Here is a 144,179-nt window from a genome sequence, read left to right as displayed (position 1 = left end):
GGCCAGGGATCAGGGCAGGAGAAGTCAGCAAAGGTCAGGATCAAAGCAGGGTCACCAACAAATCAGATAGGCAGATATACAGGAACACAGGATACCAGGTACAAGGGCTCATGGGAAACAACACCAAGGCACTGACTGCAGGCCTGGCCATTGCTTAAATACACCTCCTGCAATCAGCCTCAGGTGATGGCTTGATTGCAGGAGTGAGATTCTGGCTTCTGAGAGCACCCGCTGGCCAGCACTGGTACTGCAGCCCACAAGGCAGGTAAGCCCCAGCACCACTTGTGGTGAGTCCATTCCTGACAGGTGGTGAGGAGGCAATATATCGCTATCTTACCACCTGTCAAACACTCAGATTACTTTTCAGAGGAGTAGCAGTGCTTGCTGCACTTGTGAATCATCCCTTAGTGTATCAATCTCCAAGATAGCTAGGGGGAGCTAGTGTCAAATTGTTAGAGGCTGAGCAGCAGCCTGTGGAGATAGTCAGAGGGAGGACAAATGTAGGTCAGAGCTGAGAGGCTCTGCAGACCAGTTCTCTGGAACTTTCCCCTGCTCTCGAATTTGAGAAAATTCTTGAAGCAGTGGGAGGGAGAGAGGAGTGGCTGGTCTTCACTCTCAAGGGATCCTGGCAAATCCCCAGCAGCAGGCTTGGCATGGGGCCAAGACAGCCCTTAAGTGTGACTGAGTCTGCTCAGCAGCAGGAGCGTTCGGGAGGAAGATGTTGAAGTGAGAGGCTGGGGAGCAGGAACCTGGGAGGGAGCCCAGATGGGAAGGGCCTCATCTACAGGCAGAAGAGCTGGAAAGGAGGAAAGCTCAGGACCTCATCGGCTCCCAGAGCAAGGACCACCTATGCAGCAGGGAAGGTGCGGCCCATCAGAAGGCCTGAGAGCAGCCACCAACCCAGCAGCTCATAGGAAGAAGGAAACTGGATTAGCTGCTACTCTCTTACCCTTAAAATAACAGGCACTGGATTCCCCTGCCCAGGGATTCAGCCAGAACAGCTGTACAATGGAGTATCTGGGGTATGGGGTGGCACCACAGGAGATGCTGGCTAGCTCTCCAGAAGATACATTTTTGCTGTAAAGAGACTTGTAGATAGTTCCAGGAAGTTTGTCCTCTGCCATTCCTTTTGACATCCCATACACCCCTTACCACATCCAAGTTCAATTCCCCTAATTAAATCCAATAAACAAGATCAAAGACTGGTTACTGTCTCCTGGATGCAAGTCTGAATGGAAAATGCATGTTGCCTGGCTGTGCAGGACTATAGGGGGACCCAAAACTCAGCAACTCCTACGGGCATAGTGCTACTTCATTATTATTATACAGGATATATATAGCGGCAACAGTTTGGGCAGCGCTTTACAATATAAAGTTAGACAGTACAATTACAATACATTTCAGTACAGAAGGAATAGGAGGGCCCTGCTCATGGAGCTTACAATCTAAAGGAGGTGGTACAAAAGGTAATAGCTGCCGAGTGCTATGGTTGCATTTGGCAGTGACAGCTTTGGGACCGATCACATGTAAAGTTGTGGAGTGGTAAAACCCTGAGTTGCTGAGTCGCAGTTTTACCTTCCCAATCCCTCCCCCTTTAGCTGCTCAGACAGCAGCCAAAGGTGTACAATGTGCCACAGTAGGAATTACACCCCCCTGTTGTGTTTAGCGGGTGCTACCATCTGCTAATCGCAACCCATTCAAGTAAATGGGGCCACTCTGCAAACGCCCCACAGTTGCATGCTTCTGCGGGGTCCAAGGGGTTAAAGCCAGTGGAGAGAAAGCAACACAATGTTGCCTGCTTTAACCCCTTTTTTTACTATACAGGCGTAACTCAGTTTACGAACGCCTCAATTAACGTAATTTTTTGTTTACGAATGAATATCCATTGAAAATAATGGCTCAGTTTACAAATTTTTTTCACAATACGAACGGATTAATTGGTTTTCAATGCTTTTACAATTATTCATACAAGGATTAATACTACTGCAAAAATAGAGAGTGAGAAGAAAACGCTAAGGTTTTCACATGGGAAAGGCAAGAACTTTGTGCATAGTGTTTTAATCTTTCTGACTGCATTTGAGTTGTAATCAGTCTTTCTAGCAAAGATAGGATCATGGACCCCAAAGTTTCCGGTCATCCTGGCCAGCACTGAAATTATTCCTGTATGTTTAACACATTCTTCCTTAACTACATGCCGCCCAGCCACTGTACATATACGGCGGCAGGGCGGCACTCGCAGGCAAAACCACATTTTAAAACGTGTGTTTTGTAAACAAATAGAGGGCGCGCGTGAGGCGCGCCGCCGCCCTATTTGTCCCGCGGATCACCGCCGCAGATGTCAGTCGCCGGGTCACAGCCGCTCCTTAGCGGCTATGTCCTGGCGATCGGCGGCAAACAGTGACAGAGAGCACAGCTGCAGTAGCTGTGCTGTCTGTCACTTCCCTGTCAGCTTGAGGATGAGCTGATCGAGAAAGAACAGTTTCTCTTTCTCGATCAGCCTTGTCCCGCCCAGTACACACCCTCGCCCCCTAGTAAAACACTCCCCTCACTCCTATAACCCTTCCCTGCAAAGTAAAGTTAACCCCTTCCTCCCCATTGCCATTAGTACAGTGTCAGTTTTTTTTTTTCGCACTGATCACTGTATTAGTGTTTTTTGGGGATGTCAGTGACCCCAAGTCAGTACCCCCCAATGTCAGAATGTCCGCCACAGTCCCGCAGTCCCACCATAAGTCCCTGATCGCCGCCATCATTCGCTGATCGCGGCCATTATTAGTATAAAAAAAAACCTAAAAATCCCAGTATCTTTCCCGCCATTTGTAAACGCTATAACTTTCACGTAAACCAATTAATTTACACGTATTGAGTTTTTTTTTTTAGCAAAGACATGTCGCAGAATGCATTTTGGCAGAAATTTATGACTAAATTTGATTTTTGCATTTTTTTGTTACTGGACATGTTTTATAGCAAAAAGTCCAAAATATTGTTTTTTTTCCTCAAAATTGTCAGCCTTTTTTTTTATAGCGCAAAAAATAAAAACTGCACAGGCGATCAAATACCACCGAAAGAAAGCTCAATTTGTGGGGAAAAAAAGGATGTAAATTTCATTTATGTACCATATTGCATGACCGCGCAATTGTCCGTTAAACTAGCGCAGCGCTGTATAGCAAAAAAATGGTGTAAATTGCAGTATTTATACCATAGATTGTAGACGCTATAACTTCACACAAAGCAATCAATATACACTTATTGGGATTTTTTTTACCAAAAACATGGAGCAGAATACATTTTGGCCTAAATTTATAACCAACTTTGAGTTTACTATATATTTTTTATAGCTGAAAATAAAAAATATTGTTTTTCTTCAAAAGTTTTGGCCTTTTTTTGTTTATAGCGTGAAAAATAAAAAGCGCACAGGTGATCAAATTACTCCAAAAGAAAGCTCTATTTGTGTGAAAAAAAGGACGTAAATTTTGTTTGGGTGCAGCATTGCATGACCGCGCAATTATCAGTTGAATTAATGCAGCACCGAGTAGCAAAAAGAGGCCTGGTCATTATGGGGGGTAAATCCTCTGGAGCTCAAGTGGTTAAATAGTCCCGGTGTCTCCTCAGCCAGAAACTGATAGCAGTTGGTAGTTCTGCTAAAAGAGCCCCACAGTTTAGTGAAGTTTGTATTAAAGAAGAACTAAACTCTCTTAGTCAACGTGAATGTTTTTACTCCATAGACTGCTAGTCTTAATAGATACATAGGGAAGTATATCAGATTTACTATTTTAAAACTTTTTTTTTTCATTTCTTCAGTTGCTTCCTGGTTTCTGGCCTAGGTCAAAAGTATGTCATATATCTCAGGTGTCTTCATGGCTATTTATTTTTTCTTTCATCTGTAGGAGGGGAGAAGGGGTTTTCTTAGCTAAGCATGCCCTCCTGCTTGCATATCCGGAGATAAGGGGAGATGGATTCCGGGAAGTAAATGCTACATGAATCATCTGCCCTTACTCGAGATAGCCATTGCTAGAGGTGTTAGGGAGTGTTTTTCAAAGTGATTTCCCAACAAAATAAATCATGGCGACATGGATGAATGGGTGAGTTTGCTTTGAATAACAAAAATTAAATAAATTGAGTTTTCGGTTAGTCATAGAGTGGAAGGTGTAGTGGATTTTAAATTTACAATGAGCCCTGGGATCTGAGATGCTGAAAAAGGCCGGTGAGCTACTGAGGACATTAGCTGAAAAAGGTTAAGAGTGAATTCTTTGCACTGACGCCATCCTCTTTCCAGTCAAGGCCTGGACTGAGCGAAGCTAAAAGGGAAGGCCAGCATGACTGGGGCGTGCAGACGAGGCGGAACGTGTATTTTGGGTGGGAGTCTATGCAAGAGGAAAAGGGGGGGTGGTTACTTACTTGATTGGAGTACGCAGCATTGAAGGGTGGTCTTGCCAGGATTTGAAAAGGGGGGTTGGGTCTTGTCAGAGTTCAGTCGGAGCTTGTGCCATCACGGGGGGTGGTTTCTCCCGCCCTCCCTCCCTGGAGCTGTTTTCGTATTTTGTGTGGTGTGTTGGTCATGGTTTGTCCTTTGTGTTTGTCCTGGTGTTGGTTTTGCTGTTTGGTTTGGTTTGTTCGTGGAGTTTGTTTTGTGTGGGTTCATTGAGTTTGTTCATTGTTCAGGACAGCTGTTTATGTCCCGAGGTGTTTGTTTGTTTGTTTTTGTCATGGCAGCTGGCAGGGGTCGATGGGTCTTTGAAGGCGGTGTTGGAGTGACAATTTGGTGAATTATGGGTTGGGCCCATCCTAGGTATGGGTGTCCCTTCCCAATTATAAGGTCATGTTGGTAATGTGGGAGTTCATTGGCTATATCTGGGACTACGTAACTGTAGTATTGTCCCCGAGGCGGTGTAGTAGTCGCTGGGGGCCTTTCATTGGGTGTCAGATACAGCCCAGTTTGTGATGGGAGTAATGGTGCCCTTCGAAGACCTTGGACCTGGTTGGGATCTTACTGTCAGGTATCAATTAAGTTTACTGTAAGAAGTGTTATTTTTGAGTTATGTTAAATAAATAACTGCTATGGCCAGTTTTTTACACCAGAAAGAGAGTCGCATGGTCATTTGGGTGGGGAAGGTTTTGAAGGATGGTGGTGGTTTTATGGATTAGGGGTAAGTATTAGCCTCGGTATTCTGCAAGTCCAACAGTCATGACAACTTGTGTCCAAAGTTCCCATCTCTAGTATTCTACCGACAATGGTAACAGATTTCCTGCTACTTGCCCTTGATCTAGACATGCTTTATGTGAAGATTAGGAAAGGCAGGAGCCATCAAAATCTTTCTATGGGGCCCCATGATCTGTAGTTACGCCCCAGCTTGTAAGTTTAGGTGTTACATTTTTTCCCTGTTTGGGAGATTTCCTTTCACTAAAGTGATGGTGAAATCTGCTCTTAGCCATCATCTTAACAGGCAAGTGCCTTCATTGAAAAATTTCCCCTCACCCCTTTTTGGGTGCAAACTATAAAATGCTGGATTTTCCATCACTTCCCGTCTCAGTGACAATAAGCACCAGGAAAAAATAGTGTGGGTAAATCTACCTACCAGGGACATAGACATCAAAAAACATTTGAAAGGGGTTCTAATTCAACCCTGTGCTCAAAAAAGCTAATAGAAATGATGGCTATACTTACACATTAACAATAGTTTAGGGGCATCACTAAGTATACCTTTAGGCATGTAAAGTGGTAGCAAAGGGCAACTAACTTTCCTTAAAAACATTACCCTCCCCCTCCTACTGCCTATCTACATACCCTATATATATATAGCTCCCCCATGTAAATGAGTGCTCAACAATGGCTGTGAATTTCCAGAGTCATGTTGTCACCTATAGGCTCCCATGGCCCAGCTGTTGTTGGCGCTCCCTCCTCTCCCCTGCAGCTGCCACTCACTGACACAGGGGAACTGGAGCTGCTGGATCATGTGACTGGACTATAAAATAGGTAAGTACAGAGGTCTTTTTTATACAGGGTAGGTAGGATGGGTAGGAGGAAAGGTGAGGGAACATGTTAAAGAACAGTTAGTGTTACCTTTCCTCCCACTTTATTTCAACTGTACTGTATATTAAGCTGTTATGTGGTCTCCTAGCAGAGCAAACTGAAGCTTACCCAGTGCTTCTCATCCCCACATACACAAAGTCAACCTGTTGCTTTGCCCTTCATGGACAAAATCAGAGATTCTCTTAAATTGTTTTAGCACTGTTAAATTACATTTTCAGATAAGACAGTAAAATACTTTTCTGACCTACAATGGCTTGGCATTTTTTTAAGACTGACATTGTTTCTAATATCTTTATGTTTTGCCAGCATTACACAACATATGATATTTAGTGATTTTTACCTTTCTATTTATATCTGTTGGACAGATATATAAAGCAGATGCTCAACACCAGGTATGTTGCTGTCAGGGCCAATCTCAGATAGAATGCACATCCTATAAAAAAAAAAAAAAAAAACCACAATGGATGTATGAGAAACTGAACCAGTGAAAAGCATACTATATCGTAGCTTATAGGGTTTATATTCCCCTAAAGCTAATATTTTTTCTTTTTTTCAGATACAAATAGCTCAATATCTTTTGGAATCTCATCTCTTGATTCTCCAATTAGATCTCTCTTAGCGTTCCCTCCCACACTTTACACAGAAGGCAGCAACAGTACAGGGCACCCCTTCCCTGGAGTCACTACGAGATATCAGAAAACTATGGGTGTTTCAGCCCAACTGTGTTTTTACCCATCAATGAAATACAGGGGCGGACTGATGACTCATGGGGCCCCCGGGCAATAGGGGATCATGGGGCCCCTGTGTCCTTGCCCAAACTCAAAAAAGCCTATAAAAAAGGTACCAGGGGCATCTCATGGGGCCCCCTACTGACCCCGGGCCCTCGGACAGTGCCCGAGTTTCCAAATGGTCAGTCCACCCCTGATGAAATATCTGATTTGAGAGGAATGGCAATTTTATATTACTAAACTGCCTGGGAAAGGGTTATTCAACTCTTTGAAGTTGTGAACCCCAAGAGCCAGGATTAAGGTTCTAAGTGTTAAGTTTCCCATATGTTTTTTCATGCCAAAAGTTGTATCCCTTATGACAAACACAATAAAAAAAAAAATCAAAGCAGGCAATTTGTGGTTTCCAAAAGACCATTCTAGCTTGTTGGAACCACAGTGTGGAGCACACATTATGAGGGGGTTACAACAGAATGAATGCTTGCCCAAAATGACTGATATGCCCCCTCTGGAGACAGAATTAGGATTCCAAGTGTTAGGTTTTGCACATTAAAAGCTGTAGTCCTTATGACAGTGTAGGTACTGGTAATTTGTGGTATCCAAAAGACTGGAACAGCTAGTTGGGATTAGAGTTCAAAGCAAGAATCATGGGGTTACAGCAGAACATTTTGCTTGCCTTAAATAAATTATGTCCCCCTGTACATATACTTTATATCACCTTTTCAAATATTTCTTATATAGCAAGACAGCCCACCTACTAAAAATACAAAGTTCCCCTTCGGCCAGTATCCGGTGCTAACTCTGACACAGCTTCATGTAAGGTATTCTTTTTGAGTGGGCATACATACTGTTTACAGTAGGTCAAAGCTTCATGGAGAATGACAGAATTGAGATATCTGTTCAACTCCAGACTCAATAGACCCTCCAACCATTTTATCTTGTGTCTCAGCTGATATAGCATGTGTGGAGAGAAATGCTTTCTTACATTTTTAATGTGCTATAGCACAAAGATTTTACAACATGTTGGAACTGAATTATAATGATTGCTTCTTAATGTCATAATAGTTGCTATCATTCGTAGGAGATACTTGGATGTATTTTAAAATGAAGCTGTTAAATGAGAGCAGAATTAGACCATGTGTTTTCTAATTTAACCAACAGTTATAACACAGCATCAAATTTTAATGGTCACCCTACCCTGCGTGATGAGAAATGGTCAAGTCACCCATGGGCTTCATATAGTTTTGGGAACTCCAGCAGGAAGATCTCCCCACCATTGTGCCTGACTCTTTTTCTAAAGGTTTGGTGTTCCCACAAACTAGGGATGGGGGATGTACCACTCCTCTGTAACCATTTAGGCCTCTTGTCCTCTGTGTCCACAGAAAATAAATGCAATTGTTGGGTGGTTTAACTCTCCAGCATCTAACAAAATTTGTCACATTAATGGGTGCATGGGCTGATCCTCCTGTTTTCCTACCTAGAGCACAGATTGGCTTTAAATATAAAGTAACATTCTTCTGGTCAGCAGGGTTGTGTACTATGCACAGGAGGTCCATGTCCCAGGACTCAGGCCGTAGTGACATCTGGACTGTGTCTCTAGTACTATTATACTGTTGATAGGCAGAGCCTCCATGCCTGTATTTCCAGATATAGGACACCACTGAGAGGTTTGTTGGGACAGAACAATGAACAGTCATATTACACCAGTTGTTGCTTGTCTTCTCCAATTCAGCTTCTAAAGATGGGGCCGGGATAGGCTCTGCAATCAGAAAAAAAGCTGTTTTAGCCTAAGATGAAACAATTGATCATTTCAAATATATGTAGTACCCTCCTAGGTAGCTAGGGGGAGCTAGCTAGGCGTTTTCAGCTAGGAAGGCTGAATAGCAGTCAGGGCTGAGTTAGAGGGTTATTTTAGGTCAGGGCTAGGAGGCTCTGCAGTTCAGTTCCCCGATACCTCCCCCTACTCTAGAAACTTGGAGAAAGTTCTGGAAGTAGTGGGCAGAGGTGATGAGAAGCTGGCCTGCACACGTAGAGGACCCTGGCCAATCCCCAAGCAGGAGGCTTGGCAAAGGGCTAGGGCAGCATTTAAGTGTGGCTGAGCCTGCTCTGCAGCAGGAGAGTTCGGGTGGAAGATGCAGTGAGAAAGCTAGAGTGTAGAGCGTGGGAGGGGGTCCAAAAGAGGGGCCTACCTGCAAGCAGGGGCTGGAAGGGATGATCTCTCAGCCTCAACCATCCCCTGAGAGAGGGCAGCCTGGGAAGCAGGGAAGGAGCCAGCTCAGCATAATACCTGAAGGCAGCCACAAACCCACAAGCTTTCAGGAGTGAACTGAGTAAGTAATCCCACACCCCTTTGGCTAGTTAAGGGGAGAGGAAGTTCTGGTAGAAAACCTGACTAGACCCCATCTGGGACTGCTAATATAAAGGTGGCAGATTCTGGGTCTTCTTGCTCAGGGATTCCCTCAGGCAGCTGGGTGAAGAGAAAAATTCATCTAGGGTCTGAGGTGGTACACCTGGAGGACTAGAGAGCTCTTCCAACCAAGAGACTTTGCTGTCTAATGGAATTGCACATAGATTCTAAAGAGTTTGTACTCAGTTCACAGATCCCTTGGGCATCCCATACACCCCTCTACCCCATCCAAGTTCAATATCCCTTAAAAAAAAAAAAAAACCTCAAGGACTGTTTACTGTCTCCTGCATGCAAGGTCTGAAGAAAATGCTTGTGGCCTGGCTGTGCAGGATTATAGGGGTACCCAAAATTCAGCGACTCTCAAGGGAGTAGTGCTACATATACATTCTGTGTATATACTATATATATATACTGTATATACAGGCCTTGAAATTTCCACTCGCCTGCTCGCCAATGGCGAGTGGAAATTATGGTGGGGGTGATTGTGTCCCCCAGGGCCATCTTTCTGAGCAGGCTCAGAGCTCAGGCCGGATCTGTTATTGGCACTGGGAGCCGTCAGACTGCTCAGTAGCTGAGAGCAGTGAAAGCAAAGGAAGGAGTGTGTGCTGTGCTCTCTGCCTCCCCCTAGAGTGCAGTACCTGGCTCTGTGAGTGAACAACGAAGTACTGCAACTTTGTATAGGGGTGTGTGTGTGTCTAATTTCACCTCACTCTGCTCACATGATCCTCTATGTCAGCCAGCGGTGGCTTCAGGTGGAGGAGAGAGCACTTAACAGCGTGTGTGTGTGTGTGTGTGTACATGTGTGTGTATTTGTGTGTGTGTGTGTCTGTGTATGCATGTACATGTGTCTGTGTGTATCTGTACATGTGCCTGCATGTATATACATGTATGTGTGTGTGTACATGTGTCTGTGTGTGTGCATGTACATGTGTGTTTGTGTGTATGTATGTACATGTGTCTGTGTGTACATGTGTCTGTGTGTGTATGTATGTACATGTGTCTGTGTGTATGTACATGTGTCTGTGCGTGTGTATTTCTGTGTATGTACATGTATCTGTGTGTATGCGTGTCTGTACGTGCCTGTATGTGTATACATGTGTCTGTCTGTATGTGTGTACATGCGTCTCTGTGAGTGTGTGTACATGTTTCTGTGTGTGTATGTACATGTCTGTGTGTGTGTACAGGTGTCTCTGTTTGTGTGTGTTTGTTAGTGGTGAGTAACTCTTAAGGTCTGGCTAGTAGCTCAGTACTTGAAATTTTAAGCCCTTTTTATATTTATTTATTTACTTTTTTTTATATTTTTTTCCTTTTTTCATGAGAGATAGATGGGTATGTTTCTACTGAGTGTTGATGTATATTATGTGAACATCATCAGGGTCAGGCTGTGGCCTGATGAGCCAGCATCAGCTATCAGTAGAGAGGTGAAAGTGCTGCCAATTCTGTTAGCAGTTTAGTTATAGGTGGACTCAGAGTGGGTGAACTGTAAGTACAAAGAGCACTGTTACACCTCTTGATGGAAAATATCTGAAAAAAATAACTTTCTTTGGGACTCATAGAAGTCAATTAGTTATGTTTTAAGTCTGTGCAAAGAATTAGAAAATTGTATTGGAAGGTAAAAGGGGGACCAGATTGGTTGTTGTACTCAAGTAGGATAGTTCTTCCTTCAGACTTCTAAAGCCCAACTATGGGGTAATTTTTTATTGCCCATGTCCCCCTGCCTTAGCCTGCAATACTCACCTTCACTTTAGAGCCGTTCCCTGCTCTACTTTTTCTTCACCACAAGTTGTTCAAGTTGAATGAGTCCCAGCGTTACTCAACCCAGAATACGGAGCACATTCATAAGTGCAGGGCATCCTGACATTACACAGTCCTTCCTTCACAATTTCCTTGCTGAGATAATCAGCACCCCTCTTTATATCAATATGGCCCGCCGAACCACAAGAAGAGGCAAAGATGAAAAGGACCCTACGGAAATCCATGACTGGCTTAAATGCTTCAGAGAAGAAAAGTATTAAAACACAAACAGCATATAATACTACCAGTGAGGACACAAAGGGAGGCAGAAACATCAATTTTGGGGGGCCTTGCACTTTATATACCTGTTAAAGTAAACACCTACCATACACAAAGAGAACAAATGACTGTTCATGTGATTCTTTGGTTGTAAGTGTGATATCAGCCATATATTTCCCAGAATCCCTTAGTGTCAGCTGTTCAATAACCAGTGTGGCTCCATTATCAAGCGTCTTTATCCGGTCAGCGAACTGATCAGCATATTTTTTCAGCTGGCCATATTTTATTGCTGCCACCTTGACTGTTCTCTCTTCAGATGTAAATGTCCACACATATTCTTCTATAGGCACTGTTGAAGTCAACTGACTGGAAATCCGAACAGAATGGTTTAGAAGGCCAAACACTTCCTCTATGGTATGCTCTTGAGCTACAAGAAACAGGATAGAATCTTATAAAACATTAAGTCTTATGCAAAGCTAAATTTCAGGCACATATATGAAAAGGTAATGGCATGCTTACTTATTTTGAGAGAGATTGCTTTAGATTCCATAGAATCCATCCGAGAAACCTTAACATTAAGCCCGAACCCTGATGAAGGGGGCTAAATTGGCTCCAGAAATGCATGGGTTACCACTGTTCTTCCTGCTGTCTCATTTTTACCAACAATAAAGGATTATGGATTTTTAGATCATTTGGTGCTCTGTTTGCTGATTTCATTGTGGTCTTTTTAGCTCTACTTTTTGGTTCTACTTTTTGGGATAAGCCCCATTAGACATGTGCATGCCTGAAAATTTTGTTTTGTTTTGTACATTGAAGAATTTAATTTCATCATATTTGCTATTTTGACCAGGAATTCATTTCATATCTTTTCATTTTGTTCTGTTGGTCTGGGTGGATTTGAAAGATTTTGCAATTTTTCCAGAAGATTGGGATATTGTATATTCAATATATTATCAAATTAGTTGGATTCAAATTAAAAAGATTCTATATTTTCGGATGCTAGCTCAACCCACCAAAAGAAATGGCATGAGCTGATTGGACAATATTGACTGGCGTCATGTGCATATGAATTAACAAATGGAATGAAATTCAGATCCATTTGTTATCTGAATCAGAATTATCAAACAAATGTGAAAATTGAATTAGTTTCCCCACAGGCCAGAACTACTACTGCATCATGTGGTGTAATCTGAATTAAACAAATGCATTTGTTAATTTCATTACCCCAACTTATTTTGGGATTCGTTGACATTCATTACTATGTCCGTTCGGAGATTCGTATATATACCCGATTCACCTAAAATGAAATTTTTGTCTGAAAAGTGAACCAACAAAAAACGCACATGTCTAATCTCCATCTTCTGTGCTTGAGCAGCTGAGGCCAAGTTGTGAAGTTCTAATGCGTGTTGTAGTTGACAGGATCAGGATTTGAGTCCAGTGCCTCACACTCACTTTATTTGAAACTGTTTTACTGTACTGTCAGGGCTGCCTAAATCTCAAGACTAGAAATGCAAATCCTTTGACATGTCAACCACTGACCATATATGTATTTTAATTGTGTGCGTATCTGTTTGGCTGGAGTTCAGGAAATCCCCAGCAATGAATCTGTAAGTAAAATGTTATTTTGTATATTTTCTTTCTGTTTTTGTACATTTAGAGATTATTTTACATTTGAATCACTTAGCAGGCAAGAAATATGTAAAGTAAACCTTTCCTTATGAAAAAAAAAAAGAATGGGTCTCCATGTTTTTTTCTGGAAAAGGTTTCCTTTGCTCACAACCAAAATGTTAAATGTAGTGAATTACACGGCCTCCATAAAGACTAATCCCTGTACTACCAAGCTTGTGCTGAGCTAGAGCAATGTTTGTTCTGCATCGCCTGTCATGTGGTGTGGGCTCCTGATGGGAAGGAGTTATGGAGCCTTCTTTGGAGACAGCACCAAGATAAACACTGTGCATTATGGAGACACTATAACATTCAAGACATGTACTGGATTATATTTAAAATTTTCTGTAGACTTTATATGGTTGTGATCTAACATGAGTGTAAAAAGTACCCAAATTCTTCAAAAAAAAATCACATTAAAAAATACAGAACAGGACTAGAGGGAACAATTTCCAACAGTGACACCTGTTCTATTGGCCTATTTTGATTGCCTTTTTTATTTTAGAATATCTATAATGAACTCTTAATGATCTCAGAAGCCTCTTGAACTGATGTCAAAAGCACGCAACAAATGCCTATTGAGCCCTGTAAATACTGGTCCTAAGAAGGTATATGACCTCACTTTGGAGAAATTGCCTCTCACTCCCTTCTTTATCTTTGAGACTGGATGTGAAAGCAATTTAGAGTCTGACAAGAGTTTTAACCTTTCCATGTGGTATTCAAAGCTTAAAAAAAACCCCAAACCTAACCCCACCTTAAAACCCACCTAAAAGCAGAAAGGGAGTTTATTCAATTAAAACCATACTATAAACAAAGATAGTAAACCAATCCCCAGAATGATACAATTGGGTCCTACCTCATTTTCAATTTCAAATATTGTAACACAACTTTCAAATAAGATATAAGATTACTCAAAAGACTTTGGGATTGATTTACTAAAACTTGAGAGTGCAAAATCTGATGCAACTCTGCATAGATACCAATCAGCTTCCAGTTTTGTTCAAAGCTTAATTGAACAAGCTGAAGATAGAATCTGATTGGTTACCATGCATAGATGCACCACAATTGTACTCCCCAGTTTTAGTAAATCAACCCCTTTGGTGTGCTTTTTAAGTTTACTGTATATTTATAATGTCTACTTGGGATCTGGGATCTATCTAGAGTAGAGATTTAGATTGTTTCACTTAATGGATAATGTAACTTCTGTCTATGTGGTGTGCAGACTTGACTACACTTCTGAAAGTCACCAAAGGCACAAGATTTCAAATTGTATGTTATATATGTTACAGTACAAAATGCAAATATTTGTTTTGTAATAGATGTACATTGTTCAACTCACCCGAAACTTGGAGAAAGGCTACCAGCAATGCAAAGAAAAACCTATTCATCTCACTTCTCATCTTCTCAGTTCTCAGTGTAATGTCATTTCCCCTCTACGCTTAGGTAGAAGTACACAGCAAAACCACAGATTGGTCATGTGGCCTAATACACTTATGTCGGAGCATGGAATGTTTTTGAATCTTGTTTCATTTCACAACAATGTACATGATGTTTTAAAAAGAAAATAGTTATGTATTTTAAAGACCATTATTAGGCAAAGCAAACATCACTTTCATCCCTCCCACTAATCCATCTAGCTATTTAAGGAAAAATACATTGTGAAACATTTTTTATGCTCACCTAAGTTTGCCATCAGAGTCTCTTGCTGGTACCACGTCCAAGAGTCACAACCGATCGATCCAGAATGCAGTAGACCTCTCACCTCTTTCTGACATTGTCATCCACTGCAGTTTTCAAAGGTGCCCATCAATGGACAGCCAATAGGAGGTCTTCAGAAAATTCAGGAAGTGACATGGGTACCTGAAGAAGGACTCTCTTTTTGCAAGGAAGAATTAGAAAACATGGGACCCAATGCATCACATGACCACAAATGTATTTATTTTATCCATTTAAAAAAGGAAAAAAAATGAACCCAGTGATTGACTCGAGTTAATCTTTATGTAGTCGTGATGTTAAATTTAGAAACATTTAAGGAAGTTTTTTTTCTAAATAAAGTGATACTCTAAAATTCAGACTCCAGAGAAAATCAATTGGTGGAATTTTTTGGATAGAGTGGAGAACAATTAACGTTTCTCTCTGTGACCCATAGGGAAGATTTTCCTTCACTACATTTGCCTTTGGCATATGTATAAGAAATGGGGGGCATAGGCGTGTTCAGGCTGGGACGACATGAACAACAATGAAAACTTTGGCTTGATCAGATGTTCTAACCCTTCCCCACTCTACTAAAATGTGCTTCTGTATCAGGGGCGGACTGACAACTCATGGGGCCCCCCGGGCAATAGGGGATCATGGGGCCCCTGTGTCCTTGCCCAAACTCAAAAAAGCCTATGAAAAAGGTACCAGTGGCATCTCATAGGGCCCCCTACTTTTTCCAGGCCCTCGAGCAGTGCCGAGTTTCCAAATGGTCAGTCCACCCCTGTTCTATATGTTTCCCTATTGGGGAGATTTCTTATCACTTCCTGTCCCAACAGGAAGTGAGAAATTTAGGCAGGAGTTGACCTTTAAATCTCACTGATAAAGTGTTCACATGGCCATGGAGGGTAGCAGCCTGACTGCCCTAACCAGGCTGATAATGTTGTAAGAAGATGAAGGTTAAAGAAGAGGCTACTGAAAGTATCTCCAACATGGAAACTTCTTCATTAGATTACTATGCATGCCCCATTCTACTAAATGTAACGAGATCAGTTTGGATGGACATAGCCTGTAGAAAGAAACTATACACTTTATATTTGTAGTGTTGTGGGTGTTGGTCATTACCAGAAAACAATGACCTAATTACAAAGCGAGGCATACAAGTGCAAAGTGTTTGAAGGACAGGAGGGTTCTGATACATGTTACCAGCATGAAGCTTCCCGGCTCTTTCTTCTCAGTATTTGGTAAAAAATACCTCAAATGTGGGCAGTGAGTTACTTGGATTCTGTAGGCTGGTTAGACCAGTGTGATCTAGTCATAAAGAGCATGGAAAATTGTCAAGTTTCCAATAACATTTTGCTTCTTCAGTGTCTGCGCTGAGGTTGCTCATAATTTCTCAGCCTCAACTTGCAAAAGTTCAAATTTGTTTTCTAAGATTTGTCTAATTTATAACATATTGTCTAACAGTGGTGGTTCTTTGATCATTGCCTCTGGTCATACTGTATTATTATTATTATACAGGATTTATATAGCGCCAACAGTTTGCACAGCACTTTACAATATAAAGGTAGACAGTACAATTACAATACATTTCAGTACAGAAGGAATAGGAGGGCCCTGCTCATGGAGCTTACCCAGTACTCTATCTTCTCCTGAAGATTTTATATTAATGTAGCTCCCCTCAAGCTTAGCTAGAGTGAGCAAGTCAGGCCTTTCTAAGGCAGAGGTTGAGTAGCAGCCTAGGGTGAGTCAGTCTGGGAAGTGAGGTAGTGAGGTTACCTCAGGACAGTCTAGAGAGGTTCTTAGGGTCAGGGCTTCTGCAGCTCTCCACCTTTCCAGAAACCTGATTGGAGGAGGGATGGAAGCTCAGATCTACATGCTTGAGGGGCCTTGGTCAATCCCCTGGCAGGGGGCTGGGCATGGTGACCAAGGCAACCCTTAAGTACTGCAGAGCATGAGAGGAAGTTTTCAGAGTATCAGGTGGAAGATGGAGTGAAGGCTGGAGTGTGGATCCTACCTACACGCAGGAGCTTGAAAGGAGGATCTCTCTGTCTCACCATCCTCTAAGGGAGGACAACCTGGGGAGTGGCGATTGAGCCAGTCCAGCTCAAGATGGGGGGTGTTCAATTCTGGCCATTTGTAGTGCTAATAAGATAGCTATAGTCAACATAAGGGATGGTAAGCTTGGCACTGCCATGAGGTTTAATGAATTGTACAGGGAGGTCTTTTCATTAAATGTAGATATTTAATAGATATAGTACGAGTACTCCAATTTTTCATTATCTTAGCTTCCCACAATCCCCTGCTCAACAGGACTTTGTGCAGTACAGTAGATCTTGATTGGCTCAATGTCTAGCACAGGGAGCTTGATGCAGGAGGAGATACATGAGTGATGACCTCACTAGCTTGCTGATAACTTTTTATTGTTCTGGAAGTAAGCTAGGGATTGGTCTGTGAACAATCTATATTTCTTAACCACAATGGAGAAATGCAAATTCACTGATCTGGCTGTGCAGAGCAGCAGGGGTACCTGGATCATAAGGCTGAAACCAAATTTTAAATCTTTTAGCAGGTATAACAGTTCCCACATGCTTTTGGGAGATATTCAGATGTGTTTTTGCAAAATTTAGCCAGGCTTGGATGTTTTTCTTCATAAGAAAAGGCTTCCGTCTTGCCACTCTACTCCATAGCCCAGACATATGAAGAATACGGGAGATTGTTGTAACATCACACAGCCAATACTTTCCAGATATTCCTGCAGCACCTTTAATGTTGCTGTAGGCCTCTAGACAGCCTCCCAGACAGTTTTCTTCTTGTCTTTTCATCAATTTTGGAGGGACATCCAGTTCTTGGTAGTCACTGGTGCACCATATTTTCTCCACTTGATGATGACTGTCTTCATTGTGTTCCATGATATATCTAATACCTTGGAAATTCTTTGTACCCTTCTTCTGACTGATACCTTTTAACAATGAGATCCGTCTGGTGCTTTGAAAGCCCTCTGCAGACCATGGCTTTTGCTGTAGGATGTGACCAAGAAAATGTCAGCAAAGATCTACTAGAACAGCTGAACTTTATTTGGGGTTAATCAGCGCCACTTTAAATGATGGCAGGTGTGTACGGATTCCTATTTAACATGATTTTGAATGTGTTTGCTTAATTATGAACACAGCTACATCCCCAGTTATAGGAGGGTGTGCACACTTATGCAACCACATTATTTTAGTTTTTTTCTGTTTACTTCCCCCCCTAAAAGATTTCAGTTTGTTTTTAAATTGAGTTGTACAGTTTATAGGTCACATTAAAGGTGGAAAAAGTTGAGAAATTATTAATCTTTGTCTTGTTTTTTTTACATCACAGAACCTGACATTTTAACAGGGGTGTGTAGACTTTTTATATCCACTGTATGTATAATAATTGTCTATTTAGCAACTTACCAGCAGTCTAGATTTAATGAAACATTTTAAATAATTGTTTTGCAGAAAATAAAGAAAACAAATTAAAGCAACAAGAAATAATTACCAGTCCCACCACCTGTGATTTCGATCTTCTCTCATTTGCCAAGCTACTGCAGCTATAGAGTCTTCAGCATTTGACCCTTCATGGTGAGTCGGTGTCCAGCTGCACGCTGTGGTTCCACCTAACAACTATGTACTGTATCTCTGCAGAGCTGTAATGATGTAGTGGTTGATGGGTGGAACTACAGTATGCAGCAAGGGGTGCAGGTATCCCACATACCCAGGGGCAGACTGACAACTCATGGGGCCCCCGGGCAATAGGGGATCGTGGGGCCCCTGTGTCCTTGCCCAAATTCAAAAAAGCCTATGAAAAAGGTACCAGGGGCATCTCATGGGGCCCCCTACTGACCCTGGGCCCTCGGGTAGTGCCCAAGTTTACAAATGGTCAGTCCGCCCCTGCACATACCCCAAATTTCAGCTGCTAAAGATGTTTCGGGCTAGCGTATTTCTGCAGAAATGGCTACAAAGAAACACTTTTTCAATTAACTTTTTTGTTTTAAAGATCTGAACACAGCTGCCTAGTTTTCTAGGAGCCCATGCACATTCCTGCATAATGAGCAGTTAACTTACACTGTGTACACATAAACAAAAGAAAGTTGGTAAAATTTTGCATTAGTGGTCGGTAATTTTTGCAAATGCACTCTTTTGGAGCCACCTGCTTCCTACTAACAAAAATTAAGCCACATGGCTTCACTGAGAACCTGCCTGCTTCCTAGCAACAGATGGATGATGGGTGACTTCAATGAGAAGCTGCCTGTGTCCTAGCAATGGAAAGACACTAGGCAGCTTTATTCAGAAGATGTCTGCTTTCTAGCAATGGAAGGATGCTAGGTGGGATTATTAAGAAGCTGCCTGTGTTTTAGCAATGGAGGGATGTTAGGCAGCTTCATTGAAAAGCTGCCTGCTTCCTAGCAACAGAAGGATGATAGGTAGCTTCATTGAGAAACTACCTGACTCCTGGTAATGGAAGGATGCTAGATGCCTTCACTGAGAAGATGCCTGCATCCTAGCAACAGAAGGATGCTAGATGCCTTCACTGAGAAGATGCCTGCATCCTATCAACAGAAGGATGCTAGATGCCTTCACTGAGAAGATGCCTGCATCCTAGCAACAGAAGGATGCTAGATGCCTTCACTGAGAAGATGTTAAGCAGATTCAGTGAGAAGCTACCAGTGTCCTAGCAATGGAAGGACGCTAGGTGGCTTCAATGAGATGCTACCTGTGTCCTAGAAACAGAAGGGCACTAAGTGGTTTTGTAGAGAAGCTGCATGCGTCTTAATAACTGAAGGACTTCTAGCAATGGACAGGTGCTAGGCATCATCATTGAGAAGCTGCCTACATCCTAGCAACAGGACCATTATACTGTACACGTGTGAATGTTGCTGAGTACATGTGTACTCAGGTCAGAGCAATTTTTACACTGGATCTTGCTGCCAACTTCTACAGCAAGGCCCTGTGTACTAGTTGCCAGTTTTTCATACAACTATGAGAATAAGTCCTTAATTTGTTTCTGCCTAGTATTAAAAAAAAGGGGACCCCTCTTTTGAGAATATTAATTCCCTGTCAATTCACATTGCCTTTGACCTGGAACAATTATTTGGATTAGGAATTCTGACACTTCTCTAAAGCTTATTAATGGCATTCTTGTTTCTAACTTTCAAGTATAAATCCAGGAAGCTAGCATTTCCAAATGAGGGTCAGCAATCATAGTCTATACTGTTCTGATGACAATGTCTCAAGTTTCACTCCTCAGCATTCTATTAAAGCTGTTTCTATCTCTTTAGAAAAGACAAATTGCCAAGAGGTAAAATTCCTTCCTGATATTCATTTTTGTGTTCTTTCAGTACCGTAAAACCTGTTTGCACATGGTTACTGTTAGTGATAGTTATTTTACGGCTGTTTGGTTTGCATAATCCTAATTATATGAAAGCTAGTTTTACTTTCCTGCATTTCAAATCTTCACAGAAAAAGTTACTTCAAGTAATTTATGTAGTAATATTTTAGTTATACTGTAGGTTTAAGCCAGGCAAACACATTTAGTTTTCATTCGATTTCCCCATCCAAGCTAAATCCATGGTGAATGGACTCAGGGTCGGGACAAGGGGTGGGCAGGAGGGACTGCTGGCCTGGGCACTGCGGTATCATGTGAGGTGGAGGGGGGGAGCATCATGAGCAGATTGGGGAAAGGAGATTTCTGTTGGGGGTGAAATTTGGTGGCGGCAGGGGGTAAGAATTGTTCTAGGAGGGGAAATTTGGAGAGGCGTGCTAGGAGTGTTGATTTCGGGGGATTTGTGTTAGGAGGAGAGATGAGGGAAGAGGATGTGCGCTGGGGGTGGTATTTGGGGGGTTTGTGCTAGAAATGGTGATATGGTAGAGGGGGAAGTGTATTTGTGCTAGGAGCTGAATTTTGTTTTGGGGGGGATTTGTGCTAGGATGGGAGGATGGAGGATTGGGGGTTGGGAATTTGAGCTGGGAGGGGGGAGTTTGAGTGGGTGCTGAGGATTTTTGGAGGTGAAATTGCACAAATCCCCCCCAAAACAAAATTTGAGAGTTAGAGGATTTGTGCAAGGAGGGGTAATTTTTTTTGGGGGGTGAGGGGGGGATTTGTGCTGGGGACAAATGGGAAGAAAGGGGGTTTGAGTTGGGGAGAATCGAGGGAAAAGTTTTGTGCTGTAAGGGGGGGGGGGATTTCAGCAGGGGCAGATTTGTATTGCAGAGGGGGAATTTATGCTTAGGGGATAAGCATGCAAATCAGTGCTTTATTTTTTTTTGGGGGGGGGGCAGGGGGAGGGGATTTTTGCTGATACATGATGCTCAAACATCTTAGGGGGGGGGTGCAATTTGGCATATTCACCCTGGGTTCTAGATGACTTTATCCCAGCACTGAATAGACTACTCTCTTGTAGGTGCGGGCTGTCAAAATACCCCAGTGACAGCTTTTGAATCTCTGCAGCCACTGTTTGGCTGAATTTTTTTCTGCTCAGCGCCTTCAATTTCTCAAACATTTGTGCTGGGTGGTGTTGGCAGGACCATCTACAACTAACATTTTGACCAAATCACAGGAATCATCCAGAATTTGAACTATGTATGGCCAACTTACATCTGTTGTACTGTGTTGGTTCCTGGCTTTTTGGATGCCCCATCTATGAGATGCCGTGTTTGAAGACTCTGATCCTGTCCAGCTGGAAGCTTTTAGTGTTCCTCCTATTATACTATCCACCAACATACTTGCAGATATTTAGATTTTCAATTACCATGAGAGAGTCTCTGTAGGTCATTTCTGCATAGGGTTGGCCACACATGGTTCAATCATGGCAAGTGATGTCACTGATCATAAGACTTTTTCTGAAACTCTAGAGGGCCTATAAAGGGTTTTCAAGGACCTTCAAGTGATCACAGATTTTCATGTGTTCACAGGTACAATAGGTTGTACAACTTGTTGGAAAATCTTACTGTGAATGAAGCCAATCAAAACCACATACCAGGGACTATAGCTGTGACATCGGTTTCAGTGGGAAAGACTTGGGGATGGTCCTTAGCAAGCATGGGCAAATAGGGGTTTATTTACTAAAGCTGGAGAGTGCAAAATCAGACTCACTTCTGCATAGAAACCAATCAGCTTCCAGGTTTCATTGCCAAAGCTTCATTGAACAAGCTGAGGTTAGAAGCTGATTGGTTTCTATGCAGAAGGGAGTCTGATTTTGGACTCTCCAGCTTTAGTAAATAAACCCCATAGCGTCCTAACACTGTTGCCTTTGGGAGAAAAGCACTGTCGGTTCCTATGTTTACGTAAATTATTTGAGAAAGGGCATCTACTGCATCTTTTTTGCCTGATGTATTTATGAACATATTTGTCCACCCTTAGCTCTGTATAAATGTTAGCATGCTGTTTACACAGGCATAGGTGCAACAACCATTTTATTTTGGTATGATGTGTTTAGTAGTTCTGCCTCCAGGCGGTGGTGTTATTAGAGTTGAGTTAATGCTCTCTCTCGGTGTAAGCTGGTTATGATGTAATATACATCATAATAGGGCCTTATCAGTTATGTGGTATCTTTAGCAGCATTCGAATAATAAAGGATTTTGTAGCTGGCTTGCCCATTATACCTATTTTAATTCCTCTTACCTTTTACTTAGATGCCAGCAGTGTTTGACTAGCTGCCTTGTCATCTGCATAACTATGGTGCTTATAGTGTAGCCATTGAACCCCAACGAGCAGTATTACATCACGAAGTACAATGGCGCCAGACCTTCAACAGACTAGATCTGTCTTTCAACCAGTCCCTTAAAGCTGAACACTAGTAGGTACCCCATGTGTAAGGTGAGTGACCCCATCCAAGATGCCTAGTATAGCCCAGAAGAACCCATCCCGGGAGTAGGCCTCTTATGTGACCCACACTTGGTGCCCAATGAGGAAGGAAACATGGAGGAAGTCCCATCTTCCTAAACCCCCCTTTTCCCCTCTCCCTTACGTGCGGTATCATGTAAAGAAGTAAAATGGAACTAGACTTTCAACAGATTAGATCCACCCTTCAACTACTCTCTTAAAGGATACGTTCACCTTTAGAACATTTTTAGGGTGGAACATGAAACATGTTTCCATAGCTGCAGCCGCATCTGCCGCCCCGTTTCCTCTGACAGATAGCACGGGGAAACTTCTCCCCGTACTAACTGTCAGATTTGAAAACAGTGCGGCCGTGTGAGGTGCCGCTCACACGCCCCCCGTCACTCATTCACGGAGTTCTGTGAATGAGTGACTACAAGTCCCGGCAGCCTTAGCGGCTGTTGGCTTCTAATTTCAATGAACTATCATGGCACTGTGGAGCTCCATGGCAGTTTATTGAAGCCTCCTTTCAGTATATCTGCTTGGCCGTACATCCAGTATGGCAGGCAGATATTCTGACGGGTCTGCAGGAGACCTGCATGGCATCAGCAAGCTACTGATCGCTGGTGCAATGCTTTCCAGGCTCCTTTGGACAAAAATAATAAATGCACATTTTTTTACCTGAAAAAAAATTAGCCTTTATTATTTTTGTTGCAAAAGTGAACTTATCCTTTGAAGCTGAACACGAGGTGGATATAGAAGGCACACATTAATACAGTTTTCCATCCATTAGGAGATCCCTAAAAGTATTTTTTTTATGCCAGCATGAGTACTAAATTCTAAGTACCAGTCTGAGTACCTAAATTTGAATTGGTGCTAGCCACTTGCAGTCCCCTGAACAGTAGAGCTCAGGCTCAGGGAGGGAGAAGCAGCATAGTGAACCAGTTGGGTGCATCGCAGTGCTCATATGCTAACAGGAACGTGCTGACTGAAGAAGAAAGCAGAGTGCCAGAGAGATCCTATCTGGCTGCCTCTTCTCCTTTCCAATCACATTCTGGAGGAGGGACAAGACCTGTAAGTGTTACTAAATTGCAACAGAGAAAATTCAGGTCTCCTGTCCTAGCAGACAGGATTTTTCTGTGTGGCAGACCTGTGTAAATCTCATGGCCGGATGGATGGACAAACAAAACCTTTGTCAGGTAAACATCTCCAGTTTTTTTTTGTTTTTATTATTTGTGTATTTAGCTGTTTGCTCAGAGTTTAGCCTTTTATATGTACCTTTACGTAAAATATATGGGCAGCACAGTGACTAAATGGTTAGCACTTCAGCCTGGCAGTGCTAGGGTCGTTGGTTCAAATCCCAGCCACGGCACCTGCCTGGAGTTTGCATGTTCTCCCTGTGCCTGCGTGGGTTTCCTCCGGGTACTCCGCTTTCCTCCTACACTCCAAAGACATGCTGGTAGGTTAATTGGCTCCTGTCTAAATTGTCCCTAGTATGTGTATGTATGAATGTGAGTTAGGGACCTTAGATTGTACACCCCTTGAGGGTTAGGGACTGATGTGAATGTATAATATATATGTAAAGCACTGCGTAAATGGATGGTTCTATATAAGTACCTGAAAAAAATAATATCAATAACATTATTTGCACGAAGCTGATCTTTTTTACCCATATACTGTATCTTAAAGACTATACATACAGGCGTACCTTGGTTTACGAATTTAATTTGTTATGCGGGACTTTTCGTATTATGAAAAATTCATAAACCGAAACGTGGTTTCCCATAGGAATGCATTGAAAACCAATTATTCCGTTCCAGTGGTCAGAAAAAAGTAAACAAAAAAGTATTTTATCTGTTCAAAACTCTTTATAAATTGCACTTTAAAGGCATACATACTGTACAGGGACATGATTAAAAAAAAATTGTAAATGCATTGGAAACCAATTAATCCGTTCGCATTGCAAAAAAAAATCGTAAACCAAGCATTATTTTCAATGGATTTTCATTCGTAAACCGAAAACTATGTTAACTGTGGCGTTCGTAAACCGAGGTACGGCTGTACTTTTCATTCAACTGTGCACAGGGTAATAGGAGACCTCTTTTTTTCAGTGGGAGGAAGTAATTAAGAATATTTCAGAGCTGCAGCTTTTTAGTTTTCTAGCAACCACTACAATACAAGGAAAAGGAAACGTGTGTATATTTGCTAAGAACATCATGAGATACGACAGATAATGGCAGTGCCCTTGCTGATTTCTTATGTGGCTTTCGGTGAGTTAAAGCTCTGTAATTAAGGAAAACTCTTGCATATCATATCTGTTTTTTTAATTAATTTTTCAACTTTCCTGCTATGTTGTATGTTATGAATATGTAAAGCATACAGTGGATATAAAAAGTCTACACACCCCTGGTAAAATGTCAGGTTTCTGTGATGTAAAAAAATAAGACAAAGATCAATAATTTCAGATCTTTTTCCACCTTTAAACTGTACAACTCAGTTGAAAAACAAACTGAAATCTTTTTTGTGGGGGAAGTTAACATAAAAAACTAAAATAATGTGGTTGCATAAGTGTGCACACCCTCTTTTAACTGGGGATGTAGCTGTGTTCAGAATTCAGCAATTATATTCAAAATCATGTTTAATAGAAGTCAGTACACACTTGTCATCATTTAACGTGCCTCTGATTAACCCCAAATAAAGGTCAGCTATTCTAGTAGGTATTACCTGGCATTTTCTTAGTTGCATCCTACAGCAAAAGCCATGGTCTGCAGAGACCTGAATCTGATCGAAAATCTGTGGGGTGATCTGAAGAGGGCTGTGCACAGGAAATGCCCTCACAATCTGATAGATTTGGAGTGTTTTTGCAAGGAAATATGGGCAAATATTACCAAGTCAAGATGTGCCATGCTGATAGACTCATCCCCAAAAAGACTGAGTGCTGGAATAAAATCAAAAGGTGCTTCAACAAAGGATTCGTTTAAGGGTGTGCACACTTATGCAACCATATTATTTTAGTTTTTGATTTTTACTTCCCTCCACCTAAAAGATTTCAGTTTGTTGTTCAGTTGTACAGTTTATAGGTTACATCAAAGGTGGAAAACATTTTGGAATATTGGGCAACTATGTGGCAAATGAGGTTTAATGTTGATAAATGTAAGGTTCTGCACTTGGGGGCTAAGAATATGCATGTATCATACATACTAGGGGGGGGTACAACTGGGGGAATCAATGGTGGAGAAGGATCTGGGAGTTCTGGTAGATCACAAGCTTAATAATGGCATGCAATGCCAAGCTGCGGGTTCTAAAGTGAGCAAAATCATCTCTTGTATTAAAAGAGGTATAGACTCCAGAGAGAGAGATATCATTTCCCCCGGTACAAATCATTAGTAAGACCTCATCTGGAATATGCAGTTCAGTTTTGGGCACCAATTCACAAAAAGAACATTGGGGAACTGGAGAAAGTACAGAGAAGGTCAACCAAACTGATAAGAGGCATGGAGGAGATCAGCTATGAGGAAAGATTAGAGGAACTGAATTTATTCTCTCTTGAGAAGAGGAGATTAAGGGGGGATATGATCTCCATGTATAATACATAAGGGGGGATATGATCTCCATGTATAATACATAAGGGGGGATATGATCTCCGTGTATAATACATAAGGGGGATATGATCACCATGTATAATACATAAGGGGGGATATGATCTCCATGTATAATACATAAGGGGGGATATGATCTCCATGTATAATACATAAGGGGGGGATATGATCACCATGTATAATACATAAGGGGGGATATGATCTCTATGTATAATACATAAGGGGGGATATGATCAACATGTATAATACATAAGGGGGGATATGATCAACATGTATAATACATAAGGAGGTATATGATCTCCATGTATAATACATAAGGGGGATATGATCTCCGTGTATAATACATAAGGGGGGATATGATCTCCATGTATAATACATAAGGGGGGACATGAACCCCATGTATAATACATAAGGGGGGATATGATCTCCATGTATAATACATAAGGGGGATATGATCTCCATGTATAATACATAAGGGGGATATGATCTCCATGTATAATACATAAGGGGGGATATGATCTCCATGTATAATACATAAGGGGGATATGATCTCCGTGTATAATACATAAGGGGGATATGATCACCATGGTATAATACATAAGGGGGGGGGGGGATATGATCTCCATGTATAATACATAAGGGGGATATGATCTCCATGTATAATACATAAGGGGGGATATGATCTCCATATATAATACATAAGGGGGGATATGATCTCCATGTATAATACATAAGGGGGATATGATCTCCATGTATATTACATAAGGGGGGTATGATCTCCATGTATAATACATAAGGGGGATATGATCTCCATGTATAATACATAAGGGGGGATATGATCTCCATGTATAATACATAAGGGGGATATGATCTCCATGTATATTACATAAGGGGGATATGATCTCCATGTATAATACATAAGGGGGATATGATCTCCATGTATAATACATAAGGGGGGATATGATCTCCATGTATAATACATAAGGGGGGATATGATCTCCATATATAATACATAAGGGGGGATATGATCTCCATGTATAATACATAAGGGGGGATATGATCTCCATGCATAATACATAAAGTGGGATTTGATCACCATGTATAATACATAAGGGGGATATGATCTCCATGTATAATACAAAAGGGGGGGATATGATCTCCATGTATAATACATAAGGGGGGATATGATCACCATGTATAATACATAAGCGGGGGTATGATCACAATGTATAATACATAAGGGGGGATATGATCACCATGTATAATACATAAGCGGGGGTATGATCTCCATGTATAATACATAAGGGGGATATGATCTCCATGTATAATACATAAGGGGGGTATGATCTCCATGTATAATACATAAGGGGGGATATGATCTTCATGTATAATACATAAGGGGGATATGATCTCCATGTATAATACATAAGGGGGGATATGATCTCCATGTATAATACATAAGGGGGGATATGATCTCCATGTATAATACATAAGGGGGATATGATCTCCATGTATATTACATAAGGGGGGTATGATCTCCATGTATAATACATAAGGGGGATATGATCTCCATGTATAATACATAAGGGGGGATATGATCTCCATGTATAATACATAAGGGGGATATGATCTCCATGTATATTACATAAGGGGGATATGATCTCCATGTATAATACATAAGGGGGGATATGATCTCCATGTATAATACATAAGGGGGGATATGATCTCCATGTATAATACATAAGGGGGGATATGATCACCATGTATAATACATAAGGGGGGATATGATCACCATGTATAATACATAAGGGGGGATATGATCTCCATGTATAATACATAAGGGGGGATATGATCTCCATGTATAATACATAAGGGGGGATATGATCTCCATATATAATACATAAGGGGGGATATGATCTCCATGTATAATACATAAGGGGGGATATGATCTCCATGCATAATACATAAAGTGGGATTTTATCACCATGTATAATACATAAGGGGGATATGATCTCCATGTATAATACATAAGGGGGATATGATCTCCATGTATAATACATAAGGGGGGATATGATCACCATGTATAATACATAAGCGGGGGTATGATCACCATGTATAATACATAAGGGGGGATATGATCACCATGTATAATACATAAGCGGGGGTATGATCTCCATGTATAATACATAAGGGGGATATGATCTCCATGTATAATACATAAGGGGGGATATGATCTCCATGTATAATACATAAGGGGGGATATGATCTCCATGTATAATACATAAGGGGGGATATGATCACCATGTATAATACATAAGCGGGGGTATGATCTCCATGTATAATACATAAGGGGGATATGATCACCATGTATAATACATAAGGGGGATATGATCTCCATGTATAATACATAAGGGGGGATATGATCTTCATGTATAATACATAAGGGGGATATGATCTCCATGTATAATACATAAGGGGGGATATGATCTCCATGTATAATACATAAGGGGGGATATGATCTCCATGTATAATACATAAGGGGGATATGATCTCCATGTATATTACATAAGGGGGGTATGATCTCCATGTATAATACATAAGGGGGATATGATCTCCATGTATAATACATAAGGGGGGATATGATCTCCATGTATAATACATAAGGGGGATATGATCTCCATGTATAATACATAAGGGGGGATATGATCTCCATGTATAATACATAAGGAGGTATATGATCTCCATGTATAATACATAAGGGGGATATGATCTCCATGTATAATACATAAGGGGGGATATGATCTCCATGTATAATACATAAGGGGGGACATGATCTCCATGTATAATACATAAGGGGGATATGATCTCCATGTATAATACATAAGGGGGATATGATCACCATGTATAATACATAAGGGGGATATGATCTCCATGTATAATACATAAGGGGGGGATATGATCTCCATGTATAATACATAAGGGGGGGATATGATCTCCATGTATAATACATAAGGGGGGATATGATCGCCATGTATAATACATAAGGGGGGATATGATCTCCATGTATAATACATAAGGGGGGATATGATCACCATGTATAATACATAAGGGGGGATATGATCTCCATGTATAATACATAAGGGGGGATATGATCTCCATGTATAAATACATCAGTGGTTCATATAGTGAACTCGGTGTAGAGTTATTCACCCTGAGGTCATCACAGAGGACAAGGGGGCACTCTTTACATCTGGAGGAAAAGAAATTTAATCTCCAAATACAGAAAGATTTCTTCACAGCAGGGCCATAGATATTTTTTTTTCTGGGGGGGAGGTTTAGCCGTGGGCACCTAAGGTACAATAATTTGACAGCAAACCTGCCCCAATGTGACAAATTGCACTTAAAACTTGACCCTACCCCTGTGTAAACAGTAACATATGACAGTCCTTGTACTGAGTAAATACACTTTAATTACTGTGCTACAAGTGAGAGACATGAACAAACTTCAGCACACTGATCTGTAAAATATGAATCTCTACCATTACATCTGCTTTTCTGCACACAGTCTACTAAGAACTTCATTAACAGTGACTGCTGAGCAACCAGCATCTGTTGTACAATATATCATACATAATGCAGGGGTCAGGAGTATGCCATATACTGCCCAACATATGCAATCGCCTTTAGGCAGAACTCTACTGATGGCAGCAAACAAGTATGAAACATATAAGGGTGTCTGAAGACCTCTCATCATCACGCCGATTCACAGGAAGCTTTACCTTTTATCAACACATACAAAGTTGTGAAGGAAATAGTGATGTTATCTGCCCACCTCAGTCAATAAGCCTTGTATTTGTTGATAACATACAAGGCTTCCTGTGAACGGCTGAGCAGCGCCCAACCTATATGGTCCACATCCCGCTGCTAGAACACATGATGCTCCATACAGTTTACACAGTGCTCCCAGCAGGAATATCTGTTAGTGATGCAAGTAGCAGGGGCGGAATGACCATTTGGAAACTCGGGCACTGCCCGAGGGCCCGGGGTCAGTATGGGGCCCCATGAGATGCCCCTGGTACCTTTTTCATAGGCTTTTTTGAGTTTGGGCAAGGACACAGGGGCCCCATGGTTCCCTATTGCCCGGGGGCTCCATGAGTTGTCAGTCCGCCCCTGACAAGTAGTAAACATGGAGTTTGACCTTTCTAGAAATCAGACATTGAAGCCTGTCAGGTTCTTTACATAGGGGCTGAACTCCAATTTTTCTGCCCCCTGGCCACCCACCTAACGTCTAAAATATGGCTGAAATAGGCTGTTCACATGCCTCCTTCAGCCACAGAAAGTTGGACATGGCACGTCCAATTTAACTATCAAACTCAATTCCATTTAAGTCAATAGTGCTGTGCCACAACCATGAGCCAAGCCCCATTACAAAAGAATTTATTGTCAGTAAGGGAGGCACCTATCAGCATAGACCTCCTCTCCCTCAGTACAAACCATCCTCCCAGCTCACCCCCTCAATACATTAGCAACATTATACCTGGCCATTTGGCTTAGCTGCACACTGAAAAGTGATCCACTGCAGATCACTTTTCAGAGATTTGGCTAGTGTGAACTGAGCCTAATAACACTTATTGTAATGCTAACCCATATTCCTGTTATTTTAACTAGGTGACCATAAGCTGACACCTGCTACACATGTGTCACAGTTACATAGTTAGCCTGGCTGTAAAAAGACAAAAGTCCATCCAGTTCAACCATATATAAAAAAAAAAAAGTTAATAATCCTATGCCCACAGTTGATCCAGAGGAAGACAAAAAAAACAGCAAAGCATGTTGCTTTCACGCTGTATAAAAAGCACACTCTAAGTCACGAAAAGGAATATTTAGAAAGCAAATGCTATAAATCACTTGAATAATAGTAGAAAATCAATACTGAGCTTTGCACCTTCACACATCAGATCACCCCAATTCCTCCACCTTCACACTTCAGATCACAGTCAATTTCTGCACCTTGGGATTTCAAATAACGCCAATTCCTGGACCTTCATTCCTCAGATCAGCCCAAATTTCTGCACCTTCAGAACTCAGATCAGCCCCTCAATTCCTGCACCTTCACACCTCAAATCACCCCAATTCCTCCACCTTCACACCTCAGATCAGAGTCAATTTCTACACCTTGTGATTTCAAATAAGGCCAATTCCTGCACCTTCACAACTCAGATCAGCCCCAATTCCTACATCCTTCACACCTCAGATCAGCCCCAATTCCTGCACCTTCAGACCTCAAATCACCCCAATTCCTGCACCTTCACACCTCAGATCAATCCTAATTCCTGCACCTTCACACCTCAGATCAGCCCTACTTCCTGCACCTTCACACCTTAGAATAGCCCCAATTCCTACACCTTCACACCTCAGATCAGCTCCAATTCTTGCATCTTCACACCTCAGATCAGTCCTAATTCCTGCAAATTCACACCTTAGATCAGCCCCAATTCCTGCACCTTCAGACCTCAGATCAGCCCAAGTTCCTGCACCTTCAAACGTTGGATCACCCCTCAATTCCTGCACCTTCAGACCTTGGATTCCCACTCAATTCCTGCACCTTCACACCTCAGATCACCCAAATTCCTCCACCTTCACATTTCAGATCAGCCCAATTCCTGCACCTTCAGACCTCAAATCACCCAATTCATGCATCTTCACACCTCAGATCAGTCCTAATTCCTGCATCTTCACACCTTATATCAGCCCCAATTCCTGCATCTTCTCACCTCAGATCAGCCCCAATTCCTGCACCTTCAGACCTCAAATCAACCCAATTCCTGCACCTTCACACCTCAGATCAGCTCCAATTCCTGCATCTTCAGACCTCAGATAAGCCCTAATTATTGCACCTTCAGACCTCAAATCATCCCAATCCCTGCACCTTCACACCTCAGATCACCCCAATTCCTCCACCTTCATACCTCAGATCAGAGTCAATTTCTCCAGCTTGGGATTTCAAATAAGGCCAATTCCTGCACCTTCATACCGCAGATCAGCCCAAGTTCCTGCACCTTCAAACCTTGGATCACCCCTCAATTCCTGCACTTTCAGACCTTGGTTCCCCACTCAATTCCTCCACCTTCACACTTCAGATCAGAGTCAATTTCTGCAGTTTGTGATTTCAAATAAAGCCAATTCCTGCACCTTCATACCTCAGATCAGTCCTAATTCCTGCACCTTCACACCTCAGATCAGCCCCCAATTCCTGCACCTTCACACCTCAAATCACCCCAATTTCTGCATCTTCACACCTCAGATTAGCCCCAATTACTGCACCTTTACCCCTCAGATCAGCCCTAATTCCTGCACCTTCAGACCTTGGATCCCCACTCAATTCCTCCAGCTTCACACCTCAGATCAGAGTCAATTTCTGCAGCTTGGGATTTCAAATAAAGCCAATTCCTGCACCTTCATACCTCAGACCAGTTCCAATTCCTGCACCATCAGACCTCAAATCATCCCAGTTCCTGCTCTTACAGACCTCAGATCACCCCAATTCCTCCACCTTCACACAGATCAGTCCTACTTCCTGCACCTTCACACCTCAAGGGCTTCACACTTCAAATCAGAATCAATTTGTGCACCTCTAGATTTCAAATAAGCCCAATTCAGATATAAAGGAGTACTCACAAAGCCAGTTATTAAGCCTTACTCACAAAGCCAATTCTAAAGCATTACCCACAAAGCCAGTTATAAAGGGTCACTCAGAAAGCCAGTTATTAAGCAAAACTCCTTCATAACTGGCTTTTCAACACTTTTTAACTGGTTTTGAGACAACGCTTTAAAACTGGCTTTGTGTGTACTGCTTAGTAACTGGCTTTGTGTATACTGCTTAGTAACTGGCTTTGTGTATACTGCTTAGTAACTGGCTTTGTGTGTACTGCTTAGTAACTGGCTTTGTGTGTACTGCTTAGTAACTGGCTTTATGTGTACTGCTTAGTAACTGGCTTTGTGTATACTGCTTAGTAACTGGCTTTGTGTATACTGCTTAGTAACTGGCTTTGTGTGTACTGGTTAATAACTGGCTTTGTGAGTACTGCTTAGTAACTGGCTTTGTGTGTACTGCTTAGTAACTGGCTTTGTGTGTACTGCTTAGTAACTGGCTTTGTGTGTACTGCTTAGTAACTGGCTTTGTGTGTACTGCAAAGCCAGTTATAACGTATTACTCACAAAGCCAGATATAAAGGAGTTTTGCTGAATATCTGGCTTTGCGAGTAATCCTTTGTGGGTAATGCTGAATAACTGTCTTTGTGACTACTGAAAAGCTAAATATTAAACATTACTCACAAGCCAGTTTTAAAGGATTACTCACAAAGCCAGCTATTAAGCAAAACTCCTTTATAACTGCCTCTGAGTAATGCCCTGTAACTGACTTTGCAGTACTGACAAAGTGCCAGTTATAGAGTATTGTTTTATAACTGTCTTTTTGAGGACTGCTGTTAGTAGTGCATACAAAGCCTGCTAGACTCTTCCTTGCCAAATAAATCCACAGCCAACTTTTCTGGGTTGAACGGTGACAGTCTCCCCTTCAGCTTGAGCCAGGCATGGCTACTGAGGGAGAGGAGTGCCCTCTGATTAGAAAAGCCTGGCCATGAGCTGGCCGATTAGAAGACTCCTGTAGTCACAGAGGGGAAAATAAAATGATTTACCATTAACAAAAATAGCAGTCTCTGGTCCTGGGGCATCTGATCCAACCTCTCCACTGAGCAGATTAAGAAGAGCTCAGCTTACAGTCCAGCGGGAAATGAACTGGGTGGGAAGAGAGGTGGGCGCGCACCAGCCGCACTGTTTTCCCTATCTGCAGTACCTTGCTGGCTTTCATGTGCAGGAGGCGGGCCTCTGGATGAGAAGAGAGGTGGGCATGCCGCATTCACCAGCTGTACTGTTTTCCCTATATGCAGTCGCAGCACCTTGCCAGATTTCAGGTGCAAGTCTCAGACCCGCCTCCCACACATGAAATCCAAAAAGGTATTGCAGGGCAGCTGTTTGTAGGGAAAGCAGTGTGGCTGGTGCATGCCCACTTTTCTCCCCGCCCACTTCTTTTCCAGGATGCAATCAAGGGCTTCCAGAGGTTGCCAAGTCCTGCCCTACACTCTCCCGAGTCCCGACCTGATGGAATAGTAAACTAACAGGCCGTGACTGACATGCCATTGACATATGTTCTGGGGGGGTGGGGGGTTGAACCCCCCTGACTCCCCCTCCTTATCTACGCCCCTGTTTCACAGTAAGAGCTGTGAGAATGTGGAATAGACTCCCTCAAGAGTTGGTTCTGCTCAGTGGATTGCTTTAAAAAAGTCCTGGATTCTTTCCTAGATACACAGAATATAACTGGATACTAACATTTATAGGTAAAGTTGATCCAGGGAAAATATCCGATTGCCTCTCAGGGGATCAGGAAGACATGTTTTCCCCTGCAGGAGAAAATTGGATTATGCTTTGCTGGGGTTTTTGCCTTCCTCTGGATCAACTTTAGGCATAGGATTATAACTTTTTGTTATGGTTGAACTGGATGGAATTTAGTCATTATTTCAGCCAAACTAACTATATAACTATGTACCTATGTCTTGTTATTACTAAGGGCATATAGGCTGACATGTGTCAACTTTCTTGTATCTCCAATTTTTATACTGTGGTCTCTGATTATTAGTGTGAAGTGAAACAACAAGAAGCGCACCAACCTTGTGCATTACCTCAGTAACCAAAATTTATTTAGTAAAAGAATGGTACTCACAAACAGAGCTCTGAGGAAGAAGGCATGACCTTCGAAACGCGTCAACTGTACTGAGTACATACCCCCATGATGGGATTCGCACTGGCCTCTTGCCTTTGAAGTCCCTTGGAGGACTTACATGCCTGTTTTTATTCGCTGTTTGTGAGTACCATTCTTTTACTAAATACATTTTGGTTACTGAGGTAATGCACAAGGTTGGTGCGCTTCTTGACAGTTTTGCTTGGGCTTCCCCAGCCTTGGTTTGGAGCTGCACGACCTTGTATACTCCGGTGGTTTCTTTTTTGGAGTTTGATTTCATCTACTCACCACCGGCCTGGGTCCCGGAGCGCAGGAGAAATCGCATTTGGTTCATTGCTCTGATTATCCAAAGAGCATCCATGGTCGTGCAGATCCTTCCTTACCTTACTATTGCATGCAGCCGAGCAACTGTGGATCGGGAACTTGTGGCTCTTCTTTATCCAGGATATATGGGTAGTAGCACTGTTGTGTGTACTTCAGGGAATATTGTTTATAGGAGAAATTGTATAAATGGACTTTATAGGCACAGAAACTATATATGCAGAAAGATAAGATCAATGTTCCTTTATTCAACATCACATCACATATAGACAGTTTTCTGATAAAATGTTGTTGTACAATATACCCACAATGAATGTCCCAAAGCCCACCATATATTCAAATAGATGACAACCAGTGATACAGCGTGGACGTTACCACCAAAGTACTCCTGTGGGGGGGTGAGGACCATTCAAAGACCATTCAAAGGGAATGCCCGACATGTTTCACAATGACAGTTGCTTCCTCAGGGGATATTTATATATCTAAAAGAAATACATATACTTATGCAGGCCATAGATGGGGAGAAAAACGGCCGATTTTTCGTCCGAAAATAAAACCGGCCGATTATCTTATCGTTAGTGGACGATGTTGTCGGCCGTTTTTCGTGTATTTTGGACTTTCAGATTATCGGTGATGTTGGAAAATTTTCGAAAAACGCCCGACTTTATCCTCATTGATGGTCAAAAACGAATGATCGTTTTCCGAAAAAGGATCACAAAGGCCACAAAATGACATCATTTCCCGTTATAGGTTACTCATTAATCGGCCGATTTTCGTAATAATTGGTGGTCAGGTAAGTTTTTTAGACCGACCGATAGTTCGTTAATCGGCCGAAAATCTGCCGTTTTTCTCCTCATCTATGGCCTGCATTAGACAAAAAGAAAATTATAACAGCAACATAAATTAGCATTGTTAGAGAGTTTAACAATTACAAAATGGGCCATTAGACACCAGACAGCAGTGGACCCTTCAAAAACAGGGAAAGGCCTCCTCTTAATCCAGGACAGGGGGAGGAAACTCCAAAAGTAAGGTATTGGGGTGCAATCAACCACATAGCAGGCTGCAAAGCCAGAGGAATCCTCAAGGGACTTAGTTCACATATATAGAAAACAGAAGTTGAGGAGCCAATTGTGGCCTAGGGAAAACTATTAATATAGACTAAGAACACCGCCTCCTACTCAATGATGTTAATACATTGAGACTAGCTTCCTAGGGAAATGTTTAACCTTATAATATAGTAAGGCTGATACAAACATATTCTCCCATCAAAAGATTAGGAAATAACTCCATCACTTGCAGTCCCAGAAAAAGGGGGGCCCTGTCCTCAATGGAAAACACCAGAAGGCCGGGAGGGGAAAAGAAAGGTCCATAGGCCTACAAATAATCGGACACATAATCACCACATTAGTATGGATACCAAGTCATCTAAAATCACATTCCTTTAGAAGAGAGAATAACATACCGGTCAGGGCAGTGTATATGACCACTAGTCAAGGTTATATGGTTGTAAAAAATGCCCGAAAAGGCCATAACCATGTCCACACTGTACATATCAGTCCCACATTAGCAGTCCACCGCCACGTGGCATACAAAGGCCAAAAAGCCTAAAAGGAGAAACAAATCAAGTTGTACATTCTTGTTAGTATCTCCCCAAGACAATGTAAAGCAAATGGCTCCCTTGGATCAAAGTTAGCTTACCAGTACTTGGCCATAAGGTCGCAAAAATGGAACCACTATCAAGGGCTACCGCACCGGGTGGAGTATGGCGTCACCGGGCCCGGCTGCAAGTGACTGCACAGGTGCGATGTTCCTGCACATGCGCTAATTCAAAGAGGGCAGATCTCAGGGAAAAGAAACAGTGCATGCACAAGGAGGGACAGATCAGAGTATCCGCCCCACCTAAACATTGATGCCCTGTCCCAACAGCCCAGAGAAGGCTTGGAGCGAGGCGACAGTAATGGTGTACATTGACACGGCCAGTAAAAGTTAACTGGAGTTCAGTGTCTTGCTCAAGTGTACACGATGTACATAGTGAAAAGTATACCTTAGGCCGCTGCTCCAAGCTGTGGATGGAAGGAAAAAGATCACCCCACTGGCAAGTGAGAAGAAGGGAGCATGAGTCCAAGTGATTCCAGTGTCAGCCAATACAAGAGAAAGGAGGAACACTGCTCAACTGACTCCAGGAGTCCAATGTTGAGAAATGGCCTCAGCCACCATTCTGGCCACGCCCTCTTACGCTTTTTGACTGGGGCTTGGTCACAGAGGTGTATACCATGTACAGCAATCTCTAAAGATGGAGATCTGTCTTAAGGTCACAGTATCCTGAAAGCAGCCTTTGCCTTGCCAGGGGTCATTGATGAGCATGATACAGTAAAGTTACCCCATGTGCAAGGTGGGTGACCCCTGTCCAGGATGCCTAGTGTAGCCCAGAACAACCCATCCCAGCGGTAGGTCACTTATGTGACCCATACTTGGTGCCCAATGAGGAAGGGAACATGAAGAAAGTCCAACCTTCCTACACCCTCACACACTTTCTCGTACATGCAGTATCACATCAAGTAGTAAAATAAAACGAGACCTTCAAAATATTAGAGTGGGTGGGCAACCTGCGGCTCTCCAGCTGTTGTGGAACTACATTCTCCATGAGGCATTGCAAAGACCGGAAGTTACAAGCGTGACTCTACAGGTCCCGTGACACATTGCAAAACTGACAGTTACAGCTAGGCATGATGGAACTTGCAGTCCTGCAACAGTTGAAGAGCCGCAGGTTGCCCACCCCTGAACTAGAGCTACCTTTCAGCCGTTCTCTTAAAGCTGAACACCACGTGGATATAAAAGGCACACATTAATACAGTATTCTATTCATTAGAACATCCCTAAAAGTATTTTCTTTATGCCAGCAGTTCAAGTACCTAATTTTGAGTTGGTATCATCTGCTTACAGTCCCCTGTACAGCAGAGCTCAAGCTCAGGGAGGAAGAAGCAGCACAGTGAGCCAGTAGAATGTATTGCAGTGCTCATGTTCTATCAAGAAACATGCTGATTGGAGAAGACAGCAGAGTGTCAGAGAGATGATCTTATCAGGCTGCTGCTTCACCTTTCAGAGTCCAATAACAGGCTAAAGAGAGAGACAAGACCTGAAAAAGCGTTCCTAAACTGCAGCACAGAACATTTAGGTCTCCAGCCTGACAGTGGTATGCTGTGTAGCAGAGATGTGTAACTCTCAAGACAGGATGAACACAAAGTGAAATCAAATGGCAGGTAAACAATTCAAATTCAATTCAGCCTTTAAGTGTACCTTTACGAAGAAAAATGTTTTTCATGATATTTACAACATTATCATTTATAACATTTATATTGATAACAGTATTTTCATCAAGATGATCTCTCTAACCCATAAATCTAAAAGACTATATAGCTTTCTATACAGCCGTGCTCAGGGTAATATGACACTAAGGACCTTTATTCAGTGGGAGGAAGTATGCAGCATATTTTAAAGCTGCAACCTATAATGTTCTGACAACTGACACAATACGAGGAAAACGAAAGGAACGCGTGTGTTACAGTTGATCATGTTTGTTAAAAGCTACAAAGTATGTGCTAAAGAACAATATGAGGATACTGCACATAATGACCATGCCCCTAATGCTTTCTTATGTTGCTTTGGGTGAGTAAAACCTGTGTGATTAATTCTAATTCCTATCTGTTTTAAATAGAATTGAATTTCTCGGTTTCCTTCTATTTAATGAAAATGTAAAGGAGGGGACCAGTGTTAGGCAATGGTAATGAGTCTGTGTCATATTAACACACCAAGATTGTCCATGCTTCAGCAAATACAGTGCAACCTGGAGAGGAGAAAATGAATGCAGAGTCAGCATGACTAAGAGAGACACAAGACGGAGAAGGGTTAAAATATGTAGTAAGTGCTGTAGGGGGTGTAGTTCTTACCTGACTAGAGGCTGTAGGTTGGATGGGCTGGCTGGAGCCGCAAGGGTGGTCCATTGCAAGGGTTGCTGGATCATCATTCTAGAAAGTTTAGGCGAAGAGGAAACTTCCATTCCCTCCTGCCCTGTGCTCAGGGTTCCTGGTGTATTCGGGGTTGTGGGGTAGTATTTTTGTGGTTACGAATTTCTATTAAAAGAAAAACAAAAAAGGAATAAATGTCACAGCAGCTTGATGGGTCTGGGGATCTTTGGAGGTGTCAGTAGTTAACGATGTTAAAAAATTTGGGGCCCATCTAGGGTATGGTGCTTCCGATTGATTGGGTATTGGTGGTTCTTCCAGGAGCTAGGTCCCCTGGGGGAAAATCTAAGAATGTGTGAGTAATAACGTCTTTGAGCCGGTTGGGGACGGCTGAGGACACGGGTGATTATAGTCATAAAAGTGTGCCTTAAGGACACCCAATAACCCCCTCCTGGTTGTATTGTTGAAATTGTTTTAATTGATGTGATTTATGCTTTTGTTAATAAAAGGGCTGCTCTGGTCGTTTAAGCCCTTGATGCCGGGCGTACGCAAATATGCGGCCTCTCGGTGGCTGGTCCTTGATGTCGAGAGGCCGCATATTTGCGTACCATTTGAAAATACATATGCCCTGCGTGCTCCCAGCACATATGTCAGTGTCTCACGGAAAGGTCCTGATCTCCCCTTACGATCAGGACCTTTTCTGATCATGTGACCGCCCTGACAGCAAGGCGGTCACATGACCCTAAAATCCCGCCCCGCCTCCCAGCATCTGAAACCCCTTAAAGGGCCGGTAGGCGCCGGCGCTAAGTGTTTAAACTTATGTCATGCAGTTTGGTGTCATTATTGAAAATGTTTACGGACCAAAGTTGACGAACACTTTAGTCATGTATACTGATACACCGCTGGTAAATAATATTATCAATTAAAACACTCTTAAAATGAAATACAATATGGTTAATATATGTGCCCATTTCTTGGGGACAGTCCCCATTTTGAAGTGCCTGTCCCCGGAAAACATGCACCCCTGATAGTGTGCCCGATAGCCCAGCCGTGTAGCTTACTGTGCAAGTGCCAACCCAATATGGAATCAATGAAGTCATTTGCATTTTTCATCTTGATCTCCTAAATTTGCATGCAGATCTTGGTGCCTCTTGGGCCTCGTTCACAAGGGTGCACTAAAGCGTACAATCGTGTGATGGCCAAGTTTACCAGAATGGGGACACACAGGAGTTCTGTGTGTAGGCATGTGACTAGTGGGGTATGTGACCATTAGCTTTTCTGTTTCACCATGGTCTGGTACTAGTTAAACGTCTGGTGCTAGCAGACCTGTGAGCACTGTGCTGTGTGGTGTGCAGCGGAGAGAACACACAGAGATGGAGTGCGGTGAACGGAATATATTGAAAACCTTCCAACAGAGTATAACGAGACCCAACGGGTGAGCACAGCCCTCCAGTGCCACTTGCAAGAGTTGCAACAGAGATGCTGCGGCTTGAATGTTGCTAACAGCGTCTGCAAAGCGGGATGGAAGTTTGGCCTGAACGGTCCGACCCAATAGAGAAGGCTTTCACCGACTCCTCCCAAACCTTTCTCTAGCACTCTCCTTGCCAGATGGGGAACCTGTCCCTACTCTAGTCACTCACAAAATGTACATCAAATCATGGGGCCAGAGGCTTAAAGTGATATTAAAGGCTTGAATTAAAAAAAAATGTGTTATACTTACCTGCTCTCAGTGCATTTCAGATCCTCCTCTTCTCAGGTCCCTCGCCGGTGCTCCTGGCCCTTCCCTCCTGTTGGGCTCCCCATTGCAAGCAGCTTCCTATGGGTGCACCCGAGCAGGCACATTCCTGATCAGCTTCTCCATGTGTCCATTTACAAATGGAGCTGTGTATCAGCCCTGCCCCCTCTCTCTTCTGATTGGCTCACTGGCTGTCTCAGCCAATGAGGAGAGGGAGTCCTGGGTTAGCCGAGACTCCAGTGCACATTGCTGGATCCAGAGGGGGCTTAGGTGAATATTAGGGGGGCGCTGCTGCACAGAAAAGGTTTTTTACTTTCATGCAAAGAATGCACGAAGGTAAAAACCTTGGGCCCTTACAACTACTTTAACCACTCAAAGTGGTTGTAAAGGCTTAAGGTTTTTTACCTTCATGCAATCGATACACTAAGGTAAAAAACCTTCTGTGTGCAGCAGTGCCCCCAGTACCCTCAATACTTACCAGAGCCTCATCACAATCCAGCGATGTGCATGATGCCTTGGCTGTCCCAGGTCTCTGCCTCCTCATTGGCTGAGACATCTGCTGACAACTGCCCAGCTGTCACTTGTCCTTCACTCCTCTCCCCCTGGGTGATCGGTGATTTTTTCCCCCCATGTTCCATCCCCACCCCACTTTTCTCTGCAGCAAGATCACCAAGGAGCCGGAGAGCAGAAATCCAGGCACAACATGGCTCCTATGACAGGAGTTTAAGAAGAGGCTGTGGCTGGAGGAGTGGATCCTGGCAGCTCATCCTTCTCTATGACTGCCAGGTGAGAGTAACAATCATATGGCATCTCTCACTTTCAACAGATCTTTCTTTATATTTCTCCCTCTCTCTCTTTCTCTCTCTCCTACAGCTCTTTCTTTATATTTCTCCCTCTCTCTCTTTCTCTCTCCTACAGCTCTTTCTTTATTTCTCTCTCTCTCTTTGTCACGGATTAAACACACGCCCACGGCGACTAGCTAACCAAGGCGTGCACTGCGACTGGGATAAAAAAGGAATGAGGGGGACTTTGAGCATATAAGACTGGCCTTGATACTTTCACAGCCTGCACTGCCACTGGCCACCACTAGAGGGAGACTCCACTCCAATCCAGCTGGCTGACCGCACAAAGGCAGATACAAATCTTCTATACAATCGGGTGCACTCTAAGGGTTGGGAGCAGTCTACCAATTAGCACACCTTTCTAGGATTCCTCCAGCTAGTCTACAAGCTAGAACCCCGGTGTTAATCACTCTTCCACTGTCCGAACACCCCCACACCAGACACACAACAAACGGCAGCTTGCCACCACCGAACAGATTGTCTGCAGACTGGTCTGCTGGGCCACCACACACACACAGATCTCTGGCAGGTCTGGTACTTTACAATCTGCATGCAATCTGCCAACACGCAGTGCAATTGCATACAGATTGGCAATGAACTTAGACCGAGCACATAGACACAACAATGCAACAATCTCTCTGGAGTTATGAATGCAAGCTTAAGTACCCACAAGTCACTTATTAATTTCATGATAATATCCCGCAAGTGGGCAGTGCATAAAAAATGTACAAAGAAAAAAGTGTTACAGAAAATACAAAAAGACACACAATTGGCTCTTCACTATTAAATGAAAAGGGAATAAAAACAGAAATAAAACTTTTACCAAGATTTTTCCTGCGACTGGAGCAAGTCAAAGAAAGTCCGAGATTCGCCAGTCAGATGGAACCGGCTCCATACGAATCACTCCGTCCATATCTCAGGGTCCTCAATTTATTGAAATATGGATGTGGGCTGGACTTTAGCCCTTGGTCAATCAACTCTGTGGGTGTTTCTGAACCAGCCCACAGGATGTTCTGTGTTCTGAAGTGTCCAATCTCGAATGGGACAGAAACAGTCTAGATCACTGGGTCAGGGATAGGATTTCCGACACCAGCGCATCATTCCGATCGCAACACTATCAATCATTGTTCACCTGTCGCAATCAGGCACCATATAGCCATGTTGTGTGTTTCTCTGGGATTCTACAGAGGCTACATATACAGTTTTACATGTAGATGTTGCCTAAAATGTGTCCAATCAGAAGGAATTATTTTCATATCTCCGTAACTAATATTTTAGCTTTTATAAGAGATGAAATAGATTCCTCTGATCTGTGGATATCAATCAGAGCTGGCAGACATATCGGAGCCCTCTCCTGGTCCCTTGCGGTTTCTTGAAGCCAAAATGGCTAGAGCTCTTCTTTTAGATTTCAAGAAGGTGGCAAACCCTGGCTACAGAGGTGAGAAAGTTGTATTGGCACCTCCATGTCACCTCTAGCCTGGAAGCTGCTCTGTCCTTTCAGATGCTAATTGGTGAACATATGTCTATGACTGAAATACTGAACACTTATCTGTAATAACACGAAACTAAACTAGATCTGCAATTACATATTTCTACTGATCATATCACATCTCAACTACCCGACTTTCTTCTTCTCTCTTTTTCTCCCTCCCTCTTTCTTTCTCTCTCTTTCTCTCTCTCATTCTCTCTCTCTCTCTCTCTCTCTCTCTCTCTCTCTCTAGCTTGCTCTTTCTCTCTCTCCCTTTCTCCCTCTCTTTCTTTCGCTCCCTTATTTCTCACTCTCCTTTCTCTCTCTGTTTCTCTCTTTTTTCCCCCTCTCTTTTTTTCGCTCTCTCGTTGGGGGGGGGGGGGGGGGGGCACATATCCAAGGCAAGATTATAGCCTGTATTAAAGAGGCAGTAAATTCATCAAAGACTTGGAGTGTTTAGAAAATAACATGGGGAAATGAATCTGTCCAGCCACAAAATTAAGTCATCAATCCACGTGTAGCTCTCACAACCTGTCTGTTCCCCAGGCTCCCGAGCGCTGACTCTGAGCTTCAGGTGATACTGTGAGAGATGCAAGTGGATTGATAAGACTTAATTTTGTGACCAGACATATTCATTTTCCCCATTTTATTTTCTAAACTTTGATGAATTTACTGCCTCTTTAATGCAGGCTATAATCTTGCTTTGGATATGTAAAGGAGGAAATACAATACTGGTGCACAAGATGAAACTGTTCTGAAATCCTGGCCACAACATGGAAGAACGTTGCATAAAAACCCATTCTTATGAAGCTGAGAAAAAAGGGTTCCCTTGTCCAGCATATCTCTTCCTCATGTTTCTCCATTTAGACAAGGATCTTTCTCAGAATGCTATAATGGGATAATAACCAGATTAAAAAAAAAAAACCTATATACAACCATACACCACACTGGGGCTTAGGTCTGATGGAGGAGCTTACTGTGCAAGCTCTGAAACGCGTAACCTCCCCCATCTCCTGTCCATGCCTCATTTTGGAAACAAAGTCATCCCTGCTCTAGCTTCCTGACTCACACGGACCGTGCTGCCGCTGGATGGCTGGATGTTCTACCAGGAACTACAGATATTATACGATGAGCCTTTTAACACTTTTTTCTCTATAAGTGCAATTCATAAATTGTCTATTATTAAATTGTCAATACTACACTTAGAGGCGCCTTCCTTTTCTTTATGTTCATTGCATTAGAGCCTTGCCTCCACTCTAAGAAAGCTGCCTCAGTGTTATTGCTTCCATCCATCCATCCCTGATATCCATCCGGCACCTCTATCCCATAGCCACAGAGGTTGTGTTCTCTAACGAGAGCTCCCTATGGAAAATATATTTTCTGCTGCCTGGATCAAGTCAGCATTAGGGCAGGAGCGTACGGATGACATCATGATGTTGCCATTCATCAAAAAAGCAGTAGTAGTTTTCCGCACATCGCTCCAGGACTGTCATATCTGCAGGGAATTGAAGTTATTATTAGGGCCTGTGCATTGCCTTGCAAATACACTTCGGATATTTGTATTCTGCTGAGATGATACTGCCATCTTGTGTCTAATTAGTACATTACTGGATGTTCACCATACATGGTGCAGATATGGACCTTCAGAACGTGAGCGCATTTCTTATATTTTAATGTGCAATAAAAGTTTTAAAGGGTAAAGCACTATTGTGAGTTTTTTTTTAATGAAGAACACGGCTGAGCCTGAGTCGGTCATCTGGAGGGACCATCCTTTGGAGCTATTATTCAGCTATTTGATCTTCAGAGTCCACATATTTGGGACCAAAAGCATAGTCAGACCAAAACATTGTATAATGTGTGGTCACACTGCTGGAGGTGAGCAGATATACGGTGGAAGATGTTTTGCACTGGAATTCCTTAACAGATTCACACGGTGGTCGTTATACCAAGGAGGGTTCATGAGAGAACACAAACTTTTGGACTGCGATATATCATTTTAATTTTTTTTATATATTGTTTATATTTTTTGGGGGACTATATATTTACTTTATTTTTTTGGTGTCATTATTTTTTGTTTTTTGCTATCACCATTCTTTGTCTATATATTTTAGAGGTGTGTGTATATTTAGATGTAGCGCAGCCATATTTCATTGTTATTATTCAAGTCAGCATTGTTACTGTTCCAAGGCACTTTCTGTAAATACTGTGACCATAAGATTTCCTACGTTGCACACCTTGTAAAATTAAATGTTCTGAAACAGCATTAAGAATTTCCAATATGTTGCAAAAAATGGTAAACAATATTTAAAATTTTTTAGCTTTTATAAATAGTTTATACAGATTCCAGAAATTGTCTGCTTGAGCTGATTGTAGCCATATTAGTGCACTTGTGACAGAAACAAATGAGTACTGTCCATGATACTTTTTTATTTGTACAAACATACAATTCTTAGGACAGGTTTCAGGGTATGTCCCCTACTTTTTCTAACCATTCCTGTGTACATTTGTTTGTGTGTGTTTTTTGTTTGTTTGTTTTTCCCACAGAGATTGTTTCTTTGAATATTTTGCTAAAACTTTGTGAAATGCTACTGCTTGGACCTTGAAGAAGGGGACATACCCTAAAAGCTTGTCCTAAAAATTGTATGTTAGTGCAAATAAAAAAGTATCACGGACAGTACTCAATTGTTTCTGTCAAATTGTCTGCAAACTGTAAGAACAGTTTCCCATATAATAAGTAAGCAAATTGTGATTTTGTGTTATTGCAGGTGGAAATCAGACACTTACTCGCATTACAAATGACCACGTTGAACTATCCGTTAAACGGAGGTGGTCAGTGCCAACAGGAAGCATCATCTGGCATTTGGAAGCTAACAGGACGAAAATCAAGATAGCGGAGTTTGAAAATAATATTTCGATATTTCACCATCCACAATACAATAAACGTCTAGAGCTATCTAATAATGGAAAAAAACTACATATCAAAAACCTAAGGATGGAGGACAGTGGGAGCTATGTGTGCACAATCACCCTGACAAACCATGAACAGCATAAAGAAAAGTTTAATCTTGTGCTTTATGGTATGTACTCCCATTAATTGCTTTAATAAATCTTAACATGCAGAGAATATTTAAATTCATTTTCTTTAATTTTCCTACTCAGAATTAAAAGAAATTTTTTTTTTTTAATTTCCTTTTAGTCACGTAAATATTAAATGTGATTATTTGCTTTTTATCCCTCCGTACAATATGTGGACTTTCAGTTAGACAGAGGCAGTGAAAACAGCACACAATGCTGGGCTTACCTATAAAAAAAAAGTTTGCTCTACACAATGTCATGGGAGCTCCCTGGTTTATTTGTAAAATATAGATTCTATACAAGTATTCAATATATTTAAAAGATCACTTTGTAAACTTATAAACTTTTTTTTCCCTCTAGCTTTGTAGACCAATCCTTGTTAGGTCTACTGGACAGGAAAAGTATGGACATCTTCAGATGGAAAAACCTGACAGAGGTTTTGATCATTCCTTTCCCTAAAGAAGATGTGGCTAGAAATGTGTTGGCTTAAGATATACTTTAAGAGGTCCTTATCAAGACCTATTTATTCAGTTTTATGCTTATGAGCAGCTCCCAAATATTTACATTGATTTGTGGTATTTTAAGTGTGGCCAAAAAACTAGATTTTTTTGTGCAAGTCATACACTATATTGCCAAAAGTATTGAGACACCCCACCAAATCATTGGATTCAGGTGTTCCAATCACCTCCATGGCCACAGGTGTATAAAATTAAGCACCTAGGCATGCAGACTGCTTCTACAAACATTTGTGAAAGAATGGGTCGCTCTAGGAGCTCAATGAATTAAAGTATGGTACTGACTTAGGTTGCCACCTGTGCAATAAGTCTATCCATGAAATTTCCTGGCTACTAAATATTCCACGGGCAACTGTTAGTGAGATTATAACAAAGTGGAAGCAACTGGGAACAACAGCATCATGGTCAGCGCATGATGAAGCACACAGTGTGCAGAAGTTGCCAACTGTCTGCAGAGTCAATAGCTAAAGACCTCCAAATTTCATGTGGCCTTCAGATTAGCACAACAGTGCATAGAGAGCTGCATGGAATGGGTTTCCATGGCCGAATAGCTGCATCCAAGCCTTACATCACCAAGTGTAATACAAAGTGTTGGATGCAGTGGTGTAAAGCACGCCGCCACTGGACTCTAGAGCAGTGGAGATGTGTTCTCTGGAGTGGCCAATCACACTTCTCTATCTTACAATCCGATGGAGGTGTCTGGGTTGCCAGGGGAAAGGTACTTGCCTGACTGCACTGTGCCAAGTGTAAAGTTTGGTGGAAGGGGGATTATGGTGTGGGGTTGGTTTTCAGGGGTTGGACTTGGCCTCTTAGTTCCAGTGAAGGGAACTTTTGAGGCATCAGCATACCAAAACATTTTTGCCAAATTCATGCTCTCAACTTTGTGGGAAGTGTTTGGGGATGGCCCCTTCCTATTTCAACGTGACGGCGCACAAGTGCACAAAGCAAGGTCCATGAAGACATAGATGACCGAGTTTGTGGTGGAGGAACTTGACTGGCCTGCACAGATTCATGACCTCAACCTGATAAAACACCTTTGGGATGAATTAGAGCGGAGACTGCAAGGTCCAATATCAGTGCCTGACCTCACAAATACCCTTCTGGAAGAATGGTCAGACATTCCCATAGACACACTCACAAACCTTGAGGACAGTTTACCCAGGAGAGTTGAAGCTGTTATAGCTGCAAAGGGTGGACCAATTTAATATTGAACACTTCGGACTAAGATTGGGATGACATTAAATTTCATGTGCGGGTAAATGCAGGTGTCATAATACTTTTGGCAATATAGTGTATGTTAAAAAAAAATTCCCATAAAACTGCTAACAATCACGCAATAAGTAAAATATTTTCTAGTGATACCAGGAGGTTCTTAGGGTTCCACAGTCTTATGAATTCCTCTTTCAGATACAATTGTAAAATGACTTTAGTAGTTTGGTAATCTTGACTGACTGTAGATGGGTTGCCTATTTCAGCCTAGTTAGGAGCTGTCCCAGCCAGGAGGGATAGAATTAATATGTTTTCCTTGGTGGGCTTCTGGGGTTCGACCCACTGCTCCTGTGTAAATATGAAAGAGACAGAGGTACGGGTCCTGGGGTCTTTCCTCGCTGTCATTCTCATGGATGATGCCATTGTCAGAGTTCATCCTGTCAGCCTGCTGTGTCCTGCCAAGTTCGGAGTGCCTACTACTGTGTGTCTAGTCATAGAAGCCTCCAGCAATGTAAAGGAACTGCTGGGACTTCTCTGAAGTCACTTGTTGCTGGATACTCCCAAGATGGACTCTTTCCTGTACAGGTATGCTGGGGCAGCCACAAACTGTAGATAGGGTAGGGACTAGGGATGTTTGCGAAAAACTGTTACCATTATCATCTGTAATGTTTAAGTTATTTCAGGTAAAGCTTTTGAAATGTTGTCCTTTGCCTGGTCTGAAGTTACTAAAGGAGTGTATGCAAGTATCTGACACCTAGACTACAGGTCAGTTAAAATACATTGGGGTATGAAGACAGCTCCGTACGAGTTAACACAGTGTGGAGAACAAAGAAGTGGTTACCTAGGGTAACAAAGGTTTCACATGCAGTCATGTGTACCTGTGATAGGTGGGTTAGCTTCTGGCAGGAGGAATTGTGAGCACTCTCCTCATGAGTGCTCCATCTTCCATAGCAACGGGAAAAGACAGAACTACAGAGGTCCCCAGCTTGTGCACAGGTACGGAAGAGGAAGAGTTATGTGGAGTGCACACATGGAGTCTGCATTTGGTGCACAGTGGGACCCCATTCCATTACTGGGAGTGAGGTAGCAGAGATAAGCTGGTTAGGTGCAGAGAGCATAGGCTCTGCTTGTCCCTCCTAAATGCAACAAGTGAAGAAGTGGTGTATATTAACATCAAGAGGGTCAACTAGAGTTCAGTCATCCATTTAAGTAAATGTTCCCCATGTGTAATGCAGTGACCCTATCCTAGGTGCCTAACATAGCCCAGAAGAACCCACCCCAAGGTAGGCCTCCTATGTGACCTACACTTGGCACCAAAAGAGGAAGGGAACATGGAGGAGGTACCACCTGCCTACCCTACATGCCCACCTGGAAGAGATCTGGTAGTGGCAAGAGAATATGAGTCTGATGTTCCACAGTGACGCAGTCAATGCTAACCATTCTAAATGCATGAGAATCCAGACCATCCTTGGTTCTTTTTCTCAGTCTTTTAAAGCTTTGTACATTTATGATGTTAGCCATGGGTTCCTAGTATATGCCAGCAGGTTAAACAACCCCAAGGTTTTTAAAAAGCTCCCTCACAATTTTTCTGGATCTGCCACCATGACGTATTTAGGTAGTATTTATGCCAAACAATATTATCACTCAGTCCATATTATCTGTTTCCAAAAATTCATATGGAGAAATTACAGATCATCAAAAAAAAAAAAAACTACATAGGATGTAATTGTCAGGGCTCCCGGGTGTGACCAGAGGTGTGTGACTGACGCAGGGAAACGCAGGCTTCAGATATGTTATAAACAATGTAATTTATTAACACTAACAATACAAACATAAACGCAGTGCAATACTAAAACATAACACAGTGCAAACAAACCAAACCAACCACCCACAGATAACAGTACATACAATGCAAGCGTCGTTAGGCAGGCCGGGTCAATATCAATCGGGCAGGTAGGTACAGGGGGAGCAAGCGGAGAATGGTCGGAGTCACAAGCCAGGTTCAGCAGGTAGCGGGCAGCGTGGTACAGAGGGTCAGGCAGAGGAGAATGGTCAGACAAGCCAGGGATCAGGAGCAGGAGAATGGTCAGACAAGCCAGGGATCAGAGCAGGGTCAGCAGAGAATCAGACAGGAACAGGGAACAAGGAGCAGGAACAGGATACAGGGCCCAGGAGAAACACAACACCAAGGCAGAGTCTGCAGGTCTGAATGTCCCTTAAATACACCAGTATAATTAGTTCCAGGTGTTTGACTGGCTGCAAGGTTGAGTCTCTGATTGCTGGGAGCACCCGCTGGCCAGCCCTGGTACTGCAGCTCATAAGGCAGCTGAGTCCCACTATTGCTGGCCAGTCCATTCCTGACAGTAATAGCTTGGGAGTTGAGCCGCGATCTTGCCTTTTTGGAGTATTGTCAAAGCTGCTGAACTCACCAACATTTATCCACAATTCATTGTTAGACTTTGGGTAGAATACTTTAGAAAGTTGAAGTATGTGTATGATTTTTATGACATAGTTACATTGGTCCAGCTTGGACCAATATTTAGCAATTTTACCAACATTATTGACACTCTTTCTTCACTGAAGTGAAAGCATCCATAAAATATAATATTGTAAATACAATTGCATACCTTTCAATTAAACATATATTTTTGATTGCAGATCCTGTTCCAGCCCCAACTATAAAAACCAAACTGGAGGAGAGAACAATCGACAGGTGTAATGTGACTCTTTATTGTTCTGTTCCAACCAACATACTATCTTTATCCTATAGCTGGATATACAGACACAAAGACTCTGATTATCAGTTATATAATAATACTAAAGACACAATCAAGTTATTGCTCCAGCCAGAGTCCAGGAACATGGAGGTCATGTGTATAGTACACAACCCTGTTGACCAGAAAAATAGCTCTAAATATGTATCTGGTTGCTCAGTTAATGAACACTCCAATTTCCTAATGAAAGGTAAGACATGCACGTACATCATACAACAAAGAAAAAGTACTTAAAGGATTGCTAAGACAAAAAAAAAGAAAAAAAAACATTTTGAGGAAAGTATTGATGACACCCATGCTATTTATGTAGGAGATGATTCCAACACTTATATAGAAAGTAATATAGGTAACTTTAGAACTTTTATATGTTCAATATGCCACACTACGTAGCCAGATAGGTGACGCTACTATATGAATTTAAGCTTTGCTGATTCCTGCATCACCTGCCCGCTTATTGGTGGGTGTACCTCCTGTGCAATAATGGTATTTGTCCAGTAAACAGTCAAATGAATTTGTCTACTTGAAGTAGGCTGAGTGTGACACCATGGTTTCCAGTGATGTTTTGAAAGGTGGTGGTAGTTGGGGGGGGTTGTGAATCACAAGGCTAACAACAAACTGTTCCACTATTACGGTTCTCTCTTTTATTTTAATATTATCAGAATCCATTATATTCGTAGGCATGTGGCTTATTTGCGGTACCAAGGAGCCACAGCTACTGCGTATTTTTGCCCAAAGGCATGTATTACAGGATTTACTGTATGTGGTTATATGTGTGTAAATGTCAGTACTTGCGTTATATTGTGCACATTTAACGTATTTCTCTGAATGCAAAAATTAGCTTTTTGAGAAAGACCTCTAAATGCATGCACGTGTAAAAGTAGGTAGTGTTGGTTATGTGTTAGAGAAGACACTGGTAGTGATAGCAGAATTCAGGCTTTACTTGTGTGGCTTAAGTTACAGACATACAGAGCACATTTCAGCAGACTGTATAACAGCAGACTTATTACAGCACATTACTTCCTGAAGAGATGATAGAGAAGAATAAAGAACCAGCAAGTTTTACACATACACAACTAGTAACCTTTAGCGTACAGTGCCATCTACTGGTCAAGTGATATTACCACAGAATACTGTATATAGTACATTATAGTACATACTGTTGTATTCCCAACAGGTAGCAGCATTTACACATGTATTCATACACAAGTATTCTGAAAGCATGTCTATGACCAGAATTATGCAGCAGCTGTGGCTTCTGGGTTCTACAAATACAGGCGTATTTAATTCTGTATGGACGTATGCCCCCATATACACACATGTGGAAGTGCCTTTAAAGTGCAACTAAAGTCCACAGCCATAGGTGTGCACAGCAAAGCTCAAACACATATGCGTGTGTATGTATATCTATTGTATAGTATATACTATGTATACATACAAGCTTCCTTATGGCCCACTGCCCTGTGGGCACAATATTTCCCTGCTTTCAGATTCAGAGCAGGGGCGGACTGACCATTAGAGCACTTGGGCACTGTCCGAGGGCCCAGGGTCAGTAGGGGGCCCCATGAGATGCCCCTGGTACCTTTCATTGGCTTTTTCATATGCTTTTTTGGGTGTGGGCGAGGACACAGGGGCCCCATGATCCCTTATTGCCCAGGGGCCCCATGAGTTGTCAGTCCGCCCCTGATTCAGAGTGAAAGAGAGGCTTCCACACTTCTCTTATAAGCAGAGCCATTCAGTGGGAGATCTTTCCAACACACCCATCAATAATGATAATGAGAACAGGGTGATTAGGGTGTGCCAAAGCACAACCGGCACACCCTGTACACATGGCACTTACCTCCTGTCCAGTGAAGTGATGACCACAAGCTTCCTCATGTCAGCTATAACTCTACAATCAGCAAAGTTCACGCTATAGGTCTGCTTAGTAGAGGATGTATCAGACTTCTGTAGAGGGACCAATGCTTTCACTCAAACAGAATGGGCCTTCTCTGCTTCAAGGGGCCGGTTTTTCTGTTCAGTCTGAAAGTTAATTTGGGCTTTGAGATCAATTAGTAGTACATCTTTTACTTAACTAATAAAAAAAACTAATTATTCTCTGTAATCTATAGAAATGGCCCGGAAACCCTATATTCTGGTGATTGCACCCATTATCGTCCTGGCATTCATGATATGGCTAATGAGATCAAGAGGTAACTTTTATTCTCTCACTTGCAAATATTTAGTTGCAGTTGTGTCTTACAGCAATACAACCAGAGATAGATTAGGGCAAAATGAGACCCTAAGCCAGGCATAGCTGAACCCCTGGACATCCACTGGGCTCTAGGCTCCTGCCTTGGTTGTCTTGTGGATGATCTAGCTCTGAACACAGCAAACACTTAAGATGGTATAACACAGTATACTTACAAGCAAAATGGGTTAGAGAAGCATCAAAGTTGGGACATCATGAAACAAAGCTTTGCATTTACATGTGGATGGAGCTTTTTATGCAGTGGCATACTGTCAATCATAATTTGATTTTTTTTTTTTTTTTTTTACAGAGACCTGATTTTTTTTTAGACACAGTAGGGAAAGTTGGAACCTCTGTTGGTTTTATTGCTGTTGCTGTAGCTTTTGAGGGTTTTTTCCCAAACTTTAGGTAAGCAAACTACTCCAACATACATAGGCAATAATACATGATTTTTATTAAAAAAGTGGTGAAGTTTTTTGTCAGGTTTCTTCACTGTTACTGCCCCCATTGGGGAGATCGCCTTTTTTCACTTTGGTCACAGAACAGGAATTTTTGGGAAATCTCCCTAATAGGGACAGGGATTGGAAAAAACCTTGCAGAGGTTTTCACCCTTCCCATTAAGACCAAAGCATAAACTTGGCATTAGAATTAGGTTAGGAGTTATACTGTAGCTGCTGACTTTTATTAAAAAGATACTTACCTGTCCAGGGTTTCAGCGCTGTCCTCACTGAGGCCCATTCTTCTCAGGTCTTCAGGTCCTCAGCACTACCATGTTTACTGTGGGAAGTCAGCTGTGACTTCTTGCAGCTTAAACTTGACTTTATAACCACTTTAATATTGATACTGCAGTCACACCTTCTTTTATCTTTTTAACAACACATACCTATATACTGAAAAACAGCAATCTCTAAAAGTCTGATTTATTTATTTCATAGGTGGCCGAAGGAAATGCAAGTGTTCATTCATGGGTGAAATGTTCAGGAATATTCAGGAATCTTTCAATAAACAGGAAAAAAGAACACAGTCACACACAGTGATCTAAGCAACCAAGAAGATAGTATTGTGAATCATTATCCATTGTGTAGTTGCAACTTACTAGCACTGTATAAATTTTCAATACAGTCTACCACTGGACTACCATCTGTGTGCTGCAGCTTAAATTCATCAAACCAGACTACATTTTTCCATTCTCCATGCAGTGTATGCTTTCTGTTCTTGGCTGACAAAAGTGGAACCATATGGAAGAACCTAATTCTGCTTGGAAAGGAGGCACTTCAATTTGAATATTGAAACTATGATGATTACAGTATTGGGAATGAACTGTTTAATTTACTGTGGCACCCCTCAGACCCCCGGGAACAGGGTGGTACCCCCAGTGACAGGGTGGGCTGACATTTATCTCAAGGGTAGATCTTTTAGGCAGAGTGGGACATGTGAACAGATGGGCACCAGTCACTTTAACGCAATCTGTACCTTCTAAGTAGCAACCATCTCCATTTAGAAACCACCACTTTCCAGTAGCAGCAGAGATAGTCAGGATGAGTCCACCGTCATGCTTTCCCAGGCTCTCCATAGGTTCCTGAAAGGAGAAAAGAAGCGCCTCTAAGTGCAGCAGAACCACTTTATTTTAGCACAAAAGTAGGAATACTCACATGTATGTTGAGTAAAACAGGCATGTTTGTATAAACTAGTGTGGAAACCAGTGTGGAACGGCTGTGACAGGTGCCTGGACATCCATGTCTCGCTGGACAAGCGTGGTAGCAGGAGGGAGACAGATGTGGAGCTGGCCGGCATTCACGTACTCCTCAAGGTGGCGTCTGGAACGCACGCTGAAGCGCAACGTCGGCGTAGGTGTGATGATGTCAGTGACCAGAATTCATTGCGACGCGTTCCGGAGCATGCGCTGGCCTCTATTGGCAAAAGCCCGCTCCTTTGTCAAGCATAGATTCCTATTCTTGAGGAGGGGTGTAGACTAAGGAGAAGGGAAATGACTTGAAGCTGATTACTGGAGCCTGGCTGGGGCTCTGGGAGACAAAAGGCAGATCAGAGCTGGACCCCAGCTTCAGGATTTTGTGGGGGAAATGTAATATGACAGCAGGGAGTGGAGTCACGGGCCCCTAAGACCTAGGGATTGGATTGCAATTGTGACCTCTACAACCCCTTGTCATGTACTTGATAGCAGAATGAAATGACAAAGTCAGCCTCCCTCTGGCTGGAAGTGGAACAGAGGGTGCCGAGGGACCAGGGGAACAAGAGTGCCAGCAGATGTTGTCAGAGGAACTTGCAGTTGGAGTCCTGTAGAGATTAGCGAACCACCGGTTCAGGAACGGTAGCGATGTTCGGGAATACCACCTGGGTAACAGGGTACTCCACTTGCACAACAGGTTCAGGATAAGTGGCGTGTCAGATCTCCCAGCCAACTTGAAGCAATGGTGTGAAGAGCTGGTATAATAAGAGATCCAGGTGGGCACTCGAGCAGGACAGGAAGCTGGAATCGGAGACAGGAGCGAGTTCACAAGAATAACCAAGGTCATCAACAGGCGGGCAGCGAGGTATCAAATCATGAGCAGAGCTGAAGTCAGGAACAGAGCCGGGATAGGAACTAGCAGCAAGTCAGGAGCGGAATCCAAAGTCAGGTCAGGAACAAGCCAGGTCAGCAACAAAGGGATGATACAAGAATACAGCAGGACACAGGGGAAAGAGCTGAAGACCAGCCAGCACTAAGCACAGTCAGAAGCATCCTTTAAATAGTCCGTCTGGCACAAATATTCACTGTGCGTTTGCGCGTGCCTGTGAGCGAGTGCGCATTTCTGTGCGCATGTACACATCTGGTCACCATTCTGCAAAGATTGCTGCGAGCATGCGCATTTCTATTAGCCAGCCGTTTCACAGGTATTCCCTATCACCCCTGATGCTACGCCTATGACCTCTGGTACTTCATCTCAGGCCTCATCAGTTCCTTTCTTGTCCTTAGCCAGGTTCCAAGATCAGAGTCTCAGGCACGTGCATAGGCATGCGGCTTCAGGTCTAAACACTCAGCTGCTCTATGTATCCCAACCTAAGCCAGTGGCTGGATGAAAAAGGGAGATCACTTGGCCCTTCCAAAATATTTATACTGTCCCTCAACCCATGCCATTGGCCAGGAAACTCTTACTTGTTAGCTAAGGGAAGCATGTGTAGCACCCTCACTGTTGCTAGTGTAGGAAAATTTAGTTTGGCTCCCCTGTAGGCAGAGGAAAACGGGCTAATTTCTTAGGTGGCTGTGCAGTGCTTCAAATGGTTGAGGCTCTGTTACCTCCTTCTGTCTTCTGGAATTTTCTGGATAGTTCCAGAATCTAGTGGGTGGAGGAACAGATGCTCCAGCCCGAATATTTATGGCGTTTTCACCAGTCCCTGAGGTAGCAGGGCCCAGAAGGGGTGGAAACAACTTCTAAATACTGAGGACCCTGGCAGTCTGGGAGCAGAACCTGGCATCAAGGCATCTGAAGGAGATTCTGTGCTGGGGGCTCTGCTCCTGGGGCAGAAGAAAGATCAAGAGAGAGAGAGAGAGAGAAGTGGGAAGCTTCAAGTCTTCATTGAGCCCAGTCTCAGCTAGGCTTAGCTGCAGACCCCAAGTGAAGCATGTACAGCTTGTTCAGCAGAAAGGCCAGGACAGCAGCTACTCTGGATCTTAGGACACCTTAAAAAAAAAGGGGACTGAGTGAGTACAGCCTTACATCCAGACCCAAGACAAGAGAGAATAGTGAAGTGCAATGTCTAGGGGACATCCTTAGTGCAGAGCAGGTTAAAGCCTGGAGCACCACACTATATCTCTACTTTGGGCCTAGAGCAGCCAAGTGCTATGCAATACAACCAGTTGCTGTCTTTTCAATATATCTTGGTTTTTGGAACTTTGTTGCTTTGCTATTGCTGCATTACCACTCCCATTGGTGCAGCTCAGTTCTACAGATTGGATTAAAGTAGCCAGAGACATTAGCATGTCCTCATTTGCTGTTTGGAATGTACAGTTCTTTAGGTTTTGGTTATCCTATTGTAGCACTATCCCTTAGGAGTTTTTGGATTCCCCATTCAGTACAGCTAGGCAACACCCATTTTCTTCACACTTGCTCACTGGAGACAGTGAACAGTCCTTGAGCTTGGTTATATGTTTTATTAAGGGGTATTGAACTTGGATAGGCTTGATGGGTGTATGGGATGCCAAAAGGAACTGTAACTTGCATACAAACTCCTTAGCAACTATGTGCAAGTGCATAGACAAAGTTTCTTTTTGAAGAGCTCTCCAGCCCTCCTGGTGTACCACCTCAGATCCCAGATGAATTCTCCTCTTCACTCAGCTGCCTGAGGGAATCCCTGGGCAAGAGGATGTAGAAGCTGTCACTTTAAAATGAACGGCCCCGGGTGAGGAGCTAGTCAGGTTTCCCACCAGAATGCCCTCTCCCCTTATCTGGCCCAGGGGGTGTAGGATTACTCACTTAGTCCTCTCTCAGGGACAGTGAGGTTGAGAGAGCCTCCTGTCCAGCAACTCTGCCTGTAGGTGAGCCCTTCCTGAGCCTCCTCCCAGGCTCCACACTCCAGCCTTCACTTCATCTTCCACCCGACACTCTCCTGCTGCTGAGCAGGCTCAGCCATATTTGAGGGCTGTCCTGGCTCCATGTCAAGCCTTCTGGTTGGGGATTGGCCAGAGTTCCTTAAGTATGCAGATCAGCCCCTCCTCATTCTCACCCACTGAGTTCTGGAGACTTCTCCAAGCCTCTAGATCAGGGTGAGCTATCTGGGTCAGGGCTGAGGTTTCTGTTCCCTAAGTGACCTGGCTGACTCACACCCAAGCTGCCTCATACCCAGCCTCTGCTAAAAACCTAGCAAGCTCCCCCTGGCTAACTAGAGGGGCACTACACCATGTGCCCCAATCCCTATCCAAGTTCAGTGTTCTCAAAATAAACAACCTAAGCCAAAAGCCCTAAACTGTTTTCTGGAGCCATTTGGACCCACAGCCTGGCTGTGGGTGCTGTGTGGGGGGAAAAGGCCAACGGCTCTTACAGGGGTAGCACTACACATGAATATTCATAAAATTAGTTCCACTGTAGCTTCTCATACTAATACCAGAGGTACCAGTGTCAACTACTGGCAGAAGAGAGAAACCAGAACTCCACTTAATTTTAGGGGAAAATCAAATGAACAAGTAAACTATAAATCAGCTAGGTTGTTTACCACCCAGCAGAACTAAATTTAACTAGTAGTCCCTGTTTAGGACAGGGTCTCTACAGTAAGGTAACTGAAGACGATACAAGATCACAATACGAGGTTGGACATGAAGCAGTATTTCTTAAACTGCATAAGGGTTTTTTTTTCATCGAGTAGTAAAAATGTAGAACTCCCTTTCAGAGTTAGTGGTGTTTATTGTGAACATTAACTGAAATTCCTACTCTGTATCTGCATGGTTTTATGCATTGCACTGCTGCCACATGATTAGATGATGGTGGAATAGACTCCCTCAAGAGTTGGTTCTGGCAAGCTTAGTGGATTTCTTTAAAAAAGGCCTGGATTCTTAGATACACAGAATATAACTGGATACTAACATTTATAGATAAAGTTGATCCAGGGAATATCTGATTGCCTCTCGGGGGATCAGGAAGGAATTTTTTTTTCTGCAGGAGCAAATTGGATCATGCTTTGCTGGGTTCTTTATTGCCTTCTTCTGGATCAACTGTGGATATAGGATTATAACTTTTTTTTTAATGGTTGAACTGGATGAACTTTTGTCTGTTTTCAGCCAGACTAACTATGTAACTATGGCTGACCAGATAACTGCATGAATACACAGATGGACGGATATTCCTAATTGCTTTGCAAGTGTATTAACATGTTCTTATTAAGAAATAAGCTTTTCTCATTAGCCAGTCAGGATCAGACCTGCCTGGTTTCCATCTCCATAGATTCAGGCTGGGCACATAAACCTCAATTATTGTATCAGTAAAATGCAGTAAAGGATATTGTAAAAATACTTTTGTTAATGTAATTTATGCAGGGCATGTGATTGCTATCCCTCTCCTCCTTTCTGCATGGCCTGGGTCAGTGGCCAGGACTAAGCCATAGTGTGTCAAATGGCCTTGCTGGTGCCTGTTCCTGTTCTTTGCCCCCAGCTCTGTAAAGAACAGTGAATGAAAAACAGTTAGTACCTTGTATAAAAACATAAATTATGTTTATCCCACACATTGCAATTGCTGCTTTTATTTAGGGGTTGATTTACTATCACAGTCCAATGGAGTGTGATATATTTATTTCAGGTACTTATATAGCACTGTCAATTTACGCAGCGCTTTACATATATATTGTACATTTACATCAGTCCCTAACCCTCAAGGAGCATACAAAATGTACTGGCAAACAAATGTTGCTTAGTTCCTCTGCTCTCATCAGCCTTCCTGGCAGCAATCTCTGGTTAGTGAGGGACGCTTTCAGACCTGGATGTCATCGGTTTCTCAGCTCACACGGCCCCAGCATTCTGCATCGTCCAAAACATGGCTGCAGTCTCTACTTCCTGTTCACTAAAACCCCAACTCTGTGAAAACCCCACCTCTTCATGAATATACAAATATCTATGCAGTCTGAGCCTGTGTTAGAAAAACAGTGACATCTTGTGGCTAAACCGCAGAATGTCAGTCAAAACATTAATCTACTCCACACAATAATTTACTGCACACAAATAGTGTTCAAACAATGAGAGCTGTTTCCCCATCGCACAGCTGCATCAAGTAATGTGCCACATCAAGGAATAGCGCTAGGATTGGTGGTGCAGTTGACAGCGAATAATAAATTACTTGGCCCCTGGCCAGAGCAGCGTTGCAAGCCTGCCCTGAAAGGAGATTGCGGACAAGAATATATGTGAAGAAGAGAGCAACTTTAGGTTTCTGTAAATCTGTCTGGTGCCCCTAGGGGACAAAGTGCTAGCTATTTCTCCCCACTCCCTAACACACAAGAAGAGTGAAGATATTTTAGTAACCCCTTAATGCCAGCTCCTCTCGACTCTTTAAGGAGTTTCTGATGGTGAGAGGCGGGACAGGATTGATGGTCATGTGACCGCCATGATTGTCTGTCACAGTGGTCACATGATCGGAAAGCTCCTTATTGCAAGTAGGGATCGGGAGCTTCCTATTTGGCTCCAGTAAATGTGTCAGGAGCAGGGGCGGACTGACCATTTGGAAACTCGGGGTGCCCTGAAGCAGAGTGCAGGAATGAGCATTGCAGCATTAGGCTGGCAGTGACAAGATGGGGTTTATTTACTAAACCTGGTTGACTCAGAATCTTGTCCACTTCTGCATAAAAACCAATCAGCTTCCAGGTTTTATTGCTGAAGCTTAACTGAACATGCTGAGGTTAGAAGCTGATTGGCTACCATGCACAGGTGCCCAAGATTCTGAGTCAACCAGGTTTAGTAAATAAACCCCGATATGTCTACAGTGCTACCCCTGCAGGAGCTGGTACAAAGGTTCTTTTTCTAATCAATGTAGGGCAGCCAGGACACAGCTGCCATCCATCCTCTCTGGCTCAAAAAACAGTTCAGGCATGTCTTTTTTCGTAAATGCTTGCTGGTGAAACTTGGGAGGGGGATCTAGGAGTGAAGCAGGGTACTCAGAACAGAACAGATTGCTAATGGAGGACACATTTATCATGATAGTAGCACAAGGAATCACCAAAGTGATTTTAACCAGCTGGGACAGTCTATACGGGCACAGCTGGGAGCCATGCACCAAAATGTTAGAGCAAATATTACAAAGCAGGAGACTGTGAAAACTTCAGTGCAAGAGGGGAAACTTTACTCACTGGGTCCCAAAGCATACATAGTCCATGAGTATGGCCTCAAAGGTTTCTTTTTCAGCCCAGGAATGCCCCATGGCAAGCAGTGCCTGGAGGTCATGGATCCATTTCCACACAAGGGGAAAGACTCTCTTCTCTGGACTCCAGCCTATTTAACAGGAACCCCTGCATCATCTGAGCACACCTCCCCAGGGATTGGACAGGCCCTACTAAATATTTAGGCTGACTATTTGAATCCTCCTGCCCTAACCACCAGAAGCTTCTTCTAGAGTCAGGAGGAGGTAATCAAACTCCCAGCCTGCGGAGTCTTGAGCAGAACAAACTAAACAATTCTGGGTCCTATGACTACAGCAGAAGCCTCATACGAATTGTACTTAACAGCCTGCGTAACAGGGCACTACATGTTTACGAGATGATAGGCTTTCTGGTAGATAAACATATATTATTCTGTACTTGCAGGGTCCTAAAATAAAGGATCAAAACACAAGGAAATGTAAATGTATTGCAAATGTATGCTTTGGGGCTGTTTCTCCACAAAGGGACCAGGACGACTGATCCATGTACAGGACAGAATGAATGGGGCCATGTATCGTGAGATTTTGAGTGCAAACCTCCTTCCATCAGCAAGGGCATTGAAGATGAAATGTGGCTGGGTCTTCCAACATGACAATGATCCCAAACATACCGCCCGGGCAACGGTGGCTTCGTAAGAAGCATTTCAAGGTCCTGGAGTGGCCTAGCAAGTCTCCAGATCTCCACCCCATAGAAAACCTTTGGAGGGAGTTGAAAGTCCGTGTTGCCCAGCTACAGCCCCAAAACATCACTGCTCTAGAGGAGATCTGCATGGAGGAATGGGCCAACATACCAGCAACAGTGTGTGCCAACCATGTGAAGATTTACAGGAAACGTCTGACCTCTGTCATTGCCAACAAAGGATATATAACAAAGTATTGAGATGAACTTTTCATATTCACCAAATACTTATTTTCCACCATAATTTGCAAATAAATTATTTCCAAATCAGCCAATGTGATTGTCTGGATTTTGTTTCTCATTTTGTCTCTCATAGTTGAGGTCCACCTATGATGCCAATTACAGGCCTCTCTCATCTTTTTAAGTGGGAGAACTTGCACAATTGGTGGCTGACTAAATACTTTTTTGCCCCACTGTAATTTATGTTTTCTTTGCCTTGACATGATTTAAAGATGTTTAAACTGAGCCACATGTTTAGGCCTAGTAAAATCGAAACCTACTGTCACATACCTGGATAGTGAGCCTGACGTGAAGAGGCAGGCCTCCCGTACAACTCCGGCTCAAGGACCGCTGATGGTGGGACAGCGGTCGCAGGGCACGGTGGGGTATGAGTGATTGTGATCAATCCAGTAATAGCGGATGAGCTAATAAGCTGTAGGCAGGGAGCGGGGTTCTGATGTAGCCGTGCTGGATGGATGGATACTCAAGAGCAGCGTGCTGAGGATGCAGGGTCAGACCAGCCGGATTCAGTATCGGTCAGGCAGATCAGGCTTACAGTGGCAGGAGGAAGAGTAGTCAGGTCACAGGCCAGGTCAGCAACGGAAGATCAATCAGACAGGAGCGGAGACAGAAGAATAATCCAAGACAAGCCAGAGGTCAGGGCAGGAAGCAATCAAGCGGAGATCAGGAACAGGCTGGCTTGGTATCAGGAGACAATCACAGGAATCAGGGAACATGAGCAGAGAAAATACCATACGGCAATGGGACAACTACTGCAGCCAGTTTAAATAGCCCTTTTGGCGCCAGCATTAGTAACAGGCATGCGCCCGTATGCCCGAGTGCGCATGCGCGTGCCTATGTCCAAGTCCCTGTACATCTGTTCAGTTTGCAAGGACTCTGCGCATGCGCATATTTCTGCGCCGTGGAACTTCACCTGCACTATGGGCAGGCCTTTCCTGACACCTACAAACGAGTAACCTTGTATTTAACTGAAAAAAGTCAAGTCATGCAACTTTTTTTTTTAATTTCCAAGAAATTCTAAGAAGGTAGGCTGATGTGCCTTGAATATGTGAAGAACCTTAAGAGTTGGTTCTGGCCAGCTCAGTGGATTGCTTTAAAAAAGTCCTGGATTCTTTCTTGGATATATAGAATATAACTGGATACTAACATTTATGGATAAAGTTGATCCAGGGAATATCCAATTGCCTCTCGGGGGATCAGGAAGGAAATTTTTCCCCTGCAGGAGCAAATTGGATCATGCTTTGCTGGGTTTTTTGCCTTCCTCTGGAGCAACTTTTTTTTTTTTTATGGTTGAACAGGATGGACTTTTGTCTTTTTTCAGCCAGACTAACTATGTAACTATGTATATGACAGAGGACTCCACTACCATCTGCCCAGTAATACCCCTACCCCTCTCCCATCCCAACATTCAAACTGTTACCTGTCCCTGCTAGCAGAACAGTGGATTCTAATAGCAGCAGCCAGTTTATATGTGAAGGGCACAGCCAGTGCTGGGACAAAGGCCGGGCAAGAGAAGCAGATGCCTCAGGTACAGTGTTTTTATATTGAAAGGTGGGTGCCGCCACTGAAATGTACAGCATTTGAGACAGGCTGTTGGCTTCCTTTTGATCTCGTAAATACAGTATATACCAGGGGCGGACTGACAACTCATGGGGCCCCCGGGCAATAGGGGATCATGGGGCCCCTGTGTCCTTGCCCAAACTCAAAAAAGCCTATGAAAAAGGTACCAGGGGCATCTCATGGGGCCCCCTACTGACCCCGGGCCCGAGTTTCCAAATGGTCAGTTCGCCCCTGGTATATACTGTAAATTAAACATATTTGTCATATATGTTTGATACAGTGCCTTGAAAAAGTATTCATACACCTTGAGATTTTCCACATTTTGTCATAAATGTATTTTAATGGGATTTTATGTGATAGACCAACACAAAGTGGCACATAATTGTGAAGTGGAAGGAAAATGATAAATGGTTTTCAAATTTTTTTACAAATAAATATCTGAAAAGTGTGGCGTGCATTTTCAACTTCTGCCTTTACAACCACATTAATTCCAGGTGTGACAATTTACCATAGTTACATTGGCCCAGCTTAGATCATGCAAATACTATATCTGTGGGATCCCCCTAGAAGCTGGAAATCACTGAAGAAGTCACCACTACTCCAATGGCCTCCACTTGCCTCGTGATACTGTGGAGAGTGGTTACTCACAGGAGGTCAGCCACTTGGCCCAGGTGCCATTTAAAGAATTTGTTTCATTTTCTCAATTAATGCAAAGCATTCTTTGGTTGGACAAAGTGGAGATCATGACATTGCAGTCCTGCCACTCTACTTCATCCAATCAGAGAATGTTTTGCATTCATTGAGAAAATGGCGCCCATGCCCAGCGATCTGCTGTGTTCATAGTGCAGCAGGGCATCTGCTCAGCACGGGACTTGGAAGCAAGTGGAGATCACTGGAGTAGCAGTGTCTACTAATAGCTTCAAGAGCAGGGGTGTCAAACTGGTGGCCCTCCAGCTGTTACGAAAGTACAAGTCCCATTATGCCTCTACCTTTGGGAGTCATGCTTGTAAGTGTCAGTCTTGCAATGCCTCATGGGACTTGTAGTTTGGCAATAGCTGGAGGGCCGCCAGTTTGACACCCGTGTTCTAGAGGGATCCCATGGGTCCACCAAGGTGGACCAAAGTAACTATGTAATCAATGCCATACCTGGAATTCTTCTTTAATGGCATGCTGACTTATGGGTAACATTATGGATGGTCTGGCATTGCACCCTAAACCACAAAAATATATATATATTTTTTTTAAACACAAGGAACCATTAGGCATGCCATGTGCTTTGGGGTGTGCTGCAGCATGGGTGCTTTGCCTATTACTGTAGTAGTGCATTATGGTGCCGTTGAAAATGAATTGCATACTAATACACCACACTTAATCCAATAGTGCATTTGTGTAATAATTGGGGTACTATGCCTTATCGCTGGATGCATGCAATTTTCAGGCTTGGCATATTTGGTATCTATTTACATGACAAAACGACATCTTTTATATTGTACCTGTAGCACCTTCCTACATAGGCGCTAGTATAAGTAGATATAGTTGGTTTCTCTGCTTAACCTCCCTAGCAGTCTGATTATGTCAGTATTTTTGTGCTGAAAGCGGTACATTTTTTTGCATGGAAATATGTATTTTTTTTATTGTAGGCCTGTAATTCTTAGGAATAACTCACTGAAATCTGTCCGAACAAGAGTCTAGTAAACATCCCGGGTATGATAAAATTTGAAACACAAAATCATAAATTATAATTTAATAAATAATCATAAAAAATAATAATAATATAACAATAAATTTAATTCAATAATATAATCAAACCAAAAACACTGAAATATGAAACATAGCGCCAAGTTCGCACTTCACTGAACAAAGTCGCAAAATTGTTTTCAGTGTCTGATGACGAATCTCCCCACGAATCATTATCACTCAATTCTGCAAGTGGTTCTGATTTACTATCGCTGTTCTCTAGCTGATCTAAAACCAATTTTGACCTAAAGGGACGCTTTTTGGATGCCATGGACTTTTCTCAGTTTCCAGGCAGAAAGAACAGCCAAAATGCAGGCAGGGCGCTGGACAAAGCACTCGGGACAAAATGTATGTGAAATGGTTTGATGTAATGTTATACTATGTGATTTTAGTGAGTTCAGTGAATGTCACTTTTTGTCATTTTCAAATTTCCCGCCGTTCCGTCCCCCGTACGTCCTGACGTCGCAGGGGACGGAACCCAGAAGACAGATGCTGGCATTGGCCGGAGGACATTACAGGGGACACTGCAGGAGGGACATCGTGGGAGCGCAGGACAAGGTAAGAGAAGAACAGATCCTGGAGCAACGCCACATGGTAAGCCCGAGTGCAGGGGCGGACTGACAACTCATGGGGCCCCCGGGCAATAGGGGATCATGGTGCCCCTGTGTCCTTGCCCAAACTCAAAAAAGCCTATGAAAAAGGTACCAGGGGCATCTCATGGGGCCCCCTACTGACCCCGGGCCCTCGGGCAGTGCCCGAGTTTCCAAATGGTCAGTCCGCCCCTGCCTGAGTGTAGCTCGGGGTTATCGCTTGTGGTACTGAAACTTTACCCTGAGCTACACTCGGGAATACCGCCAGGGGGGTTAACGGGAGAACTGTTAGGAAAATCTAATAAGGCTTTCTGCTTAACAGAGAGCTGCAATTGCTGGAAGTGGCTCCTCAGTGTGTTTAAGTGCTGCTAGTTCTGCTCCTGACTTCCTCTGTATCCAAGCAACCTAGGAAGGTGGAACTCATGCAGAACACAGTATGAATATTAATGCCACTCCAGCCAATCCCAGGGTGGGTTTGCCCTGATGCTGGGAGAGGGTATTTATTTGGGCACGCTGAGTCCTGCGTCTTTCTTGGAGAAGAGAGTTCCAGCCTTGGGAGGGCATGCTACCTTCCCAGGCACCTGCTGCCATGCGGCCTCAGGTGAGCGACCTGTGGCCTGAAGCAAGAGAGAAAGTTACCCTTGTTCTTCATAAAGCTGACTGAGGGAAGCTGTTTGCTGAAGATCTGTATGGTATGGTATCATGGTAGCATTGCTTGGAAGATTGGAAGGAGGCAACCATTCTGTCCTTGTCCTTGTGAGTACCGACACTAAGTGATCTTGGGGACATTGTGCTTGGCTGCCTCTCTGGTGCTTTATAGGCAAGTGTGGATCTGTAAAAGGGGACACCGGCTGGTGTCCTGAAGAGCACTGTCCACTTAACCCCTTCCTGACATCAGAACTTTGCTCAAGGCTGCTGAGGAAGCTGAGGAATTTCTGTCCTCAGCTATAATTAGTTCTATTCCTGAAGTATCCTACTAAATTCCCCTTCCCTATCCAAGTTCTCCAATAATAAGCCTACAAATACAACAACCTCTAGACCAGTTTCCTAATGCCGCGACCCCTTAATACAGTTCCTCATGTTGTGGTGACCCCCAACCATAAAATTATTTTCGTTGCTACTTCATAACTGTAATTTTGCAGTGGGAGGACTAGTGCCACATCATTGGTGTCAGTGGAAGGAGTAGTGCCCCATCACTGATGTCAGTGGGATGAATAGTGTCCCATTGTTGGTATCAGTGGGAGGAATAGTGCCCCATCATTGGTGTCAGTGGGGGGAATAGTGTCCCATCATTGGTGTCAGTGGGAGGAATAGTGCCCCATCATTGATGTCAGTGGGAGGAATAGTGCCCCATCGTTGGTATCAGTGGGAGGAATAGTGCCCAATCATTGGTGTCAGTGGGAGGAATAGTGCCCCATCATTGGTGTCAGTGGGAGGAATAGTGCCCCATCATTGGTATTAGTGGGAGGAATAGTGCCCCATCATTGGTGTCAGTGGGAGGAATAGTGTCCCATCTTTGGTGTCAGTGGAAGGAATAGTGCCACATCACTGATGTCAGTGAGAGGAATAGTGCCCCATCGTTGGTTTCAGTGGGAGGAATAGTGCCCCATCATTGGTGTCAGTGTGGGAGGAATAGTGCCCCATCATTGGTGTCAGTGTGGGAGGAATAGTGCCCCATCATTGGTGTCAGTGGGAGGAATAGTGTCCCATCGTTGGTTTCAGTGGGAGGAATAGTGCCCCATCATTGATGTCAGTGTGTGTGTGTGGGGGGGGAATAGTGCCCCATCATTGGTGTCAGTGGGAGGAGTAGTGCCACATCACTGATGTCAGTGGGAGGAATAGTGTCCCAGCATTGATGTCTGTGGGAGGAATAGTGCCCCATCATTGGTGTCAGTGGGAGGAATAATGTCCCATCATTGGTTTCAGTGGGAGGAATAGTGCCCCATCATTGGTGTCAGTGGGAGGAGTAGTGCCACATCACTGATGTCAGTGGGAGGAATAGTGTCCCATCATTGGTGTCAGTGGGAGGAGCAGTGCCCCACCATTGGTGTCTGTGGGAGGAGTAGTGCCACATCAATGATATCAGTGGGGAGGAATAGTGCCCCACCATTGGTGTCAGTGGGAGGAATAGTGCCCCATCATTGGTGTCAGTGGGAGGAATAGTGTCCCATCATTGGTATCAGTGGGGAGGAATAGTGCCCCACCATTGGTGTCAGTGGGAGGAATAGTGTCCCATCATTGGTATCAGTGGGAGGAATAGTGCCCCATCATTGGTGTCAGTGGGAGGAATAGTGCCCCATTATTGGTGTCAATGGGAGGAATAGTGCCCCATCATTGGTGTCAGTGGGAGGAATAGTGCCCCATCATTGGTGTCAGTGGGAGGAATAGTGCCCCATCATTGGGGTCAGGGGGGGGGAATAGTGCCCCATCATTGGGGTCGAGGGGGGGGGAAGTAGTGTCCCATCGTTGGTGTTGGTGGGGAGAGGAATAGTGCCCCATCCTTGGTGTCAGTGGGGGGAGGAATAGTGCCCCATCGTTGGTGTCAGTGGGGGGAGGAATAGTGCCCCATCATTGGTGTAAGTGGGGGGAAGAATAGTGCCCCATTGTTGGTGTCAGTGGGGGGAGGAATAGTGCCCCATCGTTGGTGTCAGTGGGGGGAGGAATAGTGCCCCATCGTTGGTGTCAGTGGGGGGAGGAATAGTGCCCCATCGTTGGTGTCAGTGGGGGGAGGAATAGTGCCCCATCGTTGGTGTCAGTGGGGGGGGAGGAATAGTGCCCCATCGTTGGTGTCAGTGGGGGGAGGAATAGTGCCCCATTGTTGGTATTAGTGACACAAATGATGGGGCACTATCCCTCCCACTGACACCAATGATACTTACCTTGCTGACCCCTGCTCCAGCCTGGGCTCGCTCTCTCCCTCTCCCATCTACAGCCAGCATACCTGGCTGCAGCAGCAAAATTTGCACTTACCTGTCAGCTGTCTTCCTTCTCTGGCCGCTCTCCTCTTCACTCGCTCCGGCAGCTCCCTCGATATTCTTTGATCTACGCGCGCTGCCGCTCGGCTCCTCCTCTCCAAGCTCCACCTCCTCGCCGGTGATTGGCCGCCTGTGTGCCTCTCCTGAGCTACAGTTCCGGTGGCCAATCAGCGGCAAGGAGGCGGAGCTGTTGAGTGATCCCGGAGGTGTGGCCAGGCGACAGGGGCAGCATGTCATCCCGCCCACACATCGCCTGAGACGGATAGAGGAGCGGTGTCTCGGTTCCTAAGACCATCGGAAATATGTGTTTTCCGATGGTCTTAGGCGACCCCTGTGAAATGGTCGTTCGACCCCCAAAGGGGTCGCGACCCACAGGTTGAGAACCGCTGCTCTAGACTGATCATTGGGGACAATAAGCGAAAGTGTGTGTGTACCTAGCTGTGAAACTACCTCGTGCTTGGCTGCGGGGCAAAGTATAGGGAAGACCTGGACCTGGACATTACTACATCGGCTCCTACACTGTGTTCCAAATTATTATTCAAATTATATTTTTCTCATTTACCTAAATAATTGATGTAAATAACAGTCAGCATAATTCTCATGTTATCAACTATTAAGAGTACAATTCACATTTTATTGAACAAACCTCCTAATGATAACAGGATTTTTTTAAAACATAAAACACTTACAATGCACTGTTCCAAATTATTACGCACAGTAAGTTTCAAAACACTTTATAGGTTGTAAAGAACTGAAAATTGTCATTTGTTGTGTTTGCAGCATATTTACTGAAATCAAAAGCTATTTTGATCAAAATTTTAACAACATTTTAACTTTTTAAACATTTTAACAGGTCATGTTACATTGTAACATAGGACCCCTTATTTAATAGCAGCTTCACAAGTCTTGCATCCATTGAACTCAGGGGCGGACTGAACATTTGGAAGCGAGGGCCCGGGGTCAGTAGGGGGCCCCATAAGATGCCCCTGGTACCTTTTTCATAGGCTTTTTTGAGTTTGGGCAAGGACACAGGGGCCCCATGAACCCCTATTGCCCGGGTGCCCCATGAGTTGTCAGTCCGCCCCTGATTGAACTTGTGAGTTTTTGGACAGTTTCTGCTTGAATTTGTTTGCAAGATGTCAGAATAGCCTCCCAGAGCTGCTGTTTGGATGTAAACTGCCTCCCACCCTCATAGATCTTTTGCTTGAGGATGCTCCAAAGGTTCTCAATAGGATTGAGGTCAGGGGAGGATGGAGGCCACACCATGACTTTCTCTTGTTTTATCCCCATAGCAGCCATTGATGCAGAGGTATTCTTTACAGCATGAGATGGTGCATTGTCATGCATGAAGATGATTTTATTACGGAAAGCATAGTTCTTCCTTCTGTACCAGGGAAGACAGTGGTCAGTCATAAACTCCACATACTTTGCAGAGGTCATCTTTACACCTTCGGGGACCCTAAAGGGGCCGACCAGCTCTGTTCCCATGATTCCAGCCCAAAACATGACTCCACCACCGCCTTGCTGATGTTGCAGGCTTGTTGGAACAGGGTGGCCGTCCACCAACCATCCACTACTCCATCCATCTGGACCATCCAGGGTTGCACGGCACTCATCAGTGAACAGGACTGTTTGAAAATTAGTCTTCATGTATTTTTCTGCCCAATGCAGCCGTTTCTGCTTGTGAGCATTGGTTAGTGGTGGCCGAATAGAAGGTTTATGCACAGTTCCAAGACTCTGGAGGAATCTACACCTTGATGTCCGTGGGTCTCCAGAGGCACCAGCAGCTTCAAATATCTGTTTGCTGCTATGTAATAGTATTTTAGTAGCTGCTCTCTTGATCCGATGCATGGATCTGGCAGAAATCTTCCTCAATGTGCCTTTATCTGCACCAACCCGTCTGTGCTCTGAATCAGCCACAATCTCTTAATAGTGCGATGATCACGCTTAAGTTTTCGTGAAATATCTAATGTTTTCATACCTCGTCCAAGGCATTGAACTATTTCACTCTTTTCGGCAGCAGAGAGATCCTTTTTCTTCCCCATATTGCTTGAAAATGGTGCTCTGCTTAATAATGTGGAACGCCCTCCTTAATGCAGGCCATAAATGGGGAGAAAAACTGCCAATTTTTCTTTAAAAAAATGAGAAATCGGTCGTTCAATCGGCCGACGTTACCAGGAACGGTAAAAAAAATCGACCGATTTTCATACCGTCTACAGCCGGCAAAAGGTGTCTCTGCAGAGAGCTCCGCTATTTCTTTGACAGTGCTTTGACATTTATAGCGGCTGCAACAATGTATCTATTTGTATCCATTTCGGATACAGATGTTTTTATTCGGAAACAAATACAATGTTGCAGCCGCTATAAATGTCAAAGAACTGTCAAAGAAATAGCGAAGCTCTCTGCAGGGACACTTTTTGCCGGACTGGAATTCCTCTTCTTCTTCATCCTCTTCTTCTTCTTCTTCTTCATCCTCTTCTTCTTCTTCTTCATCCTCTTCTTCTTCTTCATGCTCTTCTTCCTCTTCTTCTTCATCCTCTTCTTCCTCTTTTTCTTCTTTTTGTCTTCCTCTTGCAGGTCACTGCTCATGCGCAGATTTTTTATCGGTAAAAAGATCGGCCGATTTGCCCATAATTGCCACGAAAATCGGCCGATCGGCAAAATTGGCCGATCTTTTTCCAACTTTACTGATAAAAAAAATCTGCCAAAATACCAAAAAACGGCCAACCTATTAACCCACTAATGATCCGAAAATCGGCCGATTTTATTTTCGGCTGAAATATCGGCCGATTTTCGACCCATCTATGGCCTGTATTAGTAGTTTTTCCTTAAATTGGGCTCACCAGCCAATCTAATTATCACAGGTGTCTGAGATTGTTTTCAGTGATCAAAAGAGCCCTGACACACAATGCCATCCATGAGTTACACTGAAAAACAAAATATTTAATCTTTGTGACACTTAAATAGAATTTGCATAGTAATTTGGAACAGGGTGTACAGGGGTAGCACTACATACTAAAAAATTGCGCATTATATTGTGTTTGCGTGCATCTAACTTTTGTGTATTTTTTGCAGAAAATATTATTTTAATATTTAAACTGTTGTGCTAACATCGTGTGACATACAAAAACTGCAACTACCACCATTTTATTCTTCGGGGCCTTTTTTTTTCAGAAAATAGATCATGTTTTCAGCTGTTTGGGTCATCTTCAGCCCTAAAATGTGCACTTTAACATGTATGCATAAATGACTCTGGCAGTGAAAGGGACAAGGCTCGTGTTCCTCCCTGTGGGCATGTTGAAGGCTTGGCTGTGACGTCAGATCAGGAAGGGATATAAGTGTCAGTGTCCCGGTATGGAGGCACCGTAGCTCTCATGTCGATCAGAAAAGCGCTATGGGAGGAATTCTTCGGCCGCTTTTTGCGACGTTGATATTGTTGTTAAACATCACGCCAGGTCCGTATGTTACTTACTACAGTACTTGTATGGGGTTTGTCTCGTGTGTTATGTAGGCCTTCACGGGGTCGGTTTAAACATTGCTGCAGGCCAGTGTGTTTACCTTCCACGGTACTTGGCTCGTGTGTTGTGTAGGCCTCGGCGGGGTCGTTTACAATTGTCAGATCATAAATGTTATTCTGATTGCTGGCTTAGCTTGGCAGCATGTGGGACGTTTACATTCTTTGTGTGTGTGCAATCCAGAGCAGCGCAATCACAGTTATCAGGCAGCTGCAAACAGAGGATTTTCCTGTTTATCTTCCTTTTTCATGCATTCTCAGCACTTTTGCTGTACGAGAGCACACAGCTCGAATATCATGAGGCCCGTAGTGGGCTAATACAGATTAAGGCCTCGTTTACATGTGCCGCGGTGTTTACTGCCTCTTTGAAAAAGCAATCTGCAATGGATCACTTTTCAGAGGCATTTGACTGGGGGCATCTCCTATATGCCTGTTTTACTTACTAAAAGCCTGCAGCACCACACAGTGACTACATTCTGTTGCGATGCGGTCCCATGTACACCTGCCAAAACATGACAGGTTGTAACATTTTTACCATTTTGGCATGGGGCATGGTGGTCAGGGAGTGGTAAAACCACGGATCAACCACCTGTGGTTACCGTCCCTCAGTTGTTTGAGGTCAACTATCCACAAATCCACCAATTACAGTTAACCATCAGCGATGGATTAAAGCGGACCTCTGTTTAATATCAATTTTTGACCATATGCACTGTAACACTAAGCCCTGGATCAGGGGTGGACTGACAACTCATGGGGCCCCCGGGCAATAGGGGATCATGGGGCCCCTGTGTCCTTGCCCAAACTCAAAACAGCCTATGAAAAAGGTACCAGGGGCATCTCATGGGGCCCCTTACCGACCACGGGCCCTTGGGCAGGGCCCAAGTTTCCAAATGGTCAGTCCGCTCCTGCCCTGGATCACACCGGTGCGACTTGTCATGCGATTTGAAGGTTTCAAATCGCATAACAAGTCACACCCTATTGTCGACAATGAAGCCGTTCAAATTTGAAAGTAGTTCCTGCATTATGTTTTGCTATTTGAGGTGCGACTTGCATAGACATTGGTGCATAAAGTCGCACAGATGTCTGCCAAGTCGCACTTGAAATTGTGTGTCTTCAAGTGAAGTCGCACGATTCACTGTAAACCAGGGCTAAGTTCACACTAGGAATCACACAGGGACGTGCAGTGCTTTTCTGTGCGATTCACATGCGGTTCAGTGCAGGGTGACATGAGCTCATTGTTTTTGAATGGGCTCAAATTGCACTGCAACCGGATCGCATGATACTATTGTGCCATGCGATCTGATGCAGGTAAATGCACTGTATTTGTGTCCTGTGTTTGGGGTGTCATTAAATGAACACCAACACCCACTGCAGAAGTCAACTGCTGTGCGTTTTGAATGGAGTGAAGGAATCACTAGTCAGTAAGGCTTGATTTAAATCATTCCCAAACTGCATTCTGGTGTGAACGGGGCCCGATGACGTTAATGGAACATGTGGCCGCTGCTGCATTATGTAATATTTTATTTTTATCCTCCCCCCAGGGGGAATATTTTGTTTTCATTTTTTGTTTACCTTAACCAGTTCCCACCCAGCCTATAATTATTATTATATTATTGTTATACAGTATTTATATCAGGGTGGATTTGATTTAAATCAAACTGATATAAATAACGATTTAAATCATGATTTAAATCACTAGCCAGTAAGGCTTGATTTAAATCATAGTTTCTACATAGACTAATTCTTGCTGGTATAACTTTAATATGCAAGTAGATGAAGATTTTTAGAATAACAACTTTTCATATTAGTTTTTTTATCCCCAGTTTAATATATTTGGACAACTTTTCTGTTGTACTTAGGAAGGAGAAAAATAATCATTACCTTAATAATAACAATATAAATAGATTTATTCAACTGAAACAATAACATTCCAGCATATGTGATTTGCTTATACATCCATGTTTGTTAACTAATTTGGCTAAACAAAATATATATATTTTAAGAAACTTAGACTGTCAGCCCCTTCCTCCTCACACTTAGTTTCACTTTCTTCTTGTGCAGATCTATTCCACTCCAAACAATCAGAAAAATATTGTTTCTATTCTATTCACTGAACTTCTTGAAACTTAGCACTGAAGGGGTTGATTCTGTATTCATAGGTTTGTAGACGTTAGGATTAAGGTCTTTTTCTTAACTCTGTTCATGTTATAACATTTTTGCTGTGAAGAAGAGGCCTGTGATCTCCGCTGAGTCAAATTCAGAACTGCAAAAGTAAACCAAACATCTGTGATAATATCTTGTAGGCAGAGAAACTGCCCAATAATCTTACAAAAACCTCTGGAAGAGCATGACATTGTGAATGGATTCATGGAATTTATTTACCAAAAAAATTAAACATATACAGCCTTATTCTACATAAATAAAAAACTAATCTTTATTTCATGATGGAATAACCTTTGGATGGTAATATATTTTCCTCAAAAAGCATTTTATTCAAAAAAATCCGATTTAAATAAAAAAAAAACGATTTAAATCAAAAACATCCGATTTCTTTGATTTTTTTTTAAAAATCATTGATTTTTATCCACCCTGATTTATATAGCGCCAACAGTTCGCTCAGCGCTGTACATTACAATGGGAGACAATACATGAGACAGTACAATGATAATACAATGCGATACACGAGGGGTACGAGGGCCCTGCTCCTTGGAGCTTACAATCTAGGAGGGAGGGGATAGTGGTACGGGAGGAAAAGCTATGGGGGATGGAGTGGTAGGAAGAGTGGAGGAGATCGGCAATTAGCAGAGGGCGGGGTAGGCTTCCCTGAAGAGGTGGGTTTTCAGGGTGCACCTAAAGGAGAGGAGAGTAGGTGATAGTCTGATGGATTGGGGTACGGAGTTCCAGAGGATGGGTGATGCCCTGGAGAAGTCCTGGAGGCAGACATGGGAGGAGGAGACCAGGGAACTAGTGAGAAGGAGGTCTTGTGAGGAGCGAAGAGTACGTTTTGGGTGGTATGTGGATATTAGGTCAGTAATGTAGTTTGGGGCAGAAGAGTTATGGACAGCTTTGTACGTCAGTGTTAGCATTTTGAATTTGATCTATTGGGCAATCGGAAGCCAGTGGAGGGATTGGCAGAGGGGGGTGGCGGAAACGGAGCGGTTGGTAAGGTGGATGAGTCTGGCCGCCGTATTCAGGATTGACTGAAGCGGGGATAGCCTGTGATGAGGCAGGCCAGTGAGGACGGAGTTGCACTAATCGAGTCGTGATATGATGAGGGAGTGGATGAATTGCTTAGTAGTTTCTGGGGTTAGGAATGGGCGCATTTTGGAGATGATAATTGACGGCCGAGCTGTATTTTCATTGATCTAGGTGGGTGTCATATCACGTCCTCTCGGATTGTGTCTCGCTGTGGCGCGATCTGTCACTAACGGTGTCCATCAGATGATGGATTTGTGTACCTGCCTGTTGTCAGCACCATATGACCTCTGTGATCAATAAATTGTAAACAACGGATTGCTTCTTTCATGCCATTCATTGTATACAATTGTGTTGCTAGCTGTGATTGGTCACAGTGATCACATGGTACAGACAGGGCTAATCACAGCCCTTCTGTATCATGTGATTAACTGTGGCCAACCACAGCTAATCACAACAAAACAAACTGAATTAATCTATTGCATTCAGTAAAATGCTTGCTTATAGCAATGAAATCTATTGCTATAAGCAATCATAATGTGTAAAAAAAAATATTAATCACTTCCACAGAGTAGTACAATGTTACTTTGGTAACATTAAATTACTCTGGTCACAGTATGTTATAAAAAAATTTAAAAAAAGGTAATAAAAAAATGAAAAATTAATATCTCTTTTCTGGTGACAGTATGTAAAAAAATTGTGAAAATTATGAAAAAAAATTACAACTTCAAAAAACTTGCCATTCCTCTTACTAAATACTTCAGACTGCCTGTTTTCCAAAAAGGGGTCTTTTGGAGGGTATTTGTACTGTCCTGACATTTTTGGGCCTCGAGAAATGAGATGGGAAGTCAGAACATCAGCACTGATCGATTTTCAGATATATACCATAGTTCGTGGACTCTATAACTTTCCTACAGACTAGAATAATATCCATTGAAAAATGTAGCAGAATACATTTTGGCCTAAATTAATGAAAAAAGATTATTTGCAAAATTCTATAGCAGAAACTAAAAAAAGTGTTTTTTTTTTTTTCAAAATTTTCGGTCTTTTTTCATATATTTAGCACAAAGTAAAAAAAACCTGCGGTGACTAAATACCACCAAAAGAAAGCTCTAGTTGTGTGAATAAAATTTAAAAATTTAGATTGGGTACAGTGAAATGAATACACCACTGCTGCTGGCCCCAAACCTCCTCTTCTCCTCTCCCCAGCCAGCGCTTCTAGCTCCTCCTCTCTGTCCAGTGCACCTATGGGGGCACTTGTGTTTACCCGCTTGATTTCAGTGTAAATAGAGGCAATGCTATCAGCTCAAACAGAAAGTTCAGAGCTCACTGGATTTCCAGTTGGTGTTCTGAAATCAGAAACCCTGGTGGTTCCTAAACTCTTCAGGACAACTAGCACCAGGCCACTGCCCCCGAGATTACCCTACTAGGAGATAGCAGGTGGGGTATGATGCAAAGTTAGGAGACCAGAGTATAGTAGGGATCAAGCAGAGGTCTTGGCAGGTGGCAAATAGAGAGAAATCAGATAGCCCGGTTGGCAACAAAAGTGCGATAGACTAGGCTGGAGACAGGAAAGTAGTCAATTCAGGCATAGGTCTTGGCAGTCAGCAAACAAAAGGGCACTTAGGCAGTCAAAGCTGAAAATAAAGAAGGCAAAAGATGAGGTAGAAGACCAGGGAATTGTCAGGTAATCTAGGTCAGCAACTATTGAAGCTTGTAGGCAGGTGCAGTCTACATTCTGCACTGTAGGGAGCAGGTGCGGACTGACAACTCATGGGGCCCCCGGGCAATAGGGGATCATGGATCATGTCCAAACTCAAAAAAGCCTGTGAAAAAGGTACCAGGGGCATCTCACCGGGCCCCCTACTGACCCCGGGCCCTCGGGCAGTGCTCAAGTTTCCAAATGGTCAGTCCGCCCTTGGTAGGGAGCATTCGACCATAGCAGCAGTGAAGCTGGGGAGGAATTTAAGAGAAACTGAGTTTCTCTATGGTTTCCTTGGTCACCTTGGTCACCTGGAGCAGCAATCTGGTTGGGTGAGCTGGACCCTCTTGGCTATCTTGGGTCAGCAAAGTCTTTTTAAGTCCCTGACCCTGGGTTTTAGCTCTCTTTATGCAAGTCTCTAATGTAGGGACAGGTCACCAATCTGTCAGGGACAGCACTAGTGGTAGGGAAAGGTTATGGTGGAGTAGCGAAAGAACAGGGACTATGTCTACCTTCTCCGGAAACTCCCTAATTGAGTTGAACCGGCCAGGCCGCACTCCACACCTCGTGTCAACCATTGTCACCAGTTTGGAATACACACACTGCTGCCTCTGCAGTGAACTATCCTAAGTGCCTCGGTTGGGAGGGCCTCCCCGCCACACCTGTTCATACTGCTTTAATATTTCTGCAATACACTGTTTTGGCAACTTGGGACTCCATGTGCTTCCTTCCTGCCCAGGGGCGGACTGACCATTTGGAAACTCGGGCACTGCCCGAGGGCCCGGGGTCAGTAGGGGGCCCCATGAGATGCCCCTGGTACCTTTTTCATAGGCTTTTTTGAGTTTGGGCAAGGACATGGGCCCCATGAGTTGTCAGTCCGCCCCTGTTCCTGCCACACCTCACTGCACCTACCCAACAAGCTCTTGCTCAAAGGTAGCTAGTTTGAGGACCAAACACCCGCCTCTTCAAGGGCTGCAGCTTAAATACCCCTTTGGTCAGCAAACAAACCCAACCTTGTTTCACAGAATTCTGAAAGTCATGGAAGAGATTGTGCGAGCACTGGCAGGGATTCCACAAATACTATTGGAAACACTGGCAGGCATTCAGTGAGTACAGTAGCAAATGAAGTTTTGGCAGGGATTTTGTGAGTGCCATTAAACGTCTTGGTAGACATTCAGCAAGTACTGAGAGGAATTCCAGGAAGTCCTGGCAGGTTTTCTGGAAGTGTCGAAACAGAAAGTCCTTGGTGGATTCTTTTAACCCTAGTTGTTTTTTATTTGAACCACTTCAAGTCCCGATACTTTTACCCGCTTCCTGTCCAGGCCAAACTTCAGCTTTCAGCGCTGTCACACTTTGAATAACAATTGTGCGGTCATGCAACACTGTACCCATATGAATTTTTTAGGATTTTTTTTGAGACAGATAAAACTTTGTTTTGGTGGTATTTATTCACCGCTGGGATTTTTATTTTCTTTGCTATATAAATGAAAAAGTCCAAAAATTTAGAAAAAGCATTTTTTCTTATAAAATTTTGCAAATAATCTTTCTTCATAAATCTTGGCTAAAAATGTATTCAGCTATCGTTTTAGTAAAAAAAATAACCCAAATTAGTTTATAACCAAAAATTATAATTTTTCTAAAATGTTTTACATTTTTATTTTTATTTTTTATATTATTATTTATGGTTTTTTTTAACCTACTGTCACCCTAGTGACCCATAGTGACACTGTACTACTTGTGGGCGGTGATGAAGATTTTATTTTTTTACACTGATTGCTTTTACACCCATAAAGGTTGTAAAAGCAATCATTTCTCCTTCTCTCTGGCTGTCAGCTTGTCACATGGTACAAGGCTGTTGTGAATATCCCTGTACCATGTGATCTCTGTGATCATTCACAGATTTCACACGTAGTAAGCAATGATGTCAGAAGTGACATCTTGCTTACTACTATTCATGTGATCACTGATTGGCCAATCAGTGATCACATGATCGGGACCTCACACAGAGGTCCCGTACAGCGATCAGTGTTCTGCTGTGTCCTCGAGACACAGCAGGCACCGTATCGTGGTGCCACGCTCTCCCAAGGAGCATGCACGGGTTAAAATGGCGGGCGCCATTTATGAACGGCAACCCGCCCCTGCACTGCTCCCGTCCAGCCGTTTATATACATGGTCAGGACGGGAAATGAGATTTCCTGGGCCTGAACACTATCTCAGTTATTGATCTGGAATGAGTAACTAGCAAGTGAAGTTGGAGGAACATCACAACTCCTCAACCTACTTGATCTGAGCTAATAAGTCAGAGAGTAAAGCATAACAGCCAGGCAGCTAGCATTTTCCTAAGACAAGTTTGGTGCTGGAAGCCTCTCAGTACAAGTTCCCTTTATCTACCCACATGCCAACCTCAAAGAGATTCTAAGACTTTCTTATTAGTTTCTGCTCCTAAAAAAGCTAGACCTGGTTATGCCTGGGCTGATAAAGATTTAATGGGTCACTCCACCCAAAAATATTTAACTGTTTGGCAGATTCTGGAGAGCTAAACCACCTGACAATTTCTTACTATGTTTTGTAACCTGCCTCCATCACTTGTATTCCCACCATAAATCTGGCACCATCTCCTTCTCCTGATTTTCACTTTCCATATATCCTCCTTTTAGGCCCAGGCAAATTGGCCTGTGTCATGATTTGGAAATTTAGTTCCGACACTGTAAATGCATTCTAGCCATCACATTGCTACATTGTTACACATCATTCTAATCTCTTTAGTCCCTTTGCTTCCAGAGACGTTTTAGTATTTTATTTTTTTTTGCATACATGTATAAAAAAATCATCTTAGGCCTGAAAATTACTTAAAGTATAATTGATCCTTAACTGCTTCCGCGGCACCCTATAGCAGAAATACTGCTACAGTGTGGCATGGGCGCTCAAAATCATGTATATATATGTGATTTTGCAGTTCCGGGTAGGGGGCGCGTGAGCCCCTACTGTCACCGCCATTAGCGGCCTCTGCTGTCAATCACCGGATCCTTGCCGGTGATTAATCGCCGGCACCCGGTGATCGCCGAGTATCTCCGACGGGGGAAAGACCTGTTTATAAACAGATCTCTCCCGTCAGCTCCTGCACGCTGCTTTGTATGGCTCTGCATAGCAGAGCCATACAAAGCAGTGTGCTTGCACTGAAGCACACACACAGCCCCCATAGTGAATTAGCACACTGTTAACCCTTTGATCACTCCAGATGTTAACCTCTTCCTGCCCAGTGCCATTAGTACAGTGTCAATGCTTTTTATTAGTACTGATCACTGTATTGGTGTCACTGGGTGCAAGGTCTGGAGGAGGATCAGAGGAGGGCTGGAGTCTACTGAATGCTGAGACCAGAAGAGGCGGAGTTGAGGGGTGCTGGGGCTATACACAGAGGCGCAAGATCAGAAATGCAAAAAAGAAAGAAGAAATGGCGCAGGGCATACATGACTAGGCCCAGAGTGGGGAAGGAAGAACAGAAAGGGTTAAGGCAGATTCAAGGGGTTTGTTTTTGATAGTGGGGGTATTTGGTTGGTGGAAGGTTGAGAGTAGGTGGGGTTTCCTGCACCTTAGGGTGGGGGGTTTCAGTGAGGGGGCGTCAGTTTGAGCTGGATGTCAGGAGTGAGAGCTTCCCTCCGGCCCTCCCTGTTTTTGGTGAGTATTGGGTCCCTCCAGGTAAAGGGGAGTTATGTTGGTTCAGGGGCGGTTGTTGGTCTTTGGAGGCAGTTCTTATCTTGGAAGGTAAAAACAATGGTGTGGGACCCATCCGTGGTATGGGGTGCCCGGGGACATTCCCAGTTAACCAAGGTTTAACTAGAAGGTGGTGGTGCTGCACTGCGGACGGTATGGTTGTCTCCGAGCTGGTTGGTTGCGGCTGGAGGCCTAGTGTATATGGTTGTCCACAGGTGCATTTCGGATTGTTTGGGTGGTGCCTTCGAAGACCAACAACAATTCTTTGGGTTCCTGTTATAAGGAATGGTTGGTGTATTTAAATTTGTGTTGTTAATAAAAGGCCATGTTGGCCATTTACTCCAAAATTGGTGTCATGTTTTTTGTAAGTATAATTGGTTAAGGGGAAAGGGGGGTTGGTACGGAACGGTCCTGGTGGTAATGGGGAGTGGACAAGCCTATCTCTGGTGCAATAGTCATGTAGGAGTTCTGTCCTCCTCTCCGCTGCTGACTGCTCAGACAAAGGTGGGAGTGGAGACAAGGGGGGTGCCGCAGCTGCAGGAGAGGAGTGAGGGCCTTGTGTTTGACATTTGTAGTGTAGAATGAACTGTGAATAATGAGCCTAGAATTCTTCTTCTCAGTCAGGCATTCACGGCAATATCTAAAATATGTAGCTCAAGCAATACTTTATGTGGGAACCCCAGAAGTGTGTGATGACTTTCATATCTGTTTGTGTGTGTGTGTGGGGGGGGGGGGGGGGTCTAAACACTTTGAGGGGATTTAAGTGCTTAGGTGTAACAATTTTTTTTTTAATACTTTTTTCACGAAACTTTATTTTTATTGCATATCTCATGTGATCTTATTATGGTGTCATAGATTCCCTTTAATGAGACACCAGGGCCTATCAGATAAGAGAACAGATGTTTGCTGGTTTCCCTCCCTCAACCGGCATCCACCATACTGGTCCTGGGTGGGACAGCGAAGCCTGGAAAACATAACTACCAGGGATTTGTAGAACTTTACAGCTGCCCAACCACTTCCACCTGACAGATGACAGTGGGCTGTCAGATGTACACACATATCCATCTGTCTCTGTCAGTGAAAGGGTTAAATGTGTATATAAAAATAACAATGAAAAAAATGCTAAAAAGTCTTCTTAACCTCAGTGTGATGGACTGAAGTCAAATTCTTCTTTGTTCCTTTAGGTGAAAATGATCCTTATGAAGTGACAGGTGTTATCGGTAAGAATACTGATCTGGTATTCAAACAGAATTTTCAAGATGGTATTAAAGAGGTGGACTGGAAATTTAATAATGGATTTAAAAGTTTCAAAGTAGCAACGTTCAAGGACAATAAGTTTGAGATTGAACTTCCCCAATTTCAAAACGTCCTGGAAATGCTTAAAGATGGGATGGGATTACATATTAAAGATTTGACATTTAACATGAGTGGGACCTACATTGCCAAGATTACTCTTGAAGACGATACAGTATATACGGAGTCATTCATCCTCAGTCTCTATGGTAAGCGTTCAAACTTTTAACTTAGAAAATTATGTTTCATGTTGATATGGAGAAGGCTGATGAAAAAGTTTATCCAGATCTTGGAACCAGACCGACCAAGTAGATGTGGGAACATGGGATAATGATGGCTTTTCTCAGAACAGAAGGTGTGTCAGGACACATCATAAATATCATCCCACAAATTAGTTTTGTTAAAAAAAAAAAAAAAAAATAGTAGAACATTGATTCAAGGATTTATCTGAATGAACAGGATCAATTATTCCTTTTACTGCCTCTGACATATGTTATACAGTATATCTGTAGCAGTTGGGGTTTTTACACACACTCTTGACTGTCAGCTTTTTGATGAAAGCGATTGGGTGGTTGTACAGCCACCCAATCACTTTCACTGACCACAGAAGTCTTCTACCCCTCCATGCTTCCCAGGGTCTGTTGTTCTATCTCAGCGGTTCTCAACCTGGGGGTCGCGACCCCTTTGGGGGTCGAACGACCATTTCCCAGGGGTCGCCTAAGACCATCGGAAAACACATATTTCCGATGGTCTTAGGAACCGAGACACCGCTGCTGTCTCCGGCGATGTGTGGGCGGGATGACACGCTGCTCCTGTCACCTCCGGGATCGCTCAGCAGCTCCGCCTCCTCGCCGCTGATTGGCCACCGGAACTGTAGCTCAGGAGAGGCACACAGGCGGCCAATCACCGGCGAGGAGGTGGAGCTTGGAGAGGAGGAGCCGAGCGGCAGCGCGCGGAGATCGAAGAAGACCGAGGGAGCTGCCGGAGCGAGTGAAGAGGAGAGCGGCCAGAGAAGGAAGACAGCTGACAGGTAAGTGAGAGAGCGAGCCCAGGCTGGAGCAGGGGTCAGCAAGGTAAGTATCATTGGTGTCAGTGGGAGGAATAGTGCCCCATCATTGGTGTCACTAATACCAACGATGGGGCACTATTTCTCCCCCCACTGACACCAACGATGGGGCACTATTCCTCCCCCCACTGACACCTACGATGGGGCACTATTCCTCCCCCAACTGACACCAACGATGGGGCACTATTCCTCCCCCCACTGACACCAACGATGTGGCACTATTCCTCCCCCCACTGACACCAACGATGGGGCACTATTCCTCCCCCCACTGACACCAACGATGGGGCAGTATTCCTCCCCCCACTGACACCAACGATGGGGCAGTATTCCTCCCCCCACTGACACCAACGATGGGGCACTATTCCTCCCCCCACTGACACCAACGATGGGGCACTATTCCTCCCCCCACTGACACCAACGATGGGGCACTATTCCTCCCCCCACTGACACCAACGATGGGGCACTATTCCTCCCCCCACTGACACCAACGATGGGGCACTATTTCCCCCCCCCTGACCCCAATGATGGGGCACTATTCTCCCCTCCACCACACTGACATCAATGATGGGGCACTATTCCTCCCACTGACACCAATGATGGGGCACTATTCCTCCCACTGACACCAATGATGGGGCACTACTCCCCCCACTGACACCAATGATGGGGCACTATTCCTCCCACTGACACCAATGATGTGGCACTATTCCTCCCACTGACACCAGTGATGGAGCACTACTCCTCCCACTGACACCAGTGATGGGGCACTACTCCCCCCACTGACACCAGTGATGGAGCACTACTCCCCCCACTGACACCAATGATGGGGCACTACTCCCCCCACTGACACCAATGATGGGGCACTACTCCCCCCACTGACACCAATGATGGGGCACTATTCCTCCCACTGACACCAATGATGGGGCACTATTCCTCCCACTGACTCCAACGATGGGGCACTATTCCTCCCACTGACACCAACGATGGGGCACTATTCCTCCCACTGACACCAACGATGGGGCACTATTCCTCCCACTGACACCAACGATGGGGCACTATTCCTCCCACTGACACCAACGATGGGGCACTATTCCTCCCACTGACACCAACGATGGGGCACTATTCCTCCCACTGACACCAACGATGGGGCACTATTCCTCCCACTGACACCAACGATGGGGCACTATTCCTCCCACTGACACCAACGATGGGGCACTATTCCTCCCACTGACACCAACGATGGGGCACTATTCCTCCCACTGACACCAACGATGGGGCACTATTCCTCCCACTGACACCAGTGATGGGGCACTATTCCTCCCACTGACACCAGTGATGGGGCACTATTCATCCCACTGACACCAGTGATGGGGCACTATTCCTCCCACTGACACCAGTGATGGGGCACTATTCCTCCCACTGACACCAGTGATGGGGCACTATTCCTCCCACTGATACCAACGATGGGGCACTATGCATCCCACTGACATCAGTGATGGGGCACTATTCCTCCCACTGACACCAGTGATGGGGCACTATTCCTCCCACTGACACCAGTGATGGGGCACTATTCCTCCCACTGATACCAACGATGGGGCACTATTCCTCCCACTGACACCAATGATGGGGCACTATTCCTCCCACTGACATCAATGATGGGGCACTATTCCTCCCACTGACACCAATGATGGGGCACTATTCCTCCCACTGATACCAATGATGGGGCACTATTCCTCCCACTGATACCAATGATGGGGCACTATTCCTCCCACTGATACCAACAATGAGGCACTATTCCTTCCACTGACACCAATGACATGGCACTACTCCTCCCACTGCAAAATTACAGTTATGAAGTAGCAATGAAAATAATTTTATGGTTGGGGGTCACCACAACATGAGGAACTGTATTAAGGGGTCGCGGCATTAGAAAGGTTGAGAACCACTGTTCTATCTGTGTACGAGGGACCCGCAATGGGCTCAAATTGCACTGCAACCGGACCGCATGATACTATTGTGCCATGCGATCTGATGCAGGTAAATGCACTGTATTTGTGTCCTGTGTTTGGGGTGTCATTAAATTACCACCAACACCCACTGCAGAACTCAACTAATGGGATGAAAGAAATAGGCATGGAACATGGCATTCTGGTGTGAATGGGGCCAATGATGTTTGTGGAACATGTGGCCTCTGCTGCATTATGTAATATTTTATTTTCAGCCTCCCCTCGCCCCCACAGTACAGTCAGTGCCACATATCCTACGCTGAAAATTACAGTTCTGGATGAAATTTGCTGCATATAGCAAGTCAATTGCTCTGCAGTTCATCCATTCCAAAAACGTCTTGCATTCTCTTCAATTCATGCAAGGTGTCCTGTGATTGGAGGGGTAAGTGAACGCCAAAATCACCCCTCTTCCATTCGCAGAACAACTTATATTCATTCAAAGGAATGCAGGATGTTTTTGGAATGGATGTACTGCAGAATGAGCAACCTGCTATGATCAATGTGCTCCACCCAGAACTGTAAGTTTAAGTGCAAAATGTTCAGCCCTCACTGTACTATACAGGGGGAATTTTTTGTTTTAATTTTTTGTTTACCTTAACTAGTTCCCACCCAGCCTATAATAGATTGACGGCCGAGTTGTACTTTCATTGATCCGTGTGGGCGTCATATCACGTCCTCTCGGATTGTGCCTCGCTGCAGCGCGATCTGTCACTAACGGTGTCCATCAGATGATGGTTTTGTCTAGCTGCTCGTTGTCAGCACCATATGACCTCTGTGATCAATCAATTGTAAACAACGGATGGCTTCTTTCATGCCATTCATTGTATAAAATTGTGTTGCTAGCTGTGATTGGTCACAGTGATCACATGGTACAGACAGGGCTAATCACAGGCTTTCTGTATCATGTGATTAGCTGTGGCTGGCCACAACAAAACAAACTGAATGAATCGATTTCATTCAGTAAAATGCTTGCTTATAGTAATATAAGCTATAAGCAATCATAATGTGTAAACAAAAATATTGATCACTTCCCCAGAGTAGTACAATGTTACTTTGGTAACATTATATTACTCTGGTCCCAGTATGTTATAAAAAAAAATTGTAAAAAAAAGGTAATAAAAAAATGAAAAATTAATCTCTTTTCTGGTGACACTATGTTATTTCCACTCGCCAAATGCGAGTAGGTGAGTGGAAATTTTGAGGCCTGTCAACATCTTATGTGAATACTCCAAGAAGCCCCTTAAGGAACTATGTGCAATGGTAAACAATACAATCCAGCTGAATAGTGACACACTACAATACACCTCCCCCGAGTGAAAATATAAACAATGTGTACAAATAGCAAAATCATAAACCAAGGATGTACTCCACAAATATCAATTAGATAGATTGATTTGACTTGATCCTCTCTTAATTTCTCCACACGAACCATGCAGGGTAAATTAAAAAAGGCAACCTTTCCTAGTGTTATACCGTATTTTTATTGGAACAAAACCTTTAAAATTTATACTTAAAAAATATGTGGGGCTCCCAGTCTTGACCCCCTGGTGTTGTTCCCTAGGCCCCCCCCCCTTTTCTTTCTTTTTTTTTATTTTCCCTTTTCTTCTTCGCTCTTTCTCCTCCCCCTTCCCTCATACTCCTCCTCCCTTCCCCTCTCCCCATCCTCCTCCCCCACTTTCCCACCCCTCTCCTACCCCTTCCCCCTCTTTCTGCCCCTACCCCTCTCCTAGTCTCCTCCTGTATGGGAACCTTCCCCACTCCCCCACTCCCCCCATCCTTCCTATTCCCCTACTCTTTTCTACCCTCTTTCCTCTCCTACAAGTCACACCATCATTAGCACTCTCCAATACACACTCTCCTAAGTTTCCACAGAATGGTACTGATAGATACACATACCCTTTGACTTGGTAAATAGCTACTAGAAATTTCAACCTGCAACCCCCTCCTATGTAGACTTATCTGGTTTTGTACCATGCCCCATCTCCTATTGATCCTCCAACGACTTCAGGATATTACGTTCCCAGACCAGACAGACATTTTTGCCCCATGGAGAGCCCTCCACCAAAACTGCGGTTTGGAACAACCCTTCCTCTACTTTGGATGTATTCCCTTGCAGTCTGTATTTCCTCTTCACAGTATGCACTGATTGTGGGTTTCGGACTATTTGTACTGCCTAATAGTATGTGCCTTTCTGTATGCCTTGATCATTGTGATCTACATGATATCCCTTTATGCTGTACTTTTAACTTGTATTGTTTCCTTGTTCCTACTAAAACGTTATGGAAAAAAAAAATATGTGGGGTCTTGCAAGCTACTATGGTGCCAAAAAGTATTATACTAGCCAATAAAGTGCTGTGAAATAATATAACAATTAAATTGTAACAGTAGATCACCTACACGTCACACATACCCATATTAATGTGTTATAACAAAATCAGAAATAAAATGATAGTGTCGCTCAAGGTTGGTAACATTTCACCTCCATAGATACAGTGGAGTGAGTGTAGGAATCCTAAGACTGAATGAGTTACAGGTTAAAAAAAAAAAGGGGAAAAAAGCTTAAAAAGAAAAACAATGCAAAAGAAAAGGGCTGCCAATCTACAATGTACTAAATTTGTATTTTTGGATTTAGATGTGCTTTGAGCTGGTACGTCTTAAACGCAGGAATAAAGCTATACATTCCTTTTATGATAAGCTAAAGAAACAATTGAGTACTGACGTGATACTTTTTTTTATTTGCACTAACATACATATTTGAGGACAAGCTTTCGGGGTATGTCCTCTTCTTCAAGGTCCAGGCCATCATCTCCTGGCCCACTCCCCAGACCAAGAAGCAGGTCATGTCCTTCCTGGGGACGGCAGGGTACTATCGGAAGTTTGTTCCTAACTATAGTACTACTGCTTGGACCTTGAAGAAGGGGACATACCCCGAAAGCTTGTCCTCAAAAGTGTATGTTAGTGCAAATAAAAAAAAAGTATCACGTCAGTACTCAATTTGTTCGCAAATGCACTAATATGGCTACAATCACCTCAAGCATGATAAGCTACACAGACTCTTGAATGTAGATTAGTGACCATGTTTCCTTTGCTGGCATCAAAGGTTTTCTGGATAATTTCACATTGTGTCCTGGAATTGCTCTTTCACAAATAGTTTTCTTTCTATTTGCAGAACCTGTTCCTGCTCCATCTATAAGGATTGTCTATGAAAATAGTACCAGTGACAGATGTAAGGTTGTTGTCCACTGTGATGTCCCAGGAAGAGCAACATCTGTGTCCTATACCTGGATATACAGTTACAACAGCTCTGATCCCAAGATCTCTAATAGTAACCCAATCCAGATGCTATTGCAGCCGGAATCTTCAGAAGTCACATGTATAGTACACAACCCTGCTCAGTCAAAGAATGTCTCTGTTACATTAAAACCATGTCAACAAAACGGTGAGATTTGATTGCACTAATGACCGGATTGGTGCAATTGTATTTTACTTGTGCAAGGGTCTCTTCAGACACATACCACAGGCAGAAGGGTACATGGGAGACTATAACTTCACCAGGATAACTGGACTTTAAGCACTTGCCCTCCAGAGGATTTACCCTCCTTCCTGACCAGGCCATTTTTTGCGTTACGGCACTCTGTTCCTTTAACCGACAATTGAGCGGTCATGCAATGCTGCACCCAAATGGAATTTATGGCCTTTTTTCCCACAAATAGAGCTTTCTTTCAGTGGCATTTGATCGCCTGTGTGTTTTTTATTTTTTGCGCTATAAACAAATAAAAAAGTTTGAGAAAAAAAAATATTTTTAACTTTTTGCTATTAAACATGTCCAATAAAAAAAAAAAAAAATCAAATTTCATCATAAATTTAGGGAAAATGTATTCTGCTACATGTTTTTGCTAAAAAAAAAATCCCAATACATGTGAATTAAATACGTGAATACGTGTTATAGTGTTTACAAACAGTGGTATATATACTGGAATTTTTTTTTTTACTAGTAATGGCGGCGATCAGCGACTTATAGCGGGACTGCGACGGGCATTCTGTCACTGGGGGGAACTTACTTGGTGTCACTGACATCCCTAGTGACACCAATACAGTGATCAGTGCTAATAAAAAGCAGTGATGCTGTAATAATGGTACCCGGGCAGGAAGGGGTTAACACCTGGGGCGATCAAAGGGAACTGTGTGCTGTGAGTGTTTTACTATGGGGGCTGTGTCTGTGCTTTCCACTGTAAGCACATACAAAGAAGTGTGCTGGAGCTGACAGGGAGAGAACTGTATTATTTACATACAGGTCTCTCCCCTGTCAGTATTACTCGGCGATCACTGGGTGCCGGTGAGTAATCACCCAGACCCGATGATTTACAGCTGTTGGCACAGGCAGGGCAGCGCGCGCCCCCTACCCTGAAATACAAAATCACATGTGTGTATATATATATATATATATATATATATATATATACACACACGATTTTGCGCAGCCCTGCACCCTGTAGCAGTACTTCTACTATAGGGCGACAGGAAGCGGTTAACAAAGACATGTAGCAGAATACATTTTGGCCTAAATTTATTAAGAAATTAGATTTTTTTTTGTATATTTTGTATGTTTTATAACAAAATATACATTCTTTTTATTTTTCTCTTTCATATATACAGTATATTTAAATACCACCAAAATAAAGCTCTATTTGTGTGAAAAAAAAATAATATAAATTTAACCTAACTGTTGCATGACTGAGCGATTACCAGTTAAAGTACCACAGTGCTAAATAACCTGGTCATGAAGGGTGTAAAACCTTCCAATGGTCAAGTGGTTAAACGTTCCTAATGGAGTAACAATGTAAGGCTGCATTCACACCTGAGCTATTTTCTGCTCAAAGCTTGTAGCTCTAAAACACTCAAAAAGCCAAATCCTGTTCATTTCAATTGACCTTGTTCACATATGAGTGATCTTTTGCCTGAACCAAAATGCCTGTCACTCAAAAAAGTACATAAGCTTCTTTTTTTTGGAATAGTAGAAGAAGGTGCACCCAATGTTCAAAAAAATGCACTTTTGATGGTAGATTAGGAGGCATTTATTGAGAGTAACGACAAGTACATCCAAGCCAACAAGTTTCGGGGGAAAAGACTCTCCCTGCTTCAGGGCTGTTGCTGCACGCTATTAAATAGGAAAAATGACCACGTTGGTTATATATTTTCCAGATTTCAGAGTGTCCTTCCCCTGTGCTATTTGGTTGCACTGTGCCTACACGGGTGTGTTTAGAGAGCTGCAGCCTGGGGGCTGCCATGCAGCACAACATCCACACCTCCAATGGCTCTGGTGAAGACTGAGTGGCTCCTTAGATCCTGCGACTCTGACACACCACCATTTATGTGCGGTCACACTGCTCCTGCACCTGCGTGGATCGGTACCCAAACACATCAGTGTAGTTGTTTTACACTGGCCCACTAGATCTTGTGCTTCAGTCCCAGGTAGTCTTACCCCCTGATCGTGACAGTTTGCTCGAACCATGGCTGACAAATCCTCATCACCTGCGGATTTCAAAGAGCACCTTCTTCAAAGGCTCAGTGCTCAAGAATTTAGTCAAATTCTATTTACCATCTCCAGACCCTAACTACTCATTTGGAGCAACTCCAAGCTTTGCTTCCAGCATCCACAGACTTACCTTAGCCTGTCCATGTGCCAATCCGCTCCGGTGGTGACTGCCATGTTTCATCCTCCAGCTCCTCCACAATCTCCTGAAGATCCTGAGGCTTGCCGTGGGTTTGTTGATGCAACATTCATTTCGCATTACAGCCGCCAGCACCTCTGGCCAAGGTTGCATATGTGATTTCTTTCTTTTCTGGAGTTTTGGCATGGGCCTTTCTGCTGTGGGAGAGGGTTGATCCAGTAACCAGTGATATCACAGCATTCTTTGTTCTCTTTAAAAAGATTTTTGATGAGTCAGGTTGTGCATCCTTTGCTGCAGTTGCATTTCTTCACCTTGTTCAAGGTAACTTCACTGTTGGACAGTACACCATTTAGCTCCATACCCTAGCAGCTGAACTTCCTGGAACAATGAAACACTTACGGCGGCCATCTGGCAAGGTTTGGCAGAATGTATTAAAGATGAGTAGGTGGTTGACATATTCCTACCATCCTGAAAAATCGAATTTCTTTGGTCGTCCACATAGGCACCTTCTTCCAAGATCACTCCCAGGAAAGGGCTCAGCAGCGCAAATTCCCGGCTCCTCATCTGGCCCAAACCTTCCAACACCCCTTTGTACCTCCCTCCTCTCAAGAAGAGTTTATGCAATTGGGCCATTCACGCCTTATCCATTGAGGAAAGGAACCATCGTTGGACTCTGGGACTGTGCATCTACTGTGGAAAAAAGGAACATTTCTTGGAACAGTGCCCAAAGCGGCCTTTCAGGAGGGTATGCTAGACCGTAACTCTTATCCCTCAAGTACATGCCCAACAATTACTGTTCAGTTGAACTTTTCCTCCTCCACTGTCTAAGTGGAGGCATTCATTGGCTCTGGTGCAGTGGACATTTTTGTCTCTGCATTTCTGGTAAAGGAATTTGCGTGGACCCATGGAACACCCTCCTCATATTCTTCGAGTTTCGGACATTGATGGAACCATTCTTGCATTGGGTCCCATTTGTTCCTGCACCACCCCCATCAAGATGTCGGTGGAAGTGCTTCACCGGGAATTCATCTCCTTTTTGGTGTTACCACTGGCCACTTCTAAGTTCACCCTGGGTCTTCCTTGGTGTCAACAACAGTCCCCAGTAATCAACTGGTCAGGTCCTTATTTGTTGTCCTGGGGGCCCACCTGTCACACCAGATGTCTAGGCAAGGTGGTTCCTGTCAAGACCTTTCCACTAACATCCATTGAGGTTTCTTCCCTGGTGCCAACGCATTACTCAGAATTTTTGGATGCGCTTTCCAAAAGCAAGGTGGATCAACTTCCTCCCCACAGACCCTACAATTGTTCCATAAACCTAGTCCCTAATTCCAGAGTCCCCAGGGGTCGAGTATAACCTCTGAGTCTCCCCAAGACCAAAGCCATGTCTGCGTACATTGTCATAAATCTTCAAAAAAATATTTATCTGGACATCCTCCTCTCCCTCCTGAGCAGAGTTCTTCTTAATCAAGAAAAAATACAGTTCCCTTCATCCATGTATCAACTACTGAGGATTAAATGCCATTATGGTTGAAAACCATTATCCGCTGCTACTTATTACTGAGTTGTTTGATTGCAAGTTTTCACGAAACTCAATTTAAGAGGAGCATACATCCTAATTCGTATCAAAGAAGGAGGCATTCAGCAGCTGCAGGAGGAACATGCAGAGATATGTTCCTCTATATGCAGCTGCTCCTCCTACATGCATACCTACAGGGTTCACAATTGCAACCTGGCCCTATGCTGCAGGGGGCCCGTGCACCTCCCCTGTATGCCAGGATAGGAGGAGCAGCTGCAGAGGAACCGATCTCTCCATGTTCCTCCTGCAGCAGCTGAATGCCTCTGGCAGGGAGAAGAGGAGAAGCAGGCATTCAGAGGTTGCAGGAAGCCCTGATCCATATACATTTTTTTTTATTATTTTCATGCACACAATTAGCAATGTAAGTAACCACTGTGATAGCTGTATGCTGAACTAAACATACTTTATTTACCAATATAAATTATAGTCTCTCTATTTGTTTAGTTACAGAAACTCATCCAAATCGGCATCACTGGCCTGTAGTCGGTTCGATAGTGGCTGTCTTATTGCTGAGTGTTGCAAGTATTAGAAAATGTTGTAAAAAAGAAGAAGAACTTAAATGCAGCGTTCAGGAAACAGATCATTATGTACAACCAGAAAAGTGTAAGTACATTAGGCCAACTTACTTGTTAAAAGGTTCATCCTGGTTAAAATTGCTATGACAGTTATGTCTAAATGAGCTATTCGCTGGCTCTGTGTCCTGGAACTACAGTCAGTGGTTTTCTGCTCCTTTTCACCATTGATTAATAGCATGACCCTCAGCTGCCTTCCTAGTCTAAACTACATTTGGAAACATCCAGCAGAGATAAATGTCTTCTACTGGTTGTGAAGAGGTGAGAGGAATTGGGGGATGCAGGAGTATTGCCTATGCTCTGTACAATGACTGCTCCGTACAGTCTGCTGTAGATTGTTCCATCACTAGGACATGAGATATGCATGATGCAGCCCCACTATTGTGCATGTTTTTGGTGCCATCAATAAAAGACTTTTTTCACTGACCCACTATTATTATTAGTCTGAGGTTAATCAGCCAAAGCTACACATGACATTGTTATAATTATATTCAAGGAATTTTTTCAGCAGGAAATTGGGAGAATGCAGTTCCAGCATGTAATGGCAAAGGGTGCTGGGGTGTGTTGGGGGATCTATTGATGCTGGGGGAGTCCATTGTGTTTTATTCAGGCTGCTTGGATGAATATATTGGGTTATGTTGCAGGAGGATCTGTTGTTGCCTGGGGGGTATCTACTTTTAGGGGGAGTCCATTGTTGGGGGGGGGAGTCTATTGCTGCTGGCTGCAGTCTAATTTATGACTTTTCTTGTTATCAATACCAATTTCATACAAATTACAAATTGGTACTTGGTATTCTCTACAAGGGTTGGTACTTGGAGGTGGGTAAGGGGTGGAACCAAAGAGTGGTGCTCAGAGCTGGGTAAAGGGTGGATACAAGGGTTGACTCAAAAGCATAGGGTTCCTGCACCTATTTATCTGAGAATGGGGGGGTGGGAGTCTATTGCTGCTGTCTGCAGTCTATTTTATGGCTTTTCTTGTTATCAATACCAGCAATTGGTATTGTTATCAATACCAATTTCATACAAATTACAAAATGGTACTTGGTTCTGTATTCTCTATAAGGGTTGGTACTTGGAGGTGGGTAAGGGGTGAATCCAAAGAGTGGTGCTCAGAGCTGGGTAAGGGGTGGATACAAGGGTTGACTCAAAAGCGTAGAGTTCCTGCACCTATTTATCTGAGAATGGGGGGGGGGGGGGGTGGGAGTCTATTGCTGCTGTCTGCAGTCTATTTTACGGCTTTTCTTGTTATCAATACCAATTTCATACAAATTACAAATTGGTACTTGGTTCTGTATTCTCTATAAGGGTTGGTACTTGGAGGTGGGTAAGGGGTGAATCCAAAGAGTGGTGCTCAGAGCTGGGTAAAGGGTGGATACAAGGGTTGACTCAAAAGTGTAGGGTTCCTGCACCTATTTATCTGAGAATGGGGGGGGGGGTGGGAGTCTATTGCTGCTGTCTGCAGTCTATTTTACGGCTTTTCTTGTTATCAATATCAGCAATTGGTATTGTTATCAATACCAATTTCACACAAATTACAAAATGGTACTTGGTTCTGTATTCTCTATAAGGGTTGGTACTTGGACGTGGGTAAGGGGTGGAACCAAAGAGTGGTGCTCAGAGCTGGGTAAGGGGTGGATACAAGGGGTGACTCAAAAGGGGAGGGTTCCTGCACCTATTTATCTGAGAAAAAGCGCTGATTACACTATTAAAATCAGGAGATGCATATCCCCGTTTCAGTATGTAGAGCACAAACTGAATAATATCTAGAAAATTGGACACACATAGAAGGAAGAGAGCACCAGACAAGCAGTAAAGTCCTGATGTGTTTATTTGACAAAGGATCCATAATGCATTTCTAAGCGATTCTAAATGACCCCCCTCATCAGAGCTGTAAAATACAACATATATTGTACACACAGTTGATAGATACAATATAAACTCTCTATACATAAAGACTTAAAAAATACATAGGCTCTGATTTATTTGGAGCTAAACATTTGTCCAAAAATGTAAACAAAGTAACTTAAATTTGAAAAACATTTTTTTTATAAAACTTCAACAGTTGTAGTGTGCCATTTTTTTTAAAGCCTAACTCTAAGAAACCTGAAAACCTCTCTTTGCAGTTGGGCTGCTTGTTAAAGTCTGAGGGCATGGAAAAGAGAGTTTACTTACCCAATCCTCTGCTCCTCCATACTATTAGGCTGGTCCTCACAGTGTTTTCTCCCCCATGCCGTAGCAGTCTTAGGTGTTGATGTCATCAAGACCAATGCAGGGTCTTGATGACCCTAGGTGGATGATGTCCACCTACGAAACATAAAGGAGTGTCATCCACCTGGATAGCAGGGGCTTAGGTAAATAAAATGCTTGTACTCTCCCCTAAGCCTAAACAAGCAATTAACCCTTGCAGTGCAGGCACAGCCCCACCGCAAGAAATCATTTTCTGATTTGGCAGAGTTAGGCTTTAAAGAAACCTGCTCTTTGACAATGCAGGGCACAACATCAGCTTCCCTTTGTGCCTCCTCAGCTATTACTACAGCGACAGCATGTGTACCAGTATTAAGATTATTTCTGGTATTGTGATTTAAAATCTGAGCTTTTGCCAAGTTTGCATGTGACATGAAATTCTTCCATTATTACTATAGTGTCATGAGAATGAGATAAACTTTCCTTTCTTACTTGTAGGCATAGACCCTGAAGACAAGCCATTCCCCATAGACCCTGAAGACAAGCCATTCCCCATAGACCCTGAAGACAAGCCATTCCTCATAGACCCTGAAGACAAGCCATTCCTCATCTCCAAGAACACTGTTAAATATCATAATGGCTTTATCACAGTCCATATAGAAAAAGAGGTAAGTTGGTAACTTCAAATTTTTATAAATGTATCATAAGGTCCAGAGGAACTGCACCCACAGTAAGATTAGCAGTAGCATACATAAAGTTAGGATATGTGCTTTCAGTAATATTTTGGTATTAATGGCGAGGTGGAAATCCATAATCACGGGATTTTGTACGTGTGGTCATGTCCATGGTTGTACTGATTTAAGTTATAATTTATAATATATATATATATATATAAATATATATATATACAGTGAGGAACAGAAGTATTTGAACACCCTGCAATTTTGCAAGTTGTCCCACTTAGAAATCATGGAGGGGTCTGAAATTCACATTGTAGGCGCATTCCCACTCTGAGACACAAAATAAAAAAAAAAAAATTCAGGAAATCACATTGTATGATTTTTAAAGAATTTATTGGTCTTGCACTGCTGAACATAAGTATTTGAACACCTGAGAAAATCAGTGTTAATATTTGGTACAGAAGCCTGTCAGGGATCCCGGGTATGACCAGAGGTGTGTGGACTGACACAGGGAAACGCAGGCTTCAGATATGGTATAAACAATATAATTTATTAAGACTAACAATACAAACGCAGTGCAAAACTAAACATAAATACAGTGCAAACAAACCAAACCACCCACAGATAACAATACATACAATGCAAGAGTCGTCAGGCAGGCCGGGTCAGTAGCAAACGGGCAAACGGAGTACCAGGAACAGGCTGGAGAGTGGTCGGGGTCACAAGCTGGGTTCAGTAACTCACAGGCAGCGCGGTACAGAGGGTCAGGCAGAGAATGGTCAGGGTCACAAGCCAGGGATCAAGCAGGAGAAGTCAGCAGAGGTCAGGATCAGGCAGGGTCGGCAACAAGTCAGACAGGAACAGGAACACAGGATACAAGATACAGGGGCCCATGGAAAACACACCAAGGCCCTGACTGTGAGTCTGGCCATTCCTTAAATACAACCCCTGCAATCAGCTTCAGGTGTTTGGCTGATTGCAGGGGTGAGGCTCTGATTGCTGAGAGCACCCGCTGGCCAGCCCTGGTACTGCAGCCCACAAGGCAGGTGAGTCCCACCATTATTGGCAAGTCCATTCCTGACAAAGCCTTTGTTTGCAATTACAGAGGTCAAACGTTTCCTGTAGTTCTTGGCCAGGTTTGCACACACTGCAACAGGGATTTTGGCCCAATCCTCTACACAGATCTCCTCTAGATCTGTCAGGTTTCGGGGCTGTCGCTGAGCAACACAGAGTTTCAGCTCCCTCCAAAGATGTTCTATTGGATTTAGGTCTGGAGACTGGCTAGGCCACTCCACAACCTTGATATGCTTCTTACAGAGCCACTCCTTGGTTATCCTGGCTGTGTGCTTCGGGTCGTTGTCATGTTGGAAGACCCAGCCACGACCCATCTTCAATGCTCTGACTGAGGGAAGGAGGTTGTTGCTCAAAATCTCACAATAAATGGCCCCATTCATCCTCTCCTTAATACAGTGCAGTCGTCCTGTCCCCTTTGCAGAAAAGCACCCCCAAAGCATGATGTTACCACCCCCATGCTTCACAGTAAGGATGGTGTTCTTGGGATGCAACTCATCCTTCTTTTTCCTCCAAACACGACGAGTGAAGTTTAGACCAAAAAGTTCTACTTTGGTCTCATCTGACCACATGACTTTCTCCCATGCCTCCTCTGGATCATCCAGATGGTCATTGGCAAACTTCAGACGGGCCTGGACATGTGATGACATGAGCAGGGGAACCTTCCGTGCAATGCATGATTTGAAACCATGACGGCGTAGTGTTCTACCGACAGTGACCTTTGAAACTGTGGTCCCAGCTCTCTTCATGTCATTGACCAGCTCCTCCCTTGTAGTTGTGGGCTCATTCCTCACCTTTCTTATCATCAGTGATACCCCACAAGGTGAGATCTTGCATGGAGCCCCAGTTCGAGGGAGACTGACAGTCATCTTTAGCCTCTTCCATTTTCTAACAATTGCTCCAGCAGTTGATCTATTTTCACCAAGCTGCTTGGCAATGGCCCCGTAGCCCTTTCCAGCCTTGTGGAGGTCCACAATTTTGTCTCTGGTGTCTTTTGACAGCTTTGGTCTTGCCCATGGTAGTAGTTGGCGTCTGACTGACTGTGGGGTGGACAGGTGTCTTTAAAAAGCTCAGACAGGTGCTACTAAGTTAGATTAATGAGTGGAGCAGTGGTGGACTTTTTAAAGGCACAGTAACATTTCTTTGAGAGCCAGAATTCTTGTTGTTTCTTAGGTGTTCAAATACTTATGTTCACCAGTGCAAGATAAATAAATTCTTTAAAAATCATACAATGTGATTTCCTGAATTTTTTTAAATTCTGTCTCTCACAGTGGGAATGCACCTATAATGTGAATTTCAGACACCTCCATGATTCCTAAGTGGGAGAATTTGCAAAATCGCAGGGTGTTCAAATACTTCTGTTCCTCACTGTATAATAAATATAATTATATGCAGTATTAAACAGGCTGCACAGACTGGTGCCGGGATTTGGGCACCTGCATTGTGAGTGCATTGTCATTTACTGTTTTTGAACTATGGTTCTTATTAAAAATTAAACTTAAAGCATTTTAACTCATTCGTTTTTTATGAGCTATATGGAGCAATATCCATCTTAAGGGAACTTGGAGATTTATCTTGGGAAAAGTCTAGAATTGGGAATCCATTCATTATTAATTTGCCCAGGGTCATGTGCCCATCTATTTGGGGGTCTATATCCTCTGTTCCTTGGAGAGCCATCCACATAAAGGAAACTAGGAGGTCCATCCTATGAGAGCCTGCAGTTGCTTGACCGTAGAGAGCTTTTTGACCACCTTAACAGGGGTCAATAATTTCCGGTGAGTGAGGAATTCATCTGTTGCACACACCTGGTGGAAAAGAAATTCTTTTGTACTCCGGGATACCCTCATATGGGACTGTTATTCACTCCCTATATTCAACATTTTTTGGACTTCAAGTTATCCTGTACCTACATATCACTCATATGGTGTTGGGAGAGCACTTTGTTATTTTTTGACATATGTTCTATTGAGCAAGCGCCTATCTATTATGAGTCGGGACATTCAGTGTTTATTCACTATTTAGGGGCAGCTGCTATCACCGCCTGCAAAAGGCAGTTATCACTAATATTTGGTTGATTTAAGATACACACATATACCTATTTTTAGGTGCCACGATATTGCTTTGTAAATGCAAATTATATGAAGTGTCTTTTCACATTTCTGCCCCAATGTTCTACATTAAATCCCCTTTACATACAGTATCACAAGTTGGAGAGAAGCATTCCCGCTTGCATTTTTTGTTACATGATTTTCATGCGATTTCGCATATTGCACATGCCCTATACGCGTTTGTCACCCCAAAAAAAATCTCCTGTTCTTTTTTGGGCGACCAGCTTAGCACAATTTTTAAATGCTCAATTCTACCTTGACTGTTGGTTGACAGAATCACATGGCAGTCCCGGTAGAATCCCACCGGTTTTTGGGTGCCATTAAGAATAATGGCCCATGACTCCAAATTGCGTAATGTGAATGGGACCTTAGCGTTAGACCATTGAACACAAGCAATATGCTGGGTGAGATTTCAAACATCTACCAAATAGTGCTGATGTGAGCTCCACCCAGGGGCGGACTGACCATTTGGAAACTGGGGCACTGCCCGAGGGCCCAGGGTCAGTAGGGGGCCCCATGAGATGCCCCTGGTACCTTTTTCATAGGCTTTTTTGAGTTTGGGCAAGGACACAGGGGCCCCATGATTCCCTATTGCCCGGGGGCCCCATGACTTGTCAATCCGCCCCTGGCTCCACCCTCTACACTAAATCCCTCCCCCTATTTTTTGTGTAATAAATTGTTCAAGTTGCACCTTAATGATACATATTCAAACCCAGGGCAGGGCCGAAAGAAGACAGTTTGGTTTCTTTTTTGTTTTCTAGTACGTTGACAAAATTTTTTTTCTAGTTTTAGTCAAAGTAGGAAATTTCAACCATTCATGTTTCTACTGCTGTCTGCATTGACATTGGAGAGATTTGCCCCATTTGCCACAATGACTTGTTCCTTGGTCTCTAAAGCAGCCCATACATGGATCATTTTTTTTGTTCAACCAGTGGGTTGAATGAAAAAAAAAAGAAAAAATATCCAATTCACCCATCCACACATTTGAGGTACATGGAAGAAATCAATCCCTCTGTGCTATTTTGTTTTCACAGCTGGGAGACTTCCACCATCAGAACACAATGATCAGTGTTGCTGCACTGCTCATTCAGGAAAAACCTGACGTGATTGTACAGAAGTCGATCGATAGATTGACTTATGTACAACCAGGATGCTCATACATGGGTCTAAATTCTGCAGGTCCCTGGTGAACAGGCCAAGTTTTGATTCATGTGTGGCTGACCTAAGCCCTACTCACTGTAAACCAGACAGAACACTGCAACGATGATGATCAACTACCCTGAGCCATCTGCATGCGCTTTAAAAATAATGACTATATCTTTGCTGCAAGCCAGTTGGATACAGGGTTGGCCCGAGGCATAGAAATTATTTAAATGTAATCCTATAATCCTTAAATTAAGAAAAACCCTTTTTATTATTATTATTAGTAGTAGTAGTAGTATTCTTCTTTTGGTGGTTTGTTGTGGAAACAGACATGCAGATTATATTTGGTGTTCAGAATGTTCTGCTTTTACAGCGACTTTATTACTCATTCTGCATGATATTACATATAATTAACTACAGTATCTCACAGAAGTGAGTCCACCCCTCATATTTTTGTAAATATTTTATGATATCTTTTCATGTGACAACACTGAAGAAATGACACTTTGCTACAGTGTAAAGTAGTGAGTGTACAGCTTGTATAACAGTGTAAATTTGCTGTCCCCTCAAAATAACTCAAACCGCTGGCAACAAAAGTGAGTACACCCCTAAGTGAAAATGTCCATACTGGGCTCAAAGTGTCAATATTTGTGTGACCGCCATTATTTTCCAGCATGGCCTTAACCCTCTTGGGCATGGAGTTCACCAGAACTTCACAGGTTGCCACTGGAGTCCTCTTCCACTCCTCCATGATAAAATCACAGAGCTGGTGGATGTTAGAGACCTTGTGCTCCTCCACCTTGCGTTTGAGGATGCCCCACAGATGCTCAATAGGGTTTAGGTTTGGAGACATGCTTGGCCAGTCCATCACCTTTACCCTCAGCTTCTTTAGCAAGGCAGTGGTCATCTTGGAGTTGTGTTTGGGGTCGTTATCATGTTATTATTATTATTATTATTATACAGTAGTAATATAGCACCAACAGTTCACTCAGCGCTGTACATTACAATGGGGGACAATACATGAGACAGTACAATAACAATACAGTGCGATACACGAGGGGTTTGAGGGCCCTGCTCCTTGGAGCTTACAATCATGTTGAAATACTGCCCTGTGGCCCAGTCTCTGAAGGGAGGGGATCATGCTCTGCTTCAGTATGTCACAGTACATGTTGGCATTCATGGTTCTCTCAATGAAATGTACCTCCCCAGTGTCGGTAGCACACATGCAGCTCCAGACCATAACATTCCCACCACCGTGCTCGACTGTAGGCAAGACACACTTGTCTTTGTACTCCTCACTTGGTTGCCGCCACACACGCTTGACACCATCTAAACCAAATCAGTTTATCTTGGTGTCATCAGACCACAGGACATGGTTCCAGTAATCCATGTCCTTACTCTGCTTGTCTTCAGCAAACTGTTTGAGGGCTTTCTTGTGCATCATCTTTAGAAGAGGCTTCCTTCTGGGACAACAGCCATGCAGACCAATTTGATGCAGTGTGCGGCTTATGGTCTGACCATTGACAGGCTGCCCCCCACCCCTTCAATCTCTGCAGCAATCCTGACAATACTCATACGTCTATTTCCCAAAGACAACCTCTGGATATGACACCAAACACATGCACTCAACTTCTTTGGCCAACCATGGCGAGGCCTGTTCTAAGTGGAACTTGTCCTGTTAAACCATTGTATGGTCTTGGCCACCATGCGGAAGCTCAGTTTCAGGGTCTTGGCAATCTTCTTATAGCCTAGGCCATCTTTATGTAGAGCAACAATTCTTTTTTTCAGATCCTCAGAGAGTTCTTTGCCATGAGGTGTTATGCTGAACTTCCAGTGACCAGTATGAGAGAGTGAGAGCGATAACACCAAATTTAACACACCTGCTCCCCATTCATACCTGAGACCTTGTAACACTAACGAGTCACATGACACCGGGGAGGGAAAATGGCTAATTGGGCCCAATTTTGGACATTTTCACTTAGGGATGTACTCACTTTTGTTGCCAGTGGTTTAGACATTAATGGCTGTGTGGACAAAATTTACACTGGTATACAAGCTGTACACTCACTACTTTACATTGTAGCAAAGTGTAATTTCTGCAGTGTTGTCACATGAAAAGATATAATAAAATATTTACGAAAATGTGAGTGGTGTATTCACTTCTGTGAGATACTGTACAGTTCACAATGTAGGTATTTCACTAAGAATTTAGCTTTTTTTTATAGAAGACTTTAAACATGACTTACAATTTTTATTATTTTTCTCTGTGCAACGCAGGATGACAAGATGGCATTTGATGATGGTGAACTTTCTTCTTAGCTACCTCTTCAGGCAGATTTTGAAAAGACACAGGAATGTTAATTTTCAAAATTGAGTGGCAGCCCTGGATGAAAGCGGAACAGCCAAGTTTATATTGCCTTCTTAGCAACTCGGTTCAACATGAACTCCTGATGAACTTGTCAAACTGGAACTGGACATATTACCAATGGAAACTGGTACTCACAGCCACCTATCTCTGTGGTTTCAGATGCCTGCCAATGAAAGTAAACAATACTCACCACATGGCAAAAACAAACAAGTTGGCCACATTCAATGATTGGTTAATGTGGTTTTAATTTATACTCCACTTCTAGGGGATTAAAATCAAATCCCCAAAATGTAATGCAGGAACCTTTTTCAAAGTCACTGCAACATGATTCACCATGATTAGAACGGTTCCATTGCTGACAATGGGGTGCGACTTTTCATGTGATTTTGATCTGTCAAATCGCATGACAAAGTCACACAGGAGTGAACCAGGGCCAAAGGAACACTGTTGCATAACTAACATGTAAGGGTTTTTAACCTTTCCTTAAAAATTCTTTTAATAACATTTTTGTTTTAAAACTTTTATTAGTCATAATAGGAACACATTATTTTGGTTTTTCATGTATATCTTCATGTCCTGTAGATTAACCACTTCCTGACCGGCTGTTGTATATAAACGGCCAGACGGTGGCACTGCAAGGTTGGGTGGCCGTTTATAAACGGCCTCCCCACACCCTGCTTGTGCGCGCTCCCCATGAGCGATCCGGTGCCTCCGGACACAGTGAAACACCGATCGTCAGACGGGACCTCTGTTCGAGGTCCCGATCATGTGATCACTGATTGGCCAATCAGTGATCACATGCAAAGTAGTAAGCTTACTACGTGTGAAATCTGTGAATGATCACAGAGGTCACATGATACAAGGCTATTCACAACAGCCTTGTACCATGTGACAAGCTGTGACCAATCACAGCTCACTCAGTAGTTCTGAAAGACTGCAAGAATGCAGACAGAGAGAAAAAGAAATGATCAGTGTAAAAAAAAAAAAATCTTCATCACCCCCCCCCCCCCCCAAAAGTAGTACAGTGTCACCATGGTGACACTGTACTGCTAGGGTGACAGTATGTAAAAATAAATAAATAAATAAATAATGATATAAAAAAAAAATAAAAATGTAAAAAAAAATGTTTAAAAATTATAATTTTTGGTTATAAACTAATTTGACTTATTTTTTTTTTTTTTACTAAAAAGATAACGGAATAAGATTTATGATGAAATATTATTTATTTGCAAAATTTTATAAGAAAAACACTTTCTATCAAAATTTTTACTAAAAAGATAACGGAATAAGATTTATGATGAAATATTATTTATTTGCAAAATTTTATAAGAAAAACACTTTCTATCAAAATTTTTACTAAAAAGATAACGGAATAAGATTTATGATGAAATATTATTTATTTGCAAAATTTTATAAGAAAAACACTTTCTATCAAAATTTTTACTAAAAAGATAACGGAATAAGATTTATGATGAAATATTATTTATTTGCAAAATTTTTTAAGAAAAACACTATCAAAATTTTTGGACATTTTCATTTACATAGCAAAAAAAATGAAAATCCCAGCGGTGAATAAATACCACCAAAATAAAGTTTTATCTGTCTCAAAAAAATGGTAAAAAATTCATATGGGTACAGTGTTGCATGACCGCGCAATTGTCATTCAAAGTGTAATAGCGCTGAAAGCTGAAAATTGCCCTGGTCAGGAAGGGGGTAAAAGTGTCCGGACTGGAAGTGGTTAAAAAACTAAACATTTTTGGAAGATAGTATTGGCAACATGAAGGCTAGTGTGCCTGACATTAAAACAGGTGGAACATGTAACATGTTCCGAAAGGTGAACTTATACTTTAACCTTTTTGCTGCCAGGTCCGTACAATGCACGAACCTGCAACACCGCTCCCAGCTGGCAAGGTCCATACACCGTACGGACCTGACTTCCTCCTTCTGCTATAAGCTCATGGTCACTTCAGTGTCACTCACATTCATGCATACATATACTAGGGCTAATTTAGACAGGATCCAGTTAACCTATCAGCATGTCTTTGGAGTGTGGGAGGAAACCGGAGTACCCGGAGGAAACCCCCAATGACCCTAGTACTGCCAGGCGGAAGTGCTCACCATTTAACCAGCAACACACCCTTTGTATTCTACTGGTCCTATGTTTTCAGAAAATATATGGTTTGGGGGGTCTTTTATAAACTCTGAAAGCTGTAAGTAAAAAATGAAAACCTCCAGATTTTTAGAGAAATTTGGTTATTTGCAGTCTTGCATAAATTTGACTTTCACCATTTTGCAAAAAGGCACAATTTCAGATTTACAAATATATGTTATTTATCAACTCAAAGCACGTTAAACGTTTAGATTTAGCAGAAATATTGTAAAATCTGCTGTGGTTGTATCTGCTAATATAAATTTTTTTGTGTATTTTTTCACTAAATTATTGTTTTGATAAACATTTGGGCAAGTATCACGGAGCCTTAAAAATCCAATAGCACCTTTTTTTTTATTCTACTGGTCATTTGCTTTCAGAAAATATATAGTTTGGGGGTCTTTTACAAACTCTGAAAGCTGTAAGGGGAAAATAAAAAAGCAATGGAAAAATTGCAAAAATGGTCCGGCGACCTGAGTTTAAAAGTGGAGTGCAGGGCCTGGCAGCGAAAGGGTTAAACAATGTATTATTTAACAGTCAAAACTATTATATTATGGTAAACGTTTCATCCACTCTCTGAATTCTTACAATTGTTGCTTTGAACAGCTGGTATAACGCAGAATTAATGATAAAAAAAAGTGCGGTTTTACCCAATCATTTTCTGTGTATTCTTGTATGTAGCAGGTGTTCTCCTTGCCTCCATACCTTGCTCTAAATGGTGCTCCTTTTTACCACCTAAGAAACCTTGGAGGTATAGTTATTGGTATAGTCAATGGTACATGCTCCCTTAAATGTTGGTGATTAGTGGTGAGTGCACCAACATAGGTGTTGGTGGTCAATGGTATTTTCTGCCCCATGACATTGGTGGTCAGCATGTCCCCTGTATGATCAATATGCCTTTCATTGGCGGTCTGTGGAAGCCATGTTACTAACAGAGAAAAATTGGCAACTGAGAAAGGGGAGGGAATGTTGAAACTTTTTGTTTACATTTTTCTGGTTTACAGAGATCTCTGTCTCTGATTGGTTTCTATGCAGAAGGGAGTCTGATTTTGGACTCTCCAGCTTTAGTAAATAAACCCCAGGGGCTCCATGATCCCCTATTGCCCGGGGGCCCCATGAGTTATCAGTCCGCCCCATATATATATATATATATATTTTTTTTTTTTTTTTTTTTAATTTATTATAGATTAAGATTTATTGATTTAAGATTTAAGCAAAATGCATATATATGAACCAAGCCGTAGACTGTAAGCCCTTAGGAGGAGGGCCCTCTTAACTCTCTTGTATTTCATTGTTTTGCAACTGTACTTTTTACCTTTATATTGTAATGTGCTGGCACTAAATAAATCCTGTATAATAATAATAATAATAATATTTTTTAAATAAAATACATATTTTAAGTTTATTTCTGATTGTTGTGAGTCAACGGACAACATTGCACATCACGATTGCTCTTTAGTAAGTCTTTGTGATTAACACAAAAACCCTTAATGGTCACAACTTGGCATTCTGATATGAAAAGGTGACCTCCAGTTCCCAATAGGTGTTGCTGTTTAACTCATTGTCAACTAATGGAAGCCTGTTAGAATTAAGAGTTCCTTAGATATGAAGCAGACTGAAAGATATGAGTCACATGGGAATAAACAGGTTTGCAATAAATTTTTAATAATCACTCTACAACAGCAGAAAGCTTATATGCAGAGGCAGGGAGGGTGGGCCCTAATGCCAAGTTATATCATATATGTATTGCTCTCTTGTTCTTGGGCACACCCCAGTAGAACTCCAGTGTCATGGACATCTCACATTCAACCACCAACAACCAGGAGCTGGTAGGACAGGCTCCTGATGATGTCCGCACTGTGCAGCCAATCACAGTGCTGCATGATCAGGTACCCCTCCTACTTACCTCAGGCATTACAGTCCATTTAAAGATCTGAAAGATTTAACGATCTGGCTCCCAATGACATAATAGGGTTAAATGTACTTTATGGCCAAAAGTAAGTGGACACCCCTTTAAATTCCTGAAGTCAGGTGCACAAGGCAAGCTCCTTAAAGACATGGTTAGATCAGTTTGGTGTTGAGGAAATCTGCACAGATCCCTAAACTCAACCCTACTGTAAACCTTTGGAATTGATTGGAATGCTGATTGTGAGGCAGGTCTTTTCACCCATCATCAGTATCTGACCTCACAAATGCTCTTTTGGTTGAATGGGCTCAAATTCACACACAAACACATGCCAAAATCTTGTTGAAAGCCTTCTCAGAAGAGTGGAGGTATTTATAACTATAAAGAAGGCCAACTCCACATTAATACTCATGGTTTGGGAATGGGATTTTCAACAAGATCATAAAAGATGTGATGGCCAAGTGTCCACAAACATTTGACAATAGAGTGTAATTACCTTGCTTTGACTTAGCAGTACACTAGAAGCCTACCCCTTCCATCTCTTCCTGCTTCCCCTGAGTATCAGTTGGTTCATATACAGTATGTGATATTAAGTGGCTGAACACTGCTGAGCCCTCAAAGTGCTAGTCCCAATCCTTTTTGAGGGCTTTCTGAAAAACCATGTGGACAGAACAGGAAGCCTACAGCTGCAGTATAGACTTATGTGTGCAAGGGATGCCAGGGTCAGAAACTCCATGCATTTCCTTCTGAGACATTTAAAAAATGCTGAGCTTCTAAATGGGCTCTCCAAAAGCACCAGCCATTGCCATTCTTTTTTTTTATTGTATAAAAGTAGACTGTAAGACAACAGTACATTTTCAAAAAACTTTCAGCAAAAACAAGGCACTTTTGAATAGTACATTACAGAAAAGTATATTAACGTAAGAAAGAAAAGGAATAGAAAAAAAAATTAGATAGCAAGCACATGAAATGTTTAAAGGATGGGTTAGGTTAAATGATACATCTGTCAACAATATATACAGTTCAATTTTCACTGGGGATGTAATTAATCATGCAATAAATGTCTATAATCCCTCCATGACTCCCATTTTTTATCAAATAAGTGCATCTCATCCAGTAGGGTATAGTGAATACGTTCCATGAACATTACAGTATCAATTCTGTGTAAAACGGAGGTCAAGGGTACAGTATTGGACTTCTAATGCAAGGCAATAGACCATAAAGTGGCAATACATATAGTATGTATCAATCTCATAATGGCATCAGAGACCCCCGGGATATGAGCCCCCAATAAACAGGTCTGCATAGACAATCGTACCTGGGTACCCGCCAGTGAGGTAGCCACCTCAGATATCTTGCACCAAATCAAAGATATGGTCGGGCAGTCCCAAAATATATGAACCAAAGTTCCTACATGGCCACAGCCCCGGAAACAGAAGGGGGATGTTTGTGGGAAGCCATTGCCATTGTTAAGTGATCTTGTCTTATGACTATGCACAATCTTCTGCTTGCACATGTGCTGGCAATGGCCATGCTGATAAAAGGAGAGAATAAAGTGAGCAAATGGATGACATTTTCAGTATGGTGTGTTTTTATGATCCAATTTGGAAGGTTGAGGTAGCGTTATTGGCCAAGCTGTGATGTAGTTGTAAAGGAAGTTGAGGATCTGTATATGCCGACAAGGGTGCCTGTATCACAAAATTAGCTACACAAAATTAGAATAAAACAGACAGCACACACATATTCCATTGGTGTATTTATCTTCTTGCTGGGATATCAGCTTTACCTTAAGTGCTGATTTTGCAACCTTAAATAGAAGAGACCTGAACATGAACAGGACAGGATACAGAGTTCTTAGATTTCTATCTACGTGTGTCAATTTCCCCTAAGTAGAGAAAGGGAGGGGTCTTGAGCCGTATTCTACATGCAGGCTTGTGGTCCATGACCTAAACACCAATATACAGATTTTTTCTGTCTGTTGCTTCTTAAGAACAAGTATGAAGCTAGTGTGGACACTAATTCTGTTTTTTAAAGGTAAGAATACATTTTGTAGATATTGCGATGTGGGTATTAAAAGGCAATTTAAAGACTTACAGGGTTGGGGGATATCTGGTAGCAAAGAGAAGGGCATTGAGAGCTGGTTCGAAGACTTAGAGGTTTGGGAATGTCTAATGGCATGGAGAAGAGCATTAAACATCAATTCAAAGACTTAGAGGGTTGGGGAATGTCTAATGGCATGGAGAAGAGCATTAAACATCAATTCAAAGACTTAGAGGTTCTGTTGCTTCTTAAGAACAAGTATGAAGCTAGTGTGGACACTAATTCTGTTTTTTAAAGGTAAGAATACATTTTGTAGATATTGTGATGTGGGTATTAAAAGGCAATTTAAAGACTTACAGGGTTGGGGGATATCTGGTAGCAAAGAGAAGGGCATTGAGAGCTGGTTCGATGACTTAGAGGTTTGGGAATGTCTAATGGCATGGAGAAGAGCATTAAACATCAATTCAAAGACTTAGAGGGTTGGGGAATGTCTAATGGCATGGAGAAGAGCATTAAACATCAATTCAAGGACTTAGAGGGTTGGGGAATGTCCAATGGCATGGAGAAGAGCATTAAACATCAATTCAAAGACTTAGAGGGTTGGGGAATGTCTAATGGCATGGAGAAGAGCATTAAACATCAATTCAAGGACTTAGAGGGTTGGGGAATGTCCAATGGCATGGAGAAGAGCATTAAACATCAATTCAAAGACTTAGAGGGTTGGGGAATGTCTAATGGCATGGAGAAGGACATTGCAGAAATGGAAATGACAAAAGGAAATACTCTTGATCAGTAGGAGGGTGGAGAAGTCCAAGAAAAGAGAGCTGCATGAGAGAAGTCTTTTGGGTGAGTGAGCAGTGGTGATCAAACATGAAAATTATTTGTTAGCATAGCAAAGGTTCCAGATGAGTTTGAACCTGAAGACCAATGAGGATCTAAAAAATTAAAGGTCTATATCTAATGTCTGAGCCTGATCTGTCCTCAGAGATCGAGGACTAGGATTTGATCTGACTTGAAAAGTATTCTTTGCTTGATGGCACCCATGGCTTATTATCTCCAACTTTATTTTGCAGTGACCATTGCCCAGGTTGTTCTGTATCAGCCTCAGAACACAGTGTCAGTGGAGGTCGGTGCCACTGCAGTTATCCTCTGTACATCCAGTGACTACTTAGATGCAGGAACTGGCATCAGCTGGCATCTACGGAGAAGAATTGCTCAGGCTCCTGTACGGGTTAAATCTTGTTTAGCTGACAATGACAAGCATAAATATGAATGTAAATCAGAAAACCACCAGGCAAAACTGGAAATATACAATGTAAGTCTGCAGGATTCTGGAGTGTATTACTGTATGTTCAGCTATACAGCTGTGCTGAGAGTGCTTGGCAATGGGACAACTCTTATAATTGAAGGTAAGATATAATAAGATGTTATACCACAAAATAAAGTGTGAGTGTCGAGGAGTAGCACAAAAGTTTACGAAAATGTGTGTATAGAGTTTTATTGGTCAAAATTGGTAGGGTTTAAATGCAGCATTAAAATAAATACCTAGTTTGTATGTTCTCCTCAAAATTGTGTGCATTTCATCTAGGCGTTCAGGTATCCATCCACCTTCCACATTCACTTTGAGTTTCACTTAATTAAGTGCCCCAAACAAGAACTGTATTTCTATATAAAGGTCATGCGCTAGTAGATTTTCTTATGAATGTTTGTACATAAAAATTGTCAGTACATTCGATAATGCCATCAGTGACGTAATTAATGGTGTCTAAAAGTACTTGAAAATGTAATTTGCTTTTACCTTCGATTAGAGAATGAATGGAATTTCCCAAATGAAACCCACATTCATTTGAAAGAATTTTGTTCATTCTAAGGAAATTTTCCATCTTGCTCCTTCAATTTTTTTCATCACTATGGTAAAAAAAAGGACCTTCTGACTCCCATTAACTACTAGAAAATTGATATCTAACTATTAGAAAATCAAATACATTCCAAGATAAAATGTAGAGTCTATAGGACAGAAATTAAATGAAATCTTCCTAATGAAACACTGATGGCATAAATAAAACTAGCAGCATATTTAATTAAAAAAAAAACAAAAAAACAGCTTTTTTAAATGTACTTTAAAAGAAAACCTGTATGTATTTGGGCTGTCGCTGCATATCAGGGCATATGATTTCACTCAGAAGCTAATATTAGCACCTCTCTTCTCCCCTTATCATAATAGAAGCTTAGAAAATACATTGATATTCTCTAAGCACACAAATTTACAGTAGTTCACATAATCATATATGCACGTCATAATGGCTATGGTTTTTACAGTCTTAGCAGAGTGGTTTGTTCCTGATGTATTTCTTGAATGAGCATTCACCTTTTCCGAGGATTAAGATTATGTTGAATATCTGTTTATATACACTCCCCGGCCACTTTATTAGGTCCACCTGTTCATTTGCTTGGTAACACAAATTGCTAATCAGACAATCACATGGCAGCAACTCAATGCATTTAGGCATCTAGATGTGGTGAAGGCAACTTTCTGGAGTTCAAACTGAGCATCAGAATGGGGAAGAAAGGGATTTAAGTGACTTTGAACATGGCATGGTTGTTGGTACCAGATGGGCTGGTCTGGGTATTTCAAAAACGGCTGATCGACTGGGATTTTAACGGTTTACAGAGAATGGTCCAAAAAAGAGAAAATATCCAATGAGTGGCAGTTGCATGGATGAAAATGCCTTGTTGATGTCAGAGATGAGAGAAGGATGGCAGACTAGTTTGAGATGATAGAAAGACAACAGTAACGCAGGTCAATATGCAACAAAATCTCTAAGGAATGTTTCCAACACCTTGTTGAATCTATGCCACAAAGACTTAGGGCAAAAGAGGGTCCAATCTGGTACTAGCAAGGTGTACCTAATAAAGTGGCCGGCGAGTGTACAGTATATATATATATATATATATATATATATATATATATATATATATTGCTCTATTATATCATAAATTACATAACTTTCTAATTTCTTTACAAACTGACAATCACATGCTAGAAATCAGCCTGCCCATAGATGGTTATGGACCTTATCTTTGCAGTCCCTACTAAACCAGCCAAGATTTGAACCATCTATTGCCAGCTTTAATATAACATGCAAATAACTGCAAGGCCTATCTCCTAAGCATCCTGTGGCAACAATACTAGGGTCCAAAGAAAAAAAATATTTCCTCATACAGTAGGAATCCCACTAACATCATACCACCTGCCATTAAATGCAGATTTCCAGCCTCCCCCTACCCACTGCCCCCTCTATAGATACCACTTGGGTGTATTACAAACCTATACATTCTCTGTTTCCTGCATTCTTTAGGCCAGCCATGGGATCCTCCTCATCTTCCTCAGGGCAGTGGTAGGTGGTCATTCCTTATGGACTGAGCAGCACTCATGTAAAGACATGAGAGTTCAGTTCAGGAGTGACCATGGAAACATCTCTTGTTCCAACTTTGCATCCGTTTCCTACATAAGAATTTCAACAAAGTGGAGCATAGTTTCTTTAAGTAGATCCAAAGAGGATCTCAACTCTGGAAACTGTGCCCAAAAAGGCATGCAGAGGGCAACGGCCTAGTAACTTCTTTAGCTGATCTTTGCCCCATTAGTTACTATGCCTTGTTCTGCACTGTGTCTCTGTGTGGAGGTGGCCTTTTTGGTAAAGGCAAGACTTTGTTTCCTCATGTCAATGCTTCCAGCAAGAAGAACAGTAAACAGCACAGTAGCAACATCACCAGACTCCTCTCCAAATTTCATTGGACTAGCAATCACAAACATCAGTGCTTTATGCTGGCCACAGATGGGTAGAATTTTGAACATACATTTTTGGGAAAAGAAGATGTTTCTTATCATTAGAGGGTGATTCATTCTTGACCACAGTGACAAGAGAATTTGAAGAAGCGGGATGGAAAAATGTTATCAAATTAACAAATTTTTAAAAGTGTATGTGGTTTTTGTTCAGTAAAGTCCGTTCATTCAAAAGTTACACGTTAAAAGCAAAGGAAATCTTTTGAACGACAATCAAATGTCTTGAAAAGCTTTGTGCAAATGTTCCTAAGAATGTTCATTTGAAATTCTTTCCATTTATTGTCCGCTTTAGATTTAGATATCACATTGCAGATATACAGCTATAAGGCTGTAAGGACAGAGGTGCGTAGGATAAAGACTGACTGTCACGGAGTGCCCGTGCCTTCCCCACCCCCCTTTGCCTGCTGTTCCTCAGCCATATCCCTCCACCCCTCCCTCCCCCTTGCACATTTCTCTGTCATTGTAGCTTCCATGAACAGTGCTGGGCCAGCCGTTGCCGAGGCAACCCAGCAGCGTCCCGCAGCCTTCTTTTTGTTCCTGTGCACGCTGCTGGAATCATCTATCTCCCTGAAAGCCGCTGGGAGGCTCAGGTGGGGGGACCGAGCCTCCGCAGCCATCCCCGCTGCGCACTCTGCAGACCCCCAAAAGGTCAGGACTGTAGCCCTCTGCAATACCCCAGGGTTGGGAGTCTCTGCAGCGCTGCATGAGCCCCCCTCCTCCAAGGTCAGACCCCACAACTGAGACCCTGCAAGCCTGTAAATCTGTCTACTGAGCACCCCTGCACCCTGTCCGCTGCTGAGTGCCCTGAGAGCTGCTGCTGAGGGATCCCGCACACTGTCCATGGCTGCAAGCGTACCGACCACCCGTGTCCTGAACTGTCCCTGGTGTGCGCACCGACCACCCGTGTCCAAAACTGTCCCTGGTGTGCGCACCGACCACCCATGTCCTCAACTGTCCCAATTGTGCGCACTGACCACCCGTGTCCTGGACTGTCCCTGTTGTGCTAGGTCAGACTCCACAGCTGGAGTCCCGTTGAGTCCCCGTGACCCCGATGTCCCTAGAAAGCTGGGTGGGAGCTGTGCTAGGCCAGACTCCACAGCTAGAGTCCCGTTGAGTCCCCGTGAACCCGATGTCCCTAGAAAGCTGGGTGGGAGCTGTGCTGAGGCCAGACCCCACAGCTAAAGTCCCTACAAGCCGCATGTCGCAGAGTTTCAATAAAGTTTTGTGTGTTCCCTATCTTCTTTGCGTGTTCTGTCCTCTGCCTACACTTCCGTCACACTGACAATTGCCTTTTTTTGTTTGTTTCTTTTTATTAAAGACTTACTAAACCCCGAACCCTGCATTCACTATCTCTGGTCTCCCACAGTACACAGAGCATGGAAATGCAATTATTTTAGTAAATATAAACTACTAAATACCTTTTTCTCATCAGTAGTCAGAGCAGTCTTGTGACTTCTATCAGTGTTTAGCAGAGCACTGGTTAAAACTTGTAGGAGGAGTTTTCTTTCTGCTCTAGGTGTATACAAAACCCCTGACCTCTGATTGGACAGTGCTGATTGACCCTGTGATGATCACATGCACTCCAAGAAAGAAAAAAAAACTCTTTAGCAATACACACCAAACTGAGCAGAATGGCTACAGGTTCTGTCTTATCAGGAGATAAGATGTGGACATTTGAACAACAGGATGAGCAGAGAAAATGGAATCGAATGGCCTTTTTATACAATGCAGAGCTTTACTGTATATACAGACTGATTTTACTGTTGTGGGTTTAGTAACATTTTAACCACTTGCCCTTGTGACACCCTATTACTGAGACGAGAAGTAACTGTAAATCTCCCCACACAGGAAACATTTAAAATTTATCAGACATTTAAATTTTTCCCCTCTCTGTACAAAACCATAATGAAGAGAACAGTAAATGAACTAACACTGTTTATATTAAAACATTATTTTATGTTTTTTCACATTTTGATGTTTTAGATAACTCTGCTATCCAGAGCATCCATGTTTTGGCTCCTGCAATGGCTTCTGGTCTCAAGGCTCCTAATCAGCTTGTTTGCTTAGTAAGTACGGCTCTTCATGCAGTTCATGTCACTTGGAACATCTCAGGAAAGCATCTCAAAGGGAGGCTGACTTCTGTGGAGGAAGTTGATGGCACATGGACTGTCCAGAACCTCCTTTCACTTCCCCAAGACACCTTGAACTATGGAGATCATGCAACTTGTGAAGTCTGGTTCAGTTTCTCTCCTATCCAGATCCAATGGAGTGTACCAAACAGAGGTAATATAGTTATAGAATATCCTCCATTATTTAATTTTGAAAAAGCTCATTGGGGTTGGAGACCACGCTGGACCTAGTCAATGGTCATGGATGGGTGATGGAGTGGGCAAGGGGGAAGGTTTCGCTTCCAATGGTTTGTGTCCAACTTGAGAGATAAAAGGGCGATGGTAGCCCTTTTTTTTTTTTTTTTTTAACAGGCCTGGGATGCTACCTCTGAGTATAGCCTTAGGGTCATTTCCACATGTGACTTATGAGGAGTAGGTAGAAGACATGTGCTGAGCGGAAAAATTAGTTTTGTTTCAATAAATTTATGTTACTAATTTCATTTTGAAATTTGTTTAGTTTCATTTCATTTTGTTTATTCATTTTCTAACGAATTTTAAATTTTCAGAACTATCTGAATCGGTCGATAATTTATCAACCCATTCAAATTCTGTGTGAAGAATAGCTAGTTGTTAAGGAGAGGGTCAGGAAGCTGGTCTCTGCATCCTTAACTACCGATGATTCATCAGCTGTCAGTGGTTTCCCCTTTGACAGCTTAATGTAAAAAAAAAAAAGAATTGCTGGCAATTGACCCTATCCATACCAGGCCCTTGCCAAAAATTCATCCGAATTTAGATTCGGACCGAAGCGAATTGCACGTGTGTAATAGGTAGAAAGGATACAAGTTGGAAGGTGGGTTTGAAGGCATTTATTGGAGATTGTATGACAAGCCAAATTTATATGATGCTATATTTATACACAATAGAACCTGTGATATTGCACCACATACATTACGGTAGGGTCAAACTAATAATAGTGTCACATATTAAAGCTAAACTTTGGCATATATATATATATGTATATGCTGTTATTTGATTATTAAAACATGATTTTTCTGTATGTTACTATAAAGTTATATACTTACCTTAAATTCAGTTTCATATAGTTCTGTAAGGGACATAACATTCTGAGACAACTGAGTCATCTTTAGGAGAAATTTGACATCAGCAAAAAACAAAAAGTCTCTAACCAGCCAGGTATAACCCACTCACTCCCAGCATACTTCAGCAGTACGCAGAAGTGGATCACAATCACAGAGGGGTGGACTCCAAAAAAAAACTGATTTTACAGTAATTACAAAAATCCCATTTTAATTTTTTTTGATTAAAAGGCAAAAGGATCAGAAGTAATTTTGGGACAATTGGGGCATCCCAAAGCATTCCAGCTGAGGGGTGGGAAACAAAGCAAACCAAATGCTAACAGGAATGATAACTATAAACTACGGTCTACCTGCACCTCAAAGATCTCCCTGAAAGACTTAATGCCCGAAGCTAGCATTGGATGAGGCCTGACCAGCCACCTGGTAAAATGTAGAGGACTTACGAACAGAATGAGGATTACAACAGTCATGCTTTGACACTTAATAAAGTTGTTGGTCAAGCCTGAATGCAGAAAGGCGAAGATTATTTGCAGTGATTATTGCCTAGAGTAAAAACACCAGATTAAGTAAGCCATCCAGGTAATATGGTAACCTTTTCGAGAGGTAGATTTCCTAGCTTTTAACAGTGTAGAAATGATTAATTTAACGAGAACTCTGTCTATCTGTGGGTCAGTTGCAGCACTGACTTCTGAAGATTCAGGATCCAACTTAACCTTTGCAGGATCTGAACTGTCTATGTTAAATTGTTGGTCATAGACTGAGCCCACTGTTCCTACATCAGGGAACAGCTGAGGGCAGACCAAACAGTAGGGCTGCAAACTGTGGTGTTGAGCACAGATTGAGCAGATTTTTTTTATTGGTAAAGTTTGAAAAAAATTGTCCGATTTTGCCGATCGGCCGATTTTCGCGGCAATGATGGGCAAATCGGACGATCTTTTTACCGATAAAAAATCTGCGCATGAGCAGTGACCTGCAAGAGGAAGACAAAAAGAAGAAGAAAAAGAAGAATAAGAGGATGAAGAAGAAGAAGAAGAGGAAGAGGAAGAAGAAGAGGAAGAAGAAGAGGAAGCAGAAAAAGAAAAAGAGGAAGAAGAGGATGAAGAAGAAGAAGATGAAGAAGAAGAAGAAGAAGAGGATGAAGAAGAAGAGGATGATGAAGAAGAAGAGGATGAAGAAGAAGAGGATGAAGAAGAGGATAAAGAAGAGGATGAAGAAGAAGAATTCCAGTCCAGCAAAAAGTGTCCCTGCAGAGAGCTCCGCTATTTCTTTGACAGTTCTTTGACATTCATAGCGGCTGCAACAATGTATCTATTTGTTTCTGAATAAAAACATTTGTATCCGAAATGGATACAAATAGATACATTGTTGCAGCCGCTATAAATGTCAAAGAACTGTCAAAGAAATAGCGGAGCTCTCTGCAGAGACACTTTTTGCCAGCTGTAGACGGGATGAAAATCGTACAATTTTTTTTTACCGTTTCTGGTAATGTCGGCCGATTGAACAATCGATTTTTTGGTTTTTTTTTTAAGAAAAATCGGCCGGTTTTCTCCCCATCTATGGCCTGCATTAATCCCTGGTGCATCCCATGCAAAACACCTGGACTTGAATGAAGACATGTAAGGCTTTCCAGTCCAAAATGGTTTTGGTTTTGAAGAAGTAAATAGGCTATAGAAACCTTGAAACCTTTCTGCAGTTAGCACAACTGTGAAAACACAGATCTGCAAGTGCAGTATAGAGGTATGCTAAACTTGCAGAGACACAGGAAGAATAATATGAAGCAGGGCAGAGGATGAGTGAAAACATTTACCTTGCATCTGCTAAGATTATGGGGTTGATTTACTAAAGGCAAATAAACTGTGCTCTTTTCAAGTGCAGTGGCATTCTTTTCTTAAAAAAATGTAAATGTTGTAAAACTTCATTTTGTAAAGAATACCCAATCAGGTGCAAGGAAAAAAAAGAAAAAAGCGATTTTGTGTGCACATGATTGGATGATGGCAATCAGCATAGCTTTACCACATTTACTAAGCTCTGGGGAAAATAAGTGCAATTGCACAATGTATTGGCCTTCAGTAAACCAACCCCCATGTCCTTTACCCTGGCATCTAATTTGCTTTCTGACCATGTGTCTTTGTTGGCTAACAGACAAGTCCTCTTCATGCTGAAGAGAACTAGTCTGGTATTAGGTTCAGGGGTCCAAGACTTACAGTTGAATTGAGAACCTGATTTGGGTCTGGGTTTGGATGTTGGGGACTGAGAGAAACAAAGGATCTCTCCTTGGCCTCAGAAGCCCATGAAGTCTTCTTACATGAATGCCTAAGCTTCTTTTGCTGGGGTAAATGGCTATTCTTACTGCCAGTAACATCCTTTACACAATTATCCAGAGAATTGCCGAAACGACATTCCTTCATTCCTTCCTACGTTCAACTGAGATTTGAAAGCACTTCCAAGCACTTTTATTAAAATCTCAACCACTATAGAGTAAAATCCTAAACACTAAAAGGCACAATCAGTGTTTTTTTAGGTGAAAAGTTGCCAGGTCCACAGTAGGAGCAGTAAACATTGTAATAAAACACTTCTCAAAGGGGTAATGCTCAGAATAACGTTTTGGAGAAGTGAACGTTTTGTCAGTATTTTCTCAATCTCTGTATAGAATATCCTTAAAGCAGAAGTTCCAATTTATGCCCCCCCCCCCTCCTCCTATTCTTCTTTTGGGACTTTATTTTTATTTTGGAGGGATGGTTGAGCAGGTACCTGGTTTTGAGAAGTGCTTGCCTCCACTGCCCGACAGATTGCCTAGGCGATTCCACCAGAAGTTAGTCAAGGTTCAGGGAATTATGAACAGTTTCAAATACTAGTCAATATTGGCACAAAACCTTCAGGCTTCTGCTAGAAAGCTGAACACGAGGAGGAACTTCATCTTTCAGTATGACAACTACCCAAAGCCTACATCCAAATCAACAAAAAAATGGCTTTACAGAAGAAGATTCAAGTTTTGGAATGGCCCAACCAGAGCCCAGACCTGAATCCGATCGAAAATCTGTGGGGTGATCTGAAGAGGGCTGTGCACAGGAAATTCCCTCACAATCTGACAGATTTGGAATATTTTTGCAAGGAAGAGTGGGCAAATATTGCCAAGTCAAGATGTGCCATGCTGATAGACCCATACCCAAAAAGACTGAGTGCTGTAATAAAATCAAAAAGTGCTTCAACAAAGTATTAGTTTAGGGTGTGCACACTTATGCAACCATATTATTTTAAATTTTTAATTTTACTTCTCTCCACCTAAAGGATTTCAGTTTGTTGTTCAACTGAGTTGTACAATTTATAGGTTACATTAAAGGTGGAAAAAGTTCTGAAATTATTTATCTTTGTCTAATTTTTTTACATTGCAGAAACCTGACATTTTAACAGGGGTATGTACACTTTGTATATCCACTGTATATACTTTAAATATTTTGGTTGCATTGATCTTCTAGATAGTTGGGCATTTTGGTTGCTTGAAAATAACCCTTTCTTTACTTATGCAGGTCATGTTTGCATTACTGAACTCCCTTCCTATGTGAGGTATGTCTTGATTCTGATTGCTCTGCTGATGTTCACCGTCATCATACATCTATCTTGGACTTACAAGTGACCAGGTATGGCACGCACATTAGGACAGTTACCCTGGAGGAGCAGAACGGCAGCAGTATCAAGGTCCATAAAGGATGGAGTGTGTCTCAGCTACGCATCTCTCTCTGTTTATCCTGGTGAAAATTGTTACTTGAACATAAAGTGGTGGGAAATCCCAAAATATTACACGTCACCAGAACAGGAGGTGAGGACAAACCTTTAAATCTCACTATGAAGAGAGATTTACAGCATATTCCAGTCTCTTTACCATCTGACATTTGGAGTATTTTGTGGAACTTGTGTATGTGAGATATATCCTAATTCTGATGGCTCTGCTGATGTTCATTCTCATTGTACATCTATCTTGGACTAACAAGTGAACAAGTCTCCCATGGTGGCCTCCTCTGGATGAACTCACTCACCCAAGCCCAGTGGACAGAAAGGAGGCGGAGTTGGACTTCTCCTCTCCCCACAAAGCACTTTCCAGGTTATTCCTACACCCTCCTCTCTTTCCCTCTGTTCTTTTGAAGTGCACTGCATTCATCTTTTTTCTCCAGTTTTTCTGAGGATTGCAGTCATTTACCAGTCTCCCAACCCTGTGTCATGCTGAAGTACCTGCCATCATCATTGGTGACTTTAACATTCCAGATAATGTTAACACATCAGCCACTTCTCAACTACTCAACTTAACCTCCACTTTTAACCTAATACAATGGACACAAACCACTACTCACTCCAATGGCAACTCCCTCAACCTTGTATTCTCTCACCTCTGCACTTTCTGCAACCTCTCCAACATCCCTTTTCCTCTCTCTGATCACATCCTTATCAGTATCACACTCTCCCTGTTTCCTACCTCCCATGCCTCCAACCTGCAAACAGTTACCCACAGGAACCTTTCACCATCTCAATCCTTCCCGTCTTCGTCCTGCTAGTAACTGCCTTTATGATAAAATCATACCCCTGTCCTGCCCAGACCTGGCCACTTCCGCCTACAACACCACACTGTCATCCACCCTGGACACACTCGCTCCTCTCTCTACACGCAGAACCAGACCTCGCCTGCTACAACACTGGCAAACAGACAACACCAGAAGTCTCAAAAGACACAGCCATGCTCTTGAGAGAGCGTGGTATAAATCTTAAACCCTGCAAGACTTCACCCTCTACAAATCTGCCTTTCTCAAATACAACTCCTGCCTCCACACTGCTAAAAAAAACCTACTATACCACTCTCATCAAAACCTTCTCATCCAAATCTCATCAACTCTTTTCTAACCTTAATCCCTTACTTCACCACCCACTGCCTTCAGACACCAACCTACTTATCACCCAGGTGATTGCCAATAAATTAAAAAACAAAATCAACACAATTCATGAGGAGATGGCAAGCATCCAGCTTTCCCAACCAACACACCACACTCAACACTTTCAACCCTGTTACAACTGAGGAAGTTGCCAAACTCCTTTCCATTACCCACCTCACCACCTGTCCCCTGACAATTACTGAAACCACCTTCCTGCTCTATCCTAAACTCTCTAACCCACATCTTCCACCTCTCCTTATCTTCTGACACCTTTCCCTCCCTGGTCAAACATGCACTGGTCACCCCCATACTTAAAAAATCTTCACTGGAACCCACCTGTTTGAATAACTTAAGGCCCATCTCCCTACTCCCGTTTGCCTCTAAACCTCTTGAACGCCCTGTCCACAACTGTATGAGTTGCTACCTCATTGACAACAACCTTCTCGATTCACCCACAACATTCCACTGAAACTGTCCCATTATTAAAACTCACCAATGACCTACTAACTGCTAAAATCAGCATCCAGTACTCCATACTCATACTCATCCTCTTAGATCTTTCTGCTGCTTTTGACACAGTTGACCACCCACTCTTCCTCAACAAACTCCACTCCCTTGGCCTCCCTGACTTTGCTCTTTCCTGGTTCTCCTGCCATCTATCTCAGTGTACTTTTAGTGTCGCATACAATACCGTCTCCTTCGCTCCTCTTTCTGTTGGGGTACCCCAAGGCTCTATCCTTTGGCACCTCCTCTTTTCTCTCTCTATACCTCTTCCCTAGGCCAGTTGATAACCTCCTATGGCTTCTAATACCACCTTTATGCTGATGACTAGAGATGAGCGAATTATTCAAAAATTCGATTCGGCTGATTCACCGAATTTGCGGGAGAAATTTGATTCGATGCGAATTTATTCGCTGCGAATTTAACTTATTAAAAGGGTTTCTAGGCTTCAGAGAGCCTTTATATTAGTGCAGAACACTGTACCTTTAATTTAAATGCCCTTGGAGTCTGCTGGGGAAGATAAATAATACTGTCAGTCAGTATGACATGCAGATGAGTGCCGTCGATCTTAGAACCACCGCACACTTCACTCATTTGGGCAGTCACGGGGCACGAAGAAGAAGAAGAAGAAGAATGAAAAGAAGAATGAAAAGAAGAAGAAGAAGAATGAAAAGAAGAAGAAGAAGAATGAAAAGAAGAAGAAGAATGAAAAGAAGAAGAAGAAGAAGAATGAAAAGAAGAAGAAGAAGAAGAATGAAAAGAAGAATGAGAAGAAGAATGAAAAGAAGAATGAAAAGAAGAATGAGAAGAATGAAAAGAAGAATGAAAAGAAGAAGAAGAAGAATGAAAAGAAGAAGAAGAAGAATGAAAAGAAGAATGAAAAGAAGAAGAAGAAGAATGAAAAGAAGAATGAAAAGAAGAAGAAGAAGAATGAAAAGAAGAAGAAGAAGAATGAAAAGAAGAATGAAAAGAAGAAGAAGAAGAAGAATGAAAAGAAGAAGAAGAATGAAAAGAAGAAGAAGAAGAATGAAAAGAAGAAGAATGAAAAGAAGAAGAATGAAAAGAAGAATGAGAAGAAGAATGAAAAGATGAAAAGAAGAAGAAGAAGAATGAAAAGAAGAAGAAGAAGAATGAAAAGAAGAATGAAAAGAAGAATGAGAAGAATGAAAAGAAGAAGAAGAAGAATGAAAAGAAGAAGAAGAAGAATGAAAAGAAGAATGAAAAGAAGAAGAAGAAGAATGAAAAGAAGAAGAAGAAGAAGAATGAAAAGAAGAATGAAAAGAAGAAGAAGAAGAATGAAAAGAAGAATGAAAAGAAGAAGAAGAAGAATGAAAAGAAGAAGAAGAATGAAAAGAAGAAGAAGAATGAAAAGAAGAAGAAGAAGAATGAAAAGAAGAAGAAGAATGAAAAGAAGAAGAAGAATGAAAAGAAGAAGAATTCCAGTACAGCAAAAAGTGTCACTGCAGAGAGCTCCGCTATTTCTGACAGTTCTCTGACAGTTCCTTCACATTTACAGCGGTTGAAACATTGTATCTATTTATTTCCGAATAAAAACATCTGTATCCTAAATGGAAACAAATAGATACAATGTTTCAACCGCTGTAAATGAACTGTCAGAGAACTGTCAGAAATAGCGGAGCTCTCTGCAGTGACACTTTTTGCCGGCTGATCGGGAAAAATTCGATTCGTGCATCCGAAGTTTGCTAAAATTCGGATTCGGTGCAAATCGAATTTTTCCTAATATTCGAAACGAATTCCACTTCGCCAAGTTCGATTCGCTCATCTCTACTGATGACACCCAGATCTATCTCTCAACTCACCCCCTCAATCTCCTTACGTATCACAGGTTTACTGAGCGACATATACATATGGATGTCACAGCACTTCCTCAAAATCAATCTTTCTAAAACTGAGCTTATAATATTTCCTCCTCCCCTATCCCCTCTTCACGACTTTACCATTGAGATCAACGGCACAACCATTGGTCCCTCCCCACATGCCCGGGTGCTTATTGTAATCCTAGACTGACCTCTTCTTTATCCCCCACATCCAACCACTGGCTAAATCTTGCTGTCTCATACTCCGCAACATTTCCAGAATTCGCCCCTTCCTAACGACACCACAAAACAGTTTATTTACGCCTTAGTTATTTCCCACCTTGACTACTGCAACTCCCTCCTCACTGACCTACCACTACACAGGCTATCCCCCCTTCAGTCTATTATGAATGCTGCTGCTAGAGTAATACACTTTACTAACCAATCTGTGACTGCTGCCCCTCTCTGCCAATCTCTTCACTGGCTTCCACTAGCCCACCGTATAAAATTCAAAATACTAAACCACCACATCGCCCCCCAGCTACATCACCAACCTCATCTGCAGATATCGCCCAAACCGTCCTCACCGCTCCTCCCAAGACCTCCTGCTCTCCAGTTCCCTTGTTACTTCCTCCCTTGCTCACCTCCAGGACTTCTCCAGAGCCCCTTCAATCCTCTAGAACTCCCTGCCCCAGTATGTCTGGTTTGCTCCTACCCTGTCTGCCTTTAGATGATCCTTGAAAACTCATTTATTTAGGGAAGCCTACCCCAGCCCATTGCTGACTCCTCACACCACCCTATGATCCACCTGCATTGCATATATAATCACAGAGACCAAATTACGATGTCACTAGCTCTAAAATAAGGTACCTAATCAGAACAGGATTTACAAATGTGTTTAGCATACCAAATGGTGTTGGTGATTGGGAGGGACTCTGTTCCTGGCCTCAACCTTCTTGAAGACCTCAGCCCCTTTGACACAGCAGACTGAGCACAGAAATGCACAGGAAATCACTGACACGAATATTAACCACTTCAATGCACTTTTACCCCCTTCATGCTCAGGCCAATTTTCCGTATTCAGTACTGTCACACTTTGAATGACAATTGCACTGTCATGCAACACTGTACACATATACAATTTTTAGCATTTTTTTCACACAAATAGAGCTTTCTTTTGGTGGGTTTTTTCTTTTTTGCTAAAAAAAAAAGACCACAAATTTTGAAAAAAAATGTTTTTTGTTCGCTTCTGTAATAAAAAGTTGCAAATAAATAATCTTTCTTCATACATTTAGTCCAAACTGTATTCTGCTACATTTCTTTGGTGAAAATAACCCAAATCAGTGTTTATCATTTAATCTGTAGGAAAATTGTAGAGTCCCCAAACTATTAATTTTTTTTGCATACTATCACCAGTGCAGCACAGCGTCATCATATAACTGGTGTGGATCAAGAACATTGACCAGTGAAAGAATGTAAAAAAAAAAAAAATTATAGGACTTTTTTTTTTTTTTAACACACTGTGAGCAGATCTATACAGTGGTACCATAGTAACACTGTACTACTCTGGGAAAGTGATCAGGATTTCTTTTTTTTTTTTTTTTTTTAACACATGATGATTGCTTATAACAGTGCATTTCATTGTTATAAGCAACCATTTTTATTGAATGAAATTGATTCATTCAGTGTTCACTATTGTGGTTAGCTGTGGTTGCTTGTGGGTTAATGGAGTAAAAAAAATGTTCTCCGAAGCGGGTTCTAAGACAGCATATAGTGCGTCCCACATACTGCCATGGACATGATGTGCAGCATATGAGATACACCACATAGGTGGTCCCACAATTTATAAAATTTCCAATCATAAAAGTTTCACTGGTATTAAGGGACTCAAAACTCTTGGTACATGGATTCAACAAGCAATAAATGCATGTTTTAACACCACAGGCATAACAGCCCCTGCATGAAAACCAGGTAATAAAAACAGAGAGAAGGAGACAAAGGATGCCAGTCGTGGACAACATAGGTCCTCAGGTAAAGAGCTAATGCATTTTTAGTAGCTTTTTAGTAGCATTCAGAAGCATTTAGGAGCATTAGTGTTTTATTTAGCATTTTTACAGTACATGTAGAGAAAAAAATAGCTAGAAAAAAGCTTTTATGAGCATTTTAGTAGCGTTTAGCAACATTTAGTGTTTTTTTCTGCTTGAAAAACACTCCAAAAAACTACAAAAACTATTTTTTTTTCTGCTCCTAGACACTGAAGCTCAGAAAATGCTAGTAGCTTAAAGTAGTGTGCACGGACACATAGGAGAACACGGTTTTTCTTCTAGGAGCAGAACAAATATGCTGATAAAACTGTAGCTTCTTGGAGCTTCTAGGGTGCATGGAGCCTTATCCTTTTTTTTATAAACTTCCAATCTCACCAATCCATCACGTATTGGAGATAAACAAAGGGAGACATGTTTGAAGTCCAACCTGTATGACAACCATGGCCCCATCCATAGATACAATGAAGAAATTAGTGTAGAAGTAAAAGAATGGCCAGCTTAGTGGCTAAATGATTAGCACTTCCACCTGGCAGTACTAGAGTCATTGGTTCAAATCCCCACCATGGCACCACCTGCCTGGAGTTTGCATGTTCTGCCTGTGTGGGTTTCCTCTGGGTGCTCTGGTTTCCTCCCACATTCCAAAGACATGCTGGTAGATTAATTTGCTCCTGTCTAATGTGGCCCTAGTATGTGTATGTATGAATGTGAGTTAGGGACCTTAGATTGTGCACCCCTTGAGGGTTAGGGACTGATGTGAATGTACAATATATATATATATATATATATAAAGCGCTGCATAAATTGATGGCTCTATATAAGTATATGAAATAAATAAGTATGTTATTTGCAGGATTTCCAGGTGAAAATAAAGGGAGGAAAAAAAGAAAACTAATGCAGCCACTATATCTTAGAGCTGATAGGCTGACACACTGTAGATTATGTTTTTGGGTTTAGATATTTTATATATTTGTTTTTTTCATATAACAAATATACTTTGTATACTTTTTTGCCATAGTGTGTAATTCTGCCTTTGAATCTGTCATGTTAGCTTATAAGGCAAACAATTCCCAGAGAACAATGGGTTTGTAAAGAAAGAGCAGGGCACTAATTATCTGTAACTGAAAACTTGAGCAGGCAATTGGAGGAAGTGTGAGAAAAGTGGAATTTTGCTCTGACTCATTCACTTGTGTTTGTAAATGGGAAAATGAGCCTAAAACACCACCTGCTGACTTAAAGCGAAAGTTCACTCAAAATCTACCTAACCTACACCCACCCCCATTCTAAGACTATTCTGTCTAGCCTGTGAAATAAAAGGTCAGTATACTTACATATTCTGTAGCCGCTCCGGTCTACAACAGCTTCAGTGCAGAGGAGAGACCACTGACAACAAATGCCTATGCGGTGACGTCCCCCGTAGGCTTACTATGGGACATCCATTGTCGGCTGCCCACCCTCTACACTGAAGCTGGTGCTGAGACTTGATCATGTGGCTGGATCGACTTCAGAATAGGCAAGTATAGGCATCTTTTCTTTCGCAGGGTCAGGGTCATGTTTTAACATGGGGAAAAAAGGGCACCTGCCCTGGGCCCTGTCATCATTGTGGGGCCCAAAGCAGCTGCCACTTGAGCCCTCACTGTGCAAAAATATTTTTTCTGGTGCTGCCAATCACCCTGCTTTCTCTCCTGGCTGGGAGATTACAGCAGTCACACTGTGACAGAGGAGCTGCATGTGCTAGAGCCCGCTCATCCTGCTCGTCTTGCTTCTGCCTCTGTCAGGATGGCAGGATCGGAGAAGCTGTGACAGGGAGTGAGACAGATCTTACTGCTACTCCGGCTCTCTGTGTTTTCTCCCGCTCGCCCCCACTGCTTCAGTCAGCAGTGCGTAGATCAGAGACACAGAGTGGGCTGTGCGTGGATACCTCTCCCTTACCCTTCTCTTGACAACAGTTGGGGGAGATTAACAAAGCAGCGGCAACACCAGAGCAGCTTGCAGAGGGGAACACTGTGTGTTGCAGGCAGTCAGATCAGTGAGCGGTAATGATGTGCAATATCCTCTAGCAACCAATCAGTGAGCAGCAATGATGTGCAGTAACATCTAGCAGCCAATCAGTGAGCAGTAATGATGTGCAGTAACCTCTAGCAACCAATCAATGAGCGGTAATGGTGTGCAGTACCCTCTAGCAACCAATCAGTGAGCGGTTTAAAGGTTTTTATTAGATAAATCTATGTGTGTGTTTTTTTGGGATGTTGGGGTGGAGAGCAAAATTGAATGGGGGAGGGGTGGCCCAAGAAGAATGGGGGAGGGGTGACCCAAGAAAATGTTTGCCCAAGGTCCAATCAATATTAAAGAGGGCCCTGCACAGAGAGGATAAGATAGTCTTAGAATGGAGGTGGGCCTAAGTTTTGTTTCAGTTGGATTTCTCACTTTATCCAACAACAAAAAAAAAAAATTTTTGTCTTTAGATACACTTTATTACCTGTTGGCCAAGGCAATATTGAAATTTCTTTCAACTAAAAACAACGCAAAACCCACCAGAAAGCAATCTATAAAATACCCAACCTATAAGCAATATTAATGTAAATTATTACAATTTATATATAAGTGTCAAAAAACAAAATATTTTGTGGCACATACAAAAAACAAAAAAATATATAAAGTCAAGTGACATATCCAAAAAAACGTCCCGTGATAAAAAACAAGCTAAAAATTCTTCAGTGCCAATAATAGTCCTTCCACCATCCACCACTGCAAAACCAACATGAACCGCACTCACCAGATGTTTGGTGAGTATAACACCTTTCAGGATTATTAAGGGCTCCTGGACCCCCTTTTATTAGCCTCCAGATATTGCCTCCTCTAGAACATAGATCACCTCCTCCGATTCCTCCCCTCACCGACTCCACCAAAATTCAGGAAGAAAAAAGCCAAATAGCGTGATACCGTTATGACTTTCAATCCCAATACCCCTTAAACCAGACCACTCACATTTATAAGGATAAGATAAGAGGCAGAGTCTTTTTGTTTCCATTGCTTTAAAAGCGGCCTAGCAAAGGTAAAGAGCGTCTTGGGAACGCCCTGTGGGTGGGGCGAAACGCGTTGACGTATTTCCGGCTGGCCGTCCCGGCGTCCGACGTCATTTCCGGTGAAGTGGAACGCACGCTGAGCGGTGCGTTCCAGGGGCCATCTTGCCTAGTGGAGGAAGCTGATTCTGAGGTCTGTCATCCTGCTGGGTTACCTGGCTGTGGGGTCTTATTGGAAGATCTATGGAAAATCGTTATTATAACAATAAAATGCTGGTTATTATCCTTAGTGGTGGATGGTGGAAGGACTATTATTGGCACTGAAGAATTTTTAGCTTGTATTTTATCACGGGACGTTTTTTTGGATATGTCACTGGACTTTATATATTTTTTTGTTTTTTGTATGTGCCACAAAATATTTTGTTTTTTGACACTTATATATAAATTGTAATAATTTGCATTAATATTGCTTATAGGTTGTGTATTTTATAGATTGCTTTCTGGTGGGTTTTGCGCTGTTTTTAGTTGAAAGAAATATTTTTTGGTTTTATACTTATGCACAGCAGCATCTCACGTGGTTAAGTGTGTGGGGTAGGAGGTCCTGGGCGCTGAGGTTTCTTTCTTTTTATTAATATTGAAATTTCACATGCATGTTAATATCAGCACTTTTTTTCTAGACAATTACTTGGAAAACCCAAACATTATTTTTTTCAGAAAGCAGTGGCCCTGGAGATTAGAATGGTGGCTGTTGTATTTTTTATGTTGAGCCTTTTATCAAATACAATTTTTCAGGAAAAAAAATACACTTAAATGAATTTAATGCACACAAAAACAATATAATGCACATAAACACAACATAATGCCCACTTTTTTGGTAAAATATAAAGGATGATGCTGCGTCAACTAAATAGATACCAAACAGGACAAGATTTAAAATTGCGCATATCTGTGAAATAGTGACAAATTACAGTATCTAAAACTGTCCATAGAGGACTCTTTAAAAGCCTTTATAGATCACCAGGGTAGAGCTAACTGTGAATTAGGGTTCTAGAATTATTGCTTGCACTCTGATGTTTGCGGTGATACCTCACGTTTGGTGCAATCACTGTTTACGTATGTGGGCTTCCAGCATAACCTCTATGACAACTACGGAGTCTCTCAAGGAACAAATTCCCTCTAAAGATTCACCTCCATCTGTATAGTAGCACAGCACCACCTACTGGATGGATAGTCCATTTGCATGTATGTACAGAGGGAAGAGGCTGTTTTAAGCACTTGGACTTACTGCAGCGGGGCGGCATGCGCAGGCTCAGACACACACTTATACAGGCTCAGACACACACTGTGACTGAGCCTGCATCTTTTTAGGAGCCTGCCCCTCCTGTGACTGTTGTATCCACCGGACACACTGGATCACTGTTACCGATAGTTTTAAAAAAATTGAAAAAAATATTTTAAAGTTTTTTTGTTTTTTTTTTAACATACTGTCACCAGTCAGTATACCTGATCACCTCCACACCAGTCATATGATGACACTGTACTGAACTGGTGACAGTATGTAAAAATAAAATTGTGAAAACTTTTTAAATTTCTTCATTTTGCAATAAATTACAAATTAAAAAAATTCTTACTAAATATCTCGGATTGCCTACTTTCCAAAAAGGGGTTGTTTGGGGATATCTGTACTGTCCTGACATTTTAAAGGCCTCATGAAATGAGATCGGTTGTCAGTACATCAGGATTGATCAATTTTCAAATCTACACTCTATTGCCAACAGTATTGGGCCGCCTGCCTTTACACGCACATGAACTTTAATGGCATCCCAGTCTTAGTCCGTAGGGTTCAATATTGAGTTGGCTATAACAGCTTCAACTCTTCTGGGAAGGCCATCCACAAGGTTTAGGAGGGTGTCTATGGGAAGGTTGGACCATTCTTCTAGAAGTTCATTTGTGAGGTTAGGCACTGATATCGGGGGAGGAGGCCTGGCTCACAGTCTCCGCTTTAATTCATCCCAAAGGTGTTGGGAGCATGAAATTGTCCAAAATGTCTTGGCATGTTGATGCCTTAAAAATTCCCTTCACTGGAACTAGGGGGCCAAGCCAAACCCCTAAAAGATAACCCCACACCATAATCCTCCCTCCACCAAACTTTACACTTGGCACAATGCAGTCAGGCAAGTACCGTTCTCCTGGTAACTGCCAAACCCAGACACGTCCATCAGATTGCCAGGCGGAGAAGTGTAATTTGTCACTCCAGAGAACACGTCTTCACTGCTCTAAAGTCCGGTGGCGGCGTGCTTTACACCACGGCATCCGACGCTTTGCATTGCACTTGGTGATGTAAGGTTTGGATGCAGCTGCTTGGCCATGGAAACCCATTCCATGAAGCTCTCTATGCACTGTTGTTGTGCTAATCTGAAGGCCACATGAAGTTTGGAGGTCTTTAGCTATTGACTCTGTAGACAGTTGGCGACTTCTGTGCACTGTGTGCTTCAGCATGCGCTGACCCCGCTCTGTCATTTTACGTGGCTTACCACTTGGTGGCTGAGTTGCTGTTGTTCCCAGTTGCTTCCACTTTGTTATAATCCCACTAACAGTTGACCGTGGAATATTTAGTACCAAGGAAATGTCACGGATGGACTTATTGCACAGGTTGCCACCTATCACAGGACCACGCTTGGAGTCACTGAGCTCCTGAGAGCGACCCATTCTTTCACAAAATGTTTGTAGAAGCAGTCTGCATGCCTAGGGGCTTGATTGTATACACCTGTGGCCATGGAGGTGATTGGAATACCTGAATCCAATGATTTGGAGGGCCCAATACTTTTGGCAATATAGTGTATAATTAAAACAATTGCATTTACATTTGTAAGAATTCTGATTCTGTTTTGCTTTTATAATTCTTACAGATATAGTGAATGCAGGGTCCAGGGTTTATTAACACTTTAAAGTGTTTAAAGTGTTACTAAACCCACAGCAGTAAAAGCAGTCTGTATATACAGTAAAGAATGCTTGATATACTCACTGAGGAACCTAAGGGGTTAATCCTCTGCATTGTGTAAAAACATTGTTTGATCCTGATGTCTCTGATCCTCCCCTTCTTCCAGTGTTCCCCTCTTACCTCCTGATAAGAAATATGGCGTGGAGACACTCTGCACATGCTCAGTGTGGTGTGTATTGCTAGAGAGGGTTTCTTTTTCTTGGGAGAGTGCATGTGATCAGCATAGAGCCAATCTGCACTGTTCAGATAGAGGTCAGGGGTTCTGCATCCTCCTAGAGCAGAAAGAAAACTCCTCCTACAAGCTTTAACCAGTATTCTGCTGGACACTGATAGAAGTCACAAGACTGCTATATACAGGTGTAACTCGAAAAAATTCAAATTTTTCGAGTTTCACCTGTACTGCTGATGAGAAAAAGTATTTGGCAGTTTATATTTACTAAAATAAGTGCATTTCCATGTTCTGTGTACTGTGGGAGACTGGATATAGTGAATGCAGGGTCCGGGGAGACCAGACATAGTGAATGCAGGGTCCAGGGAGACCAGATATAGTGAATGCAGGGTCCGGGGAGACCAGATATAGTGAATGCAGGGTCCAGGGAGACCAGATATAGTGAATGCAGGGTCCGAGGAGACCAGGTATAGTGAATGCAGGGTCCAGGGAGACCAGATATAGTGAATGCAGGGTCCAGGGAGGACCGGATATAGTGAATGCAGGGTCCGAGGAGACCAGATATAGTGAATGCAGGGTCCAAAGAGACCAGATATAGTGAATGCAGGTTCCAGGGAGACCAGATATAGTGAATGCAGGGTCTGAGGAGACCAGATATAGTGAATGCAGGGTCCAGGGAGACCAGATATAGTGAATGCAGGGTCCGAGGAGACCAGGTATAGTGAATGCAGGGTCCAGGGAGACCAGATATAGTGAATGCAGGGTCCAGGGAGGACCGGATATAGTGAATGCAGGGTCCGAGGAGACCAGATATAGTGAATGCAGGGTCCAAAGAGACCAGATATAGTGAATGCAGGTTCCAGGGAGACCAGATATAGTGAATGCAGGGTCTGAGGAGACCAGGTATAGTGAATGCAGGGTCCGGGGAGACCAGATATAGTGAATGCAGGGTCCGAGGAGACCAGATATAGTGAATGCAGGGTCTGGGGAGACCAGATATAGTGAATGCAGGGTCTGGGGAAACCGGATATAGTGAATGCAGGGTCTGGGGAGATCGGATATAGTGAATGCAGGGTCTGGGGAGATCGGATATAGTGAATGCAGGGTCCGAGGAGACCTGATATAGTGAATGCAGGGTCCGGGGAGACCAGATATAGTGAATGCAGGGTCCGAGGAGACTAGGTATAGTGAATGCAGGGTCCGAGGAGACCAGATATAGTGAATGCAGGGTCCAGGGAGACCAGGTATAGTGAATGCAGGGTCCGGGGAGACCGGATATAGTGAATACAGGGTCCGGGGAGACCAGATATAGTGAGTGCAGAGTCCGAGGAGACCAGATATAGTGAATGCAGGTTCCGTGGAGACCAGATATAGTGAATGCAGGGTCTGAGGAGACCAGATATAGTGAATGCAGGGTCTGGGGAGACCAGATATAGTGAATGCAGGGTCTGGGGAGATCGGATATAGTGAATGCAGGGTCTGGGGAGATCGGATATAGTGAATGCAGGGTCCGAGGAGACCAGATATAGTGAATGCAGGGTCCGGGGAGACCAGATATAGTGAATGCAGGGTCCGAGGAGACTAGGTATAGTGAATGCAGGGTCCGGGGAGACCAGGTATAGTGAATGCAGGGTCCGGGGAGACCGGATATAGTGAATGCAGGGTCCAGGGAGACCAGATATAGTGAATGCAGGGTCCGGGGAGAGCACATATAGTGAATGCAGGGTCCGGGGAGACCAGATATAGTGAATGCAGGGTCCGGGGAGACCAGGTATAGTGAATGCAGGGTCCGGGGAGACCGGATATAGTGAATGCAGGGTCCGGGGAGAGCACATATAGTGAATGCAGGGTCCGAGGAGACCAGATATAGTAAACGCAGGGTCCGTGGAGACCAGATATAGTGAATGCAGGGTCCGAGGAGACCAGATATAGTGAATGCATGGTCCTGGGAGACCAGATATAGTGAATGCAGGGTCCGAGGAGACCAGATATAGTGAATGCAGGGTCCGGGGAGAGCACATATAGTGAATGCAGGGACCGAGGAGACCAGATATAGTAAACGCAGGGTCCGGGGAGACCAGATATAGTGAATGCAGGGTCCGAGGAGACCAGATATAGTGAATGCAGGGTCCAGGGAGACCAGATATAGTGAATGCAGGGTTACGGGGAGAGCACATATAGTGAATGCAGGGTCCGAGGAGACCAGATATAGTAAACGCAGGGTCCGGGGAGACCAGATATAGTGAATGCAGGGTCCGAGGAGACCAGATATAGTGAATGCAGGGTTCGGGGAGACCAGATATAGTGAATGCAGGGTCCGGGGTTTAGTAACACTAATAGGGATGCAGCCAATCAAATTTTAGATTGGTCCGAAGTGCGGTTGTAGAACACATCACAGTACCAGAATCACGGCTGCAGCTACTGTACAATCCTGTTATAACCGCTTGCTAACAGGGCGTTTTTACACGCACGTCGGTCAGCAAATGGTGAAGGCACCTATTCAGAAGGAAAGTGATACAGCTGAGAAGGCGGGTGCATTGGGGGGAAAAAAGACGCAGTGGTTATCAGAACTGTGTGACAAGTTTTTTTGTTTTTTTTTCTCACAAACCATTTTCAGCTATATTAGCTAAATTCTACCCATCCTCATAACAGGATATAACATGACTGACCACAACACTTACAAGTAAACTCACAGCTATTGCCAACCTTATGAAAGAAGCTACACATTGACTTTCGGACTAAAACATATTATATCCTTTTCATTTATAGATACTTGTGCTATTAATGGGGAGATGAATAACCAATAGGCTCCAAGCACACGGGGCGTTTTATTAATGCTGATACCGTCAGCTGTGTAAAGGCGCATTAAAGACATGAGTTTTTTAGTGCTTTGAGCATTAGTGTTTAGCCGTGTTTTTCCAAGTTTTTTTGTACACAAAAAAAATATAATTTTTCCTAAAAAGAAAAAATGCTCAAAAATGCCGTGTTTTACCATGTTTACCAGCGTTAGAGCCTTTTTACAGCTAAAAAAACTCCTCTAGAAACCCACTACTTTGGGGGGAGGGGGTTTCCAGGCAAAAAATGCTGATCAACCACTTTCCCCCCAAGAGGATTTACCCCCCTTCCTGACCAGGCTATTTTTTGTGAAACGGCGCTGCGTTACGTTAGCTGGCGATTGCCCGGTCACGCAATGCTGTACATAAATTAAATTTACGTCCTTTTTTTCCTACAAATGGAGCTTTCTTTCGGTGGTATTTGATCACCTCTGTGGTTTTTTTTGTGCTATAAACAAAAAAAGGCTGATAATTTTGAGCAAAAAAAACAATATTTTTTACTTAAACATGTCCAGTAACAAAAATAAATTTAAAAAAAAAATCAAATTTCGACATAAATTTAGGCCAAAATGTATTCTGCTCCATGTCTTTGCTAAAAAAAAATCCCAACACGTGTAATTTAATTAGTTTACGTGAACGTTATACTGTCCACAAATGGCGGTATATATACTAGAATTTTTTTTTGTTATACTAGTAATGGTGGCGATCAGAGACTTATAGCGGGACTACAGAGGGCATTCAGACAGTGTTGGGGGGAAACGACTGTCACTGACATCCCCAGTGACACTAATACAGTGATCAGTGCTAATAAAAAGCACTGATACTGTACTAATGGCACTGAGCAGGAAGGGGTTCACATCTGGGGAGGTCAAAGGGTTAACTGTGTGCTGTTTTATTGTGTGTGTGTTTTACTGTGTAAGCACATTGCTTTGTATAGCTTTGCTATGCAGAGCCATACAAAGCAGCATGCTGGAGCTGACAGTGGAGAGATCCGTATTGTTTACATACAGACCTCTCGCCTCTCAGTGATACTCGGAGACAGGGGCGGACTGACAACTCATGGGGCCCCCGGGCAATAGGGGATCATGGGGCCCCTGTGTCCTTGCCCAAACTCAAAAAAGCCTATGAAAAAGGTACCAGGGGCATCTCATGGGACCCCCTACTGACCCCGGGCCCTCGGGCAGTGCCCGAGTTTCCGAATGGTCAGTCCGCCCCTGCTCGGAGATCACCGGGGAATCACCAGCCGGGACCCAGTGATGGACAGCTGAAGCCACCAATGGCGGTGCAGGTAGGGTGCACATGCCCCCTAACTGGAAATGCTAAATCACATCTATATATACGTGATTTTGTGAAGCCCTGTCGCCCAGTAGCAGTATATCTGCTATAGGGCAGCGGGCAAACAGTTAACAAAGATCTTATTTGTGAAGTATCTGTGAAAGAGGCCTTCTGGTAGACAATGGGGCTGATGTACTAAAACTGGGGAGTGCAAAATCTGGTGCAGCTCTGCATAGTAACCAGCTTCCAGTTTTTTTGGGTTTTTTTGTCAAAGCTTAATTGAACAAGCTGAAGTTAGAAGCTGATTGGCTACCATGCACAGCTGCCCCAGATTTTGCAGTCCCCAGTTTTAGTAAATCAACCCCAGTGATGGTCTTTGCAAGGTCTAATGGATTGACTATATCGGATGTTGAGAATAATGTACTATTTGATGTCAATAAAGCATTTCAAAGCACATTTTTAAAAGGTGCCTGAATCTTTGTACCTCTGTGTTATGTTGTGGCTCTGATGAAGTGACAGCCTTTCCCCTGAATTGTGTTGGCTCATAGGTTAAGTGTGCACTTTAATAAAATTGTATCACATTTTGATTATGGCTCACCCAAGTCTCTTCCACTTTATTCAGGGTTTTATACACTCACTGCAACTTTTTTTTTTAGGTACATCTTGCTAGTTCTGCGTTGAACCCCATTTTGCCTTCAGAACTGCCTTAATTCTTCATGGCATAGATTCAGCAAGGTGTTGGAAGCATTCCTCAAAAAGTTTGGTTCATATTGACATGATAGCATCACGTAGTTGCTGCAGATTTGTCAGCTGCACATCCATGAACCTCTACAAGGCTGGATGGCTCCATGCTTTCATGTTGTTTACGACAAATTCTGACCCTACCATCTGAATGTCACAGTTGAAATCGAGACTCATCAGACCAGGTAATGTTTTTCCAATCTTCTATTGGCCAATTTTGGTGAGCCTGTGCGAGTTGTAGCCTCCGTTTCCTGTTCTTAGCTGACAGGAGTGGCACTCAGTGTGGTCTTCTACTGCTGTAGTTCATCTGCTTCAAGGTTCCATGTGTTCTGCGTTCAGAGATGGTATTCTGCATACCTTGGTTGTAAAAAGTGGTTGTTTGAGTTACTGTTGCCTTTCTATCATCTTGAACCAGTCTGCCCATACTCCTCTGACCTCTAACGTCAACAAGGCATTTTAATTCATACAACTGGATATTTTCTCTTTTTCGGACCATTATCTGTAAACCCTAGAGATGGTTATCTGTGAAAATCCCAGTAGATCACCAGTTTTTTAAATACTCAGACCAGCTCATCTGTCACCAACAACCATGCCATGTTCAAAGTCACTTAAATCCCCTTTCTTTCCAATTCTGATATTCAGTTTGAACTTCAGTAAATTATCTTCACCATGTCTAGATGCCTAAATACATTGAGTTGCTGCCATGCGATTGGCTGCTTTGCAAATTGTGTTGCCAAGCAATTGAACAGGCACCTAATAAAGTAGTCGGTGAGTATATATTGTCATAAATTTTATGCTGAGGACTAAACAAAGGGATCTTCTGCAGCAGGACTCAACCCAAAACACTGCTCCTGCTGCCCAGGCCTCAGACTATTTATGGGCTCTCCCTCCACCTTCTGGGCACACCTTCAAAGGAATTGATTAGCTTTCTATAAATATTCAAGCTGCCTTTTTTGCTCTTCTTCCCACTATCCTTCTAGAAACCTCTAGAAGATATGGGGGAGCAGCAGCCTGTGAAACATTGAGCAGTCCTAAATAATTGACCCCTGCTCCACTGAGTACAGGGGAGCCAAACTAAATGTACCCAGAAGCCTATTCTAAACTTGGAGGGTGCTACACTTTTCAATGGAATGACCATCTTCATTAGGAGGAGGGATGAGAAGCAAACTACTTCCTTTTAAGATTTTAAAATCTTTTTCCTGCCTACTACTAATATTAACCCTTGTAAAAACTGTGTAAACACTCTTCTAAATCTCCTAAAGCCTTTTTTCAGCTGAAATAAATCTACTAGGAGGGTGTATTTATTTTCATTTCTTCTACATAACCTTTTACTAACAAGTCCCTCAATGTTAGGACCCTATGGAATACAAATTTTGGTTTATGTGATTGAATAGATTTCAAGATGGAGCCTTTTTTTTTTAGGAGTGCCCAATATTTGGTGATGGTCCTCGTTGCCCTATTTTTATCATCTCCTCACGGAAAGACACAGACTTCCAGACTTCCACAGACTTGGAGGTTTATCAGCCAGTAGTAGAATTAAATGCAAACTTGTAGGCTTCATCTATCACTTCCCTCTTGTATCTCATCTCTAAAAAGTTGGTTTTTAGGCCCCCAGCTTGCTCAATAAATGTTTGTGCAATTCCTACAATATCTCAAAAATTGTCCCTTAATCCGTGGTTTAAAATGGCAGCTGTTTACATGGACAAAACCACAGCAATTTGTATTTTTTTTTTAATACGCGGGTAGTGATGGATCCATAGGAAATGTTATGTTAGATCTGGAAATTTCACTTCTGATTACTATAGGTTGTGGTACAGTATATTCTAGATTCCATTTTACCTTATTAAGGTTAAGAATGAACTCTTGTAATCCTTCCAAAGACCCCCTTCTCCCAATAAACACTTTATCATTAATATGGTGTTTCAAGCAAATTAACTGTGCCAAACTTTGGGAGTATGAATATTTGTTTCCAAGAACCCCCCAAAAATATCAGCATATGATTGGGCAAATTTGCAACCCATCACTGACCCTTTATCCAGGAAACAATGAGGTGAGAGTTAGGCCATACTATTCATTGCTTGGCAGCAAGACACAGCATAGATTTAGCTGTGTTCTGAATATGGGGCCCAAAATCCAAGGAGCACCTTTGGGCATTCAAGGAGCATAAATTATGATTCTAATTTCCTCATAACCTTCAGGCATTCTAGGGGTGTAATATACACATCTAATTTCCTAACTACCTATCACATTTTTGGAGGCCCTCGAGCACTAGGACAGTAGAAAAACCCATAAAATTACCACATTTTAGAAACCAAACACCCTAAGGTATTATCTAAGTGTAATGGTGAGTCTTTTGAAGATTTTATTGTTTTGCCACACATTTTTAGAAAATGACTAAAAATGATTTTTTTTTTTTTTTTACACAAAGTTATCAATTTAGTAAGAGATTTCTCACACACAGCATGGGCATAATTACAATCCTAATTACAGCCCTAGAAACATTGTACTACTCCTGAGTGTGGCGACACCACATGTGAGACTTTAGACTTTCTAGATCTGAAGGGAACGTGCAAGAAAAATAGAAAAACAGCATTTTACTTGCACATGATTGAATGATAAAAATCATCAGGGCTTTCCTTCATTTCAGAGCTTCTGCTCAGTTCTAGTGTAACTGCACTTGCAGTGCACAGACTATTTGCCTTTAGTAAATAAACCCCATTGTATCTTGTTTATCACACAAATCAACTAATTGTGTCAAAACAATGTATTGTAATGGTAAACACTGTAAACGTGATCAGAGAATGTAGCCTAATGTAGCATCTCCTATAGCAGTCGCCATTCCTATAATTCAAACAAGCCTAGCCTACTGGTGTGTAGCTGTCCCCTGGAATGCCATGTTCATTGGCCAGGATTTAGAGGAGGCTAAATAAAGGAAAATCAAAAGATTTCCTGTGTTTCAGGAGTGCAGCAGTCAGCAGGAGATGGCTGGGACTGGTGTCTTGCAAAAACAAAGTCAGCAGGATGTGCATATGGTTCATTTCAGATGCAGGCAGACACGTAGTCAGCCAACAGGCAAAGGATCGGTCCCGTCTGACCGCATCTGTGCATTAGTTGCGTGAGAAGTGGTTAAACCATTTGTAAACCCAACATTTCCTATTCCTGATAGGTGCCTGCTGTACTATGTACTTGTATAAAAAAAGTATCCTATTCTCTTTGTATTGCTTCGTTTGTGTGAAATCTTCTGTGTTCCCGCCAGTCCCTCTGCTTTCCTATTAAAAAAACTGACCACACAAAGCAGGAAAACACACTGTGGTCAGTTCTCTAGCTATGCTGGGAACTCTGTGTGCTCTCCTCCAATCAGGGCTTTTTTTCCTCAAAGAATAGCTACAACTCTTCCTTTCCAAGTCACCCCTGGTCTCCCCCCTACCGACCTGCGAACACTGTTTCTTTGTTCCCCTCCATACACAGCATCCAGTACAGCCCTTTTAAAGAGTACAGAACCAAGTATCATTTTCTGGAGCCAAGTAATTTGTATGAATTTGTTAATGATATCACGAAAAGCAGTAAAATAGATCTCCTGCTACCAGCAACAATAGATCTTCACAGCAACAATGGACCACATGCAACAAAATAGCCCTCCAGCAACAATAGACCACTGTCAGCAATAATAGATCTCCCCACAGCCAGTATCAAGGGACTCTCCAGCAGTCAGCAACAACAGACCCCTTCCTCAACAGTAGATCCCTCCCAGCAACAATTGACTCCCCCCAGCAACATATGATCCACCCCTAGCATCAATAGATTCCGTCAGCAACATTAGTCCTCACCAGCAACAATAGACCCTCCCCACTAAAATAGATTGCTTTAAGCAACAATAGATCCTCCAGCAGCCAGCATCAATAGACCCTTCAGTACACGCCAGCACCCCATGTCTTTATATACATTCAGTGCAGGAAGTGCCAGAACTGCATTCCCTTGCTTTCCCAATGAAAAAAAATCCCTGTCTCCAATGATCAGATTTACCCTGACACCCCCTTCCCCCCTGCACAGCCTTTCACTGCAGCTTCTCCGTACCTCTCTATGCAGCTGAGAACAGGGGAAGTGATCACTTATAAAAAAGGGGAAAGGGTATTTACATTTTTTTTCATATCTATATACAAAAATGTTGTCTTTTATTTTTATTTTAAACTGAATGAGTTGTTTTACAAGGCGAGGGTTTACAATCACTTTAAAGTGGAATGTTGGCTTACAAAAAAAAAAGAAAAAGGATGGCATTTTTTAATGCAAGAGAGACCTAATATCTCACTGGTTTACCAAAACAGTTAATTGTGTGAATATTCACTAATAATTATTATATAATGATATGTGCATGCATGGTCAGCTTTTTGGCATGGTTTGGGGACAGGATGAATTAACTTCCCTGTACAGTACATGCAAGTGGTCAAAGATGCCAAACCCTGAAGATGACTGAGCAATGGTGTCAGTGGCGGCAAGGGAGAAAACAGATCAGATGTTATAAAGGTCAGTATAGAATGCTTGAGTTCCACTTTGACTTCAGCAAAGAAAAAACATAAAATCTGTCTTTCTAGACTAAGCTGAGTAAATCTCAGAACAGGATAGACAGAAATACAAATCCTTTGGCAAGTAAAATGGTTCCTTCATACAGTCAGGTCCATAAATATTGGGACATCGACACAATTCTAACATTTTTGGCTCTATACACCACCACAATGGATTTGAAATGAAATGAACAAGATGTGCTTTAACTGCAGACTTTCAGCTTTAATTTGAGGGTATTTACATCCAAATTAGGTGAACGGTGTAGGAATTACAACAGTTTGCATATGTGCGTCCCACTTGTTAAGGGACCAAAAGTAATGGGACAGAATAATAATCATAAATCAAACTTTCACTTTTTAATACTTGGTTGCAAAACCTTTGCAGTCAATTACAGCCTGAAGTCTGGAACGCATAGACATCACCAGACGCTGGGTTTCATCCCTGGTGATGCTCTGCCAGGCCTCTTCAGGCTGTAATTGACTGCAAAGTATTAAAAAGTGAAAGTTTGATTTATGATTATTATTCTGTCCCATTACTTTTGGTCCCTTAACAAGTGGGACGCACATATGCAAACTGTTGTAATTCCTACACCGTTCACCTGATTTGGATGTAAATACCCTCAAATTAAAGCTGACAGTCTGCAGTTAAAGCACATCTTGTTCATTTCATTTCAAATCCATTGTGGTGGTGTATAGAGCCAAAAATTTTAGAATTGTGTCGATGTCCCAATATTTATGGACCTGACTGTATGAAGGAACCATTTTACTTGCCAAAGGATTTGTATTTCTGTCTATCCTGTTCTGAGATTTACTCAGCTCAGTCTAGAAAGACAGATTTTATGTTTTTTCTTTGCTGAAGTCAAAGTGGAACTCAAGCATTCTATACTCTACTCTTCTGAAAAAAAGTCTGTTTTTCTTTAGCCCAGGTAAGACGCTTCTGATGTTGTTTGTTGTTCAGGAGCGGCTTGACAAGAGGAATATGACATTTGAAGCCCATGTCCAGGATCCGTCTGTGTGTGGTGGCTCTTGATGCACTGACTCCAGCCTCAGTCCACTCCTTGTGAAAGCCCCCAACACTTTTGAATGGCCTTTTCCTGACAATCCTCTCATGACTGTGGTCATCCCTGCTGCTTGTGCATCTTTTTCTTCCACACTTTTCCCTTCTGCATAACTTTCTATTAATGTGCTTTGATACAGCATTTTGGGAACATCCAACTTCTTTTGCAATTACCTTTTGAGGCTTTCCCTCCTTATGGAGGGTGTCAATGGTGGTGTTCTGCACAACTGTCAGGTCAGCAGTCTTTCCTATGATTGTGATTCTTACTGAACCAGACTGAGAGACCATTTAAAGGCTCAGGAACCCTTTGCAGGTGTTATGGCTTAATTATCTGGGGGGGCGTGTCCAAGATGGCGACCGGACGAGTCGCATGACCTGGAGCTCCGGCGGTATTCCTCTCAAACCTCGGGCATCCAGGTCGTATAGGAGGGCGGGGGCGAGCGGGTTACTCACCCGTCCCTGCTGCAGTGCTGCTGGGAAGATTTGAGCGCTTCGGGCGCCGTCCTGAGGTGACGACCCGGTGCGGCCTGCTGCGGCCGGGTGCAGCCGCGGAATCCTCCTACGGATCAGCTGGTGGTGGTGAGATGGGAGCGGGAAGGGGGACGGCTGGTCACCCCCCCTTCCGCGCATTCAGGGAGCGGCCTACTTGTCTCCCCTCTGGGTCTGGCGATCCGCGCCGGAGGAGCATCATCATCATCCTCCCTCCCCCCCATAAGTGACACAGGGGTGGTGAGGCCTAGTGCGGCCTAGTGAGCCCAGATCCTATACCACCAGAGCACGGGCTGGAGGTGATCCTAATCAAGGACAGCTCAATACCCTAGCACCTATACCTCCTCCCATAGACATCTGTCAGTATTCCAGGGCCCATTGGGGCATCCCCCACACAAACCCAGGGACCACCGGCACATGGTAGAGGCCTTGCTATAGCCCACACAGCAGGGAGCTGTGTTGAGGTTAGGCCTACTGAAGATTCTTCCCCTGTAGATTCATATAAAGAGACGACAGTGATAATCACTATATCCACACAGCAATATTCAGTGTCTCCCCTGATTTGCCTATCCTCTCCAGCCCATAGAGGCTTTCAGTGCAAATTAGGGCTTGTTTTCATCTACCTACCCACATCTTCATTTTCCTGTTTTGGGGGTTCCAGCATGACCCCTAAGAAAATGGCAACTTAATACCCTGAGCCTTGACACACGTAGGTGGGGCTACGCATTCATGACAAGGAATCGCTGCTAAAATGGGGAAAGCAGACAGGAAAGCTAATACTCCTCGCTCCAGATCCCCACGCCGTACAGGTGGTCCTGCTAATCGAGGCATCCCGGAATTATTCCGGTCTCTCACTCCGGATCAAACAGATTCTTCCACCCTTGCCTCCCCACTACATTCGCCTGCAAAAGAAATTCCCTCACAGTCAATGAGCTTGTCAACAGCTACTGCAACTGGACGCTCTGATCCTCCCCCTCTCACCATAGGGGATTTGAAAGCGATTGCATCAGATATTAAAGGGACCCTTTCTGCGGCGATAGCTGAGTTACATATAGACATGCAGGCAGTAGCTCACAGACTGGACGCAGTAGAAGACACAGTTCATATGCAAGGTCTTGCTATTCATGATATGCGCAGGCAGGTTGACACGCACACCTCGCACTTAAGAGAGCTCGATCGTCACATTGAAGACCTGGACAATAGGGGAAGACGACATAACTTAAGAGTACGCGGTGTGCCTGAAGCAATAGAGCCTGGCCAATTAGCCCAAGCTATTTTATCTATCTTTAATGATCTTTTAGAAAGACTCCAATTGAGATCGAGCGCCTACACAGGGCTTTGCGTCCTAAAGGCAGAGATTCTGACCCACCTAGAGATATAGTTTGCTGTCTCGTCGACTTCCGCCTTAAAGAGGATATTTTACACAGAGCTCGAGACAAACAACGCTTGCTATACCAAGACGTTGAAATCAAATTGTTTCAAGGTCTCTCCCATCTCACCCTGCAACGCAGGAAAGACCTGCGCCCTCTTCTAGATATACTTCGCTCTAAAGGTATTGCCTACCGTTGGAAGTTCCCGTTTGGCCTCTCTGCAACACATTTAGGGAGATCTGCTCTCATGAGATTTCCGGAAGATCTTGCACCATTCTGTGAAACCATGAATATCCCACTACCGGTCATACCTAATTGGTCCAATGACTCTCTTCGACAAGTGCAACTAGATGAAGGCCCCATGGAGGCACAGTCTAATGGCCTTTCTGCCGGAGAAAGACGACGCAAATCATCTCACCAAACCTCAACTTCTCCGGTACGTAGAAGGCTCATTACCGGCGACAGTCTACCATCTTCACCTGCGCACCGCAAGGCACGTCATGAATGACTTCTCCTTGTTATCACTTCTCAATGCTTCTGAGTAAAAACTCCCCCGTACCCTGAAGCTGCTCTACTGGTGGATCGTATGCGTTTAGGGGAAAGAAAAAAGAGAAAGAAAGAATTGTTTTTTTTTTTTTTTGTTGTTTTCTCTTTCTTTCTCTTTTCTGTTGATTTTATCCAAGGTTCCATTATACGCTTTATTTGACATCATTCATACTTCTGAAGCCTGGACTTAAGGGTATGTGTATCGCATCACATTGTCAAATTTTATATGTATACTGTCTATCAGTGGTAAATATTGGTTTTGTTGG

The 144,179-nt window shown here is 42.8% G+C and overlaps 4 protein-coding genes and 2 long non-coding RNA genes across 10 annotated transcripts; 3 read left to right on the top strand and 3 right to left on the bottom strand.

Annotated features, from left to right (window-relative positions):
* Positions 1 to 6,294: 6,294 nt before the first annotated feature.
* LOC149439218 (SLAM family member 9-like) lies at positions 6,295 to 14,613 on the bottom strand. Its single transcript, XM_089659273.1, has 4 exons — positions 14,601 to 14,613; positions 11,280 to 11,600; positions 8,231 to 8,512; positions 6,295 to 6,461 (listed from the first exon to the last, which is right to left on the bottom strand). The coding sequence occupies exons 1-4, from the start codon at positions 14,611 to 14,613 to the stop codon at positions 6,373 to 6,375; spliced, it is 705 nt and encodes a 234-aa protein (XP_089515399.1). The 3' UTR covers positions 6,295 to 6,372.
* Positions 14,614 to 35,320: 20,707 nt separating this feature from the next.
* LOC149439217 (uncharacterized) lies at positions 35,321 to 39,212 on the bottom strand. Its single transcript, XR_016307846.1, has 2 exons — positions 39,040 to 39,212; positions 35,321 to 38,936 (listed from the first exon to the last, which is right to left on the bottom strand). It is a non-coding gene; the product is annotated as an uncharacterized LOC149439217 (long non-coding RNA).
* Positions 38,629 to 54,039, top strand: LOC149439216 (CD48 antigen-like). 3 transcript variants are annotated; one of them, XM_089659281.1, is made up of 5 exons: positions 38,629 to 38,758; positions 45,865 to 46,176; positions 50,557 to 50,611; positions 52,781 to 52,861; positions 53,835 to 54,039. In XM_089659281.1, exons 1-5 carry the CDS (start codon positions 38,704 to 38,706, stop codon positions 53,869 to 53,871), a joined length of 540 nt encoding a protein of 179 aa, XP_089515407.1. In that variant the 5' UTR covers positions 38,629 to 38,703; the 3' UTR covers positions 53,872 to 54,039. The 3 variants fall into 3 exon arrangements, with proteins under 3 accessions (XP_089515407.1, XP_089515406.1, XP_089515405.1); XM_089659280.1 differs by having other exon boundaries at positions 50,557 to 50,862; XM_089659279.1 differs by having other exon boundaries at positions 50,557 to 50,898.
* On the bottom strand, positions 50,526 to 54,729 carry LOC149439215 (uncharacterized). The gene is made up of 3 exons (XR_016307845.1): positions 54,373 to 54,729; positions 52,510 to 52,691; positions 50,526 to 50,588 (listed from the first exon to the last, which is right to left on the bottom strand). It is a non-coding gene; the product is annotated as an uncharacterized LOC149439215 (long non-coding RNA).
* A 17,185-nt stretch (positions 54,730 to 71,914) lies between these two features.
* On the top strand, positions 71,915 to 105,980 carry LOC149439214 (CD48 antigen-like). Of its 3 annotated transcripts, none has more exons than XM_089659277.1 (6): positions 71,915 to 72,024; positions 81,876 to 82,193; positions 88,223 to 88,492; positions 92,746 to 92,904; positions 95,555 to 95,724; positions 102,394 to 105,980. In XM_089659277.1, exons 1-6 carry the CDS (start codon positions 71,964 to 71,966, stop codon positions 102,430 to 102,432), a joined length of 1,017 nt encoding a protein of 338 aa, XP_089515403.1. In that variant the 5' UTR covers positions 71,915 to 71,963; the 3' UTR covers positions 102,433 to 105,980. The 3 variants fall into 3 exon arrangements, with proteins under 3 accessions (XP_089515403.1, XP_089515402.1, XP_089515404.1); XM_089659276.1 differs by having other exon boundaries at positions 102,336 to 105,980; XM_089659278.1 differs by having other exon boundaries at positions 95,555 to 95,728.
* Positions 105,981 to 109,563: 3,583 nt separating this feature from the next.
* On the top strand, positions 109,564 to 121,720 carry LOC149439213 (uncharacterized). The gene is made up of 3 exons (XM_089659272.1): positions 109,564 to 109,930; positions 114,349 to 114,648; positions 119,098 to 121,720. Exons 1-3 carry the CDS (start codon positions 109,564 to 109,566, stop codon positions 119,202 to 119,204), a joined length of 774 nt encoding a protein of 257 aa, XP_089515398.1. The 3' UTR covers positions 119,205 to 121,720.
* The last annotated feature ends 22,459 nt before the right edge of the window (positions 121,721 to 144,179 follow it).

The sequence above is a fragment of the Staurois parvus genome, unplaced genomic scaffold, assembly GCF_062004578.1.
Source record: "Staurois parvus isolate SC_StPar_1 unplaced genomic scaffold, SC_StPar_1.0 ptg001146l, whole genome shotgun sequence".
NCBI classification, from domain to species: domain Eukaryota; kingdom Metazoa; phylum Chordata; class Amphibia; order Anura; family Ranidae; genus Staurois; species Staurois parvus.
Note: the sequence above shows the minus strand (reverse complement) of the source record. Positions and strands in the feature narration are given on the sequence as shown.

Coding starts and splice junctions, on each gene's coding strand:
- LOC149439218 (XM_089659273.1), bottom strand. Junction 8,513..11,279: donor ATTTGTTCTCTTTGTGTATG/GTAGGTGTTTAC, acceptor TTCTGATTGCAG/AGCCTATCCCGGCCCCATCT. Junction 6,462..8,230: donor AAAGCCAATCTGTGCTCTAG/GTAGGAAAACAG, acceptor TTTTTTTTATAG/GATGTGCATTCTATCTGAGA.
- LOC149439216 (XM_089659279.1), top strand. CDS start 38,704: ATGAGGATACTGCACATAATGACCATGCCCCTAATGCTTTCTTATGTT. Junction 38,759..45,864: donor GCTTTCTTATGTTGCTTTGG/GTGAGTAAAACC, acceptor GTGTTATTGCAG/GTGGAAATCAGACACTTACT. Junction 46,177..50,556: donor GTTTAATCTTGTGCTTTATG/GTATGTACTCCC, acceptor TTTTGATTGCAG/ATCCTGTTCCAGCCCCAACT.
- LOC149439214 (XM_089659276.1), top strand. CDS start 71,964: ATGGGAGGAATTCTTCGGCCGCTTTTTGCGACGTTGATATTGTTGTTA. Junction 82,194..88,222: donor ATTCATCCTCAGTCTCTATG/GTAAGCGTTCAA, acceptor TTCTATTTGCAG/AACCTGTTCCTGCTCCATCT. Junction 95,725..102,335: donor CAGTCCATATAGAAAAAGAG/GTAAGTTGGTAA, acceptor TGTGCAACGCAG/GATGACAAGATGGCATTTGA.
- LOC149439213 (XM_089659272.1), top strand. CDS start 109,564: ATGGCTTATTATCTCCAACTTTATTTTGCAGTGACCATTGCCCAGGTT. Junction 109,931..114,348: donor GACAACTCTTATAATTGAAG/GTAAGATATAAT, acceptor TTGATGTTTTAG/ATAACTCTGCTATCCAGAGC. Junction 114,649..119,097: donor ATGGAGTGTACCAAACAGAG/GTAATATAGTTA, acceptor TTACTTATGCAG/GTCATGTTTGCATTACTGAA.